The 144,179-nt window shown below is 46.0% G+C and overlaps 1 protein-coding gene across 1 annotated transcript; it reads left to right on the top strand.

Annotated features, from left to right (window-relative positions):
• The first annotated feature begins 57,148 nt into the window (after positions 1-57,148).
• On the top strand, positions 57,149-112,257 carry UBE2G1 (ubiquitin conjugating enzyme E2 G1). The gene is made up of 6 exons (XM_075334237.1): positions 57,149-57,339; positions 96,188-96,290; positions 99,489-99,586; positions 100,067-100,245; positions 101,239-101,362; positions 110,965-112,257. The coding sequence occupies exons 1-5, from the start codon at positions 57,294-57,296 to the stop codon at positions 101,323-101,325; spliced, it is 513 nt and encodes a 170-aa protein (XP_075190352.1). The 5' UTR covers positions 57,149-57,293; the 3' UTR covers positions 101,326-101,362; positions 110,965-112,257.
• The last annotated feature ends 31,922 nt before the right edge of the window (positions 112,258-144,179 follow it).

The raw sequence follows: 144,179 nt of genomic DNA on the forward strand, positions 1-144,179 counted from the left end.
ACAACAGTGTAACTCCAGGTTGTAAGGTACCAAAACACTAAAAAAAATGGCAAGGGGGTGAATACTTTCTCTAGACACTGTATATTTCACATGATAAAACACACAAAACTTACAAAATTTTACAAATTTCAGCAGAAACTGAAAAAGGGATTAGGGGTCTCAAGGCTCAATATTTTTGATTATTAATGACTATGGTAAATTATTAATTATGTAATGCGCTTAAAGGGGTGTTCTCAAGTTTGAAAGTTATCTCCTATCCATGGAAAAACTTACCAAGTGCTGGGGATTAGAGATGAGCAAGCCTCTAAAGGCTCGAGTTCGGTTCGTCGAACGGAGGCCGCGTTCGAGTTCGGTTCGACGAACCATTCGACGAACCTCTCGAGCCCTATTGAAAACAATGGCAGGCAAACACAATCACATAAAAACACATAGAAAACACCTTCAAAGGTGTCCAAAAGGTGACAAACAACTCACAACACACCACAAACACATAGGAAAGTGACAAGGACATATACTCATCTGAAAACTAAACAGCTGGACGAGTTAAAAGAGGAGGAGACACAGATATAGGCATGTCATGCCCTTCTAAAATCATGTAAAACACAGCAAGGGGACTCCAAGCAGAGTCTCCCTTTTTTCAAAATATTGGGCCCCACAGACAGCCCTTCAGTGGCATCACTTGTGCCCCAGTTGCAAACTTGACAGGTAGATTTGCATCAAGCACATTCCAAAATACGCCAGCCTTTACTCTCCCCAGGATGACACCGGGGTAGGTAGCAAAGTCTTTGCTGAACCATGACTTGTTCATCTTGGCTCGTTTTTAAAAAAACAGAGCAAGGGGACTCCAAGCAGAGTCTCCATTTTTCTATCCATTTTTCTTTCCACTTTCTATCCCTGCTAATGAAAAAATGCAGCAAGGAATTGCCTGAGCTGAGGTAGGCAGACGCTGTTATCTAAAGCCCTACACAGCGTTTGCACGGACCTGCCTAGCAGCTATGGCTATGAACGCCTGTAAATCAGCCCTGAAAAGGGCTGAAATAACCAGCAGTCCCTAATCCCTAAAGCGCTCTGTAGATTGCACTGTATCTCTATAGCGCACACAGCAGGAGCAGCAGCAGCGTGAGCGGTGACTGTCACCCACACGCAGAAGACAGATAATGGCGGCGACGGGGAAAATGGCCAGATCTTATAAGGCAAGGACATGTGACATGCACAGCCTATGACACATGCCCTTGCTTGTCTGGCAAAAATCCTCTTAGCTGTGTGTCTGTGATTGGCTGACATCCTGGCCCGCCCCACTGCACACGCGGTTGGGGCAAAAAAAAAATTGGCGATCGGCATTATCTCAGCACTCAGCAGCAGCACAGATCTAAACCCCATCCCCCCGCACACTATACGTTGAAATTTGGTAATAGCATGATTCACAGTGACTCACATTATTACAGTGAAAAGCCAGCTAGTAACTAGCTAGGTTTTTTGTTGATAGAACCGTTCTCGAACGTAACTCGAACTGTCGATCTTTTAGCAAAAAGCTCGAGCTCGAGCTGAAACACCCCCCAAAATCACTCGAACATGAAATTGGCGAACCTCGAACATCGCTCACCTCTACTGGGGATCCGACTGCAGGGCCACCCACCAATCTCAAGAACTGGAACTCTGAAGAGATTCAGCTGAATGGAGCGGAGGTTGCTCATGTGCATTCTCAGTACTGCAGCTGTGTGTCTTCCCTAGATGCATTGGATGAAACCATACAATGTACCAGGCATGTGGCTGAGCTGCACAGTATAGAAAGGACACAGAATTATGAATAGAAATAACGTACATTTATGTGAGGTAAAGCCTGGGATATGAAGAGGAATTATGACGAGAAGTCATAATTGCTCTCATCACTCCCTGGCAGTGCCCCCCTCCCTTCTTGTTCCAAATGTACAGCATCTGGAAGGTGTCACATTCCACTTACACAACTCATGGCCATCTCCTCTGATATGGAGATGAGATGATGTGAGGACAATGGATCCAGGATGACTCCCTGCCGTCACCCTGTAACAAGAGTTGTATCTCATTAGCAAGGCTTGGAAGTAGCCAGACAGAACGACTCCAGTAAAAAATGGTTCATATCTCGCAAGCCATATCTCCGATAAATATGGCAACCATAACAATGGTGTCTCCGCATGTGGACGATGCTGGCACACCCTTTTTATGGAAGTAGGACATTGGGAAACACACCAAACGTGATATCAGCCATATGGGAACTCGTAGACAGGTCATGAGTCCCCTCGTTCTGCAGCTAAATTCATAACTGTCACAATGAGAGCATTGGCGTCCGTCTACGACGCTCCCAGGCACAGTTATAGCCAAAATCCCCTTTTCTGGATAATTCTGATCCATGCAGGGGGAGTGGCAGTGCTTCCCCGTGAGGTCACTAAGGTAGGAGGAGACCTGGATTTGCCCAGGTTGATAACCCTGCTTCGGCCATTTTCCAAGGTTCTTCTCGCTGGGGGCACGTGCAGGAAACATCTGTGGGAGTTCCTGGAAACCTGGTCTACAGCGCCCCCCTGTGGCCAGACGCAACAAGGTAACTGCTGGAACTGTGTATGCCTGTTTGTAACCCATGCTTTGACTGTAACTGTACTCTGACATAACTGTATATTCTGTAGATTCCCTATTGTATATATTGTAGTTTCTAGTGTGCTTTAGGCGATTAAATTATATAATTAATCCTGGGCTGTTCTGTTATCTCGATCTTGAATCCCACGTCTGTGTGTTCGGCTAATAGTTACCGTGAAGCGGTTGGTGGCAGCGAGTTGTGCCAAGGATTATTGTGGGGAGGCCAGTGAGATTCGGGAAGATATTATATATTCCGCCCGCGGAGGTCGGGGGAATATATACCCTACTCTCACCGGGGACCCTTCAATAATCGGCATAAGTAGTATAGCGGCCTCCTTGCTTATTGTCGGGCAATTCCATAATTGGCCTGACTATAAGAGGGGCGCTAGAGAGCGCGTCACGTGCTCTGTCTGTCGGTCGGGAGGTATAAAGGAGGGGTGACCCCCCACTTGTTACCCCCCGATTGTGACGTACTGGTAGCCAGCGCGGGGGATTTCTGAGTGACCCCCCCGGTGGTTTGTGACATATTGGTGGCAAGCGGTGGGATCGAGATAATAGTGTGTGTGAGTGTGAGACCCATACTCCCAGACACTAAAGACTGCCTGCAGCAGCTGTGGCTGCTGGGGTCTTCAGACCAGCTCAACACTAGAGTGTCAGAGTGCAGATACTGTAAGGTGTGTGGAGGCATCAGGTGTCAGTTCTGTGTCAGTGACCAAAGTCTGCAACAATGGCTGATAGCACCAGGAGCAAAGCCAAAGGAATGGCCGATGCTCAGGCCAGAGACGATGAGGAGGTTGTCCACGAGCCCTCCAGGAGCTCGACGCCAGAAAACAGCTCTGCAGAGGACATTGCACAACCGGGCACTGCTGGACAAGATGAGGAGCAGCTCGCCCAAGGGTCCTCAACGAGCCAGACGCCAGCCCTCCGCTCTGCAATGGACAGTGAAGCACCAGGCTCCGCAGCGGGCCGCAGATCACCACGTGCCATTCCACCGAGCCTGGGAGGCTCGGATAGCCTTCTTCAAATGGCTATGGCCCTTCTCCAGGCTGGAGACCGGGATACCTACGAGATACTCATGGCAGAGCGCAGGGCAGAGCGGCAGGCAGCGCGTGAAGAGCGCCAGGCAGAGCGTGACTACCAGCTGCAGCTAGCTCAGCTCCGGCCCTCATCAGCCACACGTGACCTTCAAGACACCAAACTTCCAAAGGTCCGTGTTGAGGACTTCCCAGTGCTGGAGAAGGATGGAGACTTGGACTCTTTCTTGACTGCTTTTGAGCGGACTTGCTTGCAGCACCATCTGAACAAGGACCAGTGGGCCAAATACCTGACCCCCCGTTTAAGGGGTAAGGCCCTGGATATCCTTGGGGACTTGCCTGCTGAGGCAGATCAGGGCTACGACACCATCAAGCGGGCCCTGATCCAACAGTACAACCTCACCCCGGAGTCCTACCGCAAGAAGTTCCGGAGCCTACAGAAGGGACCAAAGGACTCCTGGGCTGACCACCGGCGGGCACTTGCCCGAGCTGCCGACCACTGGACCCAAGGCCTGCAGCTTTCCACCGGACCGGAGATCCTGGACTTGTTCATCACGGAGCAACTCTTGTGGAACTGCCCTGAGGATCTCCGCCAGTTCATCCGAGACCAGAAGCCAAAGGGATCCACGGCTACAGCTGCCCTGGCAGATGACTACACCAACAATCGGGCTCCTGAAGCCAGGAGAGCAGCCACCAGCAGCACCTGGAGAGGGGGTAAGATGAACTCTGCGACTGCCCCACCTGCCCCTAGACTGCAGGGGGTGTCCCCCTCAACTCCCCTCTCCAGGCCCGTGGCAGAACCAAGACGGTGCCACCAGTGCAACCTACCTGGACACTTCAAGGCCATGTGCCCTCAGCGTCCCAAGGCCCCGGCTCCGTCCCCGTCCCAAGGGCCGCCCAAGGTGTATTGTGTGGGTGGGGGTGGTGGTAGGTCCCTGGACAGCTTCCAACCTGTCACCGTCGGCCAGTCTGTGACCATAGGACTGCGAGACAGCGCCTCGGAGGTGACTCTGGTGCGGCCTGAGATGGTGTCCCCCCAAGACTTGATCCCTGGAAAAACCCTCGCTGTCTCCGGGATTGGAGGCATTGACCCGGCGCTGCCTGTTGCTGACATTTATGTGGACTGGGGCGCAGGGCGAGGGGTGAGGGAGGTGGGGGTAACTGATCGGATCCCTGCAAACGTGCTACTTGGGACAGATTTGGGGCAAATAACCTCCCAGTTTGGCCCCGCCCCAAAGGCTGAACCTTCAGCCAGTACTGACATGACTCCTGACAATGTTAATGTGTTATCTATGAATGATGTAAGGGAGGAGGGAGTGAACTCCGATATTTCTGCTTGCACAGACACCATAGACACACACGCAGCTGCAGCTGTGACAGGAGGGGAGGGGGTCAGAGACAGGTGTGACAATGCCTCTACAAGTAACCAGCCTGTGAGCTGGGATCTGTTGCCCTCTGCAGGGATAAGCAGAGAGCAGGGTGCTGCAGGGGGAGGACCAGTGTGTGGGGTGGGGGCTACCACAGCAAATGTGGGGTCCCCAGAGATTTCACAGCGGGGTTCTGTTGCTGCAGAGGGGGAACAGGCAGGTGAGATTGGGGCCGGTCCAGGAGCGGAAGTGCTCCCAGGTAAGATCTCGGTGCAGGGTTCCCCCACAACCGGGGTGTCAGGAAGCCAGGTAGGTCTGCCTGAACCGGCGACTTGGTCAGGAACGGAGGAGGAGCAGGCACGACCCACGGTCGCAGCGGCTGTGGCCGCTGTCACCCGCAGTGGGAGTGCTGGAAGCCAAGGGGCCTCCCGGAGGTCCGATAGCTCTTCCCCTTCTGACCAAGTGGCAGCCGAGTCAGGTGGAGGCCAGGACACAGGTCCCGGGGTACTGACCGAAGATGTGACAGTCTCGTCGATTCTGGCCACATCTGGTCAGGGGTTTCAGGCAGCGTTAGAAGCTGACGACAGCCTGAAAGCTCTAAAGGAGCAGGCGGCACAGCCTCCCTCGGACTCGGACCCGGAGCGAGTGGTCTGGGACCAAGGACGGCTGTACCGGGCCACGGTCCAGCAGGGTTCACCGGAGGCGTGGCCCAGGGACCGACAGTTGGTGGTACCCTATCCGTTCCAGACGGAGTTGTTGCGGATCGCACATGAGATTCCGATGGCCGGACACCTAGGGATCGCTAAGACCAAGGCCAGGTTAAACCAGCATTTCTACTGGCCAAAAATGGGGGCCGATGTGGCTGCCTACTGCCGTTCGTGTGAAACCTGTCAGAGAGTGGGGAAGGCGGGGCCACACCCCAAAGCCCCACTAGTATCTCTGCCAATCATCGATGAGCCTTTCAGGAGGGTGGCTGTGGATCTGGTCGGCCCGCTGGCCATCCCCAGCAGCTCCGGGAAACGCTTCATACTGACGGTAGTGGACTATGCCACCCGGTACCCAGAAGCAGTGGCCTTGTCGTCCATTCGGGCTGACAAGGTGGCCACCGCATTGCTGGAGATTTTCTCCCGAGTGGGTTTTCCCCAGGAAATGCTCACTGACCGGGGGACCCAATTCATGTCCCAGCTGATGGAGACCCTCTGTAAGCAAGTCCAGGTGCGACATCTGGTGGCCAGCCCGTACCATCCACAGACTAATGGCCTGTGCGAGCGGTTCAATGGCACCTTGAAGCAGATGCTTAAGATGTTGGTCGACTCCCATGGGCGTGACTGGGAGCGGTATCTCCCACACCTGTTATTTGCTTACCGGGAGGTTCCACAGGCCTCAACAGGATTCTCACCGTTTGAGCTCCTGTACGGGCGACGTGTGCGGGGCCCCCTGGCTCTGGTGAAAGAGGCTTGGGAAGGGGATTTGGCCACCCCTGGAGTGTCGGTTATCGAGTATGTCATGCGCTTCCGGGACAAAATGCAGGCCTTGACGCAACTGGTACACGACAATATGGCTCAAGCCCAGGCTGATCAGAAGCGTTGGTACGACCAGAACGCTTGTGAGAGGACCTACCAAGTGGGTCAAAAGGTGTGGGTACTGGTCCCCGTACCACAGGACAAGCTTCAGGCAGCCTGGGAAGGCCCATACCTCGTGTACCAGCAGCTCAACCCTGTAACGTACCTGGTCACCCTGGACCCTGCCCGTGGAAGGCGGAGGCCCTTCCATGTGAACATGATGAAGGCACATCATGAGCGGGAGGCATGTGCGCTCCCCGTGTGCAACCTGCCCGAGGAGGGAGAAGCGGAAACCCTCTTGGATATGCTAGCCCAGGTTAGGGCAGGCGGATCCATTGAGGATGTGGAGGTTGGCCACCAGCTCTTGGAGGACCAACGGTCCCAGCTGTGGGCCACCCTCCTCCCCTTCCGGGGGTTGTTTACCAACCAGCCCGGAAGGACTGACTTGGCTGTCCATCACGTGGACACTGGGGATCATCCCCCGATCCGGCGTTCAGCATATCGGGTCTCCCTGGAAGTGCAGCAACACATGCGCCAGGAGATTGACGAGATGCTGAAGCTGGGGGTGATCCAGGCATCCAACAGCGCTTGGGCCTCGCCTGTAGTCCTCGTCCCTAAGAAGGACCGAACCACTCGGTTCTGCGTGGACTACAGGGGGCTCAATGCTGTCACGGTCGCCGATGCGTACCCAATGCCACGCATCGATGACCTGCTCGATCAGTTGGCCGGGGCTCAGTACCTGACCATCATGGATCTGAGCCGGGGATATTGGCAGATCCCCCTGACTCCCAAGGCCAGGGAACGCTCTGCCTTTATTACCCCATTTGGACTGTACGAGTCCACGGTGATGCCATTCGGGATGAGGAATGCCCCTGCCACTTTCCAGCGGATGGTCAACACCCTGCTCAAGGGACTTGAAGGGTACGCGGCCGCGTACCTGGATGACATTGCCGTCTTCAGTCCCACCTGGGAGGACCACCTAGAGCATCTAGCACAGGTGCTCAGGCGGATCCACCGGGCAGGTTTGACCATCAAGCCGGGAAAGTGTCAGCTGGCCATGAGCGAGGTCCAGTACCTCGGTCACCGGGTAGGTGGGGGAACGCTGAAGCCCGAGCCTGAGAAAGTGGAGGCCATCGCATCCTGGCCCACCCCCAGGACCAAGAAGCAGGTGATGTCCTTCTTGGGGACCGCTGGGTACTATAGGAGGTTTGTTCCATGCTATAGTAGCCTAGCAAAGCCCTTGACGGACCTCACCAAGAAGAAGCTGCCCTCTGCAGTCGATTGGACAGTGGACTGCGAGACAGCCTTCCGGGCCCTAAAGGACGCCCTGTCCAGCCCGCCCGTGCTACAGGCAGCCGACTTCACGCGGCCGTTTGTAGTACAGACCGACGCCAGTGACTTCGGCCTCGGTGCGGTGCTCAGCCAGGTGGACTCTGCGAGCCAAGAGCACCCAGTCTTGTACCTGAGCAGGAAGCTGTTACCAAGGGAAGTGGCCTATTCTACAATGGAGAAGGAGTGCCTGGCCATAGTGTGGGCCCTGCAGCGCCTGCAACCCTATCTATACGGGCGCCACTTCATCGTGGAGACGGACCACAATCCCCTCAGCTGGTTGCACACCGTCTCTGGGACGAATGGGCGATTGTTGCGATGGAGCCTTGCGCTCCAGCAATACGACTTCACCATTCGCCACAAAAGGGGCCGTGACCACGGTAACGCAGACGGGCTGTCCCGACAAGGAGAGGTCGCGGACGGGCGCACGGGGGAACACCGGAGGGTGCTGCCCCCTAGCGCCCTCAAAAGGGGGGAGGTGTGAGGTAAAGCCTGGGATATGAAGAGGAATTATGACGAGAAGTCATAATTGCTCTCATCACTCCCTGGCAGTGCCCCCCTCCCTTCTTGTTCCAAATGTACAGCATCTGGAAGGTGTCACATTCCACTTACACAACTCATGGCCATCTCCTCTGATATGGAGATGAGATGATGTGAGGACAATGGATCCAGGATGACTCCCTGCCGTCACCCTGTAACAAGAGTTGTATCTCATTAGCAAGGCTTGGAAGTAGCCAGACAGAACGACTCCAGTAAAAAATGGTTCATATCTCGCAAGCCATATCTCCGATAAATATGGCAACCATAACAATGGTGTCTCCGCATGTGGACGATGCTGGCACACCCTTTTTATGGAAGTAGGACATTGGGAAACACACCAAACGTGATATCAGCCATATGGGAACTCGTAGACAGGTCATGAGTCCCCTCGTTCTGCAGCTAAATTCATAACTGTCACAATGAGAGCATTGGCGTCCGTCTACGACGCTCCCAGGCACAGTTATGGCCAAAATCCCCTTTTCTGGATAATTCTGATCCATGCAGGGGGAGTGGCAGTGCTTCCCCGTGAGGTCACTAAGGTAGGAGGAGACCTGGATTTGCCCAGGTTGATAACCCTGCTTCGGCCATTTTCCAAGGTTCTTCTCGCTGGGGGCACGTGCAGGAAACATCTGTGGGAGTTCCTGGAAACCTGGTCTACAGCGCCCCCCTGTGGCCAGACGCAACAAGGTAACTGCTGGAACTGTGTATGCCTGTTTGTAACCCATGCTTTGACTGTAACTGTACTCTGACATAACTGTATATTCTGTAGATTCCCTATTGTATATATTGTAGTTTCTAGTGTGCTTTAGGCGATTAAATTATATAATTAATCCTGGGCTGTTCTGTTATCTCGATCTTGAATCCCACGTCTGTGTGTTCGGCTAATAGTTACCGTGAAGCGGTTGGTGGCAGCGAGTTGTGCCAAGGATTATTGTGGGGAGGCCAGTGAGATTCGGGAAGATATTATATATTCCGCCCGCGGAGGTCGGGGGAATATATACCCTACTCTCACCGGGGACCCTTCAATAATCGGCATAAGTAGTATAGCGGCCTCCTTGCTTATTGTCGGGCAATTCCATAATTGGCCTGACTATAAGAGGGGCGCTAGAGAGCGCGTCACGTGCTCTGTCTGTCGGTCGGGAGGTATAAAGGAGGGGTGACCCCCCACTTGTTACCCCCCGATTGTGACGTACTGGTAGCCAGCGCGGGGGATTTCTGAGTGACCCCCCCGGTGGTTTGTGACATAACCATACAATGTACCAGGCATGTGGCTGAGCTGCACAGTATAGAAAGGACACAGAATTATGAATAGAAATAACGTACATTTATATAAAAGAAAGTTCATTTACTTGAATTAACATAGTTACTTATGGCCAATATTACAAAACTGCAGGTAATCAATGTAAAAGGAGAATATAATTGGAAAAATGACAGGCAGTGAGAGACAGAAACAGCAGGAATACATCTCTGTGCTGTGCTGTGTATAGGAGAGAGATAACACCAGTGACTTTTCTCCCATTTGATCCCTTTACAGTAGATTGCAAATTAGAGATATAACCAGTAGAGAGGAAAACTAGTGAAAATGTCAGATACAATTCATATATTGACCAGAAATGCTGTAATTCCTCATGTACACACACGGTGTAAACTATTCTGAAAAAATACTTGAAAGTACAATCACATTTTAAGAACTTTTTGTGAAGTGTTTTTATTTATTTAATTTTTAATTTTCATTGCCACTATTTATATAAAAAAAATCACCACCACTCCTGTTGGTCTCTGGCAATTTGTGACATGCAACTGTGGCGCCCCTGACCTGGTCAGGCACCACTGAGTACTGCACCCATGCTGGTACAGTGCTTCCAGGTAATTCCAGAAGGCCAGAATGAGGTGTGTACGCACAGACACATAGCAACCAGGTCTCCCACACCATTAGATGGGACCCTTGGGTAGCCTCTGGAAGAGGCTAGCTTTCAATACTTGTCAAGGGGTGGAGGGGAGGGGCTGGAAGCTAAGCTGCAGAGGCTGTAAGGAAAGTAGGAGTGAGCCAGTCTGGGAGTGGAGTGCGGCAGTTGCTGAGAGACGCAGGCACACGGACACCCTAAGCAGACCCTGCACGTGTAGTAGCTGTTAGCGGGGGGAGAACAGTTACCAGAGAGTCAGTCAGAAAGACATCTAAAGAGAGGAAGTTGAGTACGGGGACTGCTGGTGACTAGGCACTCACAGGGAACAGGTCCCTAGAGTAGACGTCCATTTATTGATCTGCTAAACCTGCCGGTGAGGTGACTGGAGGTAACTCGCCAACCATCTAGAGTCCGAGCCTCAGCAGCAACAGGGGGACCCATAAGGAGACAGAGCCAGAAGCAATCTCACCTGGTCCACGCTGCCGGCAAACGGGACAAAAAGGGGAGAAAAGGCACCAGCGACTTCCCTGAATAGACCCCACGTTACTTCAAGTCAGGGGTTATCCGAAACAAGAAGTTCTAGGAAGGCGAGTTAATGGTTACCCTCAGATCGGCCTGAAGGAGTTCCTGGTTCCACTTGGTTTATCTCAGCATCGCCCGGGTTACCTCACATAACATCTAAAAGTGAGTTAACAAGTTGAAAGACTTTCTGGACTGAGACTGAGTTATTCTGGGACCTGTTGTTCTACCCACCCGAGCCCCTGGGGCCAGCCTCACTCACGGGAGGCCATACCATCCAACTGCAGACTCTATCAGCCCTAGACGCTCGTTAAATCTGCAATGGCGGTCACCCATATCCCTGCCCGCAAATCGTGAGTGGCGTCACGACTCCTATATAAATAAACCTGACATACCTGTAGCCAGTTATACCAAAAAGTGGAGACCCTGTGGCGTCCTTGAAGGTGAAGTGGTGTCCCAGGGGTGACCGCTGCAGGTGGGAACCACACTACAATGAACAGTGAACAGCTACAGTGTTTCATGGAGCATACCAGAAGTCACAAATCAGTACAACTCTATGAGAGCAACGTTCCGGCCTTGTTCTGGCTCTAATAGAGTTGTATTAAGCGCTTGTGACTTAACTTTTCACTTCTGACCAGTCAGAAGTTATAGTCACAAGATGGCACGGGGAACCAGAGCAGCAGCGAAATAAGAAGAAATGCCGGAGGGTAAGCATAATACTGGGGGCAGGGGACTTGGATTTAAAGCAGCACTCCAGCGCTGAAAAAAAAATGAGGCAGTGGTTCTTTAAAAGGAAGCTGAAACCTAGATCAACATCTATAAGGCTGAAGAATCACACTGCACATGCCCAAATTTGCAGCAGGATGCAAAATTCTGGGAGGAGAGATCGAGGCAGGATCAGAGATCAGTCACACCTCAGTGGGCTAGCTATTGACAAACAGGGCTTTACTGGTCTGCACATAAACTCCTTTGTTGTGCATCCAAATGATGCAGGACACAGCACACTGTGACTTCATTATTGTCAATGGATCTGTGATGCCCCAGGGCTGTGGGGTACTCGGTCCCGGGTGTGTGGTGCGCAGGGGGGGAGCAGTCGTGGTCACAGGCCGATGCCCGGTTCCGTGACCCTGGGTGTCGGTCCAATAAAAAAGGGGTGGAAAATGGAAGAAAAATAAAATTAAAAAAAAGAGTTTTCGACTACGCCACTTGCGGTGTGCGGCCAGGTTATTGAAGCCGTCTCTCCAGGGTCCTGCTGGGGCTGGTCGAGTAATGCAGCTTAGGTGTTTTGGGCCCTCTGCAAGCAGGGCTAAGCCCCAGCAGTGGAAGATAGGGGGGGCAATAGTAGGGGATAGTCAATGTATGTTTATGGAGGCGAGAAGGAAACAGTCCACACCGGTATTGTAGTTTCAACTTGCCTTTTTACTGTTGGCTCGGTACCTGGACCCACTGGTGCCAGTTTCAGGTGTTCCCTCTCCCCTTGTTCTCCGTGCCAGTGTGCCACCCCCCCGCAACAGCCGACGAGCTGCTCGGACCCGGATCCGCAGTGGCTCGAGGGGTCTCCGGATCCGAGGCGGGGTCGCGCGTCTACCTCGGAAATAAAAAGGGGGAATTTTGTGTTTTGGGGTGGTGAATGGGATAATGTTCATGACGTCACCCACGGTGCGTGGTAATAGGAGAAACCACCGCTGAGTCCTGGCATCCCTGCTTATTTTCCGCCTCCGCTACATTCAGGCACGCCCCCTCAGTTTTCCCCCAGCACTCTTTCGCGCGCTGTGCCCCTCTGGGAACTTCCGGTTCCTGTTTCAGGCTGAAGACGAAGGGTGGGGCTTCGGCTTTGCGTCCTTTTCCAAGAAGATGGCGTTTTTGGCGCAAAAACAGCGGAAAAATGGCGGACGTCGCGGAAAACGGGATTTTGTATTGCGATTTTCACTTTTCAAGGCGCACATCACCCAGGTTAGTGGGTCCTGCTCGCATCCTATTCGTGACGCCAAGTTTTTCCTGTAGGTGTGCCGCGCCCCCGCGACAGCCGGCGGGCTGCTCGGATCCGGATTTGCAGTAGCTCGAGGAGTCTCCGGATCCGAGGTGGGGTCACGCGGCTACCTCGAAATAAAAAGGGGGAATTTTGTGTTCTGGGGTGGTGAATGGGATAATGTTCGTGACGCCACCCATGGTATTAGTAAATGCCTTCCCCTGTTGGCAGCACCAGCTCTCTACTGCTGCTCTGGTCTCTGTGTTTTGGCTGCAGTTACAGAGCCGCAGTCAACACACAGAGACCAGAGCAGCAGTGGAAAGCTTGCCCTGAAGCGGCAAAGGGCCAGTATCACCTTGCTGAAAGTGGAAAACCAATTAGTACCAAAGTGTACTAATTGGTTTTACCCATTGGTAAAGAGTACCAAAACCCTGTATACTGCAATACTATAGCATTTTAATGCCAACCTCTATATTACAAAGTGTCAAATTATAAACTCTACCAGGGACTAGAGTGAGATATATCAAAAAAGCGACTTTTTCTAGACTTCATGACTCTTTCCAAAATATCTGGATAAGTAAAGTTATCAAGGAAGAATAAAAAAGATTTAAAATAAAAAAGACAGCCTAAAATAGCATGAATCTTAAACAGAAAAGGATGGATACACTAAACACACTAAAAAAATGAGCAAGTTAACCCCTTCACCTGTTCCGGGTGTGTCAAGGCTGACAGATAGTGGTTTCTGGCAGTAGAAGGTCACAGCTTTTGGCTACACAAAATTATCCCTGACTTTCTGTAGTTCCTGCTGTCAGCATTCCTTGTACTAGGTAACTTTCCTGCAAGATTTTCATCCATTCCCCTTTAGGAACCAGAGGAGCTAAACTTCTGTCCAGCTGCTGATTATCAGTATTCCCCTTGTGCTTAAATAGTCCCATCTTTCCTGGACTTGTGCTGGTGATATTTTTCAGTTCATTCTAGCTCTGACTGCAAGCAGGTGGCTTGTGCCTAGGGTCAGGTATCCGGCTCGGCACATAGGTGCAGAACCTATCTAGGGTGGTGAGGCACCCCAGAGACTAGCAGTGGATTTGATCTGGGGTCACCATCTCACCCCTTCCCTAGACGCAGGGGTCCCCTTACCTTACCTTTCGCTGCTTGCTTGGTACTTCCCCGTACCTAGTGTGACATCACCCCGAGCCTGTTTTCACATTCCTGACCAAGCAAATTATTTTAATTCTGATAATTTATTCTCAATTCATGGGTAAAACCTTTATTTAGTGAGGACAGGTTTTCCTATTACTGATAGGAGATGATAGTTGGTGCTTTTAAAATTCTTTGGAGTGGGGATGAAGAGCTTGAGGGAAAATCTAGAAATGTTGCTGCAAGTTCCATAGAACTTTATGAGAACCAACCTTTATCCCCTTCACCCAACCCAGGCGAGTTTCCATTTTTCGCTTTTGTTTTTTGCTCCCCTTCTTCCGAGAGCTGCAATTTTTTTATTTTTCCGTCAATCTTCCCATATGTTGCTTTGTATGGGTTGAGTTGTACTTTTAAACGAAATCAAGACTTTTACCATGTATTGTACTGGAAAATGGAAAACAAAATCCAAGTGCGGAAAAATTGCAAAATAAGTGTGACTTCATTATTTTTGGGATCTTTTATTCACCGTGTTCACTATATGGTAAAACTGATGTGTCAGTGTGATATCAGTACGAGTTCGTAGATACCAAACATGTATAGGTTTACTTTTATCTAAGGGGTTAAAAACAATTCAGAAGTTTGTCCAAAAAAAGTGGAGCACTTTTTACACCATTTTCCTCAACCCTCAGGCTATGTGCGCACTGGGAAATGGAATTTTCTTGTGAAAATTCCGCATGTCCTCAAAGACTACCGCACCCGCGGTAAAAAACCGCGGGAAACCGCATCCGAAAACCGCATGCGGTTTGCCGCGGTTTGCTGTGGTTTTACCACGGTATTATTCGCGGTATTGCCGCGGTTTTGCCGCGTGCGGGTTGGGATGTGCTTTATTGCATTCAATGCAATAAAGCACATTGAAAAAAAAAAAAAAAAAAGTCATTTAATTCTGAGATAGTAGATAGACAGAAGAATAGATAGAGGGATAGACAGACAGAGGGATAGATAGATATTGGCCAGATCGCTGCATTTCCCACGGTCGGCAGTGAGTTCACATTACCGGCCGTGGGAAATGACCAGTAATTACCTCTGCTGTCTGCTGCATTCAGCGCTGTGTCTGTGACAGTCGCGGCTGGATGGAAGCAGCGCAGGACGCCGGAGCTGTGTGGATTATGCCGGAGCTTTGTTTGGGGGGGGTTAATAAAATGGTGAATGAGGCTTGTTTGTTTTATTTAAAATAAAGGATTTTTCTGTGTGTGTGTTTTATTCACTTTACTTACGGGTTGATCATGTCAGCTGTCACATAGACGCTGCCATGATCAAGCCTGGAGTTAATGGCGGTGGTCCCCCACCATCATTAACCCCTTGTATTACCTTGCTACCACTGCTACACGGTGGCAAGAAGAGCCGAGGACACGCCGGTATTGCCGCATAATGCATGCGACAGTGCCGGGGCAGCTGCGGCTGATATTCTCGGCTGCGGGAGGGGGAGTGAGGCGGGGGACATTAACCCTGCCCCTCTCCCTCCCCAGCCTGAGAATACCGGGCCGCCGCTGTGTGCTTACCTCGGCTGGAAGGTAAATATGCAGCGGAGCCCACGTTCTTTTTTTTCTAGATTTCCGTTTTCTTTCTATGTGTGTTCTATGTGTCTGTGTCTATGTGTTCTATGTCTGTGATGTCTGTGTGTGTGTGATGTGTGTGTGTTTACTCTCTGCTCCGCTTCCTCTTCCTGTAATGACATCACTTCCCTGCAAAACCGCAGACAAGCGATGCACATTACCGGAGGTAAACCGCGAAATACCGCAGGGAATAACGCAGGAAAACGCAGTGAACCGCACAGAATTTGCTGCCTGCGTTATTCCCTGCGGGATTTCATGATTAACATTGGAGTCAATGGAGTTAAATCCCGCAGCGATGTGCGGAAAAGAAGTGACATGCACTTGTTTTTGCTGCGGGATTCCCACAGCAAAACATGCAGCTGTCAAATTCCGCCCAGTGCGCACAGGATTTTTTTTCTCCATAGGATTTGCTGGTGATTCACTGCAGAGATGTTATGAACATTTTCTGCAGCGAAACATGCAGCAAATCCGCGGAAAATCCGCGGCAAAATCCGGTAAGTGCGCACATAGCCTTAGTGTTCTCATTTTGCAGGATGTGGGGCTCAGTGATGGCTTATTTTTTGCGCCCGAGATGATGTTTTTAATACACCATGTGCAGAATTATTAGGCAAGTTGCATTTTAGAGGATTTTTTTTTATTATTGATCAACAACTATGTTTTCTATCAACCCAAAAGACTCATAAATATCAAAGCTTAATATTTTTGGAAGTTGGAGTGGGTTTTTTTTAGATTTGGCTATCTTAGGAGGATATCTGTTTGTGCAGGTAACTATTACTGGGCAGAATTATTAGGCAACTTAATAAAAACCAAATATATTCCCATCTCACTTGTTTATTTTCATCAGGTAAACCAATATAACTGCACATAATTTAGAAATAAACATTTCTGACATGCAAAAACAAAACAAAATTAGTGACCAATATAGCCACCTTTCTTTCTGATGACACTCAACAGCCTACCATCCATAGATTCTGTCAATTGCTTGATCTGTTTACGGTTAACATTGCGTGCAGCAGCCACCACAGCCTCCCAGACACTGTTCCGAGACGTGTACTGTTTTCCCTCATTGTAGATCTCACATTTTATGAGGTTCTCTATGGGGTTCAGAGCAGGTGAACAAGGGAACCATGTCGTTATTTTTTCATCTTTTAGACTTTTACTGGCCAGCCACGCTGTGGAGTAGTTGGATGCATGTGATGGAGCATTGTCCTGCATGAAAATCATGTTTTTCTTGAACGATACCGACTTCTTCCTGTACCACTGCTTGAAGAAGTTGTCTTCCAGAAACTGGCAGTAGGTCTGGGAGTTGAGCATCACTCCATCCTCAACCCCGAAAAGGTCCCACAAGTTCATCTTTGATGATACCAGTCCATACTAGTACCTCACCTCCACCTTGCTGGCATCTGAGTCGGAGTGGAGCTCTCTGCCCTTTACTGATCCAGCCTCTGGTCCATCCATCTGGCCCATCAAGAGTCACTCTCATTTCATCAGTCCATAAAACCTTTGAAAAATCAGTCTTAAGATATTTCTTGGCCCAGTCTTGATGTTTTACCTTATGTTTGTTGTTCAAAGGTGGTCGTTTTTCAGCCTTCCTTACCTTGGCCATGTCCCTGAGTATGGCACACCTTTTGCTTTTTGATACTCCAGTAACATTGCAGCTCTGAAATATGGCCAAACTGGTGGCAAATGGCATCTTGGCAGCTTCACACTTAATTTTCCTCAATTCATGGGCAGTTATTTTGCGCCTTTTTCCCCAACACGCTTCTTGCGACCGTGTTGGCTATTTGCCATGAAACACTTGATTGATCGGTGATCATGCTTCAAAAGTTTGGCAATTTCAAGACTGCTGCATCCCTCTGCAAGTCATCTCACAATTTTAGACTTTTCAGAGCCCGTGAAACCTCTCTTCTGACCCATTTTGCCAAAGGAAAGGAAGTTGCCTAATAATTACTTCTGGCTATACGGGTGCCTTCATATCTCATTATACATACAGGTGGAGTTTGACCATATCATTACGCCTCTGTCTCACGCTCTGCCAGTTACCATTTGTGTGGCTTACTGTCACCTCTCCCACGGCTACTGGAGACAGAAAATTATTTCATTACATCCCTGTCTCATATTTTGCCAATTTACCACATACCATCCTTCCTTATTTGGTTTGTGTCACCTCTCTCACGGCTATTTGAGACAGACAGATAATATGTCATCATATTTCTGCCTCATGTTTTGCTAAATTACTATATACTTCTCCCCTGTGGTTTGTGTCACCTCTCCCAAGGCTATCCGAGACAGATAGAAAATACCTCACTGTTTTCAATGCCATTTGCCCCCATGATTAACTGGTAGTTGTTTTTAAATTTTGATCAATTGCTGTTGTTTATGTGTGCACCTTTCTAATTAATAAAGAATTTTCATATTTGCATATACACTCGCCTTCCTTCTGTTTTTTTCTAATAATTCAGCACATCTTATATAGGGTGTTGATGTCATTACACCACACCCCTCCTCATTACAGGGATGCACATCACCTGATTTACTTAATTGGTAGTTGGCTCTCAAGCCTATACAGCTTAAAGTAGGACAACATGTATATAAAGTATCATGTGATCAAAATACTCATTTGCCTAATAATTCTGCACACAGTGTACTACCATATTTGTGCAGATGCTACGTTTTTATCGCCTGTTATTGCATTTTGCGCAATATTTGCCAAAAAATAAAATTTTGGTGTTTGGAAATTTTTTGCCGCTATGCTGTTTACCAATCAGATTAATTGATTTTATATTTTGATAGATCGGGTATTTCTAAGCACAGTGATACCAAATATGTGTATATTATTTTTTTAACTCTTTAATGTTTAATGAGGTGAATGGGAGGTGATTTGAACTTTTAGGTTAATTTTTTTAAAAAAAATGTAAAACTTTTTTAATCTTTTTTATGTGTTTTACTAGTCCCCCTAGGGGACTATAAGGATCAGCATTCTGATCGCTGATTCATTTCTGTTGATCAGACGTGCATCGTACTGATCAGCAGAACTGTTGCATTACTGTTACAGCTGCTGTAGGACGAACTAGGTCATGATAGCGACAGGAGTTATCACATGACCCGTTGCTACCATGACAACCATCGGCTCCCTGTGATTGCGTCATGGGGCCTCTGATGGTAGTGGGGAAAGATGTGTTCCCTGTTGCAGTGATTTAAATTGTGCTGTCACATGTTGACAGCACGATTTAAGGGGTTAACAGGCATGGGTGGATCGCAGATCCATCTGTGCCTGCGAGACACATATGTCTGCTGTTCAAATCAGTAGACATGCTGAGATCACAGCTGGCTCACCACAGCAGCTGACGGTGATCACTCTTTCATGATTTAGGATGTACCGGTACATCCTCGGCTGTGAAGGGGTTATATCCTCAGTCCTGGGAAAATCTTTATTCCCTGAAGACAGATTTTACCTGTGAAGTGAGAATTTTGAGAGTGAAAGATCAGTCCTGAAGAAGAAAAAAGGAGATTTATCTGATAAGATATATTACAAAGTTTAGAAGCAGCTGTGGGAACGGGGGACAGGTGAGAAGAATGGTGTTTTTTTTGTGTGTGTATATGGAGAACGGCACAATAAGTTACCAGGATGAAACATAACTACAAGAATAGGATCAGGATAAGGCACATTACTATAAGAAGAGGCCCTGCATGGGCAGATTAGTAAAAGAGGACAAGGATAGGACAAATTACTAAAGGATGGGGACAAGGATGGGCACATTACTATAGGGTGGAACAATCAAAGTTCAGCTCACCCCTTTTAGACGTGTATTCTGAGTCCTCCTGCTGCTCGGAAAGGCAGGTACCGTCACCTGTGGCAATCATAGAAAGGAAAGGAAATTCCGGCGCTGTGGAATCACCACTCAGGATAAATTTCCAACTTGTTTATTGCTGTTCATTATAAAAAAAGTGAAGCATGTAGAATATCTCCATACAAAAACTTCCAGCGTGTAGAAGAAAATATTGACAGTGCTACGCGTTTTGGCTACATATTGTAGCATTTGTCAAGTGATGCTATTAAGTCTGTGAGACACTTATAAATCCTACTAGTGGAAAAAACTCCTGTTGTAGCAGGTGTTTTTCCAAACTAATCAGTTAGTAACATTAACCCCTTAGACATAGTCATAGGATGGATCCGATATACTGTAATACATAAATGTAGGATTTACATGCCAACACATTGGAAAAAGACATTAAAAAATGACAAATGTAATTGTTATGAACAAATAAATAAATATAATTATAAATGGAGACAATGCAAAAAAACGCATCTTATATCTACTTATCACATATAAAAATCATGGGTGCTCATTTTCAATGTATAAACCATCGATGATAGAATTATGCCCCCATATAAAACCTGCAGTCTCGATTGTTATATTATTACATGGAAGAACTTACTTTGGGTGAAAATAATTCAAAAATCACACCATGTATTAACATATCGCCTGTTTAGAAGTATGTGAAAGTATTGTCTGAATTAAGTCCTAAGACAAATAAGTAGGAAGTTGGAAATTTATCCTGAGTGGTGACTGATACACTCCACAGCGCCGGAATTTCCTTTCCTTTCTATGATTACTATAGGGTGGGGACAAGGTTGGGCAAATTAATACAGGATGAGGACAAGGATGGGCACATTACTACAGGATGAGGACAAGGATCGGCACATTACTATAGGATGGGGATAAGGATGGGCACATTACTATATGATGGCGACATTACTATAGGATGGGGATAAAGATGGGCAGATTACAATAGGATGGGGATATTACTATAGGATTGGGACTAGGATGCACACATTACTATAGGATGGGGACGAGGACGGCCACATTACTATATGATGGGGACATTACTATAGGATGGGGACAAGGATGGGCAGATTACAATAGGATGGGGACATTACTATAGGATGGGGACAAGGATGGGCAGATTACAATAGGATGGGGACATTACTATAGGATTGGGACTAGGATGCACACATTACTATAGGATGGGGACAAGGATGGGCACATTACTACAAGGGGACAAGGATGGGCACATTACTACAAAGGGACAAGGATGGGCACATTACTACAAAGGGACAAGGATGGGCATATTACAACAGGATGGTGAACATTACTAAAAGATGTTGGCCAAAATGACTATATGGTGCTAATTGTAAAAGTATTAGTTAAAACATAGGGATAAAATGTAAAAAAAAAAATCAACCTAAGGCATGAATTTTTTTACCATCAACAGTATTTTTTTGTTTTTTTTATATTTAAACAAAAAATGTGCACATTTGTTATAATAAACAAATGAAAAATGCTCAAAAACAGTGATCCAAAGGTGTATAAAAAAATAAATATATGGTACCACTAAAAATGTCACTTTGTCCTGCAATCAATGCGACCCCCAAATTATTTTTCTCTGTGCGTCCTATACACCCAGCCGAGTTTTAGACCCTTGCCATAAAGGCACGCAATAATTACAGCACTGAAGCCCCTACTTTGCAGATACAGAGGTTAGCGTAGAAGGGAACTGTATTACGTGGGATTCCCTCATCTATTGTTATTACATGAATCACTCCTTATCTTAGCAGGATCTGTCTGCAGTTAGTGTAAGGAAATTGTGGGGAATTTCTCGTCTAGAGGACAGGCATTTAAAAGGTATGTAATCTGTCCTCTAATGATAAATTGCAGACAGTGGACTATAAATGTACTTTTTTCCCCAAGTCTGCCATTCATTGCCATAGATTGATCATAATGGAGATGGTGCACTGCAGCCAAAGAAAGTATAGTATAGATCAGCACATATAAAAATACATAGAAACTCTGTTATCCCCTGTTATACCCAGTACAGGGTGTGACAAGACATAGTGACAGAAGGATTCAAATCACAGCATAGAGAGAAGCCCTGTGCCATGTATTACCTCATCAAGCCCTGCATTATTCCTAATGTCATGTTCAGGTTCTATGCTTTTTGGTTCCCCAGAAGTCACCATCAGCAAGAATATTTCCACAGTAAAGCCAGGTTCACATGACAATATAAAAAATAGGTCTGATTTTTTTTTTCTCATTTGTCGTCCGTGTGCTGTCCATATGCAATCCTTTTTTTTTTTTTACAGCATTAGCTATTCTTCATTTACAAGATTATTTACAGAAATGTTATATAACCGTAAAAATCGGAAGTCATACTGTGGCATGTGATTTTTTTTTTTTCTCGCACCCATAGACTTGAATAGGTGAGTCATCTGATTTCAGAGTAAAATGGCAGCAAACTGCAATGTTTTCACAGACAGATTCTGTCAGTGGATAATAAACCACGCATATCAGCGCTGCCTTATAATGTTTAACATTGGTGCGAGTGCAATCCGAATTTTTCTCAGATTGCACTTGGCATTTTTAGAAGCAGATGTGACCGGACCCTAAAATTTGGGGTTTTTTTCTCTACAAACAAAATGTGTTTGGTTTACAAAAAAAGGCCAAGTTTCAGATCAACCTATAGAAAAGCATAATCTTGTTGCCCTTATAGCCGACAACCAATTAACATAAAGGAAAGAAGGAAGGCAGCACAAAGAATTGTATTCCACAAGGACCCTTCCCCACTTCTAAGAAAACTGTCCTCTCTGCTGATAGGGACGTATTACAGCACTAATAGAAAAGAAAGTTATATGGAGATGTTGCGGACGGGGAGGGGGGCCGCTGCGCTCACCGCGCTCGGGTCCGGCTCTGGGCTGCTGCTTGCTCGCTGCTGCTCGGTGGCTCGAGCGGTGGGCCGGATCCGGAGACTCGAGTGGCGCTCCTCGCCCGTGAGTGAAAGGGGTAGTTTGGGGTTGGAGGGTATGGTCCGTGACGCCACCCACGGTTTGTGGTGAGGTTGGGACACCGCCGCTGCTCTGGATGGGGATCCCGGGAGCGATGACAGTGAGCAGCTCAGATGTTTCTCTCCCCTCCATGGGTAGGGGGATTTGGTGGGCCCGGGGCCCGGTGAGGTGTCGGGGGAGACAGGGTTTGCCTTTCCCTGCACCTGTTGTGTGTCTTCGGTCCCGATGGCTTCCCACCGGTAACCCGCTCCCCAGCTTGGATGTGTGCCGGAGGAGCCCCTTTTGCCCGCAGGCTCTGGCCCTGGGAATTCTAGCTGTGGCGGTAGCTGTATTTCCCTTTCTCAGTTTGGACGGTTGCCTTCTATCGGGTCTTTGCTGCTAGGAATCCCCGGAGGTTCCAGTCGCTAACGGATTTGACCGGTTTAACGGCGACTCCAAGCCTGGTCGAGGTCCTTAGGCCCTGCCGGTTTGTGCTGGCTTCTCTTCACTCCCCGGTTCGGTACCGGCGGGCCACCGCCCGTCCCCGGTCCTACGGTTCCGCGTCGATCGGCCTCTCCTGCAGACGGCCACCACCGTCTGCGAACCTTGCTCTTGGTGCCCGGGCCACGTACCCGGACACGGTCAGTCTGCTCTTTCTCCTCAACTACCACTTCTTGCTCCTTCACTTTCCTCAACTGAACTCTAGCTCTGCCCGAGCTTAACTGACTTCCTTTCCCACCTCCAGGACTGTGAACTCCTCAGTGGGTGGGGCCAACATTTTACAGTACCAGCAAAATCAATCAGATTTCTAAAATTTCATGCACACGGCTCCATTCCCACTCCAGCCCCTGTGTATTCGGAGCCCTGCTGCGTGTTTGCCAAGAGTCAATGTAACGCCCTGGCCTATCAGGTCGTCACAGGGTATTGTGCAATCTGCCCTTCTGTGCAATATCCACCTCCTCCTTGGTCCCTATGGGTCCCTAACAATTGGTGTTGCCAAAACAAGCTAATTAAAATCCTAGGAACACTCTGCACTGCACCCACCAGACAGACCAGTGGACGGCCTGAGTGGAATAGGGTCGCCCATTTGCGGGAAGTGAGAGGAGGTCAGGAGCTGGGCTCCTTGGAACTACTAGGTAGCAGACGTTGGTCTGGGCCTGGTAGGAGCTGGACCCCCGGTCGCAGGGGATCGTGACAAGGGGCACGGCATTGTCCTGGAGGACAGCCGGCGGCCTTGTACCATCACCGGACTGGAACCAGGGCACGACAGGGTACGTGGACCCTAGGTCAGGGAGTAGCTTTAGGCAACCTGACAATTAACCAGACGAGAACGGAGCCTTCAAGATCCGCTCTCCATTAGCTCCAAAATCGGGGTACTAGCGCAAGGAGAGAGATAGAACTTTCCAAAAATATGGTCCAAGAAATCCCAAGCGTGAACCCTGGCCATACTGGGGAGCAGGACCCGACTAGTTTCAGGCTACAGGGACCAACCAGAGAGAAACAAGGTGCCACGGGAATTGGTCACAGATCAACAGGCAACACCAACAGAAACGGGACCCAAACATGCTCCCCCTCAGTGGCAGCGGTGTCCAGAACTTTGGTTTACTACAGTTGTCGGTGTCAGCGTTAATGGACTGAGTGAGTACGCAAGTGACCCTTACCTCCCCAACGGCACATCCCTGCCATCACCACCAAGTCCCGGGGCATTCCCCCTACCCGTGGAGGGGTTAAACACCTAGCTGCCCACTCCATCGCCACTGGGTACTCCCTGCCGCAGCTGTGTTACTCCACCTTACCACACACCACCGGTGGTGTCATGAACTTTCAATACACTATACCCCCTGTAAATATCCCCCTTCATTCGAGTGGCCGCGAGATCCCCGGGTCCGGAAGCCTCTCAAGCCACCGTGGATCCGCATCAGAGCAGCTCGGCTGCTGACACAGGGGCGGTCATCAACATGTCAGTGCTTTTTGCAGTGTCTCAAATGTATGGGGAAACAAATGCATGTAAGAATGCAACAAAAGCATGGCATATATTATACAGCGTTTTTGCTGCCAAGACTGCAAAACATGTGCATATACTCTAAGGCCTCCTGCGCACGTTGCGTACTTACATGCATTTACGCTGCCTATTTCACTGCAGCGTTATTGCATGCGTCCTGCGTCCCCTGCACAATCTATGAAGATTGTGCATGAGACGTGCACACGTTGCTTTTTTGAGCGCAGCGATTTGGGTGCTAAAATTTTGACCCAAATCCGTGCATTCAAAAAAGTACATGCCTTTTTTCTGAATTTTTGTGTGTGTGTGCAGAAACGAACGACTTGTGAACATACTCTTAGGGCTCAAGTGCACGTAACTGCTGAATATTCTGCGGCAATTTGATAGCACATGTGTGCGTCAAATCGATGCAGAAACACTGCATAATGGATGCAGTTTTTCTGTACAAAAAAAGCCGATTTCATGCGCTATGGCTGCTGCCTCCACCATAGACAGAGTGAGAGCTGCATCTAGAACACACAAATTAATTGACATGCTCATTTTATGAATGCACGGATTTGGGTCAAAATTTTAGCACCCAAATCGCTGCATTCATAAAAGCATCATGTGCACGTATCATGCACAATCTACATAGATTGTGCAGGGGACGCAGGACGCATGCATTTACGCTGCAGTGCAATACGCAGCGTAAATGCATGCAATTACGCAACATGCGCACACAGCCTTAAGGGTACCGTCTCACTAAACGACGTACCAGCGATTACGACCACGATACGACCTGGTCAGGATCGCTGGTACGACGCTACAGGGTCACTAGTGAGCTGTCAACCAGTCAGATCTTCCCAACAATGCAGCAACGATACGGCGGTCGCTGGGACCCTGTCACAGCACGATTCAAATCTTGATTAGTAAAATAGGCGTGCATCTACATTGCCTTTTCCGCGCCCCCTCTGCTCCGATTGGTGGTCGTAACTGCGTTTAGAGAAGGGACTAAAACATAACTTTTAATCTAACAATAGATAAAATCAGTACTAAAGTGCTTGTGCATAAATAGTGCAAGGAACAAAATGCCACATGGCAACATATAGGTTTGATCTCACCCAAGCTTCATCCATGGGCTGGACTGCACACTGGTCCCAGGATGAGAGGTCACAGGCTGGAAGAATAGGGTGGACAAGTGTGGTAAATAACCCCTGTCGTGCCCCGTGGATGCACTTCCTGATATTATTATTGATTACGTTACTTGGACTATTGGGCAATACCTCTCTGCGTGGCAGATCTGCTTTTAGACTGCGTTTAGAGAAGGCAACATAATAGCGCTTCCATCCTTCTCCATCCTTGTCCATCATGCAGTCCCGATGCAGAATGGACTGCATTACGATCTGCTGCTACACGCGGTCCGGGACAAGTGAATTCAGCCCTCTGAAATGTACTGCGATCTAAAAGCCAGAACAGTGGATGGAAGCGGCCAATCCGAACGCAGTAGCAATCACCAATCGGAACAGAGAGGGCGTGGAAAACAACGAAGATGCACGCCTACATGAGTCGCGAACGAGGTTGTTGGGTAAGGTGTCAAATACATCGATGCGTAATGCCCTGCGGGAGCCGACGACCAAAAAATGAACCACGATAGTGTGTAACAATCAGCGATTTCACAGCAGGGGCGAGGTCGCTGCTTAGTCTCACATACAGCGAGATCGCTGATGAGGTCACTGGTGCGTCATAAAACCTGTGACTCAGCAGCGATCTCGCTAGCGATCTCGCTATGTGAGAAGTACCCCTAAGCTTGTGGTGGAGTTTGGAGGGTGGAGAGGTTCTGGGCTCTTTTCCTCCCCCTTCTGATTGTCCATGGGGTCACATAAAGGCCACTTTACACGCTGCGACATCGCTAGCATCGGTGGCACGATATGTGGTGATCGCTGCCGTATTGAACATTATCGCTACGGCAGCGTCACACGCACATACCTCTGCAGCGACGTCGCTGTGACCGGCGAACCGCCTCCTTTCTGAGGGGGCGGTTTGTTCAGCGTCACAGTGACGTCACAGCAGCGTCACTGAACCGCCGCCCAATAGAAAAGGAGGGGAGGAAATGAGCGGCTGGAAAATGCCGCCCACCTACTTCCTTCCTCCTTTTCCGGTGGACGCAGGTAAGGAGATGTTTGTCGTTCCAGCGGTGTCACACATAGCGATGTGTGCTGCTGCAGGAACGACAAACAACATCGTACCTGCAGCAGCAACAATAATTGGGATGTCAATTGTTTTTGCCATTTGGGTTTTGCACTGCAAAGCTGAGTTTTTGACCAAAGTTCTGCAAAAAGGCTGCAGTTTGAACTGCATAGTGCGGACAAGAAACCCAAATTCCCATAGACTTTGCTTGAAAAGCAGAACACAACCATTTTGGCATTAAACGCTGCAGTTGAAAAAGCAGCAAAAAAGCAGGTAAAAAGCAACGTGCGGACATAGCCTTAGGCCCATTCTTTTTTTCCCTGACCCTTGGCAGAAGCAGACACACAATGGAAGGAGATGATTGTCCTTGTCTTCTTGTTGGGTTTAGCCGTGCTTCATGTACATATTGTACAAAACGTCTGTATTCTGTGTAAGATACCTTTCAATTCTTATACCGTAATCTTCTTTGTATGTCGGGCTGTCCTGGCGGTACAGTGAGTATCCGATTGTCGTCTTCATTTGTACTCCATTCTGCAATTTCTTAACAATTTTGTCTGTGTAACCCCTTTCTAGGAGGGCCAATTTCCGCTTTTGGGTTTTGATTTTTCCCTCTCCTTTTTCCAAGAGCCATAACTTTTTTATTACTCTATCCACATAGATGAGGGCTTTTTTTTTTTTTTTTGCGGGATGACTTGTACTTTAGATTGACACCATTCTTTTTACTATACAGTTTACTGAAAATGAGAGGAAAAAAAAAATCCAAATGCATTAAAATTCCGAGAGAAAAAACCCTAACATTGCTTTGTTGAGAATTTTTATGGAGTACCAAAATTGTATGGTAAAAATGACCTGGCAATATGATTCTCATCGGTACGATCATGGCGATCCCAAACTTGTTAGGTTTTTTAAATTATTTTAGTGATGAGAGAAAAATCAGTAATGTGTAAAAAAAATAATTATAAAAAAATTGTGTTGCCATTATTTAAGACCTTTTCATTTTTCAGTCGATGGAGCATGGCCTGTTAGGGCTTACTTTTTTTGCGGGGTGAGACGTTTTTATTGATATAATATTAGAACAGATATAACAATTTCATCACTTCTCACAGCATTGTTTCCAGGGATCAAAAAAAATGCAAATTTGGAGCTTTGAATTTTTTTTCGGTGTATACCCACTGGGTTCATTATTTTTAGCGCTATATAAATTTGACTTTTCTAGATGCGGCGATTTCACATAGGTGTATTTTTTATCTTTATTTTTGTGGTAAAAGTGAGTGATTCAAACTTTTTTTCATATTTTTAAAAACTTTCTATAAACTTACTATACTTATTAGAAAGGATTGTATTGCTGCATATAATGAAAATCAGTCTCTTCTTTGAAACCCAGCCACAGTCTGAGTTTCAATAGACCTCCATGATGACAAGAATTGTGGTCTTCAACAGACCCCCGACTGTCATAGCAACCCATCAGCAGCCTGCAATCGCATCATGGGGGCACCAATTGACGCATAGAATGATGTACCCCCATGCTGGCGCTGTTAATGCCATTGTCAGAGTTTGACAGCGGCATTTCACATCTTAACAGTCTGTTAGAGGAAGGTCTTGGATGTGTGGCACAGCCATTATCTGAAGGATATGTGTAGCACACAGGGGGCAGGAGGAATCAGGCACGGGGTGTCTCATACCTGCGTTACTCGTCACCAGGCTGGTGTGATGATCCGGGAGGTCACGGTGGCCTGCCTGGCTTCGTGCCCCGAGGTGTACACCAAAAAGGGGGGAAGATGGTGAGGATAGTAGTAGTATGAATGTCGTGACACCACCTGTGGTATGCAGCCAGGGATTCAACCACCGCTCCTGTCGCTGTCCTCCGGGGCGGATGGTAGTAGCAGCCAGAGATGGTATCGCTCCGCACCGGTGGAGCGGGCCCCGGGGAGTATTAACGGCGTTTGAGCGCTGAGGTGCAAGTCGGTAATCAAGAGTCAGAGTCAGTGGCTGCGGTTCCATGCCGCTTGCCCGGATAGTACTGGTCACCGCTGTGATGGGCTCCGTCGAACCCGGATCCCTTCGAGGTCAGTCCGGTTTGGTGCTCGGTGAGTCCCTTCCTCCTTGCGCCTTGTGTGTTGGATCCCACGTGGCTTAAAACTACAGTACTTGGGGACCCCAGTTCGTCACGAGTAGTACTCTTGTCCCAATTTGCAGGTACTGCGGTTCCACAGTGGGACCTGGTCCAGTCCAAGGCCCCGGATCCTATCTGTTACTGTGCTTTCGGGTCTTTGTGGTCAGAGAAGCTTGAAACCTCCCCGTCCCGGCAGATTCTGGAAAACCAACTTGGAGAATGATCTTCCCTAGGGTCCTGCACCCTGAGTGTGGAGCCGGTTCCGAGGGAGCATTTAAGCTCACACCTCGGCAATCGCAAGAACACCTCCTCTGTCCCACCGTAGCACCGGTAAGATACGTGTGCTCCTTTCCTCTCCTGTTGGAGAACTCCTCCTAACTGTCATGTAGGCTCCTAACTTCCCCTAAGTCGCTGCTCCTCCCCGGGTCCCTGTCACTAGTGGATGGTGCCCCCCATGTTTGGAGGCTACTTTAAGCCTAGCCCGGTCCCCATTTGCGAGGGCAACCTGGTTGTGTATTTGAGTGTGTAAGTGGTGAAACTGGTACCGACCTCCTCAGATTCCGGGTGCAGCATTACACCTTAAACCAGGTGCAATACTCTGTGGCGACTGAAGCCTCAGGGGCGCCACATTTGGGGTGGGCACTCTCCATACACCCATGAATCACTTGCGCCATACATGTATGGCGAATGTCAGTAAGGAGTTAAAAAAAAATCTGTTCTTGTGAGGCAATAATTCTTGCTATTTTTTGTAAGACTCCAGAATGCACTGCAAACAACCTGTTGTTTTCAATTCCCATGCTATGAACACATAATGGCAGATAATATACACAAATGTGCCAAAAATGTGCAATTGAAGCACCCCATTTCAGGAATTGTCCACTTGATTTTTTATTTTTGCTATACGAACCTAGCAGTCATTAATGATGAGCAAGCACTACCATGCTTGGGTGCTCAGTACTCGCTCGGAGCATAATTGAAGTCAATGGGGAACTAAAGCATTTTTCTTGTAGATCTTATGAAAAAATGCTTGAGTTTCTCATTGACTTCCATTATACTTTGTACAGGAGGCGCACCCATCCGAACAGCCAACTGCTTGTTGTGAGTACCGAGCACCTGAGCATGGTAGTGCTCGTGTGTCGCCCCTACAGCAGTCGAACTGCTCGGATCCGAGGTTGCTGTGGCTCGAGGGTCTCCATACTCGGGGGCTTGTGGCCACTCAAATGTAAAGGGGGTATTTACAGTCCTGCAGCCATGGTCCATATTAAACTTTATAATCATTAGAAAATCAGGTGACTTTCCCGGTTAATTAATACTTTCAACATGTTTGATTATGCATATTTTCAACCATTGAAACATCATAATAGTATAACAATTTTAACGAGGTAGCCGGGTTCCGCTACCAGTTTGGCTCTCTCAGATTATCTGGTGCTGTGGTGGGGGCTGGCTTGATGTTTTCTCCTTCCATCGCATACTTATTCACTTCCAAGGCGTACGCCTCCAGCCCCGCTCACCACAATGCTGGCAGTAGGAAACCATGTCTCCCGGCTTCAGATTTCACCTCCCTTTGGGAGGTGTTCTGTGACATCCCTCCTGGAGACAAAAACCCCAGCAGCAAGGACCGATTCCGCTATGAATCCCCAACCTTTAACGGGGTCGAAACGCTCCACAAGGCCCCAATACCGCGGCCCTCTGACTCGGAAGGTAGCCTTTCTCAAATGCTCCTATTCTCTGTGCGTGCGGGCAGCAACCTCAGCCCGCCGCCGCTCCCGGGTAGCCATTTCTGTGAGCAGCTGCCGGTGTTGCCTCTCCCAGTAGGGGGCACTAACCTCGGGTTCCGTCTCCAGGGAAACCGAGTGTAGACGGAGTCCCACGGCTCCGGCAGCTACCGGGAGGACGTACTGCATTGGAACCGGCATGTCAGCGGGTCCCTCCTCTGCACCTGCAACAAGATATGCCGGTGGTTCCGCAACCGGGGTTGCGACGACCGGTGGTGAGGCTAGAGGCAATGTGGCCTGGCCTGGTCTGGCCGGTGGTGAGGCCGAGGGCGCTGCGGCCTCGTCTGGTCTGGCCGGTGGGGAGGCCGCAGGCGTTGCGGCCTGCTCGTCTTCCGTGAGGGCTGGAGGTTCTGCTGCCGATGTCAGGTTTAGCGGCTCGGCTGCAGCCGCAGCCGAGGGTGGAGGAGGTGGCATGGCTATTGCGGTGGCCGGGGGCAGTCTGGATTCCGCGGCCCTGTAGGCCGGAGCAACCGGAACTGGGTTACTGCTTACCCGCTCCACACGCAAGGCATCCGCTTCACGGGCCCACACCACCGCGGCCATGCTCCTCATCTCGACTCTCCAGTCGTCCAGCATGAACAGGAACTGCGTCCGCATTCTCCTGCAGAGTCGCTCTGTCTCCTCCTTGATCCAGGCAGCCGTCCCAGAAACAGCACTCTCAGGTTTCTCAGTCTCGTTGTTCCGACATCTTGCTGCTTCTCTTTCTAGGATCTTTAATGCAGAGTCCTAGTGTCCCTGCGCCAATCTCCGCCTTCCCATCCTGTCTCTCCCCTCGGTTTTTCGTCACCAGGCTCTTCTGGGACTGGGGCGGGGCTTCGGCTTTGCGCCCTTTTGCTGGGGATGATGGTGCAGTTGTTTTTGGCTCCAAAATATGGCGGGCAAGATGGCGGCAAGGTAATTTTACAGTCACTTTTCAGATTTGGACAGTTCTGTAAGGCACATGTTACCCGGGTTAGCGGGCCAAGTTCTGATTCTGTTCGTGACGCCAGAAAATTTGAGGTGTGCCACCCTTGCAGCAGTCGAACTGCTCGGATCCGGGGTTGCTGTGGCTTGAGGGACTCTGGACCCAGGGGCTTGCAGCCACTCAAATGTAAAGGGGGTTGTGAGGCAAATCCCGGGATATGAAGATGAATTATGACTCCAGTCATAATCCCTCATCACTCCCTGGCAGTGCCCCCTCCCTTCTTGTTCTCAGTGTTCCACTTACACCTCCATGGCCATGTCCTGTGATATGGAAATTAGGTGGCTTTAGGACAATGGACACAGGATGACTCCCTGCCGTGACCCTGTAGTGGGGGCTGCTAGCTAGTTAGCAAGGCTATGGAAATAGCCAGACAGAACGACTCCAGTAAAAAATGGTTCATATCTCGCAAGCCATATTTCCGATAAATATGGCAACCATAAAAATGGTGTCTCCGCATGCGGACGATGCCGGCACACCCTTTTTATGGGAGCAGGACATTGGGAAATGCCCCAGGCGTGATATCAGCCAATGGGGAACTGGCAGACAGGTCATGAGTCCCCTCGTTCTGTAGCTAAATTCATAACTGTCACAATGAGAGCATTGGCGTCCGCCTACGACGCTCCCAGGCAAAGTTATGGCCCATATTCCATGTTGGGATATTGTCCATAACTCAAGCCAGGGGTGGAGCAGTGCTCCCTGTGAGGTCACGAAGGTAGGAGGGGACCTGGATTTGGCCAGGTTGATAACCCTACTTCGGCCATTTTCCAGTGGTCTTTTCGCTGGGGGCACGTGTAGGAAACATCTGTGGGAAGGATCCTAGAAACCTGGGTACAGCGCCCCCCTGTGGCCAGACGCAACAAGGTAACTGCTGGAACTGTGTATGCCTGTTTGTAACCCATGCTTTGATTGTAACTGTACTCTGACATATGTATATTCTGTAGATTCCCTATTGTATATATTGTAGTTCTAGTGTGCTTTAGGCTGATTAAATTATATAATTAATCTTGGGCTGTTCTGTTATCTCGATCTTGAATCCCACGTCTGTGTGTTCGGCTAATAGTTACCGTAAATCGGTTGGTGGCAGCGAATTGTGCCAAGGATTATTGTGGGGAGGCCAGTGAGATTCAGGGAGATTTTATATATTCCGCCCGCGGAGGTCGGGGGAATATATACCTTACTCTCACCGGGGACCCTTCAATAATCGGCATAAGTAGTATAGCGGCCTCCTTGCTTATTGTCGGGCAATTCCATAATTGGCCTGACTATAAGAGGGGCGCTAGAGAGCGCGTCACGTGCTCTGTCTGTCGGTCGGGAGGTATAAAGGAGGGGTGACCCCCACTTGTTACCCCCCCGATTGTGACGTACTGGTAGCCAGCGCGGGGGATTTCTGAGTGACCCCCCCCGGTGGTTTGTGACATATTGGTGGCATAGCGGTGGGATCGAGATAATAGTGTGTGTGAGTGTGAGACCCATACTCCCAGACACTAAAGACTGCCTGCAGCAGCTGTGGCTGCTGGGGTCTTCAGACTAGCTCAACACTAGAGTGTCAGAGTGCAGATACTGTAAGGTGTGTGGAGGCATCAGGTGTCAGTTCTGTGTCAGTGACCAAAAGTCTGCAAGAATGGCTGATGGCACCAGGAGCAGAGCTATGCAACTGGCCAATGCTAAGGCAGGAGCCGAAGAGAGGGAGGACGGTGCTGTGGACAGCAATGAGGAGGTTGCCCACGAGTCCTCCAGGAGCTCGACGCCAGAAAACCGTTCTGCCGAGGACATTGCACAACCTGGCAATTATGGACAAGATGAGGAGCAGCTCACCCAAGGTTCCTCAACGAGCCAGATGCCAGCCCTCCGCTCTGAAAGGGACAGTGAATTGCCTAGCTCTGCAGCGTGCCGCAGATCACCACGTGCCATTCCACCGAGCCTGGGAGGCTCGGATAGCCTTCTTCAAATGGCTATGGCCCTTCTCCAGGCTGGAGACCAGAAGGGCTACAAGGAACTCCTGGCAGAGCGCAGGGCAGAGCGGCAGGCAGCGCGTGACGCTGAGGCTGCGGAGCGGCACGCAGAGCGTGAGGCTGCGGAGCGAGAGCGGCAGGCAGCGCGTGAAGAGCGAGAGCGAGAGCGACAGGCAGACCGTGACTACCAGCTGCAGCTAGCTCAGCTCCGGCCCTCATCAGCCACACGTGACCTTCGAGACACCAAACTTCCAAAGGTCCGTGTTGAGGACTTCCCAGTGCTGGAGAAGGATGGAGACTTGGACTCTTTCTTGACTGCTTTTGAACGGACTTGCTTGCAGCACCATCTGGACAAGGACCAGTGGGCCAAATACCTGACCCCCCGTTTAAGGGGTAAGGCCCTGGATATCCTTGGGGACTGGCCTGCTGAGGCAGATCAGGGCTACGACACCATCAAGCGGGCCCTGATCCAACAGTACAACCTCACTCCGGAGTCCTACCGCAAGAAGTTCCGGACCCTGCAGAAGGGACCAAAGGACTCCTGGGCTGACCACCGGCGGGCACTTGCCCGAGCTGCCGACCACTGGACCCAAGGCCTGCAGCTTTCCACCGGACCAGAGATCCTGGACTTGGTCATCACGGAGCAACTCTTGTGGAACTGCCCTGAGGATCTCCGCCAGTTCATCCGAGACCAGAAGCCAAAGGGGTCCACGGCTACAGCTGCCCTGGCCGATGACTACACCAACAATCGGGCTCCTGAAGCCAGGAGAGCAGCCACCAGCAGCACCTGGAGAGGGGGTAAGATGAATTCTGCGACTGCCCCACCTGCCCCTAGACTGCAGGGGGTGTCCCCCTCAACTCCCCTCTCCAGGCCCGTGGCAGAGCCAAGACGGTGCCACCAGTGCAACCTACCTGGACACTTCAAGGCCATGTGCCCTCAGCGTCCCAAGGCCCCGGCTCCGTCCCCGTCCCAAGGGCCGCCCAAGGTGTATTGTGTGGGTGGGGGTGGTGGTAGGTCCCTGGACAGCTTCCAACCTGTCACCGTCGGCCGGTCTGTGACCATAGGACTGCGAGACAGCGCCTCGGAGGTGACTCTGGTGCGGCCTGAGATGGTGTCCCCCCAAGACTTGATCCCTGGAAAAACCCTCGCTGTCTCCGGGATTGGAGGCACTGACCCGGCGCTGCCTGTTGCTGACATTTATGTGGACTGGGGCGCAGGGCGGGGGGTGAGGGAGGTGGGGGTAACTGATCGGATCCCCGCAAACGTGCTACTTGGGACAGATTTGGGGCAGATAACCTCCCAGTTTGGGCCCCAACCAAGGGCTGAACCTTCAGCCAGTACTGACATGCCTCCGGACAATGTTAATGTGTTATCTATGAATGATGTAAGGGAGGAGGGAGTGAACTCTGATATTTCTGCTTGCCTAGACACCATAGACACACACACAGCTGCAGCTGTGACAGGAGGGGAGGGGGTCAGAGAAAGGTGTGACAATGCCTCTACAAGTAACCAGCCTGTGAGCTGGGATCTGTTGCCCTCTGCAGGGATAAGCAGAGAGCAGGGTGCTGCAGGGGGAGGACCAGTGTGTGGGGTGGGGGCTACCACAGCAAATGTGGGGTCCCCAGAGATTTCACAGCGGGGTTCTGTTGCTGCAAGAGGGGAACAGGCAGGTGAGATTGGGGCCGGTCCAGGAGCGGAAGTGCTCCCAGGTAAGATCTCGGTGCATGGTTCCCCCACAACCGGGGTGTCAGGAAGCCAGGTAGGTCTGCCTGAACCGGCGACTTGGTCAGGAACGGAGGAGGAGCAGGCACGACCCACGGTCGCAGCGGCTGTGGCCGCTGTCACCCGCAGTGGGAGTGCTGGAAGCCAAGGGGCCTCCCGGAGGTCCGATAGCTCTTCCCCTTCTGACCAAGTGGCAGCCGAGTCAGGTGGAGGCCAGGACACAGGTCCCGGGGTACTGACTGAAGATGTGACAGTCTCGTCGATTCTGGCCACATCTAGTCAGGGGTTTCAGGCAGCGTTAGAAGCTGACGACAGCCTGAAAGCTCTTAAGGAGCAGGCGGCACAGCCTCCCTCGGACTCGGACCCGGAGCGAGTGGTCTGGGACCAAGGACGGCTGTACCGGGCCACGGTCCAGCAGGGTTCACCGGAGGCGTGGCCCAGGGACCGACAGTTGGTGGTACCCTATCCGTTCCGGACGGAGTTGTTGCGGATCGCACATGAGATTCCGATGGCCGGACACCTAGGGATCGCTAAGACCAAGGCCAGGTTAAACCAGCATTTCTACTGGCCAAAAATGGGGGCCGATGTGGCTGCCTACTGCCGTTCGTGTGAAACCTGTCAGAGAGTGGGGAAGGCGGGGCCACACCCCAAAGCCCCACTGGTATCTCTGCCAATCATCGATGAGCCTTTCAGGAGGGTGGCTGTGGATCTGGTCGGCCCGCTGGCCATCCCCAGCAGCTCCGGGAAACGCTTCATACTGACGGTAGTGGACTATGCCACCCGGTACCCGGAAGCAGTGGCCTTGTCGTCCATTCGGGCTGACAAGGTGGCCACCGCATTGCTGGAGATTTTCTCCCGAGTGGGTTTTCCCCAGGAAATGCTCACTGACCGGGGGACCCAATTCATGTCCCAGCTGATGGAGGCCCTCTGTAAGCAAGTCCAGGTGCGACATCTGGTGGCCAGCCCGTACCATCCACAGACTAATGGCCTGTGCGAGCGGTTTAATGGCACCTTAAAGCAGATGCTTAAGATGTTGGTCGACTCCCATGGGCGTGACTGGGAGCGGTATCTCCCACACCTGTTATTTGCTTACCGGGAGGTTCCACAGGCCTCAACAGGATTCTCACCGTTTGAGCTCCTGTACGGGCGACGTGTGCGGGGCCCCCTGGCTCTGGTGAAAGAGGCTTGGGAAGGGGATTTGGCCACCCCTGGAGTGTCGGTTATCGAGTATGTCATGCGCTTCCGGGACAAAATGCAGGCCTTGACGCAACTGGTACACGACAATATGGCTCAAGCCCAGGCCGATCAGAAGCGTTGGTACGACCAGAACGCTTGTGAGAGGACCTACCAAGTGGGTCAAAAGGTGTGGGTACTGGTCCCCGTACCACAGGACAAGCTTCAGGCAGCCTGGGAAGGCCCATACCTCGTGTACCAGCAGCTCAACCCTGTAACGTACCTGGTCACCCTGGACCCTGCCCGTGGAAGGCGGAAGCCCTTCCATGTGAACATGATGAAGGCACATCATGAGCGGGAGGCATGTGCGCTCCCCGTGTGCAACCTGCCCGAGGAGGGAGAAGCGGAAACCCTCTTGGATATGCTAGCCCAGGTTAGGGCAGGCGGATCCATTGAGGATGTGGAGGTGGGCCACCAGCTCTTGGAAGACCAACGGTCCCAGCTGTGGGCCACCCTCCTCCCCTTCCGGGGGTTGTTTACCAACCAGCCCGGAAGGACTGACTTGGCTGTCCATCACGTGGACACTGGGGATCATCCCCCGATCCGGCGTTCAGCATATCGGGTCTCCCTGGAGGTGCAGCAACACATGCGCCAGGAGATTGACGAGATGCTGAAGCTGGGGGTGATCCAGGCATCCAACAGCGCTTGGGCCTCGCCTGTAGTCCTCGTCCCTAAGAAGGACCGAACCACTCGGTTCTGCGTGGACTACAGGGGGCTCAATGCGGTCACGGTCGCCGATGCGTACCCAATGCCACGCATCGATGACCTGCTCGATCAGTTGGCCGGGGCTCAGTACCTGACCATCATGGATCTGAGCCGGGGATATTGGCAGATCCCCCTGACTCGCAAGGCCAGGGAACGCTCTGCCTTTATTACCCCATTTGGGCTGTACGAGTCCACGGTGATGCCATTCGGGATGAGGAATGCCCCTGCCACTTTCCAGCGGATGGTCAACACCCTGCTCAAGGGACTTGAAGGGTACGCGGCCGCGTACCTGGATGACATTGCCGTCTTCAGTCCCACCTGGGAGGACCACCTAGAGCATCTAGCACAGGTGCTCAGGCGGATCCACCGGGCAGGTTTGACCCTCAAGCCGGGAAAGTGTCAGCTGGCCATGAGCGAGGTCCAGTACCTCGGTCACCGGGTAGGTGGGAGAACACTGAAGCCCGAGCCTGAGAAAGTGGAAGCCATCGCATCCTGGCCCACCCCCAGGACCAAGAAGCAGGTGATGTCCTTCTTGGGGACCGCTGGGTACTATAGGAGGTTTGTTCCATGCTATAGTAGCCTGGCAAAGCCCTTGACGGACCTCACCAAGAAGAAGCTGCCCTCTGCAGTCGATTGGACAATGGACTGCGAGACAGCCTTCCGGGCCCTAAAGGACGCCCTGTCCAGCCCGCCCGTGCTACAGGCAGCCGACTTCACGCGGCCGTTTGTAGTACAGACCGACGCCAGTGACTTCGGCCTCGGTGCGGTGCTCAGCCAGGTGGACTCTGCGAGCCAAGAGCACCCGGTCTTGTACCTGAGCAGGAAGCTGTTACCAAGGGAAGTTGCCTATTCCACGATGGAGAAGGAGTGCCTGGCCATAGTGTGGGCCCTGCAGCGTCTGCAACCCTATCTATACGGGCGCCACTTCATCGTGGAGACGGACCACAATCCCCTCAGCTGGTTGCCCACCGTCTCTGGGACGAATGGGCGATTGTTGCGATGGAGCCTTGCGCTCCAGCAATACAACTTCACCATTCGCCACAAAAGGGGCCGTGACCACGGTAACGCAGACGGGCTGTCCCGACAAGGAGAGGTCGCGGACGGGCGCACGGGGGAACACCGGAGTGTGCTGCCCCCTAGCGCCCTCAAAAGGGGGGAGGTGTGAGGCAAATCCCGGGATATGAAGATGAATTATGACTCCAGTCATAATCCCTCATCACTCCCTGGCAGTGCCCCCTCCCTTCTTGTTCTCAGTGTTCCACTTACACCTCCATGGCCATGTCCTGTGATATGGAAATTAGGTGGCTTTAGGACAATGGACACAGGATGACTCCCTGCCGTGACCCTGTAGTGGGGGCTGCTAGCTAGTTAGCAAGGCTATGGAAATAGCCAGACAGAACGACTCCAGTAAAAAATGGTTCATATCTCGCAAGCCATATTTCCGATAAATATGGCAACCATAAAAATGGTGTCTCCGCATGCGGACGATGCCGGCACACCCTTTTTATGGGAGCAGGACATTGGGAAATGCCCCAGGCGTGATATCAGCCAATGGGGAACTGGCAGACAGGTCATGAGTCCCCTCGTTCTGTAGCTAAATTCATAACTGTCACAATGAGAGCATTGGCGTCCGCCTACGACGCTCCCAGGCAAAGTTATGGCCCATATTCCATGTTGGGATATTGTCCATAACTCAAGCCAGGGGTGGAGCAGTGCTCCCTGTGAGGTCACGAAGGTAGGAGGGGACCTGGATTTGGCCAGGTTGATAACCCTACTTCGGCCATTTTCCAGTGTTCTTTTCGCTGGGGGCACGTGTAGGAAACATCTGTGGGAAGGATCCTAGAAACCTGGGTACAGCGCCCCCCTGTGGCCAGACGCAACAAGGTAACTGCTGGAACTGTGTATGCCTGTTTGTAACCCATGCTTTGATTGTAACTGTACTCTGACATATGTATATTCTGTAGATTCCCTATTGTATATATTGTAGTTCTAGTGTGCTTTAGGCTGATTAAATTATATAATTAATCTTGGGCTGTTCTGTTATCTCGATCTTGAATCCCACGTCTGTGTGTTCGGCTAATAGTTACCGTAAATCGGTTGGTGGCAGCGAATTGTGCCAAGGATTATTGTGGGGAGGCCAGTGAGATTCGGGGAGATTTTATATATTCCGCCCGCGGAGGTCGGGGGAATATATACCTTACTCTCACCGGGGACCCTTCAATAATCGGCATAAGTAGTATAGCGGCCTCCTTGCTTATTGTCGGGCAATTCCATAATTGGCCTGACTATAAGAGGGGCGCTAGAGAGCGCGTCACGTGCTCTGTCTGTCGGTCGGGAGGTATAAAGGAGGGGTGACCCCCACTTGTTACCCCCCCGATTGTGACGTACTGGTAGCCAGCGCGGGGGATTTCTGAGTGACCCCCCCGGTGGTTTGTGACAGGGGTATTTACAAAGGATAAATGTTCGTGACGCCACGTGCGGGTTGCGGTAAAGGGAGTACCGCCGCTGCCAAAGGGAGTGCCGGGGCAGATGGTGTGGGACAGCAAGGTGTCAGTCCCTCCGCAGGTAGGGAAGGCTCCGGATGGTGGGGGAAAAGCAGGGTTGGTGGTCGGATGGCACGGCCTTGGGAAAGCAGGGTGCAGGGGTCAGGTTAATCACTGCGGTAGTCTTCCTGCTGGATTAGGTGGAATAAGCAGACACTCACACAGATGGTAAACTAAAGTCTGTAGGTAACGCAGTCCCTGCGGGGAAGCTTATCCAGGTCCCATTCCTACCGGTGTCACTTGGTAAGTCCGGAGCCCTGCCTCCATGCACAAATTGATTGACTGTTGTGGCTCCTCGGCTTGAAGCTTTCGGCGCCCCACTACCCGTATGTTTGGCAGCTGTGCTCTTGATGGCTGGCACTTGGGATTTTAGTGGGTTGTGTGCTTTGGAGAACCCTATCCCCCACGTTGTGCTGATGTCTTCAAACTCTGAGCTCTTGGGGAAAGTTCATCAAGAGACTATCCTCCACAGGTTAATTATCAAGGCGTCTGAAGCTTTTCCCTGATCTAGGGTCCTGTACCCCGCCGTGCTCGGTACCGGTAAGGTAATTGGGCTTTCTGGTGCCAGCAGTTCTCCTAAACTGCGTCCATCACACCCCTTCCAGTGTTCCTATTACCGGTCCCAACTTCTCTGGTCCCGGACCACCGTCTGTGACCCAATCTGTCGCCTCCCTGGGAGCTACAACTCCACAGCTCCTCACTCTTTGAGAGCTAACACTGTTCTGACTCAGTCCCTCCCACCAGTCTGCCTGACCCCTAGGTGGGCGGCCGTGCTCCAACTTGACCAACCCACTGGTGTGTCTGTACAGGTCATGGTGTGAGATGTGGTTGGTATCTGTAGTGCGGATGTTAGTGACACCGTTGTTGGGAACCTGGAGCCATGGGGGTAGGCCCTGCACCCTGGGGGACAGGCTGCAGTTCCCTGTAGCACCCTGACATATTGAGGGGCGCTACACTCGCTCATCACTAATAGTCACCCTACTGATTTTCCGCTTTTCCTTTACCAGTTCTACTTAGGTCCACTGTTGGTCTCCGTATACCCTGACAGCCAGTTATTAGCCTTTACAGTAATGAATTAGTCACCTCTAATTGGCTACAGTGGTCATATTCTCGTTTGACCAGAAGCAAAACCACGAATTATGGTGGGGTACATAGCTCTGTAAAAGAAGACGCAGGAGATTTGAAAAGAGAGTGTACTTTATTTATTTGTAAATATTCTTGCCATTTTTCTTTTCACATCACAGCTGAATAACTTCCTATAGAACACATACACATGTTGAGTATTTGCAGCAGATTTTACAGGAGCAAAAAAACAAAGTGATGGCAGGAAAAATGCTGCTTACAATATGTGTGTGACGCCCCTGGACTATCAGGTCGTCACAGGGTACTGCACAAACTGCCCTCCCGTGCAGTATTCCGCCTCCCTCTTGTTTCTGTGTCCCTACTTAAGTGGTGTTGCGTCCATCAGCGAATCAAAACCTTAGAGACACCCTGCACCACACCCACCTAACAAACCAGTGGACCGCTTGAGAGGAATAGAGTCGCCCACCTGGGGGGTTAGGGAGCGCAAGTGAGGAAGTGTAGTCAGTCAGAGGAGTAGAGTAGAGGAGAGAAGAAAGTAGCACTTGAGCTGAGATGAGCTCAGAGGAGGTAGGGAGTGGGACTCCCGAAGTAACGGCTTAGGTTGCAGATGGTGGTCTGGGCCTAGAAGGAGTCAGACCCCCGGTCGCAGGGAATCGTGGCAAGGTGCTCGGGCTTGTCGAGGAGGACGGCCGGCATCCTGGCCCTATCACCGGTCCGGGGCCGAAGGCACGACGGGGTACACGGACTCTAGGTGGGTAGTAGCTTCAGGCAACCCGAGAATTCACCTGAGGAGAACAGAGCCTTCACGATCCGTTCCCACCCACTCCAAAATTGGGGCATTAGCGCAGCTAGGGGCATAGGACTTTCCAACCAAAAACGGTCTAGAAAATCCCAAGCGTGAGCCCTGAGAGCAAGCTCCCTCACTTAGCCATAGTGGGGAGCAGGGCCCGGCTAGTTACAAACTACCGGGACATCAGGCTGAAGTCTAAACTAAGTGCCAGGAGGCAGGTCACAGACCATCAAGCAGCACCACTTGGGGACGGGACCCGGACGAGCTCCCCTCAGCGGCAGCGGTACCCAGAGACTTGGTTTACCCGGATGTCGGTGTCTGATTATGGACTGAGTGAGTACGAGAGTCCCCATGGCACTTCCCACCTTTCACCGAGTCCTGGGGCATCCCCTACCCGTGGAGGGTTCCAACACCTTGCTGCCCCGTTCCATCATCCCCGGGTACTCCCAACAGCAGCGGTGGTACTCCTAATTACCACACACCACGGGTGGCATCACGAAGTATAACCCCCCTGTAAATACTCCCCCTCTTTTCATTCGAGTGGCCGCACGACCCCTGGGTCCAGAGACCCTCGAGCCACAGTGACCCCGGATCCGAGCAGCTCTGGTGCTTCCACGAGGGTGGTACATGTGCATTTTTTCTCCATTCACAAGTTGCAAAAATACTGAAAGAATTGACACGTGGGGAAAATGGTCTGGAAAAAACGCAGAGTGTGAATATGCCCCTAAGGCGGGCTTTGCACGTTGCGACATCGCAAGCCGATGCTGCGATGTCGCACGCGATAGTCCCTGCCCCCGTCGCAGCAGCGTTATCTTGCGATTCCTGGCGTAGTGAACATTATCGCTACGCCAGCTTCACATGCACTCACCTGTCCTGCGATGTCGCTCTGGCCGGCGTCCCGCTTCCTTCCTAAGGGGGCGGGTCGTACAACGTCAGAGCGACGTCACATGGCAGGCGGCCAATCAAAGCAGAGAGGCGGAGATGAGCAGGATGTAAACATCCCGCCCACCTTCTTCCTTCCGTATAGCCGCCGGCAGCAGGTAGGAGATGTTCCTCGCTCCTGCGGCTTCACACACAGCAATGTGTGCTGCTGCAGGAACGAGGAACAACAACGTACCTATCGCTGCATGCATTATGGAAATGTCGGAAAATACACCGATGATACGATAACGATGCTTTTGCGCTCGTTAATCGTATCATCTAGGATTTACACACTACGATGTCGAAAGTGACGCCGGATGTGCGTCACTTTCGATTTGACCCCACCGACATCGCACGTGCGATGTTGCAACGTGCAAAGCCGCCCTAAGGGTAAGAACGCACTTTGCTTTTTATCTGCTTTTTACCTGCTTTTTCAACTGCAGCGTTTAATGCCAAAATGGATGTGTTCTGCTTTTCAAGCAAAGTCTATTGGAATTTGGTTTTCTAAACCGCACTATGCAGTTCAAACTGCAGCCTTTTTGTTGCAGAACTTTGGTCAAAAACTCAGCTTTGCAGTGCAAAACCCAAATGGCAAAAACAATTGACATGTCAATTGTTTTTGCCATTTGGGTTTTGAACTGCAAATGTCAATTAGAAGGGAGAAAAAAAGAAAGTACTTAGGAGCAACAACATTGCTCCCCTGCAGATATGGGGTTAATCTGACAGCTGGCTCAGCATTGCATCAGTACTGAGATGCTATGAGTCAGTGCTGAGGTGCGGTTACAGCCACTGCTCACTATGTATTGAGCGATGACTGAAGCTGTGCCCCTATGACTAAAAGCCTGAGGCTCCTGGAAGAAATAAAATTAATTTCCCCCTGGCAGCGGACCTCTCAGTGTGGTGGCCGCACAAGTCAGATTAACAGCATATATGCACAGTTTCCCTTTAAGGAAAACACTAGTGGTGTTTTTCCTGAAGCGTCTTTTTTTTTTTAACATATGGTTTATTCCACATGTTTCAAAGCTATCCATCTTATTCAGGAGAAGCCAGAATACAAAGATAACAGACAGAAGGTTTTATAGTGCTTTGGCTGTTATAGTCAGGAGACCGCTAACATTCCCATAAATATCCCAATCAAGGGTAAACACCCTCCCTTATCCAGGGATAGAGGCAACCCAGGAACTAAAGTCCACTACCCCAAGAGTCCAGGAAGAAAAAACCTGGTAAACCCAAAATAAAGAGCACAAGAGTAGATGGAAACTAACAGGCGGTAACCACCTGACTATATATACACGTGCCTACTCTATCTAGATGCTTCATCACCATTTAAGAAATTAGCTAGCCTCAAAGATGATGAAAGGAATCCTAACTTGCCTCAGAGCAGCCCCATAGAGATAGTTAAAGCCCCCAACATATATTGACAATGATCTAAAAAGCAAACAATACACAGTTGGTTAGGAATAAACTTGAGCAAAGAGAGGCCCTGCTAACTAAGACACCAAAGGATAGGATAGATCACTGGGTGCAGCCAGCAAAAACAAAGGAAACAATATTACCAGCATCCGCTTCAGGCAGAATCTCTTCCTTTATACACCAAGGGCTGGACATGATTGGCCCAGTGGAATTAGAACTAGGCCCTGCACCTGTCTCACTGACAAGCACAGAACCTGACTCACTTCCAGCACTGACCACTAGAGGGAGCCCAGAAACATCTTCAGGAAAAATATTAACCCCTTCACAACCAGCAACAGCCAAACCAGCAGAAACACCATCAATAACATTTGGCGTTTGAATGTAGGCGTAGAAAAAAAACACCTGACACGTCACAGTTTAACTTATATTTGAAAAAATTGTCAGACCTGTGTGTGGAGAATTTTTTCAAATGGAAGTTGATCTCTGATGTGCTAGGTGTCTTTTTTGGCACCTACATTCAAACGCCAAATGAATATAAAACTGTAGTTATGCTCGCGGACGAGGACGGGATTAATGGACTGGCTGGGCCACAGCACACAGAAAACCCAGAGGGGCTTGACTACGGAACCATACCTGGTTTTCCCCAGAGCCTCTAATGTTACGCTGCAGGTGTGAGACTGGGTGCTGGCCCGAGGGGTATGAACACTGACAGTCTCAGTTGATAGGTGTCGTGGATTCGGCCGGAATGAATGGATGGATGCGGTAGCAGCGACTATGTGGATACTTGCAGCAGCGGGTGTTGTGGTAGGAAGCCAGCGTGGATACTTGCTATTATGGTATCCGACCGTCGTGGATAGTTGCAGCAGCAGTGGACTTGTTATTGTAACGTCGGCGTTTTGCTTCCATACTTGTGCCGGCGTCCCGATGCATTCTAGCGCTGATGTCCCTGCACTCTCCTCCCCTCTGCCCAGCTGGGATACCTTTGCCATTTCCTTTTGGTTGCTTGCACAGTTCCCTGCTCTGCTGCACTGCCACTCACGTGTTATTAGGTCCTCTGCTATCCCGTATGGCCATCCATGTGTGTTTGGTCCTTAAGTCCCAGGCCCTGAGCTTGTCCCACTCGGTTCCTGGTTAAAGCCTGGGGTGCACGTGTGCTCACCTTTCCCGCTTATATTGGGGTGGTGTGCGCACCTTGAATTAGTGTCCCCAGCCTATGGCTGGGAGACATTTGGTATAAAAATTCCTCTTCCCTGATGGGTGGGGTTGAGCAACCTCCTTCCTGCCATGTTGCGCTGGTCTCCCCATATCCAGCACCAGTCCTATCTGTAATTACTGCTGGCATGCTGAAGTCTGCCATGGACATGTCCCGTTCATGTGTTCCCTGGTACCAGTTTGTGTCTTGTTTCTGTAACCCTGCTGTGTCCTGTACTTGTGAATAAAGTCCTGTTTGTGTTTTAACCTGAAGTCTGGAGTGTCTGGACTACCCTGCTGCAGTCCAAGCCCGCTGTGCCTGCACTACTGTGCTGAGGTCCAATCCCTCTGTGCCTCAACTACCCTGCTACGGTCCAATCCCGCTGTGCCTGCACTACCCTGCTGCGATCCAAGCCTGCTGTAAATGCACTACCCTCCTGCGGTCGAAGCCCGCTGTGCCTGCACTACCATGCTGCGGTCCAAGCCTGCTCTGCTTGCACCGCCCTGCTGCGGTCTGTGCCTGCACCACCTTGCTGCTGTCTGTGCCTGCACCCCTCTGCTGCAGTCTGTGCCTGCACCGCTCTGCTGCAGTCTGTGCCTGTACCGCTCTGCTGCCATCTGTGCCTGCACCACTCTGCCTGATGTCTGGAGCCTTGCCAGATGTCCGGTGTCTGATAACCTCGGCCCTATGTCTGGAGCCTTTCCTGATGTCCAGTGTCTGATGACTGATGCCTGGAGCCACATGCTCGATGTCCAGTGTCTGACGACCTCTGCCCGATATCTGACGACCTCTGCCCGATGTCTAGAACCTTGCCTGATTTGAAGCCTGATGACTTCCTGTGTTTGTTGTCCTGTTACAGTGTCTGTTGTCCTGTGTTTTTGTCTGTCTCCGTGGCCGTGACCAGCCAGTATCCCTGATCCACCCTCCATGTGCTCCTGTGTCCTGGGACCAGTCTGAATCACTAATGTCCTGCCTGTGTTCCTAGTTCATTCCTGTGTTCTGGGACCAGCCTGATCCTGATCCATTTCAGAACTGTACTGCGTTCCTGTGTCAGTCCTGCTTGACCTTAACCTGTCCCCAGTCCTGCTGTCACCTAGCCCCAACTCAGCTGCCATAGTCCCTGGACGCCACTCTTCCCTTGCCTCGGTGGGTCCGGATCCCCCTGTGGTCCAGTGGGTCCACCTCACCCCTTTAGATGTGCTATCCCTGTGCTCGCCGCCTCATCCCTGGTGGTGAGTGTGACAGTAATGCACTGAAACACAGATACAAGTCAGCAACACAATACTACAGCACAATGACAGCAGCAGCGGTACAATGGGACTTGAGAACCAGTAACGTTTGGAACTCCTTGCCCAGGCAACTCCCTTAAAGGGCAGGTGCCTTAAATACCTGAAGCCTCTCAAGTGTGCACAGTCACTGGGCTAAGTATCTCTTTTTTCAAATATTCCTATAGCGGTAATGCAATACCAAGGTTCCTTTATTCATTGTTAGCATTTTAGAGTGCAGCTGTATGTATTGTTTTAGTTATATTGCGTTTTCAGCTAGCACCTGGTCACACCTGTTGGATGAGCGGGTCAGTCTTTTTGATATATTTGTAATGCATTTCTTTCTAACTGAGCACTCCACCCTATAACCATGCTGTGTCCACTGTCGACTCTCCTTTATAACTGGCTCTTTCTGCCCAGGCATGAAGGTTTTTAACGCAGATAGAGGCATTTCAAGTTAGAGTCCCGGTATATAAGAGGTCACCTTGTCGTTGTATTACATGCTGTTGCCAATACATAAGCTAAGTATCTCTTTTTTTCAATTATTCCTATAGCAGTAATGTAATACCAGAGTTCCATTATTCATTGTTACAGTGCCTTGCAAAAGTATTCGGCTCCCTGGAATTTTTCAATCTTTCCCCACATTGCAGGCTTTAAACATAAAGATAAAAATGTTAATGTTATGGTGAAGAATCAACAACAAGTGGGACACAATTGTGAAGTTGAACGAAATTTATTGCTTATTTTAAACTTTTGTAAAAAATAAATAACTGAAAATTGGGGCGTGCAATATTATTTGTCCCCTTTACTTTCAGTGCAGCAAACTCACTCCAGAAGTTCATTGAGGATCTCTGATCAGTGGCCCAAAGTCATTTAACCCCTTAAAACACCAGTTACTTATTCAAATCGCTAAAATCGACTGTTCACTTAGATGCCAGTTCTGATTCCAAGAACCCATTTGGGCCAGGCTGGAGTGACCTGAATTAGATGTTGAGCATCACTGTCACTGTAACGGTGGTGTGAGATCAGTGGCCAAAAGTCATTTAACTCCTTAAAAACACCAGTTATTTTTTGAAATAGTCAAAATTGATTGCCTACTTTGATGCCAGTTCTGATACTCAGAACTTATCTATGCCAGGTTAGAGTGATGTGAATTTTATGCATGACATCACTATTTTTGTGATGCCGCACATCAAATTGTGATGGTCATGCGAAATCAGTGGCCCAAAGTGATTTAGCCCCTTCACCCCTGGGCGATTTTCCTTTTTTTTTCCGAGGTTTTTTTTCTCTCCCAATCTTGCCATATAAGGGCTTATTTTTTGTGGGACGAGCTGTACATTTGAATGAAACCATTAGTTTTACCAAATAGTGTGCTGAAAAAAAAATTCCAAGTGTGAAAAAAATGCAAAAAAAGTGTGACTGCCTGATTGTTTTTGGGATATTTTATTCACAGTGTTCACTATATGGTAAAACTGCTGTGTTAGTGTGATGCCTCAGGTCGGTACGAGTTCATAGACACCAAACATGTATAGGTTTACTTTTATCTAAGGGCTTAAAAAAAGTTCAAAAGTTTGTCCAAAAAAATGGCGCACTTTTTGCAACATTTTCCGTGACCTGTAGCGTTCTCATTTTTCGGTATCTATGGCTCAGTGACAGCTTATTTTTTGCATCTTGAGCTGATGTTTTTAACGGTACCATTTTTTTCACAAATGCTACGCTTTGATTGCCTTTATCGCATCTTACGCAAAATATGCGGCGACCAATAACGTAATTTTGGCATTTGGAATTTTTTTGCCGCTATGTCGTTTACCGATTAGGTTAACTGATTTTATACTTTGATAGATCGGACGTTTCTGAACGCGGCGACACCAAATATTTATTTACATGTATGTATATATATATATATATATATATATATATATCCCTTTAATTTTCAATTGGGCGAATGGGCTGTGGTTTGAACTTTTAGGCTTTTTTACTTTTATTCATTTTTTTAAAACTTTTGTCTTTATTTTACTAGTCCCCGCAGGGGACTATAAAGATCAGCAGTCTGATCACTCTTCCATTACTCCAGATCACAGCTACTCAGCTGAGATCTGCAGAAAAGCAGCTCTTCTTCTACAAATAGCAGTCTGCCGAGTGTATGAGGAAGTGACTCATGTTAGCTACAGGAGTCATCACATGACCCTGTGATACCATGGCAACCGTCGGATGCACGTGATCACGTCATGTAACTTTCAATGGTGCCGGGAAAGTGAATGCTTACCGCGGTGCTGTTTCATCTTGCTGTCACATTTTCACAGCGAGATACAAGGTGTTAACAGCTGCGAGAAGAGAGCGGATCTACTCGTGCTTGATTGCCGCACATGTCAGCTGTTCAAATCATCTGACATGTACAGGGATCGCTACCGACTGCCCATGACGGGGATTAACTTCACACAATCCTTGACGTACCCAGTACGTCATGTGTCGTGGAAAGGTTAAACCCTTAAAAACACCAGTTACATATTCAAATCTAGGAAAAATTGCTATTTGCCCACTTTAATATCAGTGCTGATGCCCAGAACTCGTTTGAACCAGACTGGAGTGATGTGAATTTGATTGTTGAATCACTATCTATCTCAGGGGTCGCAAACTCGGCTGGGTGTATGGGCTGTACAGAGGAAAAAAATAATTTGGGGGGCCTCATTCTTTGCAGAATAAAGTGACATTTTTATTGGTACCATATATAATAATTATTTTTTTTTTACACACCTTTGGCTCACTGATTTTGGACATTTTCACTTGTTTATTATAGCAAACATGCACATTCTTTGTTAAAATATAAAAAAAATTGTTTTTTTTCATTTTATTCCTTTCTTGTAACTAATAGTCTTACAATTAGCACTATATAGAAATTTTGACCAACATCTTTTAGTAATGTTCCCCATCTTATTGTAACGTGCCCATCCTTGTCCCCTTGTAGTATTGTGCACCATCCTAGTCCCCATCCCACAGTAATGTGCTCATTCTTGTCCCCATCTTGTAGTAATGTGCCTCATCCTTGTCCCCATCCTATAGTTATGTCCCCAGTTTTGTCCCCATCTTATCGTGATGTGCCCATCCTGTACTAATATGTGTTAATCCTTGTCCCCATCCTATAGTAATGTCCCTAATCTATAGTAATGTTCCCCATCCTTGTCCCCTTGTAGCAATGTCCCCATCCTTTAGTACTGTCCCATCCTATAGTACTGTCCCATCCTATAGTACAGTCCCCATTCTATAGTAATGTCCCCAGCATTATCCCTATTCTATAGTAATGTTTCCCATCCTTGTCCCCTTGTAGTAATGTCCTATCCTGTAGTACTGTGCCCATCTTAGTCCCTATCCTATAGTAATAATGTCCCATCCAATAGTATTGTGCCCATTCTTGTAATGTCCCAATCCTATAGTAATGTCCCCAGCCTTGTCCCCATCCCATAGTAATGTGCGCACTTTGTCCCCATCCTGTAGAAATGGGGTGGGGCAGAGACTATAAATTACCGATCGCTCCCCTCACCTTCCACAGACTCCGGAGTGAGAAATGGGGGGGACAGTGACTATAACTTACCGATCGCTCCCCTCACCTTCCACAGACTCCGGTGTGAAGCTGAGGGGGCGGTCTCCGGCCCCAAATTTACTGTGATTGGACAGATCGGTCACAAGGCCGGTCTTTCCAATCAGAGCTCGGGGCGGGTGAAACTGAGGTCACCCAGCTCCAGCCAATGGTCAGTGCTACAGCTGCATTGATCATGGCTGGATTTCAATGTTTTAGCCATTTTCAATGGCTGAAACATTACAGTGGCTGTGATTGGCTGACGAACGCCGCTCAGCCAATCACAGCCTCCGTAGGTCCGGGTAGGAGACACCACCCCTCCTGAGGTCAGGCAGAGGTCCCCTCCACCCCGAATCTAAGGTATTTGCAAAGCGATTTCGCCATGACGTACTGAGTATGTCATGGGTCCTTAAGTACCAGGGAGCCATGACGTACCCAGTACGTCATAGGTCGCTAAGGGGTTAATGTGCTGTCCTTCATATACACACACACAAAAATAAACTAAAACACCATTCTTCTCACCTGTCCCGCGTTCCTTTGGCTGCCTCCTCTCTTCTTCGTGTGGCCCCCAGGCCCGTGCCCGTTCACTATCGCGGCAGGTGCAGGGGCAGTATCCACTGTCAGCGATTTATGTCAGATGATTGTGTTGCCGGCGTGAGAGCGCAGCACCAACAAAACATTCATCTGACATAAAGTGCAGACAGTGACTGCAGCCCTGCACCGGCCGCGTTAGTGAACGGGGGCACGGGCCTGGGGGTCGCAAGAAGCAGCCTGAGACCCCTGATCTATCTAATGGTTGTGTGACTTCAGTGGCCCAAAGTGATTTAAACTCCTTAAAAGCTATGCTTATTCACCGTAATGCAAAAAAAGTGGAATAAAACTGTCATTAAAAAGACACATGTAAATAAAAATGGTACACCTGAAAACGTTATTTTATCCCGCAAAAAAACAAGCTGCCATACAGCTCCGTCAACAGATAAATAAAAAAAGCTATAGCTCTCAGAATACAGCAATGCAAAAACAATTCTTTTTCATATAAAATAGTTTTTATGGTGTAAAAACAAGGTGAATAGCGTAAAAATAATAATAAAGCCAATTTTTCAACTGATGTTGATTTGTTCATTCTGCCTCCCAAAGATGGCTGTAAGCCTCGACTAGCACGACTATCATTGCCTTCTCCCTGTTTTTGGAGACTAGTGGCAGCTTGTGGACTGGTGCCCCTTATTTCTATTTGGGTCTCTGGTTTTGTTTGTTTCGGTGCAGAAATAGTTAATGCCATTTTTTCTGCTAGTAGCTCTACTGCAGTTAAGGTCAGATAATAATAATAATAATCTTTATTTCTATAGCGCCAACATATTCCGCAGCGCTTTACAATTCAGGAGGATCATATACAAACAAGTAACAGTTATAGAAATACAATATTTAGAGGAAAAAAAAGAAAAAACACAACCCTGCACGTGAGAGCTTACAATCTACAATGAGACGGGGAAGGGGGGGGGGAGAGGCAAGGTTCAAGTGTTAATTTACAATGACAATCCAGCCATCTCACGGACATGGGGGATAGATAATGGTTTCTTCGACCAGTGGGCCAGAGCCTTGAGATGCCTTTGAGTGCCATGGAGTTTGATGTGGGGTTATGTTGTGAGAAGTTGTAGAGGGACTATGTGAATCGAATCTGATTAGGGAGTGTGATAGGCCGCCCTAAAAAGATGCGTCTTTAGGGTGCGTCTGAAGCTGAGTAAGTTGGGAATTGTCCTAACTTCTTGGGGTAGAGCGTTCCAGAGGGTTGGTGCAGCTCAGAAGAAGTCTTGGATCCGGGAGTGGGAGGTTCGAATTAGTGTGGATGTTAGTTGAAAGTCGCTTGCCGAGCGTAGAGAACGGGTGGGGTGATAGACAGAGAGTAGGGTGGAGATGTAGAGGGGTGCCGCACTGTGGAGAGCTTTGTGGGTGAGAACAAGCAGTTTGAATTGGATCCTGTGATATTTGGGCAGCCAGGGCAATGACTGGCACAGAGCAGAGGCATCCGAGTAGCGGTTAGCCAGATAGGTGACCCTGGCTGCTGCATTAAGGATGGACTGTAGAGGGGAGAGTCTAGTTAGGGGGAGACCAATTAATAGGGAGTTACAGTTACAGTCAGATGCACCTGCTCTGTAGTCACACCCCCATGGGTTTAAATAGCCAGGGCTCCCAGCAAGCTTTACTGACTATACAAAGCCATTTGTGTACTGGCCCCTTTTGGTGAAGGAGGTGGTACGGATTCGGCCTGAAGTTGGATCTTCTCCATTTATGGTTGCAGCCCCATTTGTCGCACCTACCCTCTTGTTGTATTAATGCAGTGGTGGGCCTAATGAGCCCCACTGCCCCACTCCTCAGCTAGGACTATAGTAGGAATTTTTTAGGGCTTCAAGTTTTCCTGCTCGGCGACAAGTGCTGAGCCTGTATAGGGTCTGGTAAGGAGTGCAGGGTACAGCGCCAGGTGAAAGCAGGAGGTGTCCATCTACCCTCTCACTAGCGTCAAGGCCATTGTTATTGTGTTCCTGGTGTTTCTCCTTATTTGTGGTGGTATTGTTGGGTGTTTTTTGTTGTAACTCAGATATTTGTTGGTCTGAACAAGCTCGCCACGCATGTAGTGAGACATCATCTCACATTTATCCTACGCTTTACACTAAGCGCTTACACCGGGGATTATGTGTAATTCTCTGAAAAACATGATTCGGGCTAAATTCCCAACAGAAAAATTACTATAATGAGACAGTCACTTTGAACTCATGCCTGACCTGTGATTTGGTGGTGTTCCATCTTTTTTCGCCTCTTCTTAAGTTTGGTCAAAAATGCAGTCATCAACAGTTTCATGCACCTTTGAAAAGAAGGACATCGCAGAACAGAGGTCACACAGAGTCTGGAGTAACTCTGCTGCCTCATTTTAGTGAAAGGACTTGTTGGATGTTTCACCAGAATCGCAGTTTTTGGAGATGTACACCGAAACCCTGATGTAAGCGCTTAGCATAGAGTACAGAATAAATGTGAGCTGATCCAAAATTTTCTATACCCCAAATCCTCACCAATAGCATTCAACTCAACCCAAAAATACAAGTCTCCACTCACATCCATCATCTGCTGTTAATGTAATTATTGGGAGCATCCACGTTATTGGCAGCACAAAGGCCCTGCACAAGCGCTATGGCTCCCCAAATCCACATGCTCCTTTCCTTTCTGAGCGCAACAATGTGCCTAAACCATAGTTTACTTCCACGTTTGGCATTGTTGTAGTGAGGAGAGACCATCTAATTATTGGGGTGTGTCGAGAGAAGCACCAGATGAGCACAGGGGCTTATTTGCAATTTTTAACTCTGCAATATTCACTGCATTTGACTCCATGGGTGTTTATTCAAAGATAAAATATTCACTACATCTGTAGATGAACTCCAGGAGGGATGTAATTTCCAAAATTTGATCACTGTGCTCCAAAAATCGAATGGCGCTCCTCCCTTTCCGAGCTCTACCGTGTGGCCAAAAAGTTATTTACAGTTACAAACAGTTCTTTACAGTTATATATGGGGCATTGACATGTTCAGGAGAAATTGTGTAACACATTATGGTGCCTTTTTTTTACCTATTCCCCCTATGAAAATTGGAAATGTGGGGTTAAAACAACATTTAAGTGTTAAAAATGTAATTATTTTTTTCTTCATGGCCCAATAGTATAACTTTTGTGACAAACCTGTAGTGTCCATATGCTCACTGCACCCCTAAATGAATTAATTGATGGGTGCAGTTTGTAAAAGTGGATCACTTTTGGGAGATTTCTACTGTTCTGGCACCTCAGGGTTTTGCCAATGTGACATGGCACCCACAAACCATTCCAACTAAACTTCATTTGGTGCTCCTTCCCTTTTGAGCACTGCCATGTGCCCAAACAATAGTTTTCCGCCACATATGGGGTATTGGCGTACTCTAGGAAAAATTGCACATCAAATGTCTGCCCCTGTCAACTCTAATGTAGCAGCGATACACGTGGGGACAAGGACATTTCCCGATTTGCTACCCTTACCTTTGTTTCTGGATATTTCAGCATTGCAGGTCTATTTGTATTCTACATGGGTCATGCTGAAAATTAGTATTTAGTGTTATTTGTTAATTTACCTTTTTTTTGGGTTCTTGATTATATGATTTTTACATCTATTGTTTTGTGCTTATATCATGCATTACATGTGCTTTCTACAATTACCATACCTGAATTGGGATTGATCTATTACTTATTGTAAACTCCCTGTGATGTGTAAAATATTTTTGAGTGACACTCTAAAAATTCTTCAATACCCTTACACATAGGATTTGCTCTTACTAAGAGAAGCTGGCCACAGCCACTTATTTATTTTCCATAGTTGGCCTTTTTGAGGTAATCTATGTCGAATGTGGTCTGATTCTCGATTACTATTGTGCTTTTTTAATTGTTTTAAATCTTTTTTGTCTGTATGTTCTCCGTACCTTTACTAATAATAAAAAGTACAAATATCTATAGGTGATGTACACATACATTTTTTTCTCTTCCACTAACTGGATCTTCTCTTCTGGCATGTCATGGGCTCCGCCAATGTCACATGGCACCCCCAAACTTTTCCAACTAAATCTGAACTCCAATATGGTGCTCCCTGATTCGCAAGCCCTACCATGTGCCCAAACAGTAGTTTTCCACCACATATGGGGTATTGGCATACTCAGGAGAAATTGCATATCAAATTGTACAGTGCATTTTTTCCCATTACCCTTGTCAAAATGAAACATTTCAGGCAAAAGCAATATGGGTCAACATTATAACACTCTGTGTAGCCCCTGGGGGTTCACCATGGTTACAACACATCTAGATAAATTTGACGGGGTCAAATGGGGGGGGGGTCCACTGTATAGGCACATGAGGGGCTCTTCAAAAGTGACATGGCATCCACAAATGATTCCAGCTAATTTTGCATTCCAAGAGATAAATGGTGCTTCTTCCCTTCTGAGCCCTGCCGTGCACCCAAAAAGTGGTTTTCCACCAAATATGTAGTATCAATGTGTAGCACCCACGGGGCAAGGGGTTAACGAGTTACTCGTCACCGAGCCGGTGATGTCGGGTCTAGGGATGTCACTGGTGGCGCTGCCCGGTTTTGTGGCCCTGAGGTGTACAATAAAGAAGGAGAGGAGGATGAAGGAGGTTTGTTTCATGACGCCACCTGTGGTACGAGGCCAGGGAATAGCTGCTGTTGCTGTCCTCTGGGGCGGATGGTTATAGCAGCTAAGATGTTTCTGCTCCCCACAGGTGGAGCGGGCCCCGGGGAGGATGATGAGGGTGGTAGTCTATGGTGTTGCACACTGGGGAGCGGGGCTGAGGATGCCGACAGTAACTGGACGACACAGGCTTGTAGTTTCCTTTACCATTTACTGGTCAGTTGTTATGGTCCCAGGTTACAGAGGTCTGGGAAGCCGGGAAGCAGTGAGAAATCCATTCTCTGGCAGATACGTCGGAGGCCTTCCTTAGTGCGCTCTGACTGTTGGTCGCTGTGGCCTGGAGCAGCACAGCGTCCCTCTTTCTAGGTGTGATTTTCCTTGTCCCTTGTGGCGGGCATCGCCAACCGAATGTAGGGCTCGCCAGTACTTCTGCGGCCCCGGGCTCTATTATGCTGTGAATTGCGAGTCTCTGTTGGGAAAGGCGGTGTGGAACCTCCTGCCCTCCGTGTTTACTGCTGGGCCGTTAGTACCCGACAGTCGAGGACCCCGGTGTCCTGATTCAGCGCTCAGTCCTGGAAAGCTTGAGCCAGCTCTCTTACAGCGACCATTCTCCTTCACTGCTACCAGAGTAGTGAAGTGTCGGTCGCGAACGATCCGACACAAAGATCCGGCTCCCTGCTGTGAACGACAGAAGCCGGATCACCAGTGTGAGCCACTAAAATATCTAAACGGCTCTTTTCACCGTCAAAACCCCGCCCACTCGTGGCTAAACTCTGCCTACTCAGCAATCTAATTGGCCGCTTGTAAGTGGGTGGGGTTTTGACCGCGGGTGGGTGGGGATTTGGCGGCGTTACTATAATCTTAAATATGTGTTCACCTGGGGTGAACACATATTTAATAAGGAGCCGAGAACGATCTGAAAGATCTGGCTCTCTTTGGTGAGTGGAGCCATGGGAGCCGGATCACCAAAAAGAGCCAGACTGCCCATCACTATACCAGAGTTCTGAGTTTTCTCTTCCTATTCATCTCTTTCTAACCCCTCCCCAGCCCAGAATGCACAGGGAAGCTCGCCCCAAACAGGACTTAAGCTCCCCCTTCTGGCCTGGATTAGGAGTGTTGTGTGATTGTACCTGGCATAGAAGTCTCCCCGTTGCTTCTAGGCATAGCATTGCCCTCCGTTAAGGAGAACAACGCCACTGTGGCTCCCATGACCACTGGGGTGCGACAAGTGTACTAAGGAGAAATTGCACAACAAATTGTACATTTTCTCCTGTTAACGTTGTGAAAATTAAAAATTTGGGGCAAAGCAACACGTTTGTGGTAAAAATGTATTTGTTCATTTTCACGGCTTAATGTTATAAAACTCTGTGAAGCACCTGGGGGTTCAAGCTGCACACCAACCATCTAAATTCCTTGAAGGGTCTAGTTTCCAAAATGTGGTCACTTGTGGGGGTTTCCACTGTTTATGCACATCTGGGGCACTGCAAAAGTGACATTGCATCACTAACAATTACAGCCAATTTTGCGTTCAAAAAGTCGAAAGTCGCTCCTTCCCTTCCGAGCCCTGCCGTGCATCCAAACGGTAGATTTCCATCATATATGGGTATCATGTACTCAGGACAAATTGCACAATAAATAGTATGGCGCACTTTCTACCATTACCATTGTATGTAAAGCGCTGTGGAATTAACACTAATTATTATATTATTATTATTATTATTACTTTCTCCTGTTACCCTTGTGAAAATGCATAATTTGGGGCTAAAGTAACATTTCTGTGTGAAAAGTTTCCTAGAAAGTATTCTGCCATTTCTGGTTACCAGACTCGGTCACAGCCAGTCTGTGTATTCCGTCCACCAGACCACTTCACAGGGTGTAATCCAAATGGCGGAAACATGCAGACTCCCTCTCCTCCCAGCACAGCACAGGCCGGTTGTGGATATTATAACATGCAATACTTTCTCATTACTTTGTATACAGGATGCAGGGATCGCGTGATATGACCTTCCTAAAATGGCCCCTGCATAGCGACCTTCCCAAGATGGCGGCACTTTCCTCCCCACCCCCCAACACGCAATGTGTAGGTCACACAATGGGGGAAGGGTTAATTTTGCGCAGGCGCAGTCAGGCCAGAACGAAGAGTGAGAGGGACAGAGAGTGAGGAGCCGGGGAGGGAGAACGAGAGGTGACGGCTCGGACAGCTGTGCTGCTCCCTCCTGTCGGGTGTCGCTGGTTCCTGTAGTCCGCCGCGCTGCTCACATCGCCTCACTATGACGGAGCCGCAGTCTGCGCTCCTGCTGCGGAGGCAGCTCGCAGGTAACGTGCGCCCCCCCGGGGTAAGAAGGGAGAGGGCAGCCTGTGTCAGTGGGAGCTGGTGGGATGTCCTGTGCCCTCACAGGAGCGGGGCAGATGGCGGAGCTCTAAGGAGGGGGAGGGGGCTGCTGCCTATGCGTGCTTAAGGGGGCACTCTTCTCCCGTAGTATCGGCATGACTGGGGGTCATACAGTGGATAGAACCCTGGCTGTGGGGGGCACGCTTGCGCCCTGAGCCCCGGCTGTGGGGGGCACGCTTGCGCCCTGAGCCCCGGCTGTGGGGGGCACGCTTGCGCCCTGAGCCCCGGCTGTGGGGGGCACGCTTGCGCCCTGAGCCCCGGCTGTGGGGGGCACGCTTGCGCCCTGAGCCCCGGCTGTGGGGGGCACGCTTGCGCCCTGAGCCCCGGCTGTGGGGGGCACGCTTGCGCCCTGAGCCCCGGCTGTGGGGGGCACGCTTGCGCCCTGAGCCCCGGCTGTGGGGGGCACGCTTGCGCCCTGAGCCCCGGCTGTGGGGGGCACGCTTGGAGGCTGGGTACCCACTTTGGGGGTACCTCTGTTTTCTCCAGCTGGCCCTGGGTGGCTTCTCTAGGGGTATCTTTCCTCTCTGGGCTGGGTGCCCACTCTGGTGGCACTTCTCTCTGCGCAAGTGCCCGCTCTGCAGTAAGCGCCCGCACTGGGGGCACTTATTCTTCTCTTCTCTGGGGCCAGGCCCCCTGCGCCCGCTCTGGGGGCACCTCTTTTTCCCCTCTCCGGGGCCAGCCCCCGGGCGCCCGCTCTGGGGGCACCTCTTTGCTCTGGGCCGGGCGCCCGCTCTGGGGGCACCTCTTTGCTCTGGGCCGGGCGCCCGCTCTGGGGGCACCTCTTTGCTCTGGGCCGGGCGCCCGCTCTGGGGGCACCTCTTTGCTCTGCGGCTGGCCCCTGGGTGCCCACTCTGGGGGCACCTCTTTGCTCTGGGCCGGGTGCCCGCTCTGGGGGCACCTCTTTGCTCTGCGGCTGGCCCCTGGGTGCCCACTCTGGGGGCATTTCCTCTCTGGGCCGGCCCCGGCAGCACTGACAGGACGTCACAGTAGTGACATAACCCCAGGTAATGTTTGCTGTTGTGTAATGCCAATCACCGCGGCTTCCTGCATGTTGTGCACAGGAGCCCCCTCCCCGGTGTGTCAGCGTCTCTCAGCCCTTGGCTGCCGCTGCACATGGGTCCTGGCTGCCAGTGACACATGGCCCAGGCCACCACTCTGCCTGCCCACTGACCCCTCACGCTCGGTCCTCACAATGCAGCTTATATATGCTCACAGGTTTAAAGTGACAGGCTGCTACAAAATCTCATTTGAAAACTTGCAAAGAACCAGGAGTATAACTAGCAAAGTAAAATGGAAATCTTCAATAATGGAGTACAAATAAGAAATACTTATTAAAAGTCCATAGATAGAGGATGTCAGACAGACGTCACCCAGGGAGCCCCAGTGTCAGTGACCTCAGCTGCGCAGGCACAGAAGAGACAGAAGTTGTATCAGCATGCTATCAATATGATCCTAGACATGCAGAAAACACATGCAAGCGGCCAAATCTAATGACTCGGAGGAAATAATAGCAATTTTTAGGAATTTTTCCATATCGGAGCATCTTAACGCTGGTATATCCATAAGGTCAGAGACTTAAAAAGGGTAGGACAAATCCTAAATGGAAGTAAAGCAGAAAAAGAAGTGCCCGATGGAATAGTATTTGCAAGATAGTTGGTAAATCAAAGGGGCAAAACCTGTTTGGTAATCAGCCAAGAACACCCCTGAGGGTGGGAGGGCGGAGGCAGCAGGACTGGTACATAGCAGATAAGGACCACGTATCTGGACATCCGTATACACGGTGTACTGACTGGAAGGTTATATGCTCTCAGCGTCGGAGACGGGTCTGGGTACGGGAACTCTTTATAATAATATGGCACCAAATTACATTTCATAAGGAAAAATAGAAAACTATCAAATTCCCTAGAGTGCACCCCAGGAGGAGCTTTATCTGGTCTTTTGGGGTTGGGAAGGAGAAATGACAACTGGGCGCTGTGTATTTTGGGTACGTTTTCATTATTCTGAGCCTTTAGCATCATTGAAACATTTACACTTTGGCATTTTCATGAGTATTTGTAAAGAATGTTTTAGTGAGTCCAGAACATGGATCTGTCATTGCACTTGTCTTCTGATCATAGTTGCATATTACTGACCGAATACTGCCGTACGATTAAGGACTACATGATGAATATTTGGTGAGATTGTTGTCTCCATATTTACAATGTGCAATACAGGGTAATATTGTGGTACTGTGTTAGCCAGAAAAATCATTTTTTCTGGTTAGCCTATAAAGGTATCACTCCTAATATACCTTTGTCATTCTTGGGACATAGTATTTCAATTGTCTCCATATTTATAAGCCCAAACCAGGAGTGTAACAGTCAGAGGAAAAGTATAATAAACAAGTCGCCACTCCTGGTTTTGACTTACAAAAATACTTGGGTAAAAAACTCACCAAATACTCAATATGTGCACATGGGCTAAGAGTTATCACATGTGGTTGGAGCCATCCCCCCAAGTGATTGTCGGTACTTATTAGAAGGATCCTAAGGCTATGTGCACACAGTGCGTTTTTTGCGGCGGTTTTGCGCGTTTTTCGGGTGCGTTTTTGGCCTCAACACTGCATGACTTTGCTTCCCCAGCAAAGTCTGAGTTTTCATTTTTGCTGTCCGCACACAACTTTTTTTTTTAAGCTGCGTTTTTGAGCTTAAAAAAAAATGGACATGTCAATTCTTTCCTGCGTTTTTCTGTCCCCCCCCTTGCAATGCATTGGAAAAACGTAGAAGAACGCAGAGAGCAAATGCAGCCAAAAACGCACCAAATCGCGGTAAAAACACATTTTTTTTCCCGCGTTTTTTTGCCACAGGTGCGTTTTTAGCAGCCAAAAATGCAGCGTCAAAAAAATGCAGCGTGTGCACATAGCCTGCCCTAAGGGCTTATTTCGATATCCATTGTTTTTGTTTTTTTGTGCGTACACGTCCAATCCAACTTTTCACAGCTCCATACCTATACGTGTGAATGGGGCTATTTACACGTCCATGATTTTTGAAGGATCGAGCAGTCTGCGCAGAATCACAGAGAGCTATCTGATATTTGTCAGTGACAGATCACAATCAGCAATGCAAGTCTGTGGATATGTGGGAAAAAAAAAATGGACTGCACTGGGGTAACATCCAAATGGGGTCCAATTTTCACTACCCGTTGGGCTATGTGAACTAGTACGGTATTTGGTGCAGAAATTTTTGCTTTCTTTCTGTATCTCTTTACAGGAAAAACACAGCACCAGAAATGCTGAAATAATTGATATGCTGGAGTTAAATCTGTAAGGAGAGAATACTTAGCATGTGCATGACACTTAGGGCTAGGACACACAGCAAGTAAAATGGACCAAGTGGAATGCAATAAAAAAATCGGATTCCTCCCGGACCCATGCTACTCTATGGTGCCATTCCCATGTGCGATTATTTTCTTAGCCCTAATCGGATTGAGAAAACAATCACACCATGCTGCGGGTGGAATCCTATCCATATTCACTAGCACCCATACAAGTCTATGGGTGCTAAAGAAACATCATACTGCACTCAGATGACACCGGAGTGCAGCACGATAATCGCATCAGCTGATAATGGAGGAGATAGGGAGATTAGTTGATCTGATCGCAGGATCTAAAAAGAACACAGTTCCTCTAGTTCATATGTCATCAGCTCACAAAGCCCTCACCATGTATACATCATATGCGTGCCCAGATAGCCTATAGGCAATTCATACCGCACTTAGAAAATCATGGTGGAGGCCACTAGTTCAAAACAAATAAACAGAACCAACATAATAAACAAAACAAAAAGTGATTATGCCGAATCAACGGACGTTAGTCCAATTTGATAGAAAAACTAAGCATAAAAAATTAATATACCTAACAAAAAATGTTATCAATTATCATCTGATACTGACAATGGTCAGATACCATAATTATAAACATATATTAAGGCATATAAAAGGAATGGTCTCACCAACTCCTTCCAAAGATGGGGGCAGGCAGTCTCTCCTTCGGATTCCTGGGTTCAGTGTGCTAGTCCAGCATTCACTCTCCCTATCCAATCAGGAGACCACAAAATAACATTACCTGCCACCCCAAACTCCCGTCCTAACAAGGACGGTCCACATCTATTGCAAGGTTGGACCCCTAAGCTGACCCTGTTGGTGTCCCGACGCGTTTCGTCCACATCGACTCCTCAGGGGACATATTGTTAGAAGTATACCAGGTCCTTATTGCCAGCCCTCACATGCCTCAGACGTCAAAAAAAACATGAGGCATGTGAGGGCTGGTAATAAGGACCTGGTATACTTCTAATAATATGTCCCCTGAGGAGTCGATGTGGACGAAACGCGTCGGGACACCAACAGGGTCCGCTTAGGGGTCCAACCTTGCAATAGATGTGGACCGTCCTTGTTAGGACGGGAGTTTGGGGTGGCAGGTAATTTTGTTATTTTGTGGTCTCCTGATTGGATAGGGAGAGTGAATGCTGGACTAGCATACTGAACCCAGGAATCCGAAGGAGAGACTGCCTGCCCCCCATCTTTGGAAGGAGTTGGTGAGACCATTCCTTTTATATGCCTTAATATATGTTTATAATTATGGTATCTGACCATTGTCAGTATCAGATGATAATTGATAACATTTTTTGTTAGGTATATTAATTTTTTATGCTTAGTTTTTCTATCAAATTGGACTAACGTCCGTTGATTCGGCATAATCACTTTTTGTTTTGTTTATTATGTTGTTTCTGTTTATTTGTTTTGAACTAGTGGCCTCCACCATGATTTTCTAAGTGCGGTATGAATTGCCTATAGGCTATCTGGGCACGCATATGATGTATACATGGTGAGGGCTTTGTGAGCTGATGAAATATGAACTAGAGGAACTGTGTTCTTCTTTTTAGAATATTTACAATAAAGGATTAATTTTAATGCTGTTACATACACTGTCAATTTGGGATTGCTGTATTACCTGATCGCAGGATCGCTTCACAATATAATGACACTCAGCTTAGGGTCCCATTACACATAGCGACGTACCAGCGATCTGACCTGGCAGGGATCGCTGGAATGGTGCTACATGGTCGCTGTTGAGCTGTCAGTCAGGCAGCTCTCCACAGCGATCAGCGAACCGTGTAACGACGGCTCCCTGCACACTCAGAACCGCTGTCAAACACGCCAGGGTGTGCTGCACAGCGGGAGACCAACGAGCAAAAAAATGGTCCTGATCATTTTATCACGATCGGCGACCTCGCAGCAGGGGCCCGCTCGCTGCTGCTTATCACACACAGCGATATAGCTGGCGAGGTCGCTGATATGTCACAAAACCTCTGATACGTCACAAAACCTGTGACGTTTCAGCGATCTCGCTATGTGTGACGGGTGCTGTACACTCGTAGCACAGTCGGAGCCATACGTTCATGTGACCTTAGGATTCTCATTCACTTTGCTGGCATCAGGAAAACCTTCAGGTTTTGTCACAAAAAAGGTGGGGAACTTTTTTTTTTTTTTTATTTATTATTATTATTACTCATGCAATAAGGGTAAGGTCAGAGCGTTTACGGTGCGGCCAAGTTCTCAGTTGACACCAGTTGCTGTTTGGTGACCGCTTAAGAAGAAATCACTCGCTTTGTGGGATTCTACCTGATTCACCCACAAAACTGTGCGAATGCCGTCTTTCCGCTAATTCCGGCTTTGTCATTTAATCTTGCAGGGAAACCGCTCTTTTACCTGCAAAGCCACGCAGGTGATTGTAGTGATCCGACGGGTTTGCAGGTAAAATGACCATTTTTCTTAGAGATCATGATTGTGCATGGAAACTGGAAAGACCATGGCCGCAAAGGGCTGGTGCGGTTATCACTGCTGCATATGAAAGCAGACTTAAAGGGAACCTGTCACCAGAATTTTCGCTATTAAACTAAAAGAATCCCCTTCTCCAGCTCCTGGGCTGCATTCTATAAAGGTTCATCTTGCTACTGGCCCTCCTTTCAGACCTAAATAACTTCATAAAATCTTACCTTTTGCTATGGTAATGAGGTTTGCTGGCCTCGGGGGCGGGCTGTATTTTGGCCGTTATGCGCTTAACGGTAGAGGTAAAAGCGCAGGCACGATATTATGGGTAGGTACTTGGATGACACTGGTGATGACATTCACAGCGCCGCCCATAATCTCGCGCCTGCGCAATAACATCACCGACGCTCGCTATTTGAAAACAGCGCTCAGTCCGCGATAGTGCCACTGCGCTTGCGCGAGACTTCAGGAGCACTGCGGAAGATGATGGTGGCGACCTCATCTATGTAAATTAACACTGGGGGACGGGGAACAACGAAATACCCCCAGTGGCCAGCAAACCTCATTACCATAGGGGGCCAGTAGTAAGAGGAAGCTTTCTAGAATGCAGCCCAGGAGCTGCAGAAGGGGATTCTTTTAGTTTAATAGCGAAAATTCTGGTGACAGGTTCCCTTTAATGGCAGAAGTTTTCTCATGGCATTTGTCAGCTACGTTGTGGCTGCTCGCTATGCTTGCCCCCCTCCTCCTGAGACAGAATACCGTAGATTTCAATCAGCTCATGGCAATCACTGGCGTGCGTGCGTGCGTGCGTGCGTGCGTGCGTGTGTGTGTGTGTGTGTGTCGTTTCGAACTAGCATATGCAAAATATTTCATTTTTCAGTTCACTGTCATCCGTACGGCATCCAGTTTTTACATATTGTAATGGATCTGCGAAAACTGCTTGACATGCAAATGGTAACACAAAAGTGTTCATCTTTTGACTTACCAATTGACTTATAATGGTTGATCTGAATTACTGATCCAAGTATTGGATACTGTTTTGTGTTTTTGCTTTTTTCCTCTTGTAGACCATTAGTTCACACATGTTCCATCACTTTTCCCGCCGCATTGGTCTGTGCCCTGCGCCTTTGATACTCTTTTTGCATTTGGACATGGTTCATTCACGTTACACCACGAATTGCCGTTTGCAGCCACGCTAGTTGGACAGCTGCGGCACCACCATGGATAGATGCACAGGGGCCTTCAGTAAAATGGAGTTTGGCCTAGCTAATTAATGGAGGCTCTGAACGAAAGACCCCCATGTGTTACAGCTGGCCATACACATTGGATCTGTCAGCTGGACAGAACCATTTCTAATTGATCTGAAAGGACTTCGGGGGTCTACAGCAAGAATTGATGGTATTATATATAATTAACGTAGCAAGTGAATATGTTTTGAACACAATTGTACACTTGGACTTTTGGCTCGGTAGACTTCCCAAGGTGCTGCATACTATATGCATAGTTGCCACTTTTTTTTTTTTTTTGGTGGGACATGTAAACTTGGCTTCAGAGACTTAATGATGTGAGTGAACAAAGCTATGTGTATGCGTGATTTGTGTAACCTGCTGGCGATGACGCCAGCTCTTGTAAATCAGGTTAGAACGCCCACAGGGGTGTGATAACATAAGTGGGCCAACTAGTCTGGGGAAACTAATGCCCCATCGACTAGTCAAAGGTTCATTAGCATTTCATAAATGGACTTTAGAAATATTGTTTGTGTCCAATGTAATAAAGGGACTGTTGGGTAGGGCATTAATAGGTAGACACAACTGCTGGTGGTACAGGGGCCTGACAGGTTACCTGTTAATATCATAGGAAAAGGATGTTAAAGTAGTATTTTTACATTGTTGAGCCCCAAATATGATCACTGGGGTACTAAAATGTCCTGTATAAGTAAATGGGGTGTGAGCACTATTCTGTTCACTTCTATAGGACTGACTTCATGTCGGTGTCATAGTAATGATGAACAGTGGTCACACGTGTGCACCTTTTACTTCTATGGGACTGTCATGGAGAGACAAGCTTTCAGTCCAATAGAAGTCAATGGCGCTGTGGTCAAGCAGTACTGTACTATTCAATGAGGGATCCCCATTGTCAGATTGTGGGGTTCTTACCAGTTCTGCCTTTGAAAATCGCACCTTTTATCACGTATGCTGCGAATAGGTGCTAAATGTATTTAGTGGGAAAACCCTTTTCACTAAATAGAAATGCAGATAATAATGAAGACAGGAAGAATACCTCCAATTAGTTCAAGCTGTTAATAAATCCCCATTCTGTGTTTGTGAAATGGCGTAAAAGAAACGATCCAAATACAAAGGATTAATCCATAAAGCGTCCTTTTTTTGGCATGTGACATTTTTTTTCTCTCCCTGTAGTGTAGCTTGAGGATATACTCATGTGAAATTGCTATCCATTCCCCGTGGCCGGAGCTGTTTCAGCATTAAGGCATGTGCATGTTATTTGTACCTTAGAAGGAAATTGTAGTCCTTGAGCTTCCGAATGTGAAGAAACAGATGGCAGTTCAGTATGTCGTAGAAACCAATAGGATATGTGATTCAAAAATTGTAATTGATCTTATTAGTGCAATTTTCAGTTTAGCTTAAGAATATTGTCTTTTCCTGCTTGTCGGTGCCGGCGCTGGCTAAGAATATAATGTGACATACAGTAGTTGTGAATAATCAAGACTTGGAATCCGAGCCAGGAACATAAAACCAATCTTTAGATACGCATGTTCTGTTTCTTTGCACTGGGTCGCGGAGAGACCAGGAATGCCTTTTCTTGTGAAGAGCCAGTAATGAGCGCAGTATTAATATGTATGGTGCAGCCTGGAGTGACAAGCAGGGTGTGTGGTGAGGTGAAGAGCTGCTGGTAATGGTCCTCTCTAGTCATTTAAACATTCTGAAGCAAAAACCTCAAGGTTGATTGTCACAAGCTTTTTCCATGTGACTGATCTGTCAAAGCTGAGCTCTCAATAGCCTTTAGCTCGCTCACCGGAAAGAGTAAAGGCCTGTATACATGGCGATCAGCTTTAAAGGAGTGATCTGACCTTTGGAAAACAGAAAAGTGATAGCAAGATGCTATAAAACACATTTTCTTTCCTCTGCTGCTCAAGTGCAGAAGCTTCAGCAGTGTCCCTTGTCTTTGTTTACAGAAGGTTAGCATGTGACTGCTGCAGCCAATCATTGCTTCAGAGGGCATGTGCGGCACTACTGGGATAGCTGCTCAGCAATTGGAGCCATGTCGTCAGTAGTTTGGTATGACTGCTGAAGCCTCTTACCGGCTGCAGTGATCAGGAGCTGGATGTTTGTCATTTGAGGACGGGGAGACCACTGAGGCTTCTATGATGCATTGGTGCAGAATTGAAATATAAAAAATCTCTGCCCAATAGTACTTACAGATTACAGACGAAGGAGATGCCTATATATATGCCCATTCCCCCCAGGAGAATCATACTTGCCAGACACCGGACATCTGCGTCACTCAAAGGTCCTCCTGCGATACTCTTCAGGCGCTCCCAGCAGGTGTGGTCTACAGCGGTCCTACCCTGCTTCTGGTCAGCACATAATATATCTTCTATTGGTGTACATTGCACTGTTATATTGCTGTAAGTGGTGGAAGTTTATAGTCACAGGCCACCCTCAGCAACAGCATCGGTCACGTAGGAAGCAGGAGGAGACTGTCGTTCAATCAAATGGTGCGAGAGATGGACTCAGCGCCTGCGCATAATGCTAATGCCATCTTGGTGAAGAGTTGATGAAATACTTCCCAATGCTACTGCGCACACCGGACATAAAGGAATGGTCATGAAGGGGGGAAATAAAGGCCAGGCCTACTTACAAAGGCGAAATAAGAACGCAGGCCCCGATGCACACGCCAATCAATCAGTGCATTTCTGGGACTTTGCATGCTCGCTGAAAAATCTGTAATCTGTCAAGTAAAAGTGTCATTGCATTCAACTTCCTAGCTCCAGAGTGGCGCTGGCTTTACTTAATACAGTGGATCTTGGTTAACGATAACAATCCGTTCTGGGAGTGTGCTTCTAAACCAAGTTACTCGTTTAGCAAAGCAAGATTTCCCATAGGAAATCATTCAATGCAGACAATTCGTTCCACAACTTGTTAAATGTCCCATCCTGGTCCCCTGTTGTGCCATTACACACATGCACAAACTCACACGCACATATTGTGCTCACCTTACTTTCCGTTCCCTCGCTGACCTGCTGGGACTAGTGCTGTTCGCTAACACGGGCTGTGTATCGGGTAACCATGACGACGAGGGAGGAACTTCCACACCCAGAGCACTGACGTCAAAGGCAGAGCCGCTTGCCTCTGATTGGTCAGTGCGCTCCCTTTGAGTAGCATCTGACAGCGGAAGTTCCTGCCTCGTCGCCGATGGTTACCGATACACAGCGTGGAGCGGCGAACTATAAGACCCAGGAGGCCGGCGATGGAACGGAAGGTACACGTATTATGCTCACCTTACCCTTCCGTTCCATTGACGGTCTCCTGGGTCTTGTAGTTCGCCGCAAGGATTCCTCCCCTCGTCGTGATGGAAGAACCATGAGGCCGGCGATGGAACGGAAGGGGAGGGTGAGCATAATACTGTGTGTGCGTGAGTGTTTGTTTGTGTTTTGTGCGTGCTTGTGTGTGTTTGTGTGGACTGCAAGTGTGGGTCAGAGCGTGGTGGATGTACGGAACAGGAAGTGTGTGCGGTGAGTATTTTGCTTGTACAGCAAGGCTTTCTCGTAAACAGAGTTAGAAATTTACAGAAAGCTTTGCATGTTAAGCGAAATTCTCGTTAACTGGGTTACTCGTTAAGCGAGGTTCAACTGTATAGCAAAATTCTGCTGGTTGGTTCCCTTTAAGGGTTATTCAATCAAAGAACAAAAAAATCAAAAGAATGGAAACTTCTCCCAGTTCTCATCTCATTTATTTATTTTTCCTTCTCTTTGGTGAGAGGGCTAGTTGCTGTGAGCTGTTATACTTGTGCTCATTGTTCCTATCCAGTTTTTAGTGAGGCTGGCTGGGATCTTGTCCACGTGTGCGACGTCCCAGTTACCTCTCTACAGTAATGGCCAAAAGTTTTGAGAATGACACCAAAATTATATTTTCACATTATCTGTTGCCCTCTGGTTTTTAATTGTGTTTGTCTAATGTTTACATCACATACAGAAATATAATTGCAATCATATTATGAGTACCAAAAGGTTATATTGACAGTAAGGCCTAAGCCACACGGCGAGAAAATCGGTGCGAGTGGAGTGCGATAAAACATCGCATTCCCCTCGGACCAATTCTAGCCTGTGTGACAGCACACATGGGCGATTATTTTCTCAGCCCTAATCGGACCGAGAAAACAATCGCAGCATGCTGCGATTGTAATCCGAGACTCTTTCTCTCGCACCCATTCAAGTGAATGGGGCGAGAGAAAAATCGCACTGCACTCGCGGTACACCGGTGTACCGTGCGTGCAGAGCGAGAATGTCTATAGCCGGCTACACAGGCGAGAGGGAGAGAAATCCCTCCCTCCCCTCCTGAGTGCCGGCCCGCCCCCCGCAGCTGAGGTCTGCTCGCACGAACGGACCTCAGTTGCAAAGACACAGGCATGAAACTCGGCTCTGCTGTACTGCCAGCACGAGCAGAGTCTCATGCAAGTGGATCGCAGTAGTGCCCGTGTGGCCCCAGCCTTAGAATGAGTTAATGCAGCAAGTCAATATTTGCAGTGTTGACCCTTCTTCTTCAGGACCTCTGCAATTCTCCCTGGCATGCTCTCAATCAACTTCTGGATCAAATCCTGACTGATAGCTGTCCATTCTTGCAGAAGCAATGCTTGCATATTGCCAGAATTTGTTGGTTTTTGTTTGCCCACCCGTCTCTTGATGATTGCCCACAAGTTCTCAATGGGATTAAGATCTGGGGAGTTTCCAGGCCATGGACCCAAAATCTATGTTTTGTTCCATGAGCCATTTAGTGATCACCTTTGCTTTATGGCAAGGTGCTCCATCATGCTGGAAAAGGCATTGTTGGGCGCCAAACTGCTCTTGGACAGTTGGGAGAAGTTGCTCTTGGAGGACATTCTGGTACCATTCTTTATTCATGGCTGTGTTTTTAGGCAAGACTGTGAGTGAGCCGATTCCCTTGGATGAGAAGCAACCCCACACATGAATCGTTTCAGGATGCTTAACAGTTGGCATGAGACAAGACTGGTGGTAGCGCTCACCTCTTCTTCTCCTAATAAGCTGTTTTCCAGATGTCCCAAACAATCGAAAAGGGGATTCATCTGAGAAAATGACTTTACCGCAGTCCTCAGCAGTCCACTCCCGGTACCTTTTGCAGAATATCAGTCGGTCCCTGATGTTTTTTCTGGAGAGAAGTGGCTTCTTTGCTGCCCTCCTTGAAACCAGGCCTTGCTCAAAGAGTCTCCGCCTCACAGTGCGTGCAGAAGCACTCACACCAGCCTGCTGCCATTGCTGAGCTAGCTCGGCACTGCTGGTAGTCCGATCCCGCAGCTGAAACAGTTTTAAGATACGGTCCTGGCGTTTGCTGGTCCTTCTTGGTCGCCCTGGAGCCTTTTTGGCAACAATGGAAGCTCTCTCCTTGAAGTTCTTGATGATGCGATAGATTGTTGACTGAGGTGCAATCTTTGTAGCTGCGATACTCTTCCCTGTTAGGCCATTTTTGTGCAGAGCAATGATGGCTGCACGTGTTTCTTTAGAGATAACCATGGTTAACTGAAGAGAAACAATGATGCCAAGCACCAGGCTCCTTTTAAAGTGTCCAGTGGTGTCATTCTTAGTTAATCATGACTGATTGTTCGCCAGCCCTGTCCTCATCAACACCCACACCTGTGTTAATGGAACAATCACTAAAACAATGTTAGCTGCTCCTTTTTAAGGCAGGAATGCAATGATGTTGAAATGTGTTTTGGGGGTTAAAGTTCATTTTCGTAGCCAATATTGACTTTGCAAGTAATTGCTGTTAAGCTGATCACTCTTTATGACATTCTGGAGTATATGCAAATTGCCATTAAACTTAAGCAGTAGACTTTGTAAAAATTAATATTTGTAGCATTCTCAAAACTTTTGGCCATGACTGTAGGTGAATTTTATTTTTAAAGAGCTGCTTCAATGCAGTCCACTTATCCTTCAGCGCTTGAGCACACTGCTGGCCTGAAGTGTCACTCAATCAGGAGTGCCTGCCTCCCACTAACCAAGAAATTAGCAGACTGAATATGAAGTACAAGCCTTTAAAATATTTCTAATAGGAATACAATCAATAACTTTCTCGTAGCATTTTAAGTTCCTTTCAATGTTCACTCTTGTGTTTTAACATGTCTGTATCATAGCGACACTCGCAGACCCTGTAGGAGACGAGCACTTGATGCTTATTGTGACCTAAATATATGTAACTAAACAAAGTGGCTAAGAAGCCATAGAACAAGGTCAGGTGTTTCAGGAGATACTGACTGCAAGCTGTTGGTGATTTAAAGGGAATCTGTCACCCTTGTGTGTGTGTGTGTGTTTGTGTGTGTGTGGTTTATTTTCTTAAAAATATTGACATAGAGGCAACTTTGGCCACACCTGTATGCCTCCTGGATGATGGGTTATTTTGCAAAATCCTATTTTAGATTTTCTATGTTCCAGTCTATGGGCGGGTTCTTCTTCCGGGCAGCACAGGCATCATAGCCCGAAGAGATGAGAGGATTTTTTTCCAAAATGGCCCATCCAGGAGGCATACAGGTATGGCTAATTTCACCTTTTTTGCTACCTGTATGCCAGTATTAAAAAACAAACAAACCCAGAAAGGGTGACAGATTCCCTTTAAAGGGAACCTGTTACCAGATTTGGGACCTATAAGCTGTGGCCACCACCAATGGGCACTTATATACACTCATCATCTCCGCGGCTGCTCGCACACTGCTGTGCGGGCAGCTGTGACACACTGCAGTGGGCTGGTGTGGGGGAGGCGGGGGAGCGGGACACAGACTGCAGCGGCACCCGACGGAAGTCACATGGAAGTGCTTCTGTGTGGCTTTCGGGGATTTTGCGCACCCATTTACTTGTATTGAGTCTTGGTCCGTTAGTACGGAACAGAATAGGACATATTCCATAATGACGGAACAGACATCTGTTTTTTTTTGTTTTTTTTTGTAGGATTGGATGCATACGGAAGTGCTTCCCTGTGCCATCTGATCCTACACAAAAGACATTGAAAAGATGGTCCTGTCAGTAAGTCCGCAAAAAAACCTGGAAAGCCCCCAGCTAGTCTGATCCGTCGCATCAGTTTTGCCACAATCTGCGACAGATCCGTCGAGAAAACGGATTGTAACTGATGGCAAAAAACTGATGTGTGAAAGGGACCAAAGAAATATAGTGCAGTAATCTAAACTAATTTCTAATATGCTTGTATTAAACATTTCCTACTGTTCCCTAACTACACTAACTTGTATTTTATTTTTTTCTTCCCCCTACTTCCTGTGTAATGAGGACGTTTTGATTGAGAATTTCAGTGCTGCAGCCTCTGCCCCTGCCTGAAACTATGCGTCATCAGTGATGCTCATTCGAAGGGAATGGCTAGTCCCTGCAAACTGTCATTGTGAGATATGCACAATGGCAGCGCGTTCTGCGGTGCTGGCTCAGATCTGTAGTAACGAGCCAGCAGCAGAGTGCACAGTCAGTGTGTGTTGTCTTGATACCTGGAGTTCAGAAACCAGTGAAGTCAATGGTGGTGTATCTATATAGTCTATGACCTTCTATGAGAAACAACTGTTGAATTTCTGAGACTTGGCAAAAAATGGACTCTTGAACAGGGCTGTGGAGTCGGAGTCGGAGTCGTGGAGTCGGAGTCTGAGTCGGAGCTCATTTTGGTGGAGTCGGAGTCGGAGTCGGTATAAAATGCACAGACTCCGACTCCTAAAATATATAATAAATTGGGGACAGGAGTGCAATGCAGAATGTGCTGAATATTTTACTAAATAACAACATTTAGTATAATGCTTATATTTAAGTGAAAAATTTATTGTAGTACAATGTGAACATCAGACATTTAATTGTTTTTATGATACAATAATCAAGATATTTGGATAGAACATAAAATATTTATTGGAATACAACTTTAGAACACAAAAAAACTAATAAATTGTAAATATGTAATATATATAATATATATATATATACAGTGTATATACACACACACAAGATATATATGTAATCTACTGTATATTACATAGTGTATTACATATTTACAATTTATTACAGTTTTTTGTGTTCTAAAGTTGTATTCCAATAAATATATTTTATGTTCTATCCAAATATCTTGATTATTGTATCATAAAAATTATTAAATGTCTGATGTTCACATACACATATTCATGTACTACAATAAATTTTTCACCTAACTATAAGCAATATATGTAGGAGTCTGAGTCTGAGTCTGAGTCTGAGTCTGAGTCTGAGTCTGAGTCTGAGTCTGAGTCTGAGTCTGAGTCTGAGTCTGAGTCTGAGTCTGAGTCTGAGTCTGAGTCTGAGTCTGAGTCTGAGTCTGAGTCTGAGTCTGAGTCTGAGTCTGAGTCTGAGTCTGAGTCTGAGTCTGAGTCTGAGTCTGAGTCTGAGTCTGAGTCGAAGGTTTGGCTTACCGACTCCACAGCCCTGCTCTTGAACCACTAGACACCCCCCTGCCTCCTCTCAGTATACAGTTGTCCTCTTCAGAGTACACCATCACTGCTTGCTTTGCTTATTTTTGGAAGTCTGCTCACTCCCTTGATCTCCTGCCTTCCAAGTGTCTACTATGGGTTTCAAACGTGGCTGGGTATATGGGTCACACATAGAAAAAAAATTGGAGTTGGGGGCCGCATTTTTCGCAATATCTTGTTGATGTTTATTTTTTTAATACCACTCATCCTATCGAGTTATGGTACCGTTTTATAACTTGGGTCGTTACGGATGTGGCAATTAAACATGCACTTTTTTTTCTCTCACTCTAGTTTATATTTAAAACAACATTTGTAGTGGCAAAATAATTTTTCATGCTTTATTTTGAAATGTTTAATCTTTACAATTCACCCCCCCTTCCCGATTACATTACTGTTGTCTTTCAATTTGCACCATATAGTAATTCTGGCTACCATCTTGTAGTTATGTCCCCCATCCTGGTCCTCGTCTTGGAATGCCTCATACTGTTGGAATGTTCCCTATTGTGCAGTTCTTCTCAGACATCTAAAGAAAAGATTCTCACCTGTCCATCCTCTTTTCTGCACTTGCGGCTCTCTGGCACTGTAGACCCCTTGGCGATTGAGGCCTGATTTGAGGGTCCGCCAAAGTCAGTGCTTTATTTCAGTTAGGCTAGTTTCACACTTGCGTTGAACGGCATCCGTTGCATTGCGTTGTGTGACTGATGCAACGGATGCTGCAAAACAACGCAATTCGTTTTGTGTTTTGTTTTTTTTTACAGTTTTACCGTCGGCAGACTACTGTGAACGATCAGCCGATCACTCACAGTAGCCGGCCGCCGGGTGATCAGCCGATCACTCACAGTAGCCGGCCGCCGGGTGATCAGCCGATCACTCACAGTAGCCGGCCGCCGGGTGATCAGCCGATCGCTCACAGTAGCCAGCCGCCGGGTGATCAGCCGATCACTCACAGTAGCCGGGTGATCAGCCGATCACTCACAGTAGCCAGGTGATCAGCCGATCACTCACAGTAGCCAGCCGCCGGGTGATCAGCCGATCACTCACAGTAGCTGGCCGCCGGGTGATCAGCCGATCACTCACAGTAGCCGGCCGCCGGGTGATCAGCTGATCGTTCGGTCGCCGACAATGTGTGCGGGGGGCGCAGTGCGAAGTGGGTGGAGCCGAGCAGGGCCATGGCTGAGGACGTCAGTGTCGCGGGGACTGCATCGCTGGGGGACGTGTGTGTGCGATTGTGTGTGCGTATACATACGGAGTGCGGGGAGGGGGCGGAGCCGAGCGGGGAAGTGTCGGGCTCCCGGCACACGTAACCAGGGTTCCTTGGTTACCCGATGTGTACCCTGGTTACGGGTGGAGGGAGCCAGAGAGAGCATGTGCAGTGAAATCCAAAGGATTCCGCTGCTCAAAAAAACATTACATGCTGCGTTCCTTCCACCCGACGCAGCGTCAAAATAACGACGCTGCGTCGTCCGGCGGATGCAACGCTGACACTTGCGTTACAGTGCGTCATCCATACAAGTCTATGGAGAATAGTGCAGTGCGTTAACGGACTGCGCTATTCTCCATAGTGACGGACTCCGCTGAACGCAAGTGTGAAACTAGCCTTAATTGTAAGTCTTTGAACGTGCATTCAGTTGAAATGTATTGCCACGCAGAGACCAGCTCTCTGCACCGCAATGCCGACATCAGCTGCAGGCCTGTGGGCATTGGTATTGCTGTACAGAGAGCTTGTATCTGCATGGCTATATATTTCAATTGAATGCGTGTTCACGGACTCGCATTCAACTGAAATAAAGCGCTGACGCAGGTAGCGCCCTGGACAAGGCCACGATCATCAAGGGGGCTATGGTCCCTGCAGGCCAAATGAAGCAGCTGTTAGAGGGGAGGTCGGGGCCATTTTAGTCGTGGTAGAGTCTGCTATTTTGCTGCTGTGCAGCCCGGTGCTTTTCCTCTGCTCCCCAACGGTCACTCCAGTGCAATTCAGTATCAAGCACATCTTTTCTTCAGGCGTCACAGATACTGACACGGTCACAGGATCTTTTAACTAAATTTCTTTACTTGACAACATATATACCGTAGTTCTTTTTCTCGACTCTTAGGCGGGCACATTACTTGAACGTTACAGGGAACGTCTTGTATTTCACTTTTGTTATACATGTATTCCGGCTGACTGTTTCCCTGGTATTCGGGCTTGCATTGGGGTACCCAGTTACACTAACCACAGTAGACTCAACCGTCTTTTCAGTCAGTCAGGACCACTCTTCCCTCTAGAGGCCCACTGACTTTTCTCACTGATAGGATTTGTAAAATCTCACCAGGGAATAGCCACCCTTGTTCAGACCGCTCTTTGTGTCCAAAAAATAACCGGATTTGGCCCAAAAGGCCATGCCAAATGAATCTTGTTGGGCTCTTTCTTCACTACGCCTCTCACAGACGCAGTGCACACCTTCTCCTCCCCAACTGATTTCCAACCCCTCTTTTTCAAACTAGACTCCTCCCCCTCACTGTCTCCCTCTAGCCCGGGAGCACAGGGAAACAGCCCACACTCTGTGGCCACCTAGTGGTCATTTGAACACATTACATTACACTATAACATAGACTTTAAATATTACATTACATATACTGTATGTCATACACACATGTTCGGGGTGGCCGAGCCTTACACAGCCTCGGGCTGCCTGTGGGATGCATGTCTGAATCCTGATCTCGAACATTTCATTATATCTAAACATTCCGTATGCTTCTGTCACATTGTGACCTGCAATAGTCACACATTGTCCATGGGAATTTGCTTTCACCTGCTGGCAGACTGCAATGCAGGTCGCTATGTAGCACTAGCCTACATGCATGCAATGCATGTGGCAATGGATGAGGTTTTATACTTAGGATTTCCTACAGGAAAACAAGCTTCCTATCCGTTGGGAAGTCCAGTGAGCTATGACTACAAAGGTGACTCAGTTCCCAGGTTACCTTGCTGGTGACCGTGTTGGTAACTTCTGCTGATGAGTATTTAAAGAATAAACATTAAAAAAAAAAATGTCCAGCATGTAATGAAACTTTATTATTCTCTTTAATTAGGAAATGTTTTCTTACCCCCCCAAAAAAAATACATGTAAGTGGTTTCAAACCCCAGTCCATTTGCCTGCTTTTTAGCTACATTGATAGCAGATCATACTAATTTGGAGTACTGATGATGGCAGTGAAAAGGTCAACACTTGGCTCAGTATATGGAGAAGCTGCTGCAGGAGCTGAGTCTCGAGAGGAGACAGGCGAGTTAACCAAAAATATATATACCTATTCATAAGCTGAATAAGTAATCCAAATATCAAAACAGTAAGTAGATTTGAAATACAATGAATGGCAAAAAAAATCCAAAACCGGTTCTGTTTGGACTTTTCATTAACTTTGAATAAAGACGTTTGTGTCCAAAACGCATCAGTTTATACCTTGATGTGATATTTTCAATGTACCTGGAACCTTTTAGGCTTTATTAATGGGTGAAGTTTTATATCCATACGGCTGTATATGTTTTCTTTGCTTTGTCTGCCTATTGCAATAATCCAGGCGGGAGATAAGGGCATGCACTAGGGTTTTTGCAGCTTCTTGGGAAAGGAATGCACGATACCTTAGGGCTGATTTAAAAGGTAAAATTTTGGTGATTTTTGGACATTTAGTCACTTCACTGTGCTTTATCATTCTATATATGCTCATTCATTTCAGTTTTTTGGATATATAATCTAGAAAAGTTGACTAACTTTGTAAATGTTATGTATTTTCTGTAGTCTAGAGCTGTATTCACAGTTCTGCTTAGAAGAGTTTCCAAAAAAGACTCTGGACCCCTGTTAAGCAATGAACATGGTGTTCCCTACATCAAAGTACTATACGGGGCCAGGTTTAAAGGGAATCTGTCATATATTTAATTTAGAATCCTTAATTAGAATTACATATGTAGATGATAAATGTCCTTTTTATAAAAATAGTCTCAGGCCATATTGGTACTCATAGGCTTAGTGGTTATTACTGCTGCTTTGCAGCTCTGGGAGGTCATATACTCAAACCCCACCAATGACAACCTCTGCAAGGAGTTTGCATGTTCTCCCCGTGTCTGTGTGGGTTTCCTCCCACACTCCAATGACATACTGATAGGGAGTTTAGATTGTGAGCCCCAATGGGGACAGTGATAATGTCTATAACGCACTGAGGAATATGATGGCGCTATATAAACAAAGTATGATCAAGAAAGCTAAATAACATTGCCATCCAGCTGGAAATCATTGATCTCATAGAGGACTTGAACCTGCTATCATTTATTTCTTGTGCTGTATGCTGTAAAATTTCAGTATTGTAATAGTGAATTTACCGATTTCTTATGAAGAGGTGGGATATAGACATTTGAATTGATGAACCATCAGGATTGCTCAACTAAAAGGGTGCTCCAACGACTGAAGAAATTTCATCCTAAGGCTATGTGCCCACGCTGCGGAAAATTTGCGGAATTTGCCACAATTTTTTCGCGGACATTCCGCAGATTATTCAAAAATCCGCAGTAGAGAGAGTCCCCAGCCAGTTCTATGGCATTTGGGGAGAGCTGTACTTATGCTGCGTTTTTTTCCGCAGCGGAAATAATGCGGATTTCCCTGTTGAAAAATCTGCAGCATGTCAATTATTCCTGCAGATTTTTCCGCACGATCTTATACTTACCTGCCTTGATAGCAGACACCGGAGTCACTTCCTCCGATGCAGAGGAGCGCGGTGGAGCCAGGAGCAGGAGGTGGGCGGGGCCTGCACGAGCTTAGGTCATGTGACAGCCAGAGCTAGTTCAAGCCCGCCCACATTCTCCTGCACAGTGCAGACAGTAACAGACACAGCCGGAAAGCGAGGTGCTGCGTGATGGAGGTCAGTATGAACTCCCCGATCACTCCAGCACTTGTTCTGCATTGAGGATGCAGTGCCGAAGCCATGGTACTGTATCCTCAATGCAGAATACCCTCACCATATCCGCAGGACATTCCGCAATACAACCGCAGCATGTAAACAGACAAAGTTGTGCTGCAGATTCTGGGAGCTCCTGCGGGTATAACCGCAGGGCACGCTCTCCGTGGGCACATAGCCTAAATCTCTATTTATTACCCCAATCTAAACTAATTTCTATTACAGTAGAACCTTGATTTAAGAGTAACTTGGTTTGAGAGCATTTTGCAAGAAGAGCAAAGCTTTTTACAAATGTGTAACTTGGTTTAAGAGCAATGCTTTGCAATAAGAGCAAATACTCACCATACACACTTCTAGTTCCGTCCTTTCACCACGCTCTGACCCACGCTGGAGGTAACTTTCTGTACATATGTACTGTACACAATATACCATTGTACAGTATATACTATATAGCATGTCTATCAATTTGTATTTGTGGATACAGTATTGTACTTTTATTGATAACCAGTACAGCACATTTCTTATACTGTTCCTCTCGCACACCAACAATTCTATTGTGAGCTAAAGTGCAGTTTAATTTGTTTTTGTTTTTTACTGTACAGTATTTTGTATTACTGTTTTTTTATTTCCTATGGAAAAATTCGCTCTGATATAAGAGTAACTTGGTTTAGGAGCACACTCCCGGAACCAATTATGCTCATAATCCAAGGTTCCACTGTATGCCCTACCACCCCCCACACTTTTTGTCTGACGCTTTTGCTTGAGAATCCCAGTGCATGCTGAGCCACAGTCTAAGGCTATGTGCGCACGTTGTGTACTATCCCTGCAGAAAGTGCGCTTCAAATCGCTGCAGAAAAAGTCCGTAATGAAAAACAAAAAGCCGATTCCATGCGCTCTGACTGCAGCCCCTCCCATAGACAGAGCGGGGGATGCAGGCAAAGCGCAGGAAAGAAGTGACATGCCACTTTTTAGAACGCACGCTTCGGGCAGCAGCCGAAGCGCTGCGCTCTAATACGCCATGTGCGCACGGCTCCTGCATAATCTTCATAGATTGTGCTGGGGACGCAGGACGCATGCAGTTACGCTGAGGTGCAGATCACAGCGTAACTGCATGCAAATACGCAACGTGCGCACATAGCCTAAGACCCCTTGCTGAAATTAAGCTTAATCAGTGGCACTTGTATTAGGGGCTGCTGTGTCACTCCATGCTCAATGTATGATCTGCACAGTACCATCGTCTGCCATAGATCAGTAGAGCTGGCAATACAGAGCAGCGCACGCTGTCAGTGCACTTACCCAACGGTAGTCAGGAATCTGTGCTGACCCTGCAAGTGACATCACTGTGACAGTTACAGCAGCCTCTTCCCCCGGCTGTAATGACACTTTGAGTATCCCGGCATGCACTGGGATTTTCAAATGAAGAGTCACCAGACAGGATGTATGGGAAAAAAAATCAATAGTCAGGAGAGGGTAGGAAATTTTTTAATACAGCCATATTAGAAATTTAGATTTGGGCAATACATAGGGATTTTGATTTAAATTTCTTTAGCCTTTGATCACCCCTTTAACTCCTTCAGCCCCCGGGCACTTTCCGTTTTTGCGTTTTTGTTTTTTGCTCCCCCTTCTTCCGAGAGCCGTAACTTTTTTATTTTTCCATCAATCTTGCCATGTAAGGACTTGTTTTTTGCGGGACGAGTTGTACTTTTAAATGAAATCATAAGTTTTACCATATAGTGTACTGGAAAACAGCAAAACAATTCCAAGTGCGGAAAAATTGCAAAAATGTGTGATTGTACAATAGTTTTTGGGATATTTTATTCACGGTGTTCACTATATGGTAAAACTGATGTATCTATGTGATGCCTGAGGTCGGTGCGAGTTTGTAGACACCAAACATGTATAGGTTTACTTATGTCTAAGGGGTTAAAAAAAATTCACAAGCTTGTCCAAAAAAGTGGCGCACGTTTTGCGTCATTTTCCAAAATCCGTAGCGTTCTCATTTTTTGGGATCTGAGGCTCAGTGACGGCTTATTTTTTGCGTCTCGACCTGACGTTTTTAACGGTACTATTTTTGCGCAGGCGCTACGTTTTGATCGCCTATTATTGCATTTTGCGCAAAATTTGCGGCAACCAAAAAACGTAATTTTGGCGTTTGGAATTTTTTTGATAAGATTGATTTTATATTTTGATCGGGCATTTCTGAACGCGGCGATACCAAATATGTGTATATTTTTTATTTTTTTAACCCTTTAATTTTCAATGGGGTGAAAGGGGGGTGATTTGAACTTTTAGGTTTTATTTTTTTCTTTTAATTTTAAACTTTTTTTATTTTACTAGTCCCCCCTAGGGGGCTATAGCGATCAGCAATCAGATCGCTCTGCACTATCTGCAGATCTCAGCTACAGAGCTGAGAACTGCAGATTTGGTGCTTTACTTTCAATGCCGGCTGTATTCTAGCATTGAGAGGAAGTGACTCATGTTAGCTACAGGCGTCATCACATGACCCTGTGCTACCATGGCAACCACCGAAAGTCACGTGATCATGTCACGTGACTTCCGGTGGGGGCGGGGTAAGTGACTGTCATGGCGGCGCGCATATATATATATCGCTGCCAGATTTTGGCAGCGATATAAAAGGGGTTAATGGCCCCGGGTGGAAGCGATTCCACCCGCGGCTAGCAGGCACACATGTCAGCTGTTGAAAACAGCTGATACGTGCGCGGATCGCCGCCGCCTGCCTGTGGCAGGGGGCGGGGCTTAACGGCACACGATCCATGACGTACCCAGTACGTCATGGGTCGTTAAGGGGTTAACCTCTTCATGACCATTGACCTACCTATACGTTGTGGAAGGGAAGTGGTTCCCAACCAATGACTTGTAGGTACATCCTTGCGATCACGGGGGCACACCGCCGCGATAGTCTCCGGAGACTCTGCCTTTCCGACAGCCGAGCCCCAGCTCTCACAGCCAGGGAAGGTGCTCGCGCCATTCTCAACTGTTTAACCTCCTAAATGCGGCGACTGTTACTGATCTCAGCACTTAAGAGATTGGGACAAGGATCGCACTCCCTCTCACCTACAGTTGGTGCCCCTGCGATGTAATTGTGAGGGCCCGATTGTCATGACGACCTCTGAATCACCTGACTACGGAAAGCCTGAGGGATCATGCCGGCAGCATGATTACTCAGGCTTTCACAGTGCAGCGCTGGCAGCTACACTGTACTGCAGTGATCAAGCATTGCAGTACAATGCAGCAGCGATCAGAGCAGCAAAATGTAATATCTCATAAAAGGACTAACTCATTTTTGCCAGAGCTGTATATTTTAACTTTAAGAGACCACTGCAAAATATTCAGTTTTTCTGATTTCTCTCTCTTATAGGTATATTTTTTGAGTAAAATGTAAATTGTTGTTTTATTCTATAAACCACTGACATGTCTCCGAATTTCCAAGCAATAAATTTTGTATTTTCTAAAAATGAGAAATGGTCAAAATAACAAAAAAATGCATTGCTTTCAAACCTCAAATAATGCAAAGAAAACCAGTTCAAAATAATTTAGAAACAACAATACTAATGTTTTAACTGAGGAAGAGTTCAGAAATCAATATTTTGTGGAATAATCATGATTTTTAATCACAGCTTTCCTGCGTCTTGGCATGCTTTCCACCAATCTTTCACACTGATTTTGGGGGACCTTATACCACTCCTGGTGCAAAAATCTAAGCAGTTCTTCTTTGCTGGCTTGGGACTATCCATCTTCCTCTTGATTACATTCCAGAGGTTTTCAATGGGGTTCAGGTCTGGAGATTGGGCTTACCATGACAAGGTTTTGATGTGATGGTCCTTCATCCACACACTGATTGACCTAGCTGTGTGGCATGGCGCATTGTCCTTTCACCCACTGTGAAATTTGGTGGAGGATCGCTGATGATCTGGGGATGCTTCAGAAAGGCTGGAATTGGGCAGATTAAACTTTTGCGAAGGATGTATGAATCAAGCCACATACAAGGTTATCCTGGAAAAACAGTTGCTTCCTTCTGCTCAGGCAATGTTCCCCAACTCTGAGGACTGTTTTTTTTTTTTTTGTTTGTTTTTTTTACAGCAGGACAATGTGGCATGCCACACAGGTCAATCAATGTGTGGATGAATGACCACCACATCAAAACCCTGTCATGGCCAGCCCAATCTCCATTTTTCTCATTTTCAAAAAACAAATACAAAATGTATTGCTTGGAAATTCGGAGACATGTTGTCAGTAGTTTATAGAATAAAATAACAATTTACATTTTACTCAAAAAATATAAAGAGGAAAAACTGACAATTTAGCAGTGGTCTCTTAATTTTTGCCAGAGCTGTATATTTAGTATTGCAGCGTCTATAACCCGATCTATAAAGCGGTCACGATACTTAACCCCTTAAGGGAACACCGTATAAAAGTAGCACAATGTCTTTTCATCACACAGCTGACAGTGGAATAAAACGCGATCAAAGTCATCCATACGTAATAAAAAAATATATATATATTATAGTACTGCTGAAAACGTCATTTTGTCCACAAAAAAAACAAGCCACCACGCTTCTCCATCATCTGCGAAAAAGAAAGGTTGTAGCTCTCCAAATACAGCACTGCAAAAACTTTGTTTTTTTCTATAAAATTGTTTTTATGGTCTGAAAGCGGTAAGACATAATAAAAAAAAAACCTCCCATCTGTCTCTTGATGAATACATTTAGTGTGGTATCACTGTAATTATACAGGCTCAAATTGCTATTCCTGAATTGCTTTCTCCTTGATTCTGCCTCACAAAAAGTGGAATAGAAAGTGATCAAAAAATATTGTGGCCCAAAATGGTACCAATAATCTGCAAAAAACAAGCCATCACATGATTGTCAGCAAAAAATAAAAAATACTATAGCCTTCAAAATTCGGTGATGTGGAAAACCTTTCTTGTTTAAAAAAACAAAAAGAACTTATACTGCATGGTAAACAGCGTAAAAAAATAAAGCCAATTCTTTTGTTGATTTGTTAATTCTGTCACCCAAATATTGCAGTATGGTGCGGCTCATATTTATCCTTCACTGAGCGCTTACACCTGAGATTACGCGTAAGGGTGTGATCAGGAATAACAGCATTTTGGATGCAGCATGTTTTTGCTGCATCCAAAATGCTGCATGATACAGTACAAGCATAGTGGATGGGATTTATAGAAATGTCACATCAGGGGTCCCACTGACTCTACCGTGTATGTTGCGTCACTGGCTGCACTGAGGCTTTGCCGTGTGTGTCACATCAGGGGCCACACAAACTCTGCCATGTATATGTCATGTCAGGGGCCACACACACTCTGCAATGTATATGTAATGTCAGGGGCCACACACACTCTGCAATGTATATGTAATGTCAGGGGCCACACAAACTCTGCCATGTATATGTCATGTCAGGGGCCACACAAACTCTGCCATGTATATGTCATGTCAGGGGCCACACAAACTCTGCCATGTATATGTCATGTCAGGGGCCACACAAACTCTGCCATGTATATGTCATGTCAGGGGCCACACAAACTCTGCCATTTATATGTCATGTCAGGGGCAACACTGAGGCTCTGCCATGTGTGTGTCACGTCAACGCTGAGGCTCTGCCATGTGTGTGTCACGTCAACGCTGAGGCTCTGCCATGTGTGTGTCACGTCAACGCTGAGGCTCTGCCATGTGTCTCACGTCAACGCTGAGGCTCTGCCATGTGTGTGTCACGTCAGCGGCAGCGCTGAGGCTCTGCCATGTGTGTCACGTCAGGGGCCGCACTGGGACTTGATTGGCTACAATTAGACAAGAGTAATGAGATGAAACTGGCATCATGGTACATCTACTAAAACAAGTATACACAAAGCATAGTCCTTTACCCGTACATTATTTTTTAATATCCCATGCTGCACTACATAGGGAAAAAAGGGTGGGCTTCTTTATTTATTTTTTTTTTGTCTTAAATTTTAAGTTTCTGGCCTCTCCTTAGAATGGGTCATCTATATCTGGTTGGTGGGGGACAGACAATGCACTCCTGCAGATTAGCTATTCTGAATAGGTTGTGGCACTTGTGCAAGCATTGCTGCCTCTTTGTTTCACTCCTGAGGAAACAGGAGTGAAACGCATGTTGGGGTGAGGGTCCCTACTACAGATCACCACTAAATACACAATACCAAAAGACACGGTCGATCCCGTGCCATATTTACAATATGGATACAGCCATATACAGAAAATATTGTAAACAAAAAAAGAAGATTCTGTACAACGACTACATTGCAAAAAGATTGAATTTTATTAATACAATAGCATAATAGCAAATAGACAATATGTAAAAAAGCAGAGACAGGTGGTGGATGCCAGCAAGTGGCGCCCTCACCACACACAAGGCACAAAGGAGCACATTGTAAATGAGTCCATGAATACACAGCTAGGGCATAACTATGAAACAGGCAGGCCAAAGCTGGACTAACTATAAAAAGACAAACCGTGCTCCCATGCAGTTAATCCAAGACATAGTAAAGTCAATAGTACTTGATAAACATAACCCTGAATCAAATGCAGTATACAAATCTGACGTACCTATGAGTGTAGTGAGAGCCCAGAGCCCCGACCTATAGGTTTCGGTGTTAATCCTTCTTCCGGGGGTCCAAAGCAATAAGAATTTTGGAATGCTGCAGGTGGCGCCTCTAATGTTTAGTAATGTGATTATCTATAACACAGGGAATACATATACCCCTTCTATTTTTGGATATGTGATTCCATAGTGACTATATAAGAGTGACACCACATATATATTTTATTAATCTGCTATAATTATATCCCCTTAATGTGATATTGGCATCACTTTAGCATTTTCTAATACTGATACTATAGCGCTCCTAAGCAGCTATATTTATATCACCCATACGTGGTATTTGCAGTAGTTAATATCAATAGCATAGTGCACTTTAGATCCTTGGCCTTTTATTTTTTACATCGGACTAGTAAAAATTATGTTTTATGGTTGAAAAGAATTCTTGAGCATCTTTTCTGATTTGGTTCAGATATCTGTATGATACTCTGTTTTTTTTAGCTTTTCTGCTGATTTTACTACATTATACCACAATTTTCTAAGATGTGAAAGATTTTGCTGAATGGCCCCATTCAAGTGAGCGGGATTCATTGTTTTCATTGCTCTGAAACATTCTGGTTGTACTGGTTATTGCTTCTTTATGTTGGAACTTTAATGTGCAGAATAAGGGTTGTTTAGAAGCTGTAACTTTGATAGCCTAGCCTAAGGATAGCTCATCAATCTAGATCGGTAAGGGTCTAGACGGCTGCCAACACGCGCACCAACCACTGATCACCTGTTGGCCGCTCGGGTTGCTGCCTGATGTTAATGGTGTACAGAGCCAACGAAACATAGCTTTGTATACAGAGTATATCCAGCGGGAGCTGCAACCAGCTGATCAGTGGGTATGCTAGGTGTCAAGCCCTGGCCAATGTGATATTGACTACCTATCCTAAGGATAGTTCCTCAATATATTTTCTTGGCGAGCCCTTTTAACTATATGTGTAACGAACGTGTGTTCTAATATGCCTAATACCAGAAAACTAGATATTCAGAGTCAGGGGATTGTGATTATACAGAAAGGTGCAGCTTGTCGTGGCTGGTGGGCTTGTGTTAATTGGCCCATTTCTGCGCTGTGTACCATCATTTTATAAGTATAAATTATAAAGAAGTAATGCAGTTAAAGTTCATGTATTCAATCTTTGCATATATCTTAGTATATACAGAGTGCTGCTGTGTTCTTTTTATATATTTACATATAGAGGTAACCGGGCATTTGAACACGCACAGGGCTCAGGAAAGTAAAAGCAATGATTATGTGAACTGCTCAGACAACTGCAGATGGTGGTGATTGTGATTATGCAGGAATAAGAGCCGCTCAGTCAGGAGTTGAGGGAGGTGAAATAGTAACTGTTGTATAGAAATTAATGGGCTGCACAGAGCTGACTGGGATGGTTGAGTTACCTCCTCCTGGGTAAACTTACCCAGGCTCTGATGACAGCTCCTTGGCAACAAGCTGTACACTATGTAAGATAAAAGCTCTCTGCAGGAGACTGAAAGCAGATCGCATGAAAATTAAGCAATCTTGCATTTGACTTCCTTTTCCTAACTAAAGCAAACATAAATACCCCTTAAAATTGCTGATGCATCTTTTCCATATCAACAGCTTTTTGTGTTAAGGTCCGTCCACACGGATTAACCAATGGCACCATACAGTCACTGATTGGTAAACTTTTACAGGTCAGCGGTCGATCGCTTGTTTACATAGACAGACCAAAGCAAACTGCATGCACTGAGCAATCTGCTAGATCACTTAGTGCACATAGGCTGCCATGTTTCTCACCAGTGTGAGTCCTATTTTATAAAGGGGTTGTCCAGGTTTGGCACAATCTGTAGTCCCTGTGTAACTGCATACTTGTGAATCCTCACATCACAAGCTGTCAAGATTCTCTGGTGCTGGCGGGGAAATAAGCAGCCATGTGACCGCAAGCATGTGATGTGTATGACTACACGTGCTCGTCTTTACCGAATTTCCTGTGGTTGCATGACTGCCCATCTCACCGTCAGCACCAGAGAATTCTGACAGTATGCAACGCGAGGATTCACAAGACTGCAGTCAGTGTCTATGGGCTTTTGTGCTAAACCTAGACAAACCCTTTTAGGCTATGTGCGCACTAGAAAAGTGACCTATATAATGTTCCACCCCCCTGCATATTCTAAGCTGGCACCCTTTAGTGACTTTCATGTGGCACTAAAGGGTGCCTAGCCTTGTATTTAGCCAAAAAATAAATAATTAAAAAAAAATGACGTCAGGTCCCCCCCATCTTTTGTAGCCAGCTAGGGTAAAGCAGACGGCTGCAGCCTGCAGACCACAGCTGGCAGCTTCACCTTGGCTGGTAATCCAAAACAGAGGGCACCCCACGCTGTTATTTTACATTAAATAAATAATTTAAAACAAAAAACATGGGGTCCACCCCATATTGGATCACAAGCCAAGGTAAAGCGGACAGCTGGGGTCTGATATTCTCAGACTAGGGAGGTCCACTGTTATTGGACACTCCCCAGCCTAAAAATAGCAGGCTGCAGCCGCCCCAGAAGTGGCGCATGCATTAGACGTGCCAATCCTGGCGCTTCGCCCCAACTCATTTTGTTGCCCTGGTGCAGTGGACAATGGGGTAATATATGGGGTTGATGCCAGATGTGTAATGTCACTTGGCATCAAGCCCTGGGGTTAGTGATGTCACGCGTCTATCAGATACCTGACATCACCAACCCAGTCAGTAAGAAATAAAAAATAGACGACAAAAAAAGTTTTATTTGAAAAAACATTCCCCACATTCCCTCTTTCACCAATTTATTGACAAGAACAATCAAATCCGGGGACGGCGTAATCCAATAAGGGGGTCCCACAGCGATCCATACCATAGTCACTGTCCCAGTAAGTGAAGAACAGAATGTTCCCCATTGGCTGTGAGAGTAATGCAGTGACCTGAGCTAACATCAATAGGTCAGCCCAGGTCACTGCAGGGGATGCCGAGCGCTGCCATCAGGAGGTTAGATGAGATCATTACCTGCTGTGATGATCTCCTGCAGTCTTGCCATCAGCGCTGTCACTGCCTTCTATGCCCGCCGCGTTGTCAGCAGTATCGTGAGAGCCCGTGACGTCACCGCCAGTGACAGTCTCGGGCCGCAGGCATAGACGGCAGTGACAGCGGTGACGTCAGGAGGCAGGAGATCGTCACAGCAGGTCTCATCTAACCTCCTGACAGCAGCGCTCGGCATCCCCGTGGCTGCAAGAACTGCTGCGTGTCAGTGTCTGCCTGCGCTGCAGCGTGACAAGCTGCCGATACTGCGGGCAGACACTGACACACTGCTGTACAGGCAGCGGCGGGGCTGGAGTGGGACACAGACTGCACGGGCACCTGGAGGTCACACGGAAGTGCTTCTGTGCGGCGTCCAGGGAGTGTGACGTCTGTGTTTACTCTGCTCCGCCTCCTCTTCCTGACATAATGACATCACTTCCTGCAAAACCGCAGGCAGCGATGAGCATTACCGCAGGTAAATCGCGGCTATACCGGGTGTATCCCGCACATCATTTGCTACCTGCGGTATACCCCCGGTATTTCGCGATTACATTACAGTGAATGGAGTGAAATACCGGGGGTACCTGCGGAAAATTAGTGACATGCACATTTTCTCAAGAAATTTTCTCAAGAAAATCTTCACAAAGAATTTTCTTGAGAAAAAAACGCAGCGTGCGCACAGCTATTTTTTTTCCCCATCGGTTTTGCTGGGAAATGTCTGCAGAAAGATTACAAACATTTCTCAAGAAATTTCCGCAGCAAAACCGCGGATAAAAATGCCTAGTGCGCACAGGGCCTAAAGGTTGATTGTGGTTTCAATTACTTGATATCAATATGTGTACTAGGGTAAGATCACTTGGAAATAATTACTTTGAAGAGGAACATTGGGCAGATAATTGGATGATAACTGATACATTTTGATCTGTGCAGAAAGAAAGTGTGTATTTGTAATATAAATATGTGCATGTGTACAATATAATTTTGATATTTTATTTCCTTTTTAAGGTCTCAATCAACATGCAGCAGTACCCTCTATGGGTATCTGATAGCAGGTCTATGACAGACATTTCTCTTAATGTGCTTTTATTGGTCGTGAACATGTGGTTGCAGCAGTCGTACTTGAGGCTTGCACGCTTTCCCATCATTGATTAGTTGTATGTGTATGGCTTTTGACTGTCAGCTGATGTGGTGTGTATCCCCGGCCTTGGAGGGACTGATGGAATCACTCCAGTTAGGGATTTGCTGCAGTATAACTTTGCATGGTGTTTGGAGAATTCTAAACTTGTTCTTTTGCCGTGTTCACACACTGCAGTGAGGTTGTTATATGTATGTTTTATATATATGCACTGATGAAGGCAGACCTGGTACCGGCGAGTTCGGGACACATGACGTGTTATATGTATGTAATATATATATATATATATATATATATATATATATATATATATATATATATATATATATATATATATATATATATATATATATATATATATATATATATATATATATATATATATATAATATGCACTGATGAATGCAGACCTGGTACCGGCGAGTTCGGGATACATGACGTGTTATATGTATGTATTATATATATGCACTGATGAATGCAGACCTGGTACCGGAGAGTTCGGGATACATGACGTGTTATATGTATGTATTATATATATATATATGCACTGATGAATGCAGACCTGGTACCGGCGAGTTCGGGACACAGGACGTGTTATATGTATGTATTATATATATGCACTGATGAATGCAGACCTGGTACCGGAGAGTTCGGGACACAGGACGTGTTATATGTATGTATTATATATATATATATGCACTGATGAATGCAGACCTGGTACCGGCGAGTTCGGGACACAGGACGTGTTATATGTATGTATTATATATATGCACTGATGAATGCAGACCTGGTACCGGCGAGTTCGGGATACATGACGTGTTATATGCATGTATTATATATATGCACTGATGAAGGCAGACCTGGTACCGGAGAGTTCGGGATACATGACGTGTTATATGCATGTATTATATATATGCACTGATGAAGGCAGACCTGGTACCGGAGAGTTCGGGATACATGACGTGTTATATGCATGTAATATATATATGCACTGATGAAGGCAGACCTGGTACCGGAGAGTTCGGGATTCATGACGTGTTATATGTATGTATTATATATATGCACTGATGAAGGCAGACCTGGTACCGGCGAGTTCGGGACACATGACGTGTTATATGTATGTAATATATATATATATATATATATATATATATATATATATATATATATATATATATATATATATATATATATATATATATATATATATATATATATATATATATATATAATATGCACTGATGAATGCAGACCTGGTACCGGCGAGTTCGGGATACATGACGTGTTATATGTATGTATTATATATATGCACTGATGAATGCAGACCTGGTACCGGAGAGTTCGGGATACATGACGTGTTATATGTATGTATTATATATATATATATGCACTGATGAATGCAGACCTGGTACCGGCGAGTTCGGGACACATGACGTGTTATATGTATGTATTATATATATATATATATATATATATATATATATATATATATATATATATATATATATATATATATATATATATATATATATATATATATATATATATATATATATATATATATGCACTGATGAATGCAGACCTGGTACCCGGCGAGTTCGGGATACATGACGTGTTATATGTATGTATTATATATATGCACTGATGAATGCAGACCTGGTACCGGAGAGTTCGGGATACATGACGTGTTATATGTATGTATTATATATATATATGCACTGATGAATGCAGACCTGGTACCGGCGAGTTCGGGACACAGGACGTGTTATATGTATGTATTATATATATGCACTGATGAATGCAGACCTGGTACCGGAGAGTTCGGGACACAGGACGTGTTATATGTATGTATTATATATATATATATGCACTGATGAATGCAGACCTGGTACCGGCGAGTTCGGGACACAGGACGTGTTATATGTATGTATTATATATATGCACTGATGAATGCAGACCTGGTACCGGCGAGTTCGGGATACATGACGTGTTATATGCATGTATTATATATATGCACTGATGAAGGCAGACCTGGTACCGGAGAGTTCGGGATACATGACGTGTTATATGCATGTATTATATATATGCACTGATGAAGGCAGACCTGGTACCGGAGAGTTCGGGATACATGACGTGTTATATGCATGTAATATATATATGCACTGATGAAGGCAGACCTGGTACCGGAGAGTTCGGGATTCATGACGTGTTATATGTATGTATTATATATATGCACTGATGAAGGCAGACCTGGTACCGGAGAGTTCGGGATTCATGACGTGTTATATGTATGTATTATATATATGCACTGATGAAGGCAGACCTGGTACCGGAGAGTTCGGGACACATGACGTGTTATATGGATGTATTATATATATGCACTGATGAAGGCAGACCTGGTACCGGAGAGTTCGGGACACATGACGTGTTATATGGATGTATTATATATATATGCACTGATGAAGACAGACCTGGGACCGGAGAGTTCGGGACACGTGACGGGTTATATGTATGTATTATATATATATGCACTGATGAAGGCAGACCTGGTACCGGAGAGTTCGGGACACGTGATGTGAACCCCAGTCAGTCGCTGTCATCTGCACATGCCGGGCACACATGCCTCAGCGATGGCCGGGGCTTCAGAGCTGACCTTTCTGTGGCTTTGCCTGCCACTGCTGATCGAACATCGGATGCAAGCTGAGCTGATCTTGCTGCTGGTGATATTTAGTTACTGGAGCTCTGTGAGGAGTATATTATTGTGCTGAAGTCTATTACTACTTGGTAAACAGGATTCTGTCAGGACAAAATGTACATTCCCTTTTGCCTGATCTTTCTGCAGTGCGGTTTGTGGACACTCTGGGCTTTTCACCTGCTTGGCCCTGTATTTATATTATTTATATTATTTTTTTATTTCAATTTTAAATAATTATTACTATACCCCTCTTAAATGTCCTTCTCTCATGATCTTGTTTTGCACAGCTTATTTTTTGTATATGGTCCACTGCTTATCAGTTTAGTGAGAATGATGGGGCGCAGAGCTACTGGTGGGCTTCAGCGTGACCCCATTTAACGCACTGGTGGCGGTGTTTCCTGCACAGCTGGAATATGCCATCACTTTGATTATAGCGGTAAGGGGATTTTAACCACTGTATCACTATTTTTTAACTTTTTCCCTAAGAGCAGATGTGCAGGGAAATAGTGGGGGTACCAGCGATAGACCCCCTGTAAGCATTGTTGCGGTAGAGCCTTGCAATATGTCTTGTGCCAATATATTACACGCTTTCCAGTTCACCTTGACAAAGCTTTTGACTGGTCTAGGATCCGCCCTGAGCGGTGTTTTCCCAGTTTTGTGTTGTATGTATTTCTTTATTCTAGCACTGTAAATTACTTTTACAAGCTGCAGGCCTATTTATTTCTAAACATAACTTTTGCCATACTCCCTCCAGAAGTGTGCACAAGCTAGGCTGGCGTTGGTGTTTTGCTGAGACGTGCAGCCACAGCCCTTTCCTGATTTTCAGGCTTGCATGAGATGAGTGTTGTTTCCATTAGATCAAATGGTTGGCTGGTGACTATTAGCACAAACTTGGAAAGTTAGCTGCTGAATTTAGCTCGCGGCTCCTTTCTGCTTAGTCATGATTTAATAGCTGAGCGGTTTGATTCAGTAAAATGCCTGTAGAGACTAGCAAAGCGGCTGCCGGAATCCGAAGCTCCAGAAACGCCAGCCTCATGTACTGCGGTCTGTGCCCCAATCATTCCAGAAAGAACGTAGGCTGCAGCGCCTCATTCCAGCTCATTCAGGCAGCTATTATGTGTTCGGGGTGAGCGTGGCGCTTTCGGTGGCTCACAATGGGAGTACTTTCCAGCTGCAGGCAGGGAGTCCTCTTTAGAATTCAGAACTGGAACTGGTTTGCTATCAGACTTCAGAAAAAAGTTCTAAGCTTGTTTCCTAAACTGCGGAATGCCATCTTCAGCGTGCTGTGCTTAAAATTGCTGTTATATTGAGGGATATCCATCCTCACCACTATTTCATTGTTCTGTTCATCTGAAACACAAAAATACAAGTTACTTTCTAAAGTATCTCATAATTAAAGTGTTAGGCTGCTTTCACACATCAGTTTTTTGCCATCAGGCAAAACCTGAAAAAACGGATCCGATGTCTGTTGCCGCCGGATCTGTTTATTCCCCCATAGACTTCTATTAGCGCTGGATTGTGCCGGATGGCTTTGCGTTCCATCTGGCTTTTTGCTTGTCCGGCGGCCGGATGGAACGCCGAGGGGAACCGGCTCCGGTGAAAAACCGTATGGCGTGTTTTTTAATGGAACCGTATGGGCACCGGATCCGTTTTTTTTAACGGAGCATGCTCAGTAACACAACAGATCCATCAAAAAACTGAAGAAACTGATGGAAAAAACTGAAGGAACTGATCCGTTTTTTGTTTGTTTTTTTGCCAGGTCTGTTGCATCATTTTTTTTCGCTGGATCGCGCCTGATGCCAAAAAACTGATGTGTGAAAGCAGCCTTAGGCACATCCGGTTTTTGCACTGCGGCTCAATCCAGCTCAAAAACGTATGCAACGGATGCGAAAAAAACTGATCCTTTGCATAAGTCTTTCCATGCGGCCCGTCCGCTTTTTGACGGATGCAGCTTGATACTGAGCATGCGCAGTTCAAAAAACTGCATCCAGCGGCTGGATGCGGTTTTTGCAGCTTGCATTGTAAATTGCGCCGCATCGCGCTGGATCCAGTGCGATGCGGTTTTTTCGCCGCACAAAAAACGTGCCAGGCAACGTTCTATCCGGCCGCCGCATGGGCTAAATATGCCACATCCGGCAAAAAACGGACGCAAGGCCATGCGGCACAATTCGGTGCTAATGCAAGTTTATGCGGAAAAACGCAACCGGCGGCATAAAAAGTTGCGTTTTTTTTCTACAAAGCGCCGTATTGTGCCGCTCAGCAAAATACGGATGTGTGAAAGCAGCCTTACACACAACCATATTCGGAGGAAATCCCTGTAACATGACAAGAGGACTACTGTATGACCTTAGCCAAACACTCACCCGAAGTTAATAGTTAATTCTTCCACGTTAACATTAAACACATTATAGCATCACTCTGGTGTTTGTCGTGTTTTTTTGTTTTCCTGCTGGAGTGGTGCTTTTAACCGGAGTTCCCTGCCCCTACTCTTATACTCGCCCTTTGACGTTGTCACCTTTATTTCGGCGTCGCTCCGGTCCCTCGGCTCCATCTTTTGATTACGGCTGCTGAGTTGCCGCAAGTTAAATTTACTTCACTTGCTCCTAATAAAAGTCTATGAGGGCCAGAACGAGGATCGCCTAGACTTATACTGATTTGTGACACCAGGCTTGCTCCATGGAACACTAGAGCAGGCAGGTCACAAAAAGTGCCTGCAGCAAACCGCAGCGGCAATAAAAACAGATGAGGACGCTGGAGGATGAACATAAGACTGGGAACAGTGGACTTGGACTTAAAGCACTACCCCAGCGGTGAAATAAAACAAAATGCGGGAGTGGTGCTTTAAAGTACTCGAGATCTAAGTCACCAAATTGCATGGAAGCAGAGATGGTTAGATAGGACCACAAATGTCAATATTTACTAGCCACTTAGGCTTGCTCTTAAATGGAGCTGACCAGCAGGATTTCCATATATAAAGTATAGCCAGTGCTATACTGGTGCTAGGATGCTGAATGGAAGCATAGCTTTGTTCTGAGACTGGATGTTTTATTTCAGAAATTTGTGCCAGAAAAGTTCCAGCAATGCACTGCTATTTGATTGACAGGTGCTTGAATAGATTGCAAGACCTGACCTACATATTCCCACCCCTGTTGCACTTGTCAATCAAGTAGCAATGCATTACTGGAACTTTACTTGAACATATTTCTGAAATAAAACCTCCGATCTCAGAACAAAAGCTATGCTTACATTCAGCATCCTAGCACCAGTATAGCACTGGCTTTACTTTATATAGGAAAATCCTGCTGGCTGGTTATCTAAGTTGCTATGACTATGGAAGATTGTTGCACTGGGATTAAAATGATGATTTGCTGTTTTTCTATAAATTTCAGATTCCGTTCTCCTAAGCGGTCTCTTTAGTGGACACTGCAGATCTGCTTGTGTATTTGTACTTTATATATGACTAGGTTATTTGCCCTATGCTTCTGATTCTGTTGTATATTGCCACCACATTTTCCTTCTGCATTTGCATGTGATGCCATCCAATACGCCAGATAGTTATTGTGTGCGTTGAATATACGTAAATGGAAGTTGATCTCATTTCAAACAAGGCTTGACACATGGCATTTAATGCACCTGTCACCTTCTATGCAGAATGTATGTAATTGCAATGCGGATCTGGTTACTGGTCAGCTGGAGCCGTGCACGGACATCTCAAGCTACAAAACACACATGGCAACAAGTCTTAATCTTCATTCCAGATGGGGTTTCTGCTTCCTTTCCTTTTTTTTTTTTTTCCTACTTACAATGAAGATAATTTCATGGAAGTTTATTCAGTCCCTCACCTACAAATTGTTGATATCTACCGAAACCTTTGGAAATTATGCAAAGTAGGATCACATTTCTACACCATCTTCCCCTTCCATTACCACACTTCTCCCCCCCCCCCCCCCACCATGGGAGTGGTACTTTAAATGTAAGTCCCCTAACCGCGGTCCTATACTCACCTGGCACCATCTTCATCGGTTTCCATTGTCCTTCCGTTTGAACTTCTATGATTTGTGACTTGCCAGCAGCTCCAGTGTGTAAAGGAGAGCGCCAAAGGTCACCACTCGATATAACAGAGAGCCAGAACGAGGCTCTCATAGACTTGTACTGAGTGTTTGTATACTCCTCCCCTAACAGCTTAATCTGTGTTCTGCGCTGCTCTGGTCCCGCGGCAATGAAAAACTATTAAGCCGCTGGAGGTTGAGTATAATACAGATAAAGCATGACTCCAGCGCTGAAAAAAACACACCCTAAAAAAAATGCTGGAATGGTGCTTTAATGCTTGCGTTTTGTGCATTTGAGTGACTCAATATATAGATTTGATGGGGTTCTTCAGCAATTCTATAATATGTGGTACTAACCATGTTCATAAAGCAGTTTTCTCTGTACCCAAGCTTGTTTTTAGCTGGGATGTCTTAATGCACCACCAAGCTATTAAGCTTTTTAAAGGGGGTTGCTGATTAAACAACAACAAAACAGAGATTGTGAACCCCAATGGGGACAGTGTTGCCAATGTATGTAAAGAAAGCGCTGTGGAATTAATAGCGCTATATAAATGAATAAAATTATTATTATTATTATTATTATTATTATTATTATTATTATTTCTTCACCAAAGGTATGAATTCATTCAGTATTACAGCGTTATTACAGCCATGTCTTTACAAAATCATGCAAACAGGTTCTCTAACTATTGAGGGACAATTCTATCATGTAGGACCTTTCATATTTTAGACAACGATATTTATACTGCAAATATAAACTTTTTTTTTTTTTTGCAGAACTAAATAAAAACCCAGTAGAAGGCTTTTCAGCAGGTTTAATAGATGACAATGACCTATATCGATGGGAAGTGCTTATTATAGGTCCTCCAGACACATTATAGTAAGTATTCTGCTGCTTAGTTGCTTATGTTTAGCGTACATGACGCGACTGCATATCTAATTACATAATGATGCACGTTTTTCATGCGCTTCCACAATATGGTTTAATGCTAAATCCTTTAAGCTGTTATGGATAAAATGTAATTCGGGCAAGTGCTTATTTGCTGGTCTTCCCTGTAAACACTAGCTCTGAGCTTCATATGCATATTCTAACAATTGGGAGACACACAAGTTGCTTCTCCCGGTAGAACAAATGATCAGGCATATTGAAATCAACACGACTGATCCTCATTTCTTCCAGTATGTGCATTGTTAGGATCCACTGACCTGAAAGGGGTTAAAAAAAATTTTGCAGCAAATGTAGATCTACTCTTCAAAGTCACTTTCCAAGAACTCCGTAGTCATTCAACCCTTTTAAGGAGTAGACTTGCAAAACGTAAAAAATAGTCTGATGAAATGGTGGAACAAAATGCAATTCCAGCGTTGTGTTTCTTTTATGGTGCTCATTGTATGGTAAAAATGATCTGATCAGCCCAATACAAATACGTCAACACCAAACTTGTATAGCTTTTTCTTAAAGCATAACTGTCGTTTTATTTTCATTTCATAAATCAATCGTACATATGACAATAAGCAACTTTGTAATTTATCATCAGACAGCTTTGCTTCTTTCTCAGAATTGATCAATCATCAAAATTCTCAATTCTGACGTAAAATCTGTATTTGGTGAAGACATTCCCATTACTGAGGAGATTCTATGATGACTGGAGGAGGGAGGAGCTAGGAGCAGAGGGAGCTGCTAGAGGCAGAGCTCCGCCCCTCTTCTATCGAGTATTCTATAGAATCTCCTCAGTAAGGCCTCTGTTCCGCTTGCGTATAGTTTCTGATGTGAGAGCAGCGGATGCGATATGCTAATGACCCTCTGCTGCGAGCGTCATGCGACCTTGCGATCGGATCACAGCTGCGGAGAAGAGGGAGGGAGCACTTTTTCCCCATCTCCTCTGCTGTCTGTCTCTGCGTATATCGCACTGCACTTGGATGACATACATGTGCAGTTCTATGTTTCACACGCTCCCATAGACTTGTATTGGGGTGCGTGAGCTGAGACTTGCTGCCAAACGTAGCGTGCTGCCATTCATTCCGTATGCCGCTATGACATGAGAAATCAATCGCAGATGGACACTGCCCCATAATTTTGCACTAGAGAGAGCAATTCGATGTTTTACCAGATTGCACTTGCCCGTGCAAAACGCAAGTGGAACCGTACCCTAACAGCTGTCATCTCCTATCGCTGTAATGGGAAAGTCCTACTGAATACAGATTTTACTACAGAATTGAGAATTTTGATAATGACAAATCAATTCTGGTAGAGAAAGAAGCAGATTTGCCTGATAATATACATTACAAAGTGGCTCATTTTCATTTGTGTTTATTCATTTATGAAATAATTTACTGTTACGCTTTTGTTATTTTAGTGGATTAAAAACATTTTTTGGGGTGGGAACACTTTTTACTGTGTGAGAGACATCACATTGTATTGGGATCCATTATCCAAGGTACAAGGGCTGAATAACAGGAGCAGAATGAATTACCAAATTTTCTAATCTGTATAGAACGCAGTACATTTATGTGGTTTGGATTCTCTGCTAGTGGCGAGAATACATATTGCAGTAGCATCTATGGTAGCATCTATTCAACACTTAATTTTGCTCACTATTATTTAAAAAAAAAAATAATAATAAAATTCAGCATAATGAAGCTCAGCCCTTCATACTAGTCAGTCTCATGTGACCCCCTTAAAAAAATTAATTGCCTACCCCTGTTCAGAGACTTGATCCTGCAATTGTTTATATACAGGAGTAATCGGTCTTTATATGACTCTCATCTACAGGCAGACACAATATTTTAATGTCACTGTGAGTGAGTGACAGTGGCTTTTATCTGTTAAAAGTGGATATTGCCTGCATAACACAGCCAATACCTGCCTTGGGTAAGGTGGGCTCAGCTCCTCAGCCTGCTCTATATATACAGTATGCATGTGTGCCTTGATCCAATAGGAGTAATAGAAACTACTTTAAGGGTATAGAAATCTGTCTTGGTTATGGGATGAACTGAATAGCTACAAGAAGTGTAAAAATGCAGAAAATGCATGTCGGCTCTTAAATTAAGAGCCAGCATGCATTTTCTGCATTTTTACACTTCTTGTGCTATTCAGTTCATCCCATAACCAAGACAGATTTCTATACCCTTAAAGTAGTTTCTATTAGTCTTAATCTGTCTTATAAACATACTATTAAAGGGGTATTAACATCTCCAGGATCCTATTCCAATATGTGTTAGGTGTGGTAATCGTAATATAATAATGGCAAATCTCTCCAATTAGAAATGAAGTATAGTTCTCCTGATATAGCCATGTCTCTTACCTCATTTGCAGGGCATTGCAGCTTAGGTATCCATGGCTACAACCACAAGTAGCTGTCACCTGAGGGGATGTAACCATGAATACCTAAGATGCAATGCCCTGCACATGAGGTAAGAGACATGGCTATATCAGCTGAACTATACTACATTTCTAATTGAAGGTATTTGCTAATATTATTATTATACCTACTACATATTGGGATAGGATCTTGGAGATGGCAATGTATCCCTTTTTAACTATTGTGTAATGCTACAAACAATATAACACTTTGCAATACATCCTGAAATGTCTCTTGACAGAGGTTGTGTTTCCCTGTGTCTTTTCTTTAAGAAAAAAAAATATATATATATATATATATATATATATATATATATATATATATATATATATTTTATAGATTAGATTATATGTATGTATGTATGTATGTGTGTATGTATGTATGTATGTGTGTGTGTGTGTATGTATATATATATAATATATATTATTATATTATATGTGTGTGTGTGTGTGTGTGTGTGTATGTATGAGATAGATATTATAATATATATAATACAAACCCTATAGTTTTGTCATTTGTTCTACAATAGGCCCCAATCTACCTTACGCTTGTGCCATGTCTATCTCCCCTTATACCTTCCGTCGTACATTGTGGATCAGGTCCATCCTAGCACTAGACAGCTGCCATTAGTTTTGTTAGAGCTGACGTGAATGCAGGTTACAGCACTGCTCTTGTGGCCTAGTGATACCTGTAATGTGTACATTTTGTTTCCTCCATAGTGAGGGTGGTGTATTCAAAGCGCATCTTACTTTTCCACGGGATTATCCCCTAAGGCCGCCTAAAATGAAATTCATAACAGAAATCTGGCACCCGAATGGTGAGTAGTCTGTGGATAAATGTTTGCTGCACCTCTACTTGTTTGTTGTGGGTTATATAAAACAAGCATGAAAAATGGGCACCCTAAATAGCAAGCAATACTTATTATTTTGCAATGCTATTTTATATATATATATATATATATATATATATATATATATATATATATATATATATATATATTAGTGTGTGCAGATGAATCCCCTTAATGTCATGACAGCCATTCCTTTCTGTAAGATTTCTCAACCATGGTTGTCCAACCTTGCATCCGTCCTACTACAAGCATTATGGTGGCACAGAAGACCTCATGGAAAGTTTGTGTCCATATTGATAGTGGATCTGAATGAATCAGCCCACATGCTTTGTGTCAAGTGAACTTGAACATGGCCATTTTTTACAAAGCCTGCTGAGACCAAGGGTAACTTTCGTATATCTTTACTATTGTGGATGTTATCAGTGAGTTTCATTTTTATTTTCGCAGTTGATAAGAATGGTGATGTGTGCATTTCTATTCTTCACGAACCCGGGGAGGATAAATATGGCTATGAAAAACCAGAAGAGCGCTGGCTTCCTATCCATACGGTGGAAACTATAATGATCAGTGTCATTTCTATGCTAGCAGACCCTAATGGAGACTCCCCGGCCAATGTAGATGCAGCAGTAGGTTTACATATATATTATTTTGTGATAACCTAAAGACATGACCAAGCCATCAATATTTTCTTCCAAAAACAAATGTGTAGTAAATCAATACATTGTTACTTTCTAGTAGTCAGTTTATGCTCTGTTCACATCTGAGAATTGGAAATGGTTTAGAATCCTGTTAAGGCTTGTTTCACAGATCTACAAAACATGGACCATGCATGGAAGACCACAGTCTTCCTCCTGATTTCAGTCAACTACTTTATATATGTCTATATGAGGGCGTGTCTTCTAATTTGAGCATGGGCATTGTACGAAAAACAGAAATCTGAATGAGAATTAAAGGTTATCTGCCGCCAGGTTTTTGCTACCCCATCTGATTGCAGTATAATGTGGGGGCAGCAACCCTGATTCTAGTGATGTATCACTTACTGGACTGCTTGCTGTCATTTTGATAAAAATCACTTTTATTTACGGCAGATCTTCCAGTTTTCTGAAGGCTGAGCCCTCTATATTCCCGCCCACACCTCTAACAGCTTTCTGTGCACATGGGCACAAAACCGTCTAATATTGGCGGGGGCAGAGTTATACAGAGTCCATTAATATGGAGCACTACAGGGCAGCAGGTTTACTAGTCCTCTAGTGATAATCTGCAGTGATTTTATCAAAACTTCACTAAGCAGTCCAGTAAGTGAAACACTGCTGGAATCTGGATCTCTATATGCTGCTCTCAGATTAGGTGACAAAAACCTGGTGACAGATTCCCTTCAATCTATGGCAGTTGTGGATATACGATCTAATGAGGCCACTCCAGCATAGATGAATCCACCAAATATTTTACATGTCCTGGCCTCCACATGCTAGATTACTGCATTGCTATCAGTGACCCAATGCACATCTGTGATCAACAAAGGTATTTCTAGCAACATTATACAACTTTCTTGTTCGATTGTATTTCATTTCACTTATCTAAATATTTGCTGTGTTTTTGTTTCTTTCACCTCTTCATAGAAAGAGTGGAGGGAAGATCGTAATGGTGAATTTAAGAGGAAAGTCGCCCGCTGTGTAAGAAAAAGCCAAGAGACTGCTTTTGAGTGACATTTTATGCGGCAGCTTGTAGCTTCACAATTTCAGGGTAATTTCTCTTTTCCATTTTTTTTTTCACTTCCAGATATATTTATTTCATAATTGGTGATGGGTGAATAGTAACTATGTGTTCGGACAATGCTTACTGAATACAGAGTACTATTCTATTATTTGTCACTGCAAGGAAAATGCTCGCGTTCCCCATTTGACTTGCAGTAGGTTCGTTATTTGTGACAAATACTGGAATAGTGATTCATTGTGAATAATCCGAACAAAAATAGTTACTATCCGCCCATCACCATTTATAATGTTATTGGGCAGCATGGTTAGTACTGTTGCTTTGCAGCGCTGGGGTCCTGTGTTCAAATCCCATCAAGGACAACCTCAAGGAGTTTGTATGTTCTCCCCGTGTTTGTGTGGGTTTCCTCCGGGTACTGCGGTTTCTTCTAATACTCCTAAGACATACTGATAGGAAATTTAGATTATGAGCTCCAATGGAGACAGTGATGATGTCTGTAAAGTGCTGTTGAATATGATGGCACTATATTTATTTTACTCACTTATATAGCACTTTACAGACATGATTAATAAAGGTCCGTAAAGCCTCTGTTAGGAGTCTCGACACAGAAAATAGCCTGACATTCCTCCGGGAAGGGGCAGTGCACCTAGGATTTCACTGTGTTGAGCGCCTTTGCTGTCTGCCGGCAGTGTTTTCTCTGGCTGATCTCCCCGAGATCAGTGATTGTTTTGTTTTGTCTTGCTGGTCTGCTAGGCTTTGCTCCCACCTAGCCAGAATCCTACTCCACACTGATGAGAGGTAATACCCCAAAACAGCTGTCTGTGGATGGATACCTGGCCTTGGTATTTCCCTAGTCATATCTTTAATAGTGATGAGCGAGTACTAAAAAGCTCGGGTGCTCGAAGCTCGGGCCGAGCCTCCCAAGATACTCGTGTACTCGGCCCGAGCAACGAGCCCAATGTTATCCTATGGGAGACCCGAGTATTTTTGTGAAATGACCTCCCGGCAGCATGGAGAAACCCTAAAAATGGCACAAAAGTCTCAGAAGAGTGCTCAAATGACATGGCAACAGCATGGGGAAGACCCCTTGAAGCATTTATCACTCAAAAGTCACAGCTGTGAACAATTTTGTCCGCGTTTTACGCCATTTTTACGGACTCACCAGAAAACCTTCCAAAATGACCCCAAAATGATTTTTCATGGCAGAAATGTTAAGGGCACATACCCAATAGTGAGATAGAGCTGGTGTATGTTACTTTTTGAGATTAATACATGAAAGATTTTACGTGAAAACATTGTGTGGCACTCCGATGTCCCTGAGAAGAGACGTACATGAAGGCCTCTTGAGTCTAATGTGCCCATTTTGAGGAAGTGAGTCTTTGTAGTATTTTCCTTTGCCAGGGCAGTCCAAAATTGTGAGGTTCACCAATGTCCCTGGATAGAGACGTGCATGATGGCCTGTAAACCTGAAGTGCCCATTGTAAGGAAGTGGGTCTATTTCAGTATAGCCCTTTGCCAGGGCAGCCAAAAATTGGGAGGCTCCACATTGTCCCTGGATAGAGACGTGCATGATGGCCTGTAAACCTGAAGTGCCCATTGTAAGGAAGTGGGTCTATTTCAGTATAGCCCTTTGCCAGGGCAGCCAAAAATTGGGAGGCTCCACATTGTCCCTGGATAGAGACGTGCATGATGGCCTGTAAACCTGAAGTGCCCATTGTAAGGAAGTGGGTGTATTTCAGTATAGCCCTTTGCCAGGGCAGCCAAAAATTGGGAGGCTCCACATTGTCCCTGGGTAGAGACGTGCATGATGGCCTGTAAACCTGAAGTGCCCATTGTAAGGAAGTGGGTGTATTTCAGTATAGCCCTTAGGCAGGGCAGCCAAAAATTGGGAGGCTCCACATTGTCCCTGGGTAGAGACGTGCATGAGGGCCTCAAAACATTAAGTGTCCATTTTAAGGAAGTGGGTGTATTTCAGTATAGCCCTTAGGCAGGGCAGCCAAAAATTGGGAGGCTCCACGTTGTCCCTGGGTAGAGACGTGCATGAGGGCCTCAAAACATTGTTCCCATTGCAAAGGAGCGGGTCTCCTGTCGTTGTAATGTCCATTCTGCAAAGAATGGGCGAAAAAATTTACCACTGGGGGTATACCTGAAACAAAGACCTAACTATTGTAACGGTCATCATGATGGCGCATGAGGAGAAGGAGGAGCAGTCCAGCGATTATCCAAAGTCGAGAAGTGTACCCATGGGTGAGTGGAGGTACATGGCAAACTTTAAATTCCGCTCTCATTTGCTGGTGGTGTGGTGAAGTCTGGCCCAATCCAACCCTTGTTCATCTTTATCAGAGTCAGCCTGTCAGCATTTTCAGTTGACAGGCGGGTGCGTTTATCTGTAATGATTCCACCTGCGGCACTAAAAACACGCTCTGACAAAACGCTAGCAGCAGGGCAGGCCAGGACTTCCAAGGCGTAGAGAGCCAATTCATGCCACGTGTCCAGCTTGGATACCCAATAATTGTAAGGCACAGAGGAATGTCGGAGTACAGTTGTTCGATCTGCAAGGTACTCCTTCAGCATCTGGGCAAACTTAGGATTTCTTGTGGCACTACCCCGCACCTCAGGGGCTGTGGTACGTGAGGGGCTGAGAAAACTGTCCCACATCTTAAAGACTGTTCCCCTACCTCTGGCGGATTGGACTTGTGCCTCTCTCGGCTGTACGCCTCGGTTGTCCACTGATTCCTGACCTATGCCGCTAGCGTTTTGTGAGGGGAATGCTTTGCCTACTTCCGTGAGTATGGCCTTCCGAAACTGCTGCATTTTGGTTGACCTCTCCTCCACGGGAATAAGAGACAAAAAGTTCTCCTTGTAGCGTGGGTCTAACAGTGTTACCAACCAGTAATGATTGTCGGCCAAGATGTTCTTAACGCGAGGGTCACGAGACAGGCAGCTTACCATAAAGTCAGCCATGTGCGCCAGACTCTTAACAGCCAGGACTTCAGTAGCCTGACCAACAAGATGACTGAACATGCTGTCCTCCTCCTCCTCCTCCTCCTCATCTACCCTGTCCTCTGGCCAGCCACGCTGAATCGAGGATATGACTGGTGTGCATGTCATATCCTCAATTTGGCCGGAGAGTTGCTCCATGTCTTCATCCTCCTCCTCGTCATAGTCCTCCACTGCACGTTGTGATGAGACGAGGCTAGGCTGTGTGTTATCACCCACACCCACTACTGTTTCTTGCTGCAACTCATCGCGCTCCGCCTGCAATGCATCATGTTTGTTTTTCAGCAGGGACCGTTTTAGAAGGCAGAGTAGCGGTATGGTGACGCTAATAATGGCGTCATCACCACTCACCATCTTGGTGGAGTCCTCAAAGTTTTGGAGGATGGTACATAGGTCTGACATCCATCTCCACTCCTCAGGTGTTATGTGTGGAGTTTGACCCATTTCCCGACGGCTTAGGTGATGCAGGTACTCAACAACTGCCCTCTTCTGCTCACATATCCTGACCAACATGTGCAGAGTTGAATTCCAACGCGTGGGGACATCACACACCAGTCTGTGAGCCGGAAGATGCAAACGGCGCTGAAAGCCGGCAAGGCCGGCTGAAGCAGTAGGTGACTTTCGAAAATGTGCAGACAGGCGGCGAACTTTTACCAGCAGATCAGACAGCTCTGGGTATGACTTTATAAACCGCTGAACCACGAGGTTGAGCACATGGGCCACGCATGGAACATGTGTCAGCTGGCCTCGCCTCAAAGCCGCCACCAGGTTCCGGCCATTGTCACAAACGACCTTTCCTGGCTTTAGGTTCAGAGGTGTGAGCCAGTGATCTGCCTGCTGTTTCAGAGCTGTCCACAGCTCTTCTGCATTGTGGGGTTTGTCACCTATGCAGATTAGCTTCAGCACAGCCTGTTGCCGCTTCGCCGAGGCAGTGCTGCAGTGCTTCCAGCTTGTGACTGGTGTGGAGGGCACAGTGGATGAGGATGCGCAGGAGGAGGAGGAGGCTGAAGAGCATGACATTCCGGAGCTGTAGAGTGTGGGTGAAACACTGACTGAGGTAGGGCCTGCAAACCTTGGTGTGGGAAGGACGTGTTGCGTCCCTCGCTCAGACTGGGTCCCAGCTTCCACAATATTAACCCAGTGTGCCGTCAACGAGATGTAGCGGCCTTGCCCACAAGCACTTGTCCACGTGTCTGTGGTTAGGTGGACCTTGGGTGAAACAGCGTTGTTCAGGGCACGTGTGATGTTTTGTGACACGTGGTTATGCAACGCGGGGACGGCACACCGGGAGAAATAGTGGCGGCTGGGGACCGAGTAACGTGGGACAGCTGCCGCCATCAGGTCACGGAATGCTTCTGTCTCCACCAGCCTAAAAGGCAACATTTCCAGCGCAAGCAGTCGCGAAATGTTAGCATTTAGAACTGTGGCATGTGGGGTGTTGGCAGTGTATTTGCGCCTGCGTTCAAAGGTTTGCTGAATGGATAACTGAACGCTGCGCTGGGACAAGGACGTGCTTGATGATGGTGTTCTTTCTGCGTAGGCAACTGCAGGTGCAGGAGTGGAGGAGGCTTGTTCGCAGGCAGCATGGACAGAGGATTGGCTCGCATGCACAACCAGCGAAGACGTAGCAGTGACATCAGCAAGCACTGCTCCTCGACTCTGTTGTACTTCCCACAAAGTCGGGTGCTTGGCTGACATGTGCCTGATCATGCTGGTGGTGGTCAGGCTGCTAGTTTTGGTACCCCTGCTGATGCTGGCACGGCAGGTGTTGCAAATGGCCTTTTTTGAATCATCTGGATCCAACTTAAAAAACTGCCAGACTCGTGAAGACCTAACATTTGTACAGGCACCTTGTGTCGTCGTGTTGTTCCGGGGAACGGTTGCCTGACTTCTGCCTGGGGCCACCACCCTGCTTCTTACTGCCTGTTGTGATGCTACGCCTCCCTCCCCCTGTGCACTGCTGTCCTCGCTCTGCATATCCTCCTGCCAGGTTGGGTCAGTTACTGGATCATCCACCACGTCGTCTTCCTCTTCCGCACCCTGCTCCTCCTCCTGACTTGCTGACAATTGTGTCTCATCATCGTCCACCACTTGTTGAGACACGTTGCCAACTTCGTGAGAACGTGGCTGCTCAAATATTTGGCCATCTGTACAGACGATCTCCTCATGACCCACTTCAATATGAGCTGGCGAGAGGCCAGAATGTGTGAATGGAAACGTGAACAGCTCTTCCGAGTGTCCAAGTGTGGGATCATTAATGTCCGAGGAGGACGTGTACTCAGCCTGGTGGTAGGAAGGAGGATCAGGTTCAGAAATGTGCGGTGCAGTATCACGGCTACTGACACTTGACCGTGTGGAAGACAGAGTGTTTGTGGTGGTGCCAATCTGACTGGAAGCATTATCCGCTATCCAACTAACAACCTGTTGACACTGGTCTTGGTTCAAGAGCGGTGTACTGCTGCGGTCCCCAAGAATTTGGGACAGGACGTGCGAGCGACTAGATGTGGCCCTTTGTTGTGGCGAAATTAGAGCTTGCCCACGACCTCGGCCTCTGCCTGCACCACCATCACGTCCACTTCCTTGTTCCTTGCCAATGCCCTTGCGCATTTTGCAATGCTGTGCACTGCTGACGTGTATATTCACTACTTGTGCGTTATATCAAAGTTTCTGGAAATTGCACACAAGTGCACCTGTACGCTGCCACCGACAGGCACACACGTGCGGTTTTTAAATGCAAGCACGGACGCAATAATAACCTAACACAGGTTTTAGGAGCAAAAATTAAGAACTCTGACACTATCAGCCACTGCTGACTGACGTGTATTATACACTACACTTGTGCGTTATATAATAGTTTGGTAAACGCACACCAGTGCACCTGTACGCTGCCACCAACAGGCACACACGTGCGGTTTTAAAAACCAAGCACGGACGCAATAATAACCTAACACAGGTTTTAGGAGCAAAAATTAAGAACTCTGACACTATCAGCCACTGCTGACTGACGTGTATTATACACTACACTTGTGCGTTATATAATAGTTTGGTAAACGCACACCAGTGCACCTGTACGCTGCCACCAACAGGCACACACGTGCGGTTTTAAAAACCAAGCACGGACGCAATAATAACCTAACACAGGTTTTAGGAGCAAAAATTAAGAACTCTGACACTATCAGCCACTGCTGACTGACGTGTATTATACACTACACTTGTGCGTTATATAATAGTTTGGTAAACGCACACCAGTGCACCTGTACGCTGCCACCAACAGGCACACACGTGCGGTTTTAAAAACCAAGCACGGACGCAATAATAACCTAACAGGTTTTTTTGGGGAGCGACAATTACAGTACAGACAAGTCAGACACTATCTGGACTGTTTTACACTGTGTACACCAGCCCCAGATATGAAGGCTGGTATACGGTCACCACTACCCTGCCTGCCTGCCTGCCTGTATACTGCTACAATAGTCCTGACAAGGACTCTTTTGGTCACTAGCCTGTATTCAGACCTGGCTATACCCTGCCTGTATATAGCAACAATAGTCCTGAGAAGGACTCTGCTACTGTACGCCGACCTGGCTATACCCTGCCTGCCTGTATACAACTAGAATAGTCCTGAGAAGGACTTTTGGTCACACTGTTTGCAGCCCTGCAACTGAAAAAGCTATAAAGGGCCGCAAAGCTTTCCCTGAATCAGCGACACTCTCCCTACACTCACTGTCAGAATAGCTGTGAGCAGAGCACAGCGCGCCGGCCTATATAAAGGCTCGGTGACGCTGTGCAGGCCGGCCAATCACTGCAATTCCACAACTAACAGGGCTGTGGCATTGCAGTGGTCTGCCAGCCAATCCCTGCATGAGGGCTGGCTCTCAAAAGAGCGCCAACATGCAGAAATGAAGACCACGAGTAAAGCACGAGTATCGCGAGATTACTCGTTCCCCGCCGAGCAGCCCGAGTACAGCGATACTCGTGCGAGTACCGAGTAGTGACAAGCATGCTCGCTCATCACTAATCTTTAACACTAGAACTACTGGACTCGTGACACCTATATAGAAATACATGGTGCAAAGTAGTCAAAATGACTACCTCAGTAGTTCTAGTGTTAAACTTGTTAAAAGAGTTGGATATTGACTAAAAGGGCCACTTAATATGGTGGTCATAGTGGTCTCCTTAAAAAAAGCCACTCCTTGGCTATGTCCTTCCCAGAGGGATATGTGGCTAGTTTCTGATTTGCATACTTCCCAGGGAGCAATGCACCTAGGATTGCACTGTGTTAAGCGCCTTTGCTGGCTGCCGACAGGGTTTTCTCTGGCTGGTCTCCCCGAGATCAGTGATTGTTTTCTCTTACAGACATGATTGTCACTGTCCCTATTCCAGCTCACAATCTGATTTCCCTATCGGTATGTGTTTGGAGTGTGGGAGGAAACCAGAGTATCAGGAGGAAACCCACACAAATACGGGGAGAACATACAAACTCCTTGCAGATGTCCTTTCTGGGATTTCAACCCAGAACCCCAGCGCTGCAAGACTGCAGTGCTAACCATCCCATAGATTGTAAGCTTTCGAGCAGGGCCCTCATTCCTACTGTAGCTGTTAAATTTTGTACTATTTTGTTTTGTTTTTGTCTATACAACCCCCCACCGGATTGTAAAGTGCTGCGGAATATGTTGGCGCTATATAAACTTTATTATTATTATTTCATATACCGTATTTTTCGCTTTATAAGACGCACTTTTCCTCCCAAAAATTTGGGAGGAAAATGGGGGGTGCGTCTTATAAAGCGGTACCGGGGGGGGGGCGGTCGATCGGATGCCTGTGGCTGCATGCAAGCGGCCGGGTACCTGTGCTTACGTGCGGTGGCAGCCGGGTACCCGTGGCTGTGTGCGGGCGGCAGCCGGGTGCTGTGTGGGGTCGGCAGCCGGGTACCTGTGCTTGCGTGCAGTGGCAGCCGGGTACCCATGGCTGTGTGCGGGCAGCAGCCGGGTGCTGTGTGGGGTCGGCAGCCGGGCGCCCGTGCGGGCGGCAGCCGGCTGCCGCCCGCACACAGCCACTGGTACCCGGCTGCCACTGCACGCAAGCACAGGTACCCGGCGGCTTGCACGCAGGGTGGCCGGGCAGCCTGCTGGCTGCCACTCTGTGCGTGCGGGGCGGGCGGCTGTGCAGCAAGTTACCAGGTGTCCGCGGTCCCACTTTCAAATGATGGTGCCGGTGGATCTCTTGGATGAGAGCTCCATCTGCGCACGCGCTGCTCCGGGAGTTAGCGCGTGCGCAGATGGAGCCCTTGGATGAGAGCTCCATCTGCGCATGCGTCGCTCCGGGCGCCATTACTTGAACGGGACCGCGGACACACTGGGAAAACACCGCATCCGTCTGCTCCACCACTGAGCAGTCGCCGCTGCCACCACTGAGCAGTCGCCGCTGCCACCACTGAGCAGTCGCCGCCGCTGCCACCACTGAGCAGTCGCCGCCGCTGCCACCACTGAGCAGTCGCCGCCGCTGCCACCACTGAGCAGTCGCCGCCGCTGCCACCACTGAGCAGTCGCCGCCGCTGCCACCACTGAGCAGTCGCCGCCGCTGCCACCACTGAGCAGTCGCCGCCGCTGCCACCACTGAGCAGTCGCCGCCGCTGCCACCACTGAGCAGTCGCCGCCGCTGCCACCACTGAGCAGTCGCCGCCGCTGCCACCACTGAGCAGTCGCCGCCGCTGCCACCACTGAGCAGTCGCCGCCGCTGCCACCACTGAGCAGTCGCCGCCGCTGCCACCACTGAGCAGTCGCCGCCGCTGCCACCACTGAGCAGTCGCCGCCGCTGCCACCACTGAGCAGTCGCCGCCGCTGCCACCACTGAGCAGTCGCCGCCGCTGCCACCACTGAGCAGTCGTTGCCGCTGCCACCACTGAGCAGTCGTTGCCGCTGCCACCACTGAGCAGTCGCCGCCGCCACCACTGAGCGGCCGCCGCCGCTGCCACCACCACCACCACTGAGCAGTCCCCGCCGCTGCCACCACTGAGCAGTCCCCGGGACCGCGGACACTCACTGCACCGGCCTGCTGCACGGCTCATCCACCGCCGCTGCTGCCGCCACCACGGACCCCACGGCTCCTGCCACCACGGACCCCGCTGACACTGACCCACCGCGCCTGCCAGCACAACCTGTGCCTCCTGTGACCCCGCTTCACCACCACTGCTGCCCCCCTCCGGTAAGAGAACACCGGAGTATAAGACGGACCCCATTTTTCTTTTTTTTTACCTTTTTTTTATGTCTAAATTTGGGGGTGCGTCTTATAATCTGGTGCGTCTTATAAAGCGAAAAATACGGTATATGCATGCAAAGAATATAAGTTAGTGTTTTGGGAGATGTTAAATATAGCATTGCTTTGAGACTAGTAATAAAAAGTGATGCCAAATCTTTTCCCCCGTGATGAGTAATTTAATCTTCCATATCTCTAGTTTCGAGAAGCTTCAGAAACATTGACTCCTATATGTATGAATGATACTGGCCGTTGACAGGACATTTAATGTCCTTCTACTGCATCTTATGACTTGACAATGAAAGTAAATTACAGTTCACCCAAGTTCATATGTAGTATATTGTACATATGGTAATATATTCTTTCTTCCCTCGCAGGTCTCCATTTGAGAAACAAGGCACTGTTTTTCCTGCACTCTACCCACCTTTTGCTGGACTTTTTGTTGTAATTAGTTGGCAAACACTGGCTGGCACCGGGGTTGCAATAAAACATGCCAGTTATCAATGCTGACAAGAGCCTACAAAGTGCCAACTTGAAGGTGATTTTCGCATTTCAAAAATCTAAAGAACTGCTTTAAACTTCAGGAAGAATTGTACAGACCTGTACATAGCACAACATGATCCGGATAATATATATAATGTTCATGTACATCCATAAATACACATTGTACCAAATAATGCTTTCTTTTTAGGAAAACAATTATGTAACGTCTGAAAATGCAAACCGAGCAAGAAATGAAGGAAGAGTGTTTGTACTTGGGGTTTGCCAGTCATCCGTCATCTGTTCAGCCCGTGGGCCAGATTTTTTTTATCTTTTCCCCCCTCCTTCCACTTCTAGTTTGTCATAGGGAGTCTGACAGTTTTCAGGCAGTGCAGGGTTGTTCTTCTCTCCTGGCGAGTGCTAATGAAGTCCTACAAATGTATCTTCCTTCTGCTCTCAAAACTGAACCAGTCCTTACTATGCAGAAAAGTACTTTAGTGGTATTGTGGGTAAAACCGTAAGTGTTGATTTTAACTTTCCGTACAAAAGGATTTTAGAATTCCCTCTCCTCCAAACCTTCCCGTCCTTAGTCTTTTGACCTCGCCTGCTTTATAACTTTTTTTTTTCTTATCCCTCCAGAATATTTGGTCACTGCAGGAGTTTGGTTATCTTTTTTGTGATAATCCATATTTAACCCCTAAGGGAGTATGGTAATTAAACTTCTGAAGTGCCTTATGTCCCAACAAATGTTATGTACCCCCCTGATTCTACTGAGTTGATGTAAACACATGCTGCTCGTCCTGGCTGTTCTAAAACTTGCTCCTAAGGCCCTGCTGCTTTTAATGAAGCAACCAGTGAATTAGTAATTTCCATTTCCTGTACAATACTTTTCCTTAATTGCCTAATCTTGAACTTGAAAGAAGGAAAGCATGCATACGTGTCAGTTTATTAAATAATCTTCAGGGTTTGACATAATGTTGCATTTTCTCTTTTTCTTTTAACTTTTTTTTTTTTTTTCTCACTGTGTCTTTCTCATTCTCCACTCTCCTATCATTCGTTCTCCTTTTCAGCAGTTTTTCCTCACCCATTGTACAAAGAAAATTGCGATGTATATTTTCATGTAATTTGATTTTGGAATTCTGTCACCTACTGTAGTGCGTTCTTCCAAAATATAATTTTTTTTCCAATAAGTCCTTATTGTCTATGTGGATGTGTTATTCTTACACTGGAGATTTATACAAATGTCTTAAATCAATGCTCATTTGCTAATCGCTTTGAATTGGGGCCATAGTCTTAATAACAAAGTAAGGGACTGGAGTAAGATTCGAGCGGAAGCAACGCAGAGTGTAATGTTTTTTTGTAGCGTGGAAAAAACGCAGTGCACAGGATTCCATCGGCATCTGTCCTTGGTTAAAATGGAAGCCTATGGGCGCCTGAATCCATCCAGTCCGTCAAAGTACGGATTCCGGTGACGGTTCCGTATTTTAGAAACGGAGCATGCTCAGATGTTTCCTTCCTGGTTAGAAAATATCTCTCTCTCTCGGTCTCGCTCTCTGTCGGTGTGTCTCGGTCTCTCTCCAATCACCGGGACTCTATCCGGCACATCCCGAATTGACCTGGTGTGGTGGCAATCGGGGTAATAAGGAGTTAATGGCAGCCCACAGCTGCCAATAAGTCCTAGGTTAATCATGGCAGGCGTCTGTGAGCCCCCCTCTATCATTAATCTGTAGTGAAAGTAAATAAACACAAACACTGAAAAATCCTTTTTGAAATAAAAGACATAAAAACTCCCTCTTTCACCACTTTATTAATCCCCAAATACCCCTCCAAGTCCGGCGTAATCCACACGAGTACCAACGACTTTCAGTTTTGCTACACCGGAAGCTGACAGGAGCGGCTGTGGAGAACGATCGCTCACGGTGACCTCCATGGAGCAACTGAAGTGAGTTGCGCTGTCAGCGGTGACGTCACTCGGGTAACCCGCGGCCACCACTGGATCCGCCAACTGTGACAGCAAGTCGCCCGAATGACTGAAGTGAGCCACGCGATCTTACTCAGGTGGTTTGCGGTCTTGGGTGGAGGACTCCAGCTGTCCGCAGGTAACCTGAGTGACTGCACTGCTGAAAGTGCGGCTCACTTCAGTCACTCAGGGGATTTGCGGTCACCGGTGAGTCCTTCACCGGTGACCTCAAATCAGGCCGCGGCACACAGAGCCGCACAATGACAATGAAGTCAGGTGAAGTTCATCCGAGTTTATTCTGATCGTGCGGCTCTGTCTCTCAGCCAGCCATGGTCTATGGGGATGTAGCAGAGCCGAGTGGGACCGCACTGCCAAAAATGCTGGATTCTGGTACAAACTGCTACAACGGATCAGTTTTTGTTTGGTTTTTTTTTCTTGTTTTTTTTTTTTTTATAACTGATCAGTCTCATCAGTTGTACCACAATCTCCAACATATCCGTCACATCATTCACAAAACTGATTGTGACTGATGCAAAACAACGGAAGTGTGAAAGCAGCCTAAGACGCATGCGACTCTTAAAGCAAACCACTCCAGCATTTTGTTTTTCTCTCTGCTGGAGTGGTGTTTCTAATCTAAGGTCTCTACATTTATTCTTATACTTACCCGCCACCATCTTTACCTTCTATTGCCAAGCTCTCGTTGGTCTCCATCAGTTTCCATCAGATCTCTCCAGTGTTTGCTAGAGCGTCCTGGGGGTCACTTTTCAATGTAAGTCTGAGAGCCTCCATCTGGCTCTCGTAGATTTGGACTAAGCACTTGTGTTTGTCGAGAAGATCACTGATCTTGATGAATCAAGGCTTATATGTGATGTCAAAATGCTACAGTTTTTATTAATGCTGATAAAAGGTGTAATATCTTCAGAAAGTTCATGAGCTAAATTTAAAGATTAGCTTAATATCCTATATGTCAAAACAGAAAATCGTACCTGATTTCTTCATTTAAAAAAAGTTTGTGCTAGTAGGTGTACCATATTGTGAACTGATGGACTTGGAAGAGCATACAAAAGAAAAATTGTTTGCAGCACCTTCGGTAGAATCCTTTCTTTAAGGAAGGGATGCAAGTTGGTTCGAAGGGATCCACTTGGCATCTATGGTATATCCAAAATTACAGACCGCATTCAATCGGGTGTATTCCATATCTGTATTCAGTATACTATGATATTATAAAGATATGGAATACACCCGATGCGATGCTGTCCGTCATTTTGGAGTTGGAAGAGCAGTCTACATCTTCCAGGCTTGATGGTGTTCAGGTAGAGAAAAGCTATACCTGAATTCACTGAAGATATCACATTGTTCAAATTAACAATATGCTCCAAGCAACTCTTTACAAATGCCCCAGGGGTTTGTCCAGTGTAAGTGAACTGCAGATGCAGGACATTTTGTTGAAAAATGTCTAGAAATGACTACAAAGTACAGCGCTCATCGCTATAATAGGGAGAACACATACTGGAGCAGCAATCCGATCTACTCCAAAGAACCAAGCCGTTTCCTGCAAACATTTTAGAAAGTCTGTTCTATTTCTAGAATAGGATACATTTGCTTTTGGAACCCTTAAGGTCTCCATACACTTGAAAGTAACGTCAGCCAGATCAACTTACATCAACAGGTTTTACAGACTAAGGCTATGTGCCCACGGGACTATACCCGCGGATTTATCTGGATTTTCTAGATAAATCCGCAGGTTTTAGCAAGACCAGACACTCCCCATATTATCCTATGGGATATGGGGAGTGCTGTGTCCATGCTCCGGTATGTGCGGCTGCGGATGTCCTGCAGCCGCTCGTAACTGCATGACAATTATTCCTGTGGAAATACCTGCGGAAGTCCCGGCCTCTAAGTCGCACGAATTTCCTCAGGTTTACCGCAGATATTTTCGCTGGAATCCCACAGCGATGGATAGCTGCGGATTCTGGGGAGCTGCTGCGGGAAACCTGCGGACACATACCTGTGGATATATCCGCGGGTACATTGTCCCGTGGGCACATAGCCTAATAATTGCTAATAGATGTTGGGGGATACGATTGTGGTTTCCTTAAGGGGTTCTGTTGTTTGTTAGTTTTTGTTTTTTTTTTTTCTTTTTGGGATGGAAGCAGTCTGAAGCGTCTACAAAAGTATCTGCTAATGAAAAAAAATGCCCATTACTTAATATTACAAAACTATCTTTTTCAAATTTGGCTCCAGTCCCTAAATATATATGATTGAAGAAAACCTGTCATCATGATTTAGCATGTTAAAGTAAAAGCTCGGACTTAATGGAACTGTTGTATTAATTAAATATCTTTGGTGAAGAAATTAACATACTGGCTAATCTAATCTACATTGAAAGCTTTTTGCACATTGGAGGTGGGACTGTAAGGCTATGTCCGCATGTTGCTTTTTACCTGCTTTTTACCTGCTTTTTTGCTGCTTTTTCAACTGCAGCGTTTAATGGCAAAATGGTTGTGTTCTGTTTTTCAAGCATAGTCTATGGGAATTTGGTTTTCTTGTCCGCACTATGCAGTTCAAACTGCAGCCTTTTTGTTGCAGAACTTTGGTCAAAAACTCAGCTTTGCAGTGCAAAACCCAAATGGCAAAAACAATTGACATGTCAATTGTTTTTGCCATTTGGGTTTTGCACTACAAAGCTGAGTTTTTGACCAAAGTTCTGCAACAAAAAGGCTGCAGTTTGAACTGCATAGTGCGGACAAGAAAACCAAATTCCCATAGACTTTGCTTGAAAAGCAGAACACAACCATTTTGGCATTAAACGCTGCAGTTGAAAAAGCAGCAAAAAAGCAGGTAAAAAGCAACGTGCGGACATAGCCTTACAAACACCAGAGGCCAAAGAGCTTTGTATGTGCCTCCTTTAGGCTACATGCACACGCTGCATTTTTTGCTGCAGTTTTGTTGTCAGAACTTTGACATTTGACTTCCCAGCAAAGTCTATCAGAAGTCAGATTTGTCATGCGCACATTGCAGTTTATTTGTCAGCGTTTTATTTGTCAAAAGTTTGTGACAAAAAAAATGCAGCATGTTCATTCTTCCTGCGTTTTTGTCAACATTTGTCACAAAAACGCACCTACAAGTACAAGCATTTTTTTTGTGACATTTCCAGGCTCTCTCTGACAAGGTGCAGTTTTGGCTGCAGTTTGTGAACACAAAAAGATGCAGCGTGCGCATGTAGCCTTATTAAAAAAAAAAAAAGTTCATGATGGGGCTGTTCCTGCCATAGGCAGCACTTGTTCAGATTTATCTCCCAGCAGTCTTCAGTAAAATGTCATTTAAAATAGCAAGTTTATAACATTGAAAAAAAATCCTCAAATTCTTATGTTGCATGCACATATATGTATGTGTATATACTGTAGGTATAGATATACAGTGGGTACAGAAAGTATTCAGACCACTTTAAACTTTTCACTTTGTTTCATTGCAACCATTTGGTAAATTTAAAAAGGTTCGGTTTTTTTCTTATTAATGTACATTTTGCATCTCATCTTGACAAAAAAAAACCAAATATAGACATTTTTGGAAATTTATTAAATAAGAAACGGAAATCACATGATCATAAGTAGTCCTACCCTTTGCTCAGACTCTCATATTTAAGTCACATGCTGTCCATTTCCTTGTGATCCTCCTTGAGATGGTGCTACTCCTTCATTGGAGTCCAGCGGTGTTTAATTAAACTGATAGGACTTGATTTGGAAAGGCACACAAATGTCTATATAAAACCTCCCAGTGCATGTCAGACCAAATGAGAAGCATGAAGTCAAAGGAACTGCCCAAGGAGCTCATAGACAGAATTGCGGCAAGGCACAGATCTGGCCAAGGTTACAAAAGGATTTCTGCAGTACTCAATGTTTCTAACAGTGGCCTCCATAATCCTTAAATGGCAGAAGTTTGGGACCACCAGAACTCTTCCTAGACCTGGCCGTCCAGCCAACCTGCACAATTGTGGGAGAAGAGCCTTGGTGAGAGAGGTAAAGAAGAACCCCAAGATCACTGTGGCTGAGCTCCAGAGATGCAGTAGGGAGATGGGAAAAGTTCCACAAAGTGAACTATTACTGCAGCCCTCCACCAATCGGGCCTTTATAGCAGACTGGTTCAACGGAAGCCTTTCCTCAGTGCAAGACGTATGAAAGCCCGCATAGTTTGCAAAAAAACACATGAAGGACTCCTAGACTATGAGAAATAAGATTCTCTGGTCTGATGAGATGAAGATAGAATTTTTTGGTGATAATCCTAAGCGATATGTGTGGAGAAAACCAGGCACTGCTAATTACCGGCCCAATACAATCCCAACAGTGAAACATGGTGGTGGCAGCATCAGGCTTTGGGGATGTCTTTCAGGTGCAGGGACAGGACAACTGGTTGCAATTGAAGGAAAGATAAATGCAGCCAAGTACAGAGAGATACTGGAAGAAAACCTCCTGCCACTGTTCGCCGTCCCCCAGTCTTGATTTGCATGGATGACGATGGCCCCGTCATCCTCCACGCTGATGCCGAAGTCTCGCTCAGGCGCAGTTAGCAGAGGCCACTATCGCGGGCCTGAGCAGAAACTATCGCTCTCTCGCGCCGGTGATGTATTTGCGCAGGCTCGAGATTATGGGCGGGTACTAGGATGACGCTAATGACCTCATGCACAGCGCCGCCCATAATCTCGAGCCTGTGCAAATACATCACCGGCGCGAGAGAGGGATAGTTTCTGCTCAGGCCCGCGATAGTGGCCTTTGCTGCCTGCGCTAGACTTCGGCATCAGCGTGGAGGATGACTGGGCCATCGTCATCCATGCAAATCAAGACTGGGGGACAGCGAACAGCGGCAGGAGGGGGGACAGAAGGCGAAATAGAACCCGCCCATCTGGCCAACCAAACTAATTTACATACAAAAAGGTAGTAATTTATAAAGTTGTTTTTGAGGTTTGAAAAGGGGGCCAGCAACAAGGTGCACCTTCATAGAATGCAGCCCAGGAGCTGCAGTAGGTGATATTTTTGGTTTAATAGGGAAAAATCTGTTGCAAGGTTCCCTTTAAGTGAAAATTCTCCTAAATGTTAGGAAATGTGCCTGTGAGCATGTGCAATAGTAACCGCCCTCTTCCTTGAGATGCAGGAAGATGTGCTTTACTTACCTCAGCCTCTCTGGTATCTCCAGTAGTGTAAGAAGAGGCTGCTCACACTGCTGTACAAGCGGTCTCGCTGAACAACAGTATAAGCATCTCCAGGGTACCGCAAAAGAGCTCTCTTATGCCCATGCTCCCAGACATCAGCCCTTGCATTCTAGGACAGGTTTCTGTCTGTGTAACAAGGAGACTGTCATTTTAATTTTATAGTGATTAAGTCTCTAAAAATAAAATTCCTATGCACATTTAATTAACAAATCCCTATTTTATTATTTATTTTATGACTTCTTTTGTTTCTATTCTAGGACAACCCCTTTTAAGTTCATTCCTCAAAGACTTTAAAGGGAATCTGTCAGGTAATTTTTGCATACATTTTTCCAGGGCTTATAGCAACACAATGGGGCAACGTGCAGCAATAAAAGTTACATATCCAGAAATGGCTGCCCAAGCCCTATTTCAGGATATTTATGTTATGCAAAAATTACCTGACAGGTCATCAATGTGAAAGGGAAGCTATCCTTGGGCTATCTCATCAATGTCTGGTGGAGGTGTGACACCTGGTACTTCCCCCACCCAATTGCCTGTTCCTTGTGCCGCTGGACAGAACTACTCAATTGTGGAGCTGCACAGCTCTGTCAATGGAATAAGGACCATTGCAAAGTACTGCACATTCACCCCCTTTTTCATTCAGATACGGGGTAAATATACAGTGGACAGCTGTGGAGTGTAGCTTCGCAACCGAGCAGTTCCAGCAGGCGGCAGTATCTGGAACCGCCGATCAGATGTTGATGACTTATCCTATTCGTTAATGTTGATCCCGGACAACACCTTTTTTTAAAAATCGTGAAGGTGGTCTATTAGAGGATGACCCTTTCCAGATGGTTTCCAGTCTAAATTAATGCAAACCACATCAACGAACAGCAATTTATATTTTAATCAGCAAAAAATGTCATGTTCATACAGACACATGCTATACAATATGTTTTAATTTGCACATATACAGTGCCTTGCCCCTTAATTTTTTTTTTCAACCTTTCCCACATGTCAGGCTTCAAACCTAAGGATAAAAATGTTAATGTTATGGTGAAGAATCAACAAGTGGGACACAATTGTGAATGTGAATGATTGTCTTATTTTAAACTTTTATAAAAAATAATAAACTGAAAAGTGTGGCGTGCAATATTATTCGGCCCATTTAAGTTAATACTTTTGTAGCGCCACCTTTTGCTGCGATTGTAGCTGCAAGTCGCTTGGGATATGTTTTGCACATCAAGAGACTGAAATTCTTGCCCATTCTTCCTTTGCAAACAACTCGAGCTGAGTGAGGTTGGATGGAGAGCGATTGTGAACAGCAGTTTTCAGCTCTTTCCACAGATTCTCGATTGGATTCAGGTCTGGACTTTGACTTGACCATTCTAACATTTGGATACATTTATTTGTGAATCATTCCATTGTAGATTTTGCTTTGTTTGGGATCATTGTCTTATTAGAAGACAAATCTCCATCCCAGTCTCAGGTCTTTTGCAGACTCCAACAGGTTTTCTTCAAGAATGGTCCTGTATTTGGCTCCATCCATCTTCCTATCAATTTTAACCATCTTCCCTGTCCGTGCTGAAGAAAAGCAGGCCCAAACCATGATGCTGTCACCACCATGTTTGCAGTGGGGATGGTGTGTTCAGGGTGATGAGCTGTTGCTTTTACGCCAAACATCGTTTGGCATTGTGCCCAAAAAGTTTGATATTGGTTTCATCTGACCAGGGCACCTTCTTCCACATGTTTGGTGTGTCTCCCAGGTGGCTTGTGGCAATCTTTAAACAACACTTTTTATTGATATCTTTAAGAAATGGCTTTCTCATTCCACTAAGGCCAGATTTGTGCAGTGTATGACTGATTGTTGTCCTATGGACAGACTCTCCCACCTCAGCTGTAGATCTCTGCAGTTCATCCAGAGTGATCACGCGCCTCTTGGCTGCATCTCTGATCAGTCTTCTCTTTGTTTGGGATGAAAGTTTGAATGGATGGCCGGGTCTTTGTAGATTTGCAGTGGTTTGCGGCTTTAAACTTTACAACAGTTTCACGGACCTGCATGTTGTGTTCCTTGGTCTTCATGATGCTCTTTGTGCTTTAAAGAGAACACTGAGACTATCACAGAGCAGGTGCATTTATACGGAGACTTGATTACACACAGGTGGCTTATATTTATCATTATCAGTCATTTAGGACAACATTGGATCATTCAGAGATCCTCGAACTTCTGGAGTGAGTTTGCTGCACTGAAAGTAAAGGGGACAAATAATATTGCACGCCCCACTTTTCAGTTTATTCTTTTTTACAAAAGTTTAAAATCAGCAATAAATTTCGTTCAACTTCACAATTGTGTCCCACTTGTTGTTGCTGCTTCACCATAATCTTAAAATTTTTCTTTGTTTGAAGCCTGAAATGTGGGAAAAGGTTGAAAAATTCAAAGGGGCCGAATACTTTCGCATGGCACACTATATGGTTACAGCTACACACACACGTTTTGCAATTAAAACACACTGTCCTTTTTTATTTGCTGTTAATAACATTGAATGGTTTTCACTTCATAGCTATGGTGTTTTTGTTTTATTTCTTTGTCCTTTATCAATAATGGAGTTAATACAAGTGTTGCGTATTTTTGTTGGCAAAGGTTGATGTACCATCTTTCAGAGCAGATGTCCCAGAATCGCAAAAATAACCGTGTTAAATTCTTGCTTGCTGTAAAGCTTTCAGCACACCTCCCCCCACATGCTAATTAGGTTTTTGTTCACATACTAATTGGTAATAACAATGATTCTTTGCTGTGTTAGGTCATATTTGAGTCTGCTTTCTTTCCCCTTTTACATTACATACAACACCCCTCAAATTACCAGCTTCTGAATGGTGATTTCTGGTAAGCAGACAAAATGTGTTGCTTGACAGTTGGTTAGTAGCCAGACACAATAGACTTGCCTACACTAAGAATGATATGTGCTGCTTGGCTTCCAGCTGGGCAGGACTCGGAGCGGCTGCCAGCTGGCAACTAGTCACGTTACAAAAGATGTTTCTTGTCTGCTCTGTTTCGGTAATTCTGTCAAATGTGAGAGGTAAAGATGTGTACTAGTAAAATATTTTTTAACAAATTTTTTATTTTTTTTCTTTGTTTAGATACTTAAATTCAGGTGTTTCCTATAACGTGACAATTGTTTTCTATAATATGACTGGCAAGGTGAAGTAGGCCTGTTATCGCCAAATTTGTTGTGGTGATGTATTGGCGTGTAGCAATGTATGATCAATATACAGTATAACAAGTGAGTCCACCCCTCCAAGCTCTTTTCATGAGACAACACTGAAGATGTGACACTTTGATACAATGTAGTCAGTGTACAGTTTGTATATCAGTGTAAATTTGTTGTGCCATCTAAATAACACACAGCCATTATCAAAACAACAAGTTAGTACACCACTAAGTAAAAATTCACGCTGCAGGATGTAGTTATTTAGCAATCCCCAAAAAGTAATTTTCCTAACAAATTCATTGAAGACTATTGCAAAAATGTGTACACCTTAATAAAAGTTTTAGGAGCAAGGATAAAGTTTAAAATACAAAAGTGTTATTTATCAAAAATTCAACCATAGTCCGCTAGATTGTTGCCCATGAAAGTCTTCCTTAACAGAAAATCTGTTTCCATTTCATACTGACAGCAATGGCACCACAGAGAAGAGAAATGTCACAAAACCTGCAAAAGAAAATGTCTTTACACAAGAAAAGTGACGGATAGAAGATGATCCGCAAAGCTTTGCTGATCAGTCAGAATACTGTGGCAAAAGCGATACAAACATTTAACAAAGATGGAACTCCAACATTTCATAGACAGCCAGACTAACCATGGAAGTTAATACCTAAACAGGAATGTCTTCTGATGAGAAGGTTTAAATAAAATAGAAATGCAAGTTCATTGCAGTTAGCCAAACCTGGGAGAGCATTTCCTGTGCCCCAGTTTAGTGTACACTGAAGAAGACTGGCATGTGGGTGTCGTTCACGGAGGAAGCTTCTCTTACTGCAATAAAAAAATAAATACAAAGACAACTCTTAACTCTGGAGTGATGAGATTAAGACAAAGGTTTTTGGAACTGATGGATTTAAAACTGTATGGCGTTGCAAATGTGAGGAGTACAAGAAAAATGTATTCTGCCTACAGTGAAACATTGTGCTTTCAGTGTTCTTATGTGGGGCGAACTACATTTTATTTATGATATAATGAATTCACAGATGTACTGTTCTATATTGAAAGTGACACTGCTACCATCACTTAATGCTTTTGGTAGATGTTCACTTTTCTAAAATGACAAAGATACTAAACATCTGGGTGGATGTGCGGGGAAGCAGGGTCAGGAGTGGGAGAGGGATGACTTACACAGGTAAGGCCTTCCTGTTCCTACATCGAGCTTAGGATTCACCCAGTCTGTTTTTATTCACTTTAGTTGTCCAATGCTTTAACATTGATGGCCTATCCTTAGGGTACGTCATCAATATCTGAGTGGTGGAGGTCTGACACCCCCGCTATCGGCTGTTGTCAGCGGCAGCCGGAAATTCTCAGTTACGGTACTGCACGTCGCAATTCTGTCCAGTCTATAGTGGGTTCGGGCAGGTATTGCACATCTTCCCACCATTCTAATCAATAGGGGGCAGAGGTGCAGTACCTAGCCGTAGCCACTATTTCGGTAATTGAACTGCATTGTACAGCTCTGCAACTGAGCAGTTCTAGCCGACACCGGGAAGGGAACATCTGATTGGCAGGGGTGCTGGATGTCTTATCCCCACCGATCAGACATTGATGACCAAGGCCATCAATGCTAAAGTAGTGAACAAATTATTTAACTTGGTTAAATTGCAAAATGATCATTTTTTTTTTAATTACACTGTGGAGACACGAGGGTCAGTGGGTGCTCTCGTCCACTGGTCTGGCTGTCTTCAGAAGGACCACGACTCATCCCACTGAACACCTGCACTCCGTCCCGTGGGCAGAGCACCACTCCAACAACATAGGGTGTGGGAACTACACATTGGTAAGACTTGGTTCACTGACAGGCAAAAACGTATTATACATTCCCAGGAAGAACACAAGACTATACAAGTGACAATCTCATCCTTCTGCTGTCCCCCCAGGGATTAGAATCTTTGTTTCTTTGGGGCTTCCAGGCCAACTATCCCAACCAGAAGCACCCTGCTTTTGGTGGGCATCCACTGAGAGGTGATAGAGGCAAGCTTAGGAAGCTGACCGAGCACAGCAAAATGACCGAATTGTCCCAACTTGGGTTCCCCAAATGAATTTGTGGGCTCAGTGTTGAGTAGGGAAGCAGTTCTGTGTTCCAGCTGGAACTATAGATCCTGGGCTGAAATCCTGTAGAATGAATCTTGAAGCAGTTGTGTGATCCTCCAGCTGGAACCGAGGCTCCTAGGCTGAGGTCATGTAGAATATTCACCAGGTGATCGAAGCGAGGTCTTTTTACACACCTCAGTTCTCATTTCAGGGTATTGTGTCTTACAGGATTGGTTTGAGATGGCTGCTCTCTCATTGGTTGCTAGTTCAATCCGACTGCATCATTTTCCTCTGAATTATAATCAGAAGGACTGAGGCAATCCACATTGACAGACCATAGAGCTCCAATCAGTCTGAGCTGAGACAAATATAGAGAAACTTTGCACTCATATGTTGATTTGAAGTTTTATTTCAATTTTTCAAACCAGCAAAAACAGACATTTTGGTCTGACGTCCGCATCTCCTCCACAGCGGTGGACACCGCAGGACTCTTCTCAGCACTGCCTGCTGGACTATTTAATTCTGTTAACCGTCTAGACACCAGCTACGGCTCCTGCACTGTAGGAGAATTGAGCCACGCACCATTGATAAAGGTCTTGTCAGACCGAAACCTTTTTGTTTTGCTGGTTTAAAAAATTCACCTAAATAAAACTTCAAATCACCATGAGTGCCAAGTTTTTCTATCTGCTTGAAGACTGTTTTGGAACCTACTTGTGCACCATCCTTCAGAAGTGCCGTGTGTATCTATTCCACTACGTGAGATGAGACAAAGGCTATCTTCTCTTAGTTTATCAATGGAACCATACGTCTCATTCAAAGCAAAGGCCTGTACGCTTCATACCAATTGGTGGCTGTTGTTACTTTCAGAAAATGTAGTTATGATCTTTCACTGTGCTACAGTCATTGTTGTTTTCTAATTCTGATCAGCATGTTTTAGGCAAAATAAAAGTTTTATGTTGATAAACTTTGGATCTTTGGTAAAATACTTTTCAATTTGCATGGTGTACGTCTTACAAAACCTTCAAATGTTGATCAATGTGGATTACATTGTTTCTGAAAAAAGCAAGTGATCATACATTGTTCTCTAATTTTCATCTTTAGTGTAAATTCCATTGCATACCTGTCAGAGTAAGCACCCTTCACACTGACAAACAAAAGGGTAACAATGTCTTGAACTTTTGACTTTCAGGCTCCATAACTCACCATTCACTTCAGCTTCCAATGTGAGACTACGTCATTTTATAGACAATCATCTTGGCTATCTCATAGATAAATTTAACTTGCAACTATTTGGCATATGAATAATTATGCAGATTTTTGTCATGTCACTGCATTGTTACTGTTTTGCTCCTGGTGGTGAATAATTTTTTTTTTTTCCTGTATCCTACAAATCACTATCTGTTTCTCACATTCCCTAATAGCTCAGTTTGATACCCAAGCGAAAAGTCACTGGCTCGAATCATGGCACAGCCATACCCATACCACTCAAGTGTACAAAATAACTTGTTGTCTTGTAGGGTACTCACATATAGCTCAGCATTGTGAGCACCATCGATCCTGGTCAAGTGTCCAATGCTGTGAAACAACCCCATATCAGGCTTTCTCCTCCAAACTTGACAGTTCCTTTATTTTATCGATCTGTTAGCACTTTTTCCCTTGATTCTTCCATTTGCACCCATCAGAGCCTAGTCTATTGACTTTTGTCTTTATGCTCCAAATCGCCCGTTTCCAATCTTCTATTGTCCAAGTTTTGTACTATTTTACAAACTAGAGCCAACGATTCTTATGACAATATTGAAATCGAGGCTTCTTTACCTTTTTCCGGGACACCATTACAAACTTGTGCGTTACACGGTGCTTGCATGGACTTTTTTTTTTATCTCGTGAATCATATTAGCTACCTCTGCTGTCATGTTTGTAGTGCCAGAACTGATAGACCTTCTGATCAGCTGACTTGTTGACTGATATTTTGCCTGGACGTCCACCTTTTGGCTTTTGAATGGCTGGACAGACTTCATTATGTATTCTTCCAATTGTCATGGCACTTACATGATGAAGTTTGACAATTTTAAAATTAGATAATTGGGCAAAATTTGGTCATTTTCACTTAGGGGTGTACTCACTTTTGTTGCCAGAGGCTTAGAGTTTAATAGCTGTGTTTAAGTTATTAGAGCACACCAAATTTAAACTGTTATACAAGCTGTACACTGACTACTTTACATTGTATCAAAGTGTCATATCTAATCTAATCAGCCCACATGTGCCTCTAACGCACCTGTTAACTAATTAAATCTTGCTGTCCATCTGACAGCGGGATTTAAATCACATCGGCAGGGAGCACGTTGTTCCCTGCCCCTTTGTCAGCTTAGTAACGTGATCACAGGGTGCCGTTAGGTTGTCATGACAGCTGGAGGTCAGTTGATGACCTCTATGATGCCGTAGTTCCTGTGAGTGCCGGCGTTCATAGGAATACAAACAACATTTGTGCTCTTCTGAGCAGTACTGAAGCACTGCTCTCTACAGCACAAGCAATCAGAAGATCACAGCTTTAACCCCATAGCGACGGCCTAACGTCTCAAGACGTCGGAAAAACAGGGTACTTATTCTGTTCCGACGTCTTGAGACGTCAGGCCGGAAAAACCCTGTAGCGCCCCCCAGTGACGAAAAATCTCGGGGGTTTCAGCTACCAGGGGTAGCTGAGACCCCCCAGATTATGAATCGGGGTGTTTTTTATGCACCCCGTTAATGCGATCGCCGGTATACACCGTATACCGGCGACAACATAAAAAAAAAAAAAATGGCTGGTAAAATTTATTTATTTCTCATCTGACGTGATCAAACATGTCAGATGAGAAATAAATGTGAGCCCTTAGTGCCCCCAAAGCCCCCGGTACCGGAGAAATCCATCCAACCCCCCCCCCTCCGGAAAATCCAAGATGGCGCCGACGCGCGCTGAAAACTCCCGCCGCCGCCTCTGCATTCATTTCCCTCCGATCTGAAATGATCAAACATTTCAGATCGGAGGGAAATGTCCCCCTCCTGACCTCTCCTCCGGTCCACCGGAGCTCTTTGGTCCCTGGAGCCCCCTCCAGTTCTTCAGAGCCCCCCTCCGGAGCGTGCAAGATGGCGCCGACGCGCGCTGAAAACTGCCGCCGCCGGCTCTGCATTCATTTCCCTCCGATCTGAAATGATCAAACATTTCAGATCGGAGGGAAATGTCCTCCCCCTGACCCCTCCTCCGGTCCACCGGAGCCCTCTGGTCACCGGAGCCCCCTCCGGGTCTCCAGAGCCACCCCCCCTCCCCCGCATTCATTCTGCTCTTTCTGCCGCATGTGACACGTCACATGCGGCAGAAAGGTGTCCCCAGGTCCCCCCAGGTCCCACTAGGTCACCCCCCATCACCCCCCCCAGCCCCCGGTCATACGTTACCTGTCTGGTGATCCGTCCCGCGATCACGCCGCCTCCTTCTTGAATGCTGACGGCGCATGCGCAGACAGCGGCTGTCAGCTGGATTCCTCCCCGGTCCACAGTGGAGCAGCCTGTGCATCAGCGACGTCAGTCTTGCAGGGACGCTGACGTCGCTGATGCACAGGCTGCTCCACTGTGGACCGGGGGAGAGTGAGTGCAGTAATCAGCAGTCTCTCCATGTGAGGAGTGTGGTCCTCACATGGAGAGACTGCTGTTCCAGAAAATGGGGGGTACGTTCTGTGAGCGTGCCCCTCATATTCTGGAATGAGGTTACTGCAGGTCACTCTGCCCTAAGTTGGACCGGGGCAGTGTGAGTGCAGTATTCTCAGATTACTGCACCCACACTGCTCATGGAGAGCTTGCTCTTCCAGAAAATGGGTGATACGTTCCCTGAACGTGCCCCCCATATTCTAGAAGATCCAGAGTCGGCGTGGGACCTCGCGGATTACAGCGACCGTAATTTCTTTATTTTCAATAAATTGGGGAAAGAGGAATGTTTCGGGGAGTTTTTTTTTCAAATAAATTTTTTTTTGTCTTTTTTTTTTTGTCTATTACTTGACTGGGTTAGTGATGTCGGGTATCTGTTTAGATGCCGTGACATCACTAACCCCAGGGCTTGATGCCAGGTGACATTACAGCTGGTATCAACCCCATATATTACCCCGTCTGCCACCGCACCAGGGCGCGGGATGAGCTGGGGCGAAGCGCCAGGATTGGCGCATCTAATGGATGCGCCACTTCTGGGGCGGCTGCGGCCTGCTATTTTTAGGCTGGGAAGAGTCCAATAACCATGGCTCTTCCCACCCTGAGAATACCAGACCCCAGCTGTCCGCTTCACCTTGGCTGGTGATCTAATTTGGGGGGGACCCCACGGTTTTTTTTTTTTTAAAAAAACGCCTGGGGAGCCCTCCAAATTGATCACCAGACAAGGTGAAGCTGTCAGCTGTGGTTTGCAGGCTACAGCTGTCTGCTTTACCCTAGCTGGCTATCAAAAATGGGGGGGACCCCACGTCGTTTATTTTAATTATTATTTTTTTGGGGGGCTAAATACAAGGCTAGGCACCCTTTAGTGCCACATGAAAGGCACTAAAGGGCGCCAGCTTAGAATATGCAGGGGGTGGGACGTTATATATGTTTGACATGTATCCATTCATCCATTGTAGCATTTTAGGCTGTGCGCCCACAATCGGGATTTGCAGCGTTTTGGGCGCAGAGTGTTTTCCCTGTGTCCATAGCGCTGCGTTGTGCAGTAGAAGCACAGTGGAAGGATTTTTAGAAATCCCATGCCCAATGTGCTTGCCCAATGTGCTTCTTTTCTCCGCCACATAAACTGAGCTGTGGCGCAGCTTCCCGAGCCTCAGCATGTCAATTTATGCTGCGGAGATGAGTGTTCTCTGCAGGTAGCATAGAGCTCCACAGCGGCCTGAACCCAAATCGTGGGCATGGGCAGCTGCGTTCTCCCGTGGACAACACTCACATCTCTGCAGGAGGCTGACACTGTGTACTAGACGCCGTGTCGCTGGCTCATGGCCACATAGCCTAAAAGTGAGACATTGGTTGCTACAGCAACATTTTTGTGAAGTACCTGTGGATTCAAAATGCTTATTATACTCCTGAATAAAATCCAGTTTCCAAAATGGGGTCACTTGTGGGGGTTTCTAATGTATAGGTACCCAAGGGGCCCTGCAAATGTGACATGGTGCCCGCAATTTATTTCAACTTTTCCAGAATTCAAATGGTGCTGCTTCCATTCCAAGCCCTCCCATTTATCCAAACAGAGGTTTTTGGCCACATGTGGGGTATCCCTGTGCTCATAAGACATTGGATAACAACCTGTTGGGTCCACGGTTTGTTGTTGTCTCTTGAAAAAGTGAGAAATTTGATGCTGAAGCAACATTTTTGTGAAAAAAATGAAAATTTTCAATATGGCAACCTAAGCTTATCAAATTCTGTGAAGTATTCGTGGATTCATACTGCTCACTATACACCTAGATAAAAGCCTTGAGGTGTCTTGTTTCCAGAATGGAGTCACTTGTGGGGGACCTTCACTGTTTAGGCACCTCAGGGGCTCTCCAAATGCAACCTGGCGTCCGCTATTGATTCCAGCCAATTTTGCAGTTAAATGGCACTCCTTCCCTTCCAAGCCCTGCCATGCGCCCAAACAGTTGATTTCCACCACATATAAGGTATCGCCAAACTCAGGAGAAATTGCACAATAAATGTTATGCTGAATTTTTTCCTTTTACTCTTGTAAAAAAAAAAAGCTACCTGGTTGAAATAACAATTTTGTGGTAAAATTTTTTTTTTTTTTTTTCATGGCTCAACGTTATAAAATTCTGTGAAGCACCTGGGGGTTCAGGGTACTCACCAAACATCTAGATAAATTCCTTGAGGGGCCTAGTTTCCAAAATGGGGTCACTTGTGTGGGGTTTCTGCTGTTTAGGTACCTTAGGGGTCCTCCAAATGTGACATGGTGCCCGCAATCTTTTTCAGCCAAATTTCCTTTCCAAAATTCAAATATTGCTCCTTTCGTTCCAAGCCCTCCCATTTGTCCAAACAAAGGTTTCAGACCACATGTGAGGTATCACCGCGCTCATAAAAAAGTGGTTAACAAACCTTGAGGTCAAATTTTTGGAATTACCTCTTGAAAAAGTGAGAAAATTGATGCTAAAGCAACATTTTTGAGAAAATTATTAAAATTTTCAATATGACAACGTAACGTTAACAAAATCTGTGAAGTACCTGTGGATCTAAAATGCTCACTATACCCCTAGATAGAAGCCTTGAGGGGTCTAGTTTCCAAAATGGTGTCACTTGTGAGGGGTTTCTTCTGTTTAGGTACCTTAGCGGACCTGTAAATGCAACATGGTGCTCGCAATCTATTTCAGCCAAATTTGCTTTCCAAAATTCAAATATTGCTCCTTCTGTTCCGAGCCCTCCCATTTGTCCAAACAGAGGTTTCTGACCACATGTGGGGTATCGGCGCACTCATAAGAAAGTGGGGAACAAGTTTTGGGGTCCATTTTGTTGTGTTAGTTCTTCTAAAAGTGAATAAATTTGGGTTAGAGCAACATTTTTAGGTAAAATTTAATTTTTGCTTTTTTTCATTCCACATTGCTTTTGTTCATGTGAAGCACCTGAAGGGTTAATAAACTTCTTGAATGTGGTTTTGAGTATTTTGGGGGGTGCAGTTTTTATAATGGTGTCACTTTTGGGTATTTTCTGTCATCTAGGCCTATTGAAGTCACTTCAAATGTGATGTGGTCCCTAAAAAAATGGTTTTGTAAATTTTGATGTAAAAATGAGAAATCGCTGATAAACTTTGAACCCCTCTAACTTCCTAACAAAAAAAAATTTTGTTTCCAAAATTGTGCTGATGTAAAGTAGACATGTGGGAAATGTTATTTATTAACTATTTTGTGTCACAGAAATCTCTGGTTTAACGGTATAAAAATTCAAAAGTTGAAAATTGCTAAATTTTCAAAATTTTTGCCAATATTCAATTTTTTTCTTCAATAAACGCAAAAAATATTGTCCTAAATTTGGTACTAACATGAAGTCCAATATGTGACGAAAAAACAATCTCAGAATCACCGGGATCCGTTGAAGCGTTCCAGAGTTATAACCTCATGAAGTGACACTGGTCAGAATTGCAAAATTTGGTCTGGTCATTAAGGTGAAAATTAGCTCCGTCACTAAGGGGTTAAGTTCCGTAAGGGTACTAGTAAAAACAATAATGTAAAAAAAAAAAAAAAGTTATTAAATGACACCAGACACCCCAATCAGAGGACAATAAAACTTTCACACTGCTTCTCTATGAACCACAGCAATATTTATGGCCACAAGAGTTTGCCCCCTTGCCATAGTGATCGTTCTGCTTCACATAACTTGTTTTTTTGTTTGTTTTTGGGTTTTTTTTTCACTGCACTATTCTATGTCCTGTTGTGTATAAATATGTGACTCTTCAGATTTTGTGTTATACCATGCCTGATGAAGAGACCTGAGTAGTCTCGAAAGCTTGCAATTATTACCATCTTTTCAGTTAGCCATTAAACGGTATCAACTACTGAGGACTCTCAGTTCATTTAAACAAACTTTTTTTTATCTCTACTGGCTAACACGGTACAAAGATATATTTTACCTGTAACAAATCACAAACATTCAAATCGCCCCAATATTGCCCCATAGAAATAAATAAAAAATAAAAGTACACATATTTGGTATTGCCGTTTTTAGAAATGCTCAATCTATCAAAATAAAATATAAAATTAAATTAATCTGATTGGTAAAAGGCTTAATGAGGAAAAAAAAACCAAACCCTAGAATTACTTTTTTTTTCTATAGCTACCATTTGTGTTGTTTTTTTTCTTACATCACTGTCATTATACGTTGGGGACTTTGATTTTCCTTTTGGGGCTGCTCTGAGGCAAGTCAGGATTCCATATTCCATCTTTGAGGTTATGTAAATCAGCAATCACAAATAGTGTGCAAAAAAGCATTAAAATACACCTTTATTAATATAGTCCTAAAAAGAGCAACGTTAATTACTCTGATACAAACAAGTCAAACTCATAAAGCCATCAGTACCTACGGTGAATACACCATGGCCACTTAAGTCAGCCTATTAAAGGACATACCCAACAAGGGTCCTATCTAGTGATGGCCACAAGAGAAAATGAACACAAGAAAAAAACCAAACAAACAAACCAAAAAGTGATATTGCTGTGAGCAAAGGACAGTGGTCCAATTGACAAAAAAAACACAACAAAAGAAATAATACCTAAAAAAACAAATCAATGTGCACTCATCTTCCTGACAGTGGTCAGTCATATAAATACATTAATACAAAATAGATTTTCCAGGTATTAAAAAAGGATTGGTCTCACCCAGTCCCTTTTTGTGTGAGGTCATGCAGTCTCTTGATCCCAATCAGTAGAGTCGTCCACCAAATACTGACCCTACCACTCTAATAATAGTCTCTGACACTGGTTTGGTGAGGGCTGGCAACAAGGACCTGACTGACAATTATTATGTCCCCTGAGGAGTCTGAATGACGAAACGCGTTGGGATGTCTGGATGTCATCAGGGTCAGCATAGGGGTCCAGCTTGAGACCTTAGATGTGGTCCGTCCTTGTGAGGACGGAAGTCCGGGGCAGCAGTTATTTCTTATTTTTTGAACCCAAAGAGTGGTAGGGTCAGTATTTGGTGGACGACTCTACTGATTGGGATCAAGAGACTGCATGACCTCACACAAAAAGGGACTGGGTGAGACCAATCCTTTTTTAATACCTGGAAAATCTATTGTGTATTAATGTATTTATATGACTGACAACTGTCAGGAAGATGAGTGCACATTGATTTGTTTTTTTAGGTATTATTTCTTTTGTTGTGTTTTTTTTGTCAATTGGACCACTGTCCTTTGCTCACAGCAATATCACTTTTTGGTTTGTTTGTTTGTTTTTTTTCTTGTGTTCATTTTCTCTTGTGGCCATCACTAGATAGGACCCCTGTTGGGTATGTCCTTTAATAGGCTGACTTAAGTGGCCATGGTGTATTCACCGTAGGTAGTGATGGCTTTGAGTTTGACTTGTTTGTATCAGAGTAATTAACGTTGTTCTTTTTAGGACTATATTAATAAAGGTGTATTTTAATGCTTTTTTGCATCTTTGAGGTTAGTTAGTTCTCTGGCGGTGACAAGGTATCTAGGTTTTGTTAGAAATGCGCCACTGCTACTTCTAGTTGTGTTTGTGTAGTCAGTGGATTGCAGCCAGCTAAGTTTCCAACTACTCTTGTGTATTTTCAGCAACCTTTTTTTATGGGATTTTTGCAAGATCTTTTGCGGTCTCATTACCATAACACACACACTATACACTATATACAGAACTCCTGTGTATGTTACCAGTGATCACTGTATTACCTGTACACTGAAACTATATACAGAGCTCTTGTGTATAACGGCACTGATGGTATTATTAGTGTTATTAGTATTGTTTTTATTCATGATCATTGTTCTAGTATTCGGTTACCATCTGATCTGGTCATGGGGTATTGGTATTTGACCCTTATATGTGGTTGTATTCGGTCACCATGTGGTGGTAATATGTGATCTGGTCACAGTATGGTGTTATTTCTCTCTTTATATGTCGTATTATTTGTTCACTGTGGTCTGGTCACGTAGCGGTATTTCTCCCTTCTATGTGGTTGTATTTGGTCACTGTGTGGTGGTATTATGTGGTCTAGTCATAGTGTTGCAGTATTTCTCCCTTGTATGTGGTATTATCCGTTCACTATCTGGTCTGGTCACGGTATGGTGGCATTTCTCCCTTGTATGTGGTATTATTGGTCTTGGTATAGTGAATTGTGTTGTGTATGGAGATAAATTTTTTCTCTCTCTCAATATGGGGAAGATTATTTACAGTAATTTTTCTGCAGATCGAGTAAGATAGGTCTTGTTTTTCTGAGGATTGAGTTGATGTTTTTATTGGTACTATTTTTGGTCGGGCATATAGCATTTTTTTTTATCACTTTCTGTTCCAATTTTTGGGAGGCAGAATGAACCAAAATCAGCTATTCAGGAATTATTTTTTTTATGCCATTCACGGTTTGGTAAAAGTGATGACAGCTTTATTCTACGGCTCAGTATGATTACAGCGATACCATATATGTTTGTTTTTTATGTTTTGCCTCTTTTAAACAATGAAAATTTTTCCATTACCATATTCTGAGAACTATAGTGTTTTTTTATTCTTTCAATGACGGAGCTGTCGGGGCTTATTTTTTTTATTAGTTTGTTGAAAAAGATTTTTGCCACTTTTTTTTACTGTGATCAGTGAAGAAGTTAACTGGGGTAAAAGTTTAATAGATTAAGTCATTCTGGACAGAACAATACCAAATACGAGTAATTTTTTGTTTATTTCCTTCTTCTTTTGTTCTTTATTGTTTAAAAAAATTTAACTTTTTTTGTTTACTTTTTTTATTTAGTCCCTCTAAGGGACTTTAAGTTTAACTAGCCTAATCATTGATCTCATGCATTTCAATGCATTAGACCTGTCATTTCTACAATGACAAAACGCCTTTTGGACTCTGCACTTGGCATGGTCAAACAGGCCATAGCCGGCAAACCAGCTAAGTCCCTTTTTGACTCCCGGCTACCATGTCAATCATTGGGTCCCTGTGATTGTAGTGCGGCAGTCCCAATCGGGTGAATGAGGTAGCCCCCTCCCACTCTTAACCTTCTAAATACTGCATTGATCATGGCATTTAGAGGGTTAAATGGTTAAAGGTGGTGCAGGCAGGAACTCAGCTGTTACTCAAGTAGAGCTCACAGTGGTGATCGTGCGAGCACCACTCCTGTTCCCGCATAATTGCCTGGACCTACCAGATCATCCATTTGCAGGAAGGCATTGTGAAATGGGACATACCAGTGCGTCCAATGTTGGCAAGGAGTTGAAGACAGTAGCAATGCCCTGCTTGTGAATGATACAGAACAGAACAGTACACCAAATTTCTAAGTTAGGTAGGTTGGATTTTAATGTAAAGCAACTTGTTCTATTTTTTGTAAGGTGTCTGAAAACCTTTTTAACTCCATGAATAGGTGGAAGTACAGCTATGTTCCAACACCTATATTATAATAATAATTATATTTATTCATTTATATAGCGCTGTTAATTCCACAGCGCTTGATGTACATTACATACATTGGCAACACTGTCCCCATTGGGGCTCACAATCTAGGTTCCCTAGGAGTATGTATGTTTCCTCCCACACTCCAAAAACAAACTCCCTGCAGATGGTGTCCTTGGTGGGATTTGAACCCAGGACCCCAGCGCTTCAAGACTGCAGTGCTAACTACTGAGCCACCACCCTACAAAAAACACTTTCTGAAGTAAAGAAACACAGTGATCATATTGTAAGGATCCCTACCAGTTTTGATGACTTTGATGGGTTGGTGTAGTCACATCATGTTCCCTTTTACAGCTCAACCCATTGTGGCGGAGCTGACTGAAACTGGCGTAGAAAACACCATAAGTGGCTAAACTTTTGTGCAACTCTAGGTTACACAAAACTAGTAACTTTTTAAGTGTTTTACATCAGTTTTCTGGCGTAATCACTTTGATGAATCGGGGCCCAAATGTATTCACACACAAAAAGGATTATAGCGCCATTATGACAAAGATTTTTATCATATGCACACCAGCCTCATCACATCCGCGAGAACTATTTACAAATATATGGAGATTCTAATGTGCAATCTGAAAAGCAGATCTGCTTAAAGTAACTTATTTATTTAAGGCATTTATGGGAATACCACAAGAATTCTAATGGTAAATATTCTACTTGAGATGAATAAATATCAAAAAATTCACAGAAAAAAAATAAATGTTTGTATTCTACACATTATGTTAAAATGGTGCACATATTAGTCCATTTGTGTGTATATATAGACACATAATCTTACACCATATTAAGAATATATTCCTAATAATTTCTAAACTATATGTGACAAGACCACAATGGAGTACTATATTAATAAATAATTTAGTCACTATAGAACTATACTACTACTGCCATAATTTCTGGGGCAATAACAGATACCAAGGTGCATAAGTAAAATGGCTTGTGTCTATGAATCTTTGCTTTTCACCTTAGTACAGTTTAGTATCCACTCATATCATAGTGTCGGTATTGACTAATCCATGGTATATTGTGCAGTGTAAACCAGGCCGAGGGAACCACTCCGACGCGTGTTTCGTCATGCTTTTTCACAGAGGAGTATGGGTGGACTGTTTCGTGCCCCATATTAATAGATTCGTATGTCTTCATATAAATGCAGAACAAGAATGCCGTGGAGACACCATCACATGTTTCTCAACTCTGGCAGGAAACTAGCCAGGTCTTTCACCGGGAAGGAACAGCCACGGGAAGGAACAGCCACGGGAAGGGCAGTCTCCAGTCAAGGAGACCACCTATGCCAAACATGGTATCCATCCACAGCTGTTTCGGAGTATTTGCCTCTCATCAGTGTGGAGTAGGAAACTGGCAAGTGGGAGCAATGCCTAGTAGAAGACAACATAGGTAAGGATGGTTGACCTCGGGGAGATCAACATTCTTGACTGGAGACTGCCCTTCCCGTGGTTGTTCCTTCCCAGTGAAAGACCTGGCTAGTTTCCTGCCAGCGTTGAGAAACATGTGATGGTGTCTCCGCGGCATTCTTGTTTTGCATATTTTCCCAGGGGGCCTTGTTCTAGTGACACTGCGTTGAGAAACACGTGATGGTGTCTCCGCGGTGTTGGATGTTGATCTCCCTGAGGTCAACCATCCTTACCTATGTATTCATATAAATGCAGGTCAGATTCACCATTGGCATTCAGTGGAGGTGACGCACATGGGAGAAATATCTCGTTGACATCATTGTGCATGTGCACCACCACATATGAAACCACCGCGTAGAGACATCTGATGTCATCAGCCCACCACGCAAACACATAGCCGCTGGCCATCTTGGAGGAGTCCACTGTGTGGCACCATGTTAAAGATTCCCTAATAACTATATACAATACCCTCATAACCTCCAATTACAATATGTGTGTTCAATGGCTCCTGTATCCCATCTAGATTAACTATTGATATCGGAGATTGTAATAAGGATTTTTATCGTATGTACACCAGCTTCATCATATCTGCGAGAATTATTCACTAATATATGGTGATTCTATTGTGCAATCTGGAGAACAGATCTGCTTCAAGTAACTCATTTATTTAAGGCACTTATGGGAATACCACAAGAATTCTAATGGTAAATATTCTACTTGAGATGAATAAATGTAGGGGCACTTGGCTAAACATTTCCTTGACAATTCAGAGGTACCAAGGTCCAACACCAAGTGATGACCAGTACTGAATGCAATAAAGCTGTGGAGTGCGTGCTGTCTGTCCTTAGTGAAACATGTTATTCAAAACCTGTTATATCCATTTGGTAGTAATCCTTAACAATGTTTATAAATCTAATAGTGTAATGTTCTAACATTTTTTGCTGTACTTTTCCTTTATACAGTCATATGAAAAAGTTTGGGCACCCCTATTAATGTTATAAAGAAAAAAGGTTAACAATTTGGGTTTTTGCAACAGCTATTTCAGTTTCATATATCTAATAACTGATGAATTGAGTAATATTTCTGGATTGAGGTTTATTGTACTAACAGAAAATGTGCAATCCGCATTTAAACAAAATTTGACAGGTGCAAAAGTATGGGAACCCTTATCAATTTCTTGATTTGAACACTTCTAACTACTTTTTACTGACTTACTAAAGCACTAAATTGGTTTTGTAACCTCATTGAGCTTTGAACCTCATAGGCAGGTGCATCCAATCATGAGAAAAGGTATTTAAGGTGGCCACTTGCAAGTTGTTCTATTTGAATCTTCTATGAAAAGTGGCATCATGGACTCCTCAAAACAACTCTCAAAAGATCTGAAAACAAAGATTATTCAACATAGTTGTTCAGGGGAAGGATACAAAAAGTTGTCTCAGAGATTTAAACTGTCAGTTTCCACTGTGAGGAACATAGTAAGGAAATGGAAGAACACAGGTACAGTTCTTGTTAAGCCCAGAAGTGGCAGGCCAAGAAAAATATCAGAAAGGGAGAGAAGAAGAATGGTGAGAACAGTCAAGGACAATCCACAGACCACCTCCAAAGACCTGCAGCTTCATCTTGCTGCAGATGGTGTCAATGTGCCTCGGTCAACAATACAGCGCACTTTGCACAAGGAGAAGCTGTATCGGAGAGTGATGCAAAAGAAGCCGTTTCTGCAAGCACGCCACAAACAGAGTCGCCTGAGGTATGCAAAAGCGCACATTTGGACAAGCCAGTTACATTTTGGAAGACGGTCCTGTCCAAATCTACTCAGGCATTCATGCAGAGGAACAATTACAATGTTCTGGAATGGCCATCCTAGTCCCCAGACCTGAATATCATTGAACATCTGTGGGATGATTTGAAGCGTACTGTCCATGCTCGGCAACCATCAAACTTGACTGAACTGGAATTGTTTTGTAAACAGGAATGGTTAAATATACCTTCATCCAGGATCCAGGAACTCATTAAAAGCTACAGGAAGCGACTAGAGGCTGTTATTTTTGCAAAAGGAGGATCTACAAAATATTAATGTCACTTTTATGTTGAGGTGCCCATACTTTTGCACCGGTCAAATTTTGTTTACATGCGGATTGCACATTTTCTTTTAGTACAATAAACCTCATTTCAATCCAGAAATATTACTGAGTCCATCAGTTATTAGATATATGAAACTGAAATAGCTGTTGCAAAAACCCAAATTGTTATAAAGAAAAAAGGTTAACATTAATAGGGTTCCCCAAACTTTTTCATATGACTGTAGCACTTCAATCCAGGTGCAAGAGATCGTTCAGTCTCACAGAGCTGGAAACAAGCAAATCAAAAAAGATCCGTGGAGCCTCTGTTGGGAGTCTTGACACGGAAAATAGCCAGATTTCCCTCCGGGAAGGACCTAGCCAAGGAGTGGCTCTTTTTAGGAGACCACCATAACCACCATATTAAGTGGCCCTTTAAACTCATCAAGAGCTGGATATTGATTTAAAGATATGACAAGGGAAATACCAAGGCCAGGTATCCATCCACAAACAGCTGTTTCGGGGTATTGCCCCACATCAGTGTGGAGTAGGATTCTGGCCAGGTGGGAGCAATGCCTAGTAGACCAGCAAGACAAAACAATCACTGATCTCGGGGAGACCAGCCTAAGGCCTCTTTCACACATCCTTGTCTCAGGTACGTGTTTGGTCCTTTTCCTCATGTACCAGAGACACGGGCACACGTAGACCCACTAAAATCAATCGGTCTGCGCTCACGTGCATGTTCTGCCATGAATTGTGTGTATGTGTGCTTCACACGTCAACATGTCTATTTTTCTCTGGCATCACGGGTGTCACATGGAACGCAAATGGACCACACGGAGGTGTTCCGTGTGACACGCGCCGGAGAAAACACATGTGTCTGAGAGAGAAAAAAAAACTTTACTCACCTTCTCCAGCCCTCCTGTCTCTGCCGCTGCTGTCACTTGCTTTCAACCGCCGCTCATTATGCTCATTGCATATTCACTTCACTGCGGCCAGAAGCAGCAGCAGCAGCGAGGAGTCGGCAGGACCGGAGATCGAAGATCAGCACCAGGGACAGGTGAGCAGAAAGTTCCTGTTCTCCGTCTGTTATCACGGATAACACACAGAGAACACACGTGTGCCATGAACACGGCTCACACAGGGCAATACGCACCTTTGACACGTCGGTGAAAAACGTGTGTGATTTTCACAAATGTGTGAAAGAGTCCTAAGAAAAACAGTGCCGGCAGCCAGTGAAGGCGCTCAACACGGTGAAATCCTAGGTGCATTGCCCCCTGGGAAGTAACCAGCAAGACATAGGCTGGTCTCCCTGAGATCAGTGATTATTTTGTCAGAGCTGGAAACAAAGAGGAGGCTGTGCATTTAGTTATGTAGAAGTTCTGAAAATAGCCTAGTATACTTGGTCAGCTATTTTTATAACTCAACGAAGTGAATGGAGAGAGCTGGGCCTGTGCAGCCACTTCTCCATTTCCAGTGATGTGAGATGGGACTATCCCTTGAACCTGGATTGAACTTAGATTGACACCTGGAAGAGATCCCACAGACATACAGTCAGGGCCAGAAATATTTGGACAGTGACACAAGTTTTGTTATTTTAGCTGTTTACAAAAACATGTTCAGAAATACAATTATATATATAATATGGGCTGAAAGTGCACACTCCCAGCTGCAATATGAGAGTTTTCACATCCAAATCGGAGAAAGGGTTTAGGAATCATAGCCCTGTAATGCATAGCCTCCTCTTTTTCAAGGGACCAAAAGTAATTGGACAAGGGACTCTAAGGGCTGCAATTAACTCTGAAGGCGTCTCCCTCGTTAACCTGTAATCAATGAAGTAGTTAAAAGGTCTGGGGTTGATTACAGGTGTGTGGTTTTGCATTTGGAAGCTGTTGCTGTGACCAGACAACATGCGGTCTAAGGAACTCTCAATTGAGGTGAAGCAGAAGATCCTGAGGCTGAAAAAAATGAAAAAATCCATCAGAGAGATAGCAGACATGCTTGGAGTAGCAAAATCAACAGTCGGGTACATTCTGAGAAAAAAGGAATTGACTGGTGAACTTGGGAACTCAAAAAGGCCTGGGCGTCCACGGATGACAACAGTGGTGGATGATCGCCGCATACTTTCTTTGGTGAAGAAGAACCCGTTCACAACATCAACTGAAGTCCAGAACACTCTCAGTGAAGTAGGTGTATCTGTCTCTCAGTCAACAGTAAAGAGAAGACTCCATGAAAGTAAATACAAAGGGTTCACATCTAGATGCAAACCATTCATCAATTCCAAAAATAGACAGGCCAGAGTTAAATTTGCTGAAAAACACCTCATGAAGCCAGCTCACTTCTGGAAAAGTATTCTATGGAAAGATGAGACAAAGATCAACCTGTACCAGAATGATGGGAAGAAAAAAGTTTGGAGAAGAAAGGGAACGGCACATGATCCAAGGCACACCACATCCTCTGTAAAACATGGTGGAAGCAACGTGATGGCATGGGCATGCATGGCTTTCAATGGCACTGGGTCACTTGTGTTTATTGATGACATAACAGCAGACAAGAGTAGCCGGATGAATTCTGAAGTGTACCGGGATATACTTTCAGCCCAGATTCAGCCAAATGCCGCAAAGTTGATCGGACGGCGCTTCATAGTACAGATGGACAATGACCCCAAGCATACAGCCAAAGCTACCCAGGAGTTCATGAGTGCAAAAAAGTGGAACATTCTGCAATGGCCAAGTCAATCACCAGATCTTAACCCAATTGAGCATGCATTTCACTTGCTCAAATCCAGACTTAAGACGGAAAGACCCACAAACAAGCAAGACCTGAAGGCTGCGGCTGTAAAGGCCTGGCAAAGCATTAAGAAGGAGGAAACCCAGCGTTTGGTGATGTCCATGGGTTCCAGACTTAAGGCAGTGATTGCCTCCAAAGGATTCGCAACAAAATATTGAAAATAAAAATATTTTGTTTGGGTTTGGTTTATTTGTCCAATTACTTTTGACCTCCTAAAATGTGGAGTGTTTGTAAAGAAATGTGTACAATTCCTACAATTTCTATCAGATATTTTTGTTCAAACCTTCAAATTAAACGTTACAATCTGCACTTGAATTCTGTTGTAGAGGCTTCATTTCAAATCCAATGTGGTGGCATGCAGAGCCCAACTCGCGAAAATTGTGTCACTGTCCAAATATTTCTGGACCTAACTGTAGCTGGATGCTGGATAGGATGGCTGCTCTGCCATTCCCAACACTCATATCTCTGCCTCACATTGAATGACTGAACTTTCACTCATAATTGGGACAGCTTAGCAAGCCCTCAATCCTATAGGCAGAGCTGTCAATCACAGCATCCCTTGGACACCATGAGTGGTGGAATTATGACCGTACCTACATGATCTCCAGGCTTCTCAAGAAACCCATGATTGAGGCACAGATCAAACAATCTGCCTTCACATCATAAGCAGGAACCCAGGATCTCTGCTCTGGTCCATACTCCTTTCAATGGATGAGATACAAGAGGGAATTATGGATTTTCCGAAAATCAAACATACTTTGTACCTTGTACTCTAAACTGTCATTGACAGAAACTGAAGGAGGCGGGGATGATTGAGACACAAAGCAAAGGTACAAACTCCTTTATCAGTGATCTATAGAACACATTTGGGATGTGAAAAGACAAAGGAAGCTTTAGTCTAAAGTCCACCAGATTAACTACCTTCAAAATTTCATACGGGCCAATACACTTAGGAACCAATTTCACTGATGACACTTTGAACTTTATGACAAGTTCACATACTTTGAATATGGGACTCATCAATATCAGCATTCCTCTTCTGACGAAGCTTCACGGCAACCTCTACTCCAGGAGATGGACTCAGCAATAGATAGAAATGAGGAATACTCCTCCTGCTGAGCTGCAATGAAACAGTTAAGGCTGCTTTCACACATCAGTTTTTTGCCATCAGGCACAATCCGAAAAAACTGATGTGACGGATCCGTAGGAATAATGGATGCGTTGCATCAGTTTTTTCCATCAGTTCCTTCAGTTTTTGGACGGATCCGTTGTGCTACTGAGTATGCTCAGTAGAAAAAAACGCAATCCGTCGCTGTAATAAGTTTTTTGCAGCATTACTAAAGATCCAGCGCCGATAGGCTTTCATTGTACATGACACCGGTCAGCGCCGGATTCGGCGCGGTCCGTTTTTTTTGCCGCAGCCAAAAAACGTTGCATGCTGCATCCTTTCAGGCAGCTGGACACAGAGTTTTCACCGAATACGGCACAAGATGGATGCAACGCAAGGGCATCAGGCACAATCCGGCGCTAATACAATTCAATGAGGAAAAAAAACGGATCCAGCGACGGATCCATTTTTCGTAGGATTGTGCCTGACGGCAAAAAACGGATGTTTGAAAGCAGCCTTAAGATTTAGTCCAATGATTGATTCATACCATCTCCTGACTGTTGGTTTCCGGGTGGTAGGCAGAGGAAAATAACAAATGAATCCCCAATTTCTTACAAAATGCTTTCCAGAATTTGGAGACAAATTGTACCCTCTAGCAGATATAATGTTCAATGAGATACCATGCAATCTCACTTTCATGTATCTGAATTCAAACCTTTGAGTCTGTGCTCTGTGGTCGGCTTCTCTGTCCACTTGACCACAGCAGATACACCTTTTCTTTAGGTTTTTAGTTTCTGTTATCATTACTTTAGTTCTTTTAGGTAATAAGTGTATTCATTTACTTGTTCGCATACCCAATCACCTTTTAAGTACAGCTTTAAATACTTTCTTCCTGCTGGTGATATTCTCATTTTGAAGTGCAGCAATATAGCTGTTCATTTCTGGCAGTCAGTCGAAGACCAGCTAGGATATCCCTCTCTGCTGTTTTTTTGTTCACGCTGCATTTATCTCATTGCAATGCTTGTGGGGCAAGCATAGGATTAGTGGATCCACTGAACCAAGACACTGATCATTGGCCCGGAGGAGCGTACCTGAATGGCTACCTGTTTTGATCGCAGGGTGAGCATAGGGTTATTTGATCCACTTGACCAAAGGCACCAATCACTGGCCTGGAGGAATGAACTGGATTGGCTGCCGAGTCTTCACTACCGCTACCAGAGGTGGCCATAGGTACACATGCAGGTGGGCAGCCGATAGTGGGCTGCCCCAGGGGACCAATGGTACTCCAGCAGCTGGCGCCATAAATACAATACAGAGAGGATAAACCTGACTCGACCACTATAGGTAGGTGCTATTGGGGGAAAAAAATAATAATAAACTAGAGTAAACCCCAGCACTCAAAGGATAGACAATTGAAATAAATTTTGCAATTTTGCAAAAAATTTTTATTTGTTTTGAAATTCTGCAAAAAGTGGACCGAAGTGAAAAGCAAAACACCCGACGTTTCGGCTACTGGAGCCTTTTTTCAAGCTTTGCGTGGAAAATGAATGGGAGAAACATGGATCACAAATGGACTACCATCCGGTGCGACTGTAGTCCTTATGAAGCAGTGGTACTGGGTCTCTGCCACCAATGCTTCATAAAAACTCTTCCTTTATCCCAGGCTTCGATCAACAGGATCAATCAACAAGCACCGCTCATAAACCTTCTCCTTATATCTCCTGACCTTTGGTCGATTTTGACAAGCTGGAAAAGTGGGGCACCTTTCAACCTACTCTTGATGGTAGTCCATTTGTGACCCATGTAGCTCCCATTCATTTTCCACGCAAAACGTTGAAAAAAGCTCCAGTATCCGAACCCTTGAGTGTTTTGCTTTTCACTTCAGTGCACTTTTTGCAGAATATCAAAACAAATACATTTTGCAATTTTGAAATTTTTTTTTTTATTTCAATTGTCTATCATTTGAGTGCTTAAACTCTATAGTTTACAAATACAATACAGTCTCTGGTTGTAGAAACAGCAGCAGTTGGGGTCACGTATTTGGCCGGGATGGATGGATGTGGCAGCAGTGGCCGATGGGGATACTTGCAGCAGTGGATATCATGGTAGGGGGCCGACGTGGATGCTTGCAGCAGCGACCGAAGACATCATGGGAAAT

Source organism: Anomaloglossus baeobatrachus, chromosome 2, assembly GCF_048569485.1.
Source record: "Anomaloglossus baeobatrachus isolate aAnoBae1 chromosome 2, aAnoBae1.hap1, whole genome shotgun sequence".
Lineage (NCBI taxonomy): Eukaryota > Metazoa > Chordata > Amphibia > Anura > Aromobatidae > Anomaloglossus > Anomaloglossus baeobatrachus.

Coding starts and splice junctions, on each gene's coding strand:
- UBE2G1 (XM_075334237.1), top strand. CDS start 57,294: ATGACGGAGCCGCAGTCTGCGCTCCTGCTGCGGAGGCAGCTCGCAG. Junction 57,340..96,187: donor GCTGCGGAGGCAGCTCGCAG/GTAACGTGCGCC, acceptor TTTTTTTTGCAG/AACTAAATAAAAACCCAGTA. Junction 100,246..101,238: donor CGGCCAATGTAGATGCAGCA/GTAGGTTTACAT, acceptor ACCTCTTCATAG/AAAGAGTGGAGGGAAGATCG.